Source organism: Polyodon spathula, chromosome 32, assembly GCF_017654505.1.
Source record: "Polyodon spathula isolate WHYD16114869_AA chromosome 32, ASM1765450v1, whole genome shotgun sequence".
NCBI lineage: Eukaryota > Metazoa > Chordata > Actinopteri > Acipenseriformes > Polyodontidae > Polyodon > Polyodon spathula.
The window spans coordinates 3,924,474-4,057,560 of record NC_054565.1 but is presented as its reverse complement, the minus strand read 5'-3'; the positions used below and the strand labels follow the sequence as shown (position 1 = coordinate 4,057,560).

The 133,087-nt window shown below is 38.0% G+C and overlaps 3 protein-coding genes across 20 annotated transcripts; 1 reads left to right on the top strand and 2 right to left on the bottom strand.

Annotated features, from left to right (window-relative positions):
• The first annotated feature begins 44,364 nt into the window (after positions 1-44,364).
• LOC121303340 (regulator of G-protein signaling 20-like) lies at positions 44,365-53,424 on the top strand. Its single transcript, XM_041233958.1, has 5 exons — positions 44,365-44,489; positions 48,062-48,230; positions 50,744-50,833; positions 51,747-51,981; positions 52,768-53,424. Exons 2-5 carry the CDS (start codon positions 48,100-48,102, stop codon positions 52,957-52,959), a joined length of 648 nt encoding a protein of 215 aa, XP_041089892.1. The 5' UTR covers positions 44,365-44,489; positions 48,062-48,099; the 3' UTR covers positions 52,960-53,424.
• A 1,437-nt stretch (positions 53,425-54,861) lies between these two features.
• tcea3 (transcription elongation factor A (SII), 3) lies at positions 54,862-79,422 on the bottom strand. 18 transcript variants are annotated; one of them, XM_041233938.1, is made up of 21 exons: positions 79,171-79,421; positions 77,025-77,087; positions 75,434-75,542; positions 73,478-73,613; positions 72,856-72,930; positions 71,998-72,066; positions 71,447-71,512; positions 71,030-71,095; positions 69,599-69,664; positions 68,421-68,486; positions 67,097-67,162; positions 65,463-65,525; positions 64,168-64,236; positions 63,103-63,180; positions 62,650-62,727; positions 61,908-62,080; positions 61,407-61,463; positions 60,731-60,885; positions 58,413-58,559; positions 57,320-57,391; positions 54,862-57,200 (listed from the first exon to the last, which is right to left on the bottom strand). In XM_041233938.1, exons 1-21 carry the CDS (start codon positions 79,237-79,239, stop codon positions 57,192-57,194), a joined length of 1,752 nt encoding a protein of 583 aa, XP_041089872.1. In that variant the 5' UTR covers positions 79,240-79,421; the 3' UTR covers positions 54,862-57,191. The 18 variants fall into 18 exon arrangements, with proteins under 18 accessions (XP_041089872.1, XP_041089876.1, XP_041089873.1 ...); XM_041233942.1 differs by lacking the exon at positions 64,168-64,236 and having other exon boundaries at positions 79,171-79,422; XM_041233939.1 differs by lacking the exon at positions 65,463-65,525.
• Positions 79,423-85,046: 5,624 nt separating this feature from the next.
• On the bottom strand, positions 85,047-121,982 carry LOC121303341 (arf-GAP with SH3 domain, ANK repeat and PH domain-containing protein 1-like). The gene is made up of 25 exons (XM_041233959.1): positions 121,635-121,982; positions 113,121-113,193; positions 110,390-110,535; positions 108,636-108,710; positions 107,812-107,861; positions 106,153-106,282; positions 104,769-104,854; positions 104,321-104,396; positions 103,295-103,381; positions 101,121-101,230; positions 100,508-100,577; positions 99,467-99,554; positions 98,896-98,944; positions 96,967-97,133; positions 96,477-96,610; positions 95,054-95,145; positions 94,733-94,913; positions 93,193-93,278; positions 92,131-92,246; positions 91,454-91,521; positions 89,595-89,702; positions 89,092-89,278; positions 87,921-88,233; positions 87,110-87,410; positions 85,047-86,598 (listed from the first exon to the last, which is right to left on the bottom strand). The coding sequence occupies exons 1-25, from the start codon at positions 121,758-121,760 to the stop codon at positions 86,524-86,526; spliced, it is 2,994 nt and encodes a 997-aa protein (XP_041089893.1). The 5' UTR covers positions 121,761-121,982; the 3' UTR covers positions 85,047-86,523.
• Between the last annotated feature and the right edge of the window lie 11,105 nt (positions 121,983-133,087).

The window sequence follows — 133,087 nt, the reverse complement described above, 5'->3', positions numbered from 1 at the left end:
TAACAAGGGACCAGCCTTGATGGGCCGAATGACCTTTTCTCATTCCCAAACGTTTCTTATGTTCTTTATAAATGATTCCTTTAAGGAAAATCCTAATTCCGATGGATCAAAAAAGAAAAGATGAAAAGAAAATGAAAAGAATAAGCTCACCCTTCTGGTAAGAAAATAATAGTGATATTAATTTTTAAATTCCTGCAATACCTCAATATCACAGTGAAATCATACATCTGCAGGCTTCCCTGTCTCTATGACCTGAGCTTGCACTTATGTTAAAAAAAGTAATTAACTATTTGGCCCTTTGGTGTGACCAAGCTTTCCCCCATGGGAGTTACTGTGACAGAAAAAGACCTGTCTTCCCATTGAAATCAATATTTTACAAAGCAGATATTCAAAGCACCAAAGAACAGTGTAGCAACGAGCATATGCATAGCAATTTAATAGCTTCCTAGGAGTGATATTATCATTCTGGGGCACCATTCCCTTATATGGGTTTTCCATGGCTACCTTTGATCTTTGTCTTATTTGTTTCCTGAATCCCCATCTGAAGGTGATGTCTTGATGTCCATTATCCACACTCAGTCACACAGCCTCAGCTAGCCACTCCCCCTGCAGGTCAGCAACGTACAGCATCTCAGGGTAACACACACCAAAACCCAAGCGAGCAACGAAACCAAACCAACAGTCTTTGAATTATACAACAAAATAACAGGACAATAAATGCAACGATGAAACAATAATGAACATTGTCCCCAAAATCCCATATACCCAGCGTCCTTTGTGTTTAGGTCTCACCAAGGTGAATACAATTCCATGCTTTTTAGACACCGCATGAAAGAAGGATTTATATATATATTAAATTCATTAGAGACAACAGCTGTAGTGCGACTTCATTGATCACATCGTTCTTCTGTTTAAGCGTGACATTACAAACAACATGATTTTTCATAGCCACTGTTTCTACCTTTTCTACTCTGTTGGTGTAAAGCAGGGATTTCTGAGCCGGTGGTTACAGTGGTACAGAATCTTATTATATACTGTGCTTGTGAGGGAGCTCCGAAGGGAAAATGGAAACTTGTTAATCACATTACTGAAAGGTTGACAATCGATAGTACTGCATGATGGCTGTCATTTCTCAGTCAGGAGGACAAATCAGGAATCCCCCAGCTGTTATTCCCTCATTTGTTATACTGTGTAATGCAGAGTTTAAAAGACCAGCAGAAAATTACATGATTTTTAACAAAACGCAAGTCTGTCAGCACAAAGCCATGTGAAATAAGGAATGTGGTGTCTTTACAGTGTGTGCAATGTTGTTATTATAATAAATTGGTAGATTGGAATAATCAAACTGATAGCCTGCTTTGCACATTCAAAAATACAATCAAGCAACTATCAATTGTCTTTTTTTCATCTGTATAATTACAGCTGCTGGCACAAAAAACAACAGAGTATGATGTTAGATGCAGTAGGTGCAATCTTTAAAATGCTGTTAAGGTTAGCATTGCTATCCTTATATTGGCTTTTAAAAAGTGCCAAATATAAGAAATGATGAGCACTATGTGCAATTATGTAATGCTCACATGCCATAAAAAATCTTTCTCAAAGCTGTTGTGTTATTTTGTACTTCTAGTCATAATTGTAAAAGCTGCTATAAGGAAAGCTGTTCCATAATTAAAATGTTAGTCTAGTGTATACATGATATATAGGGGGTGATCGGTACACTAGGGTTACTGCACTTAGAGTACTGTGTCCAATCCTTGTCACCACAGTACCAAGACCAGAAGACACAGAAATCAGGACCAAAGGACACAGTTAAGACAGAGGGAAGGAGACACCTGTTCACACAAGGGAGTTGTGAGGGTATGGAATGGGTTACCTAGTCATGTTGTTGAGGCAGAATCACTATGATCCTTTAAGACCCACAATGATAAAGTTCTGAGATCAATCAAACACTAAGATCCGGAAGAGCCTAGATGGACCAACTGTCCTCCTCTGGTGAGTAAATCTTCTTATGTTTTATATTTAAATAAGATCAATTGAATGAATCGCTATGTCTCTAATATGGCCCTGATACTACTATATTAGTGGAGGGTTACTGCATTGCATGTTTAATGCATTGCATGGAGATCAATAAGCTATCATGCCAGGTGTACAAATCAGGGATCCCTGAGGCATCAGTGTGGTCCAGTGACTGACTAATTGTGTGTGACCCTGAGCAAGTCACTTAACCTCCTTGTGCTCCATCCTGCGGATGAGATGTTAAATCAATGTCCTATTGTAAGTGACTCTGCATATAATGCACACTTCACAGTCTACCTCTGTAAAGCGCTTTGTGATGGTGGTCCACTATGAAAGGCGCTATATAAAAATAAAGATATTATTATTATTATTATTATTATTATTATTATTATTATTATTATTATTATTATTATGCCGTTACCCAACACCAAAAGTCTGTGTTAATCTGAAAAATCACACCAATGGCTATGGATCCGGCTGATAATATATTCTGATTTGTTCAACTTGGTGTTTATTTTAAGACAATGCAATTACACTTGACAGACTGTTAAACATTTCACGTTTGAATATATATTCAATTTATTTGTTGGCAGCTAGGGTGATGTCTAATAAATCGATTAAAAGAAAAAAGTTTATAATGAGAGAGGACATGTTTATTTCTTTGCAGAGTAAAAAACTGCCTAACACATTGCAGCAAACCCAGAGAACAAATTGAAAACAAAAAATGAAAGACAAACAGTTGTAATTTGCTTAACAAAGACTGTCAGACATATGAAATAGGAGTACAGTGGAGATTGAATGCATACATCATTTTTGTTAGGATTTGTTCGTGTTTCATCTGACGCCACTTGTACATGTTGTGCCTACCTAACAAATATACAGTGTCTGGTAATGAATGTTGATGAAAATATGCAAATGACTTGTCACGGGACTTATTCTGTTTACATATATTTAAATACATTTAAATGAACAAGTGGAATAAAAACATCCTTGAGAACTGAGGCCTGCTTATTTACTGGTTTTAAATGCATTTGAAAAAAAAACCTTGGAAACTCATGATTAAAACAAAAGTCAGGATCTTCACACCTGCCCCACCGCGTCTGGTATACTACGACAACTGTGTACAAAATGCTGCTCAGACTGTTTGGACTTTTTACACTAACCCTAGGACTGGTCTGTGACCCGTTCAACTGAGACCTGCTAGGGAGTAGGTCTCAGACCACTTTTAGACAGAACAGTTTCAAAAGATTGGTTCAAGAAAAGTCTGGACAGACAATTTGGTTCTATAACTGTTTGCCTTTCCAGAAAGACTGATCATAAGCAAACTTCCTGCCTTTTATTTATTTCTTTATTATGGGTTAGAATGGCAATGTCCTGTACCAAGCTGCTGATTAAAATACTAAATATTGTTTAAACAATTGTACTTATTCCACTTTCACAAAGAAATACAGGACTAAATAAATATTATGCAATCCTGTAATATATGTGTTGAAGGAAGCTGTTTGTGGAATTGATACACATTTTTATAATGGCTCATTAAAGCCAGGGAAAATCAATTTCAAACATATTGTACTTTTTCTGTATAAATTATATAACAATTTGTATTTTGAGATCTGGATATAATGTATCTTGTTGTTGCCAATCATATTTAATATCAAATCCTATTTTTAATTAAATAGAGCAGTGGAAAGGTGGTGGGCAATCCACTGACACACAAGAGACAGAACTGTAGTTGAAACGACACTTCGGCTTACTGAATTATTTTGGTCTGCAGAGGGTGCTGTTGTCCGTGACCTGAATACTGGCAATGCTAAACTACTTTTATTTGAGCGTCGTTATGGTCTTAAAAGTCTACTTCTGCACATCAGCATTGCACTGTACAGTAATTTAGCACTTGTGCTTTGATATACGATCACGAGACCAGTAAATTATCAGACAACTATTTGAACAATGAGCCCCTAGAGTAAGACTCGCCCCCCTGGCATGAGAAGCTAGCTCCATCCCTCATTGGAAGTGTTCTAATTTGAATGCAAGTTTTGCCTTTTTGTTTAACTATTATGCACAATAATGTTTTTAGTTATTGGATCTTCTGTTAAAAAGTTTGTTCTTTATTAAACGTGAATGCATCGATCATCGTTGATAAATGTCTATACAATAATCGAATATGAAATTAGGGTGCAGATTGCACCACTAGTAAATACACATGCATTTTCTAAGTAGCTACTATGTAAATACACAGTAATTAGAGACACTTAATGTAAAGCGTACATATCATTATTTATTTGACTTAATTACTTTTCTGTTCTTGAAGATCTACTGTACAAAAAAAGAGGAAATGACAAGCCCCCTTGGATTGATTAAATCAAATTAGATATGAGACCTGTCTTGAGAGAACATTTCTCTGAGGATCTGGTCTGAGAGCAGTCGTAGTCTAAACACAGTTTTATGCACCATGCTCATATTAGACATGTACTTTACTTGCATATGCTTTACCATGCTTTGATTACACCACAGAAATAATACACAGGAGAATAAACAAAATCAAAGCATTGGTTCAGGCAAGTCTCAGAAACCTGTCATCAAATGTAAAACAGCACTGGCAGGCTAGTTATTTTCACAGACCCATCAACGACAATTAAGCAAAGATTAACTGTCATCCCTTCATAATCAGTATTCAACCCGTAACAATAAACTATGAATCATAGCCTTTGCTGTGATTTTAAGTTCACCTCTTCTCCTTTTATCATTAGTCTCATTTCAGGTAACCATGGCAATTTTCTTCACAGATCCAAAGGATGAAAAAAAAAAAATGGAGTTCACCTCAGATGCTGTACTGTGTGGCTGGCTTGTTAATTACATTTTGTATTGAGTGGCGCTCAGACTGAGCTGACATAAATCTATCCATCCATTATATGTTGCTTGTTTCCCCAGGTCATGGATTAGGCTGTGCTGCTCTAAGGAATTGCATATTCGCGGCATTTCCCAAAAAAAGAATGTTTTAACAAAGTTGCTTTTGACCGTGAGAGGAGGGAGTGTGAGTGTCCACTGATAGAGAGAGAGACCAGAAGTGTATGTCCCAAGATTTATTTACACTCCTAGGGCGGGGTTATCCCATGGAGACCATGTGGCTATACCAACAATGATAACATTTTAATTTTTTTACCAGAAATACATTTTTTTTTAAATGAAAATACACGATTGCTAAAACATGTATTGGTATAACACATAGGCAGGAACACCAACAAAGTATAAGAAATGAAATACCGAAATGCAAAAATGTAAATGGCTGTGCATTACACTCTGAAAACGACAGTAATTGCTAACAAAACAATTCCATAAATCTAACCCATTTTGCACTTACATTAAATACATTTTTTTAATGATGTGGTCTTTCTATAGAACTGTACTGATGCTTTGAAGACTGACCTAGTTGATAAGCACTACTATAACCTCCAGGGCTCCCATAACTCTTGGTCCTGTGGGTGTTTTAATTATACAAGAGCTTTATAAACTATATTGATACCAGGACACTAATCAGTATATATTCTACCATCACCCACTCTTTCAAACCCATTGCATATTCTCATTTATTCTAGTGATCTCATTCTGTGTATGTCTCATACTTGGCACAACCGTAGTTTTAAAATGAACCCAAGTTTGGGAATATGGCTGATCCACCAAGTGGGTTCTAAAAAACACAAGAAGCAGAAAGCAAATTCGTTTGTTATAGAAATGAACAACAGGACACAGTACTGTGCCTTTGTGTAATGCTGGTCACCACAGTGGGAATTGTGGCCCGAGAGAGAGCCCAGCGAATAGCAATTAATCCCAGGGCTTAATGGACTGAGCCTGTTTAGCCAGAACAAAGATGAATTAGCAGGGAGATGACTGAAGTGTTTACAGTCTTAAAATTACTTGACCTGGTTAACGCTCACTAACACATTAAGCCCAGTAGAGACACCAGGAGCAGAGGGGGCGAGACACTTAATCACAGAGAGTGGTGAGGGAAACGAATTACTTAACTAGTCACACTGTTGAGGCAGAATCACTTGGGTCCTTTAAGACCCAACTTGACAACGTCTTGAGATCAATCAGATACTAGATGGCCAAGTGGCCTGGTTTTGTTTGGACATTTTTGGATGTTTTTGTGATCTGTGTTCATATTCACTAATGCGTCAATTTATAAGCACCGTCTCCCCATTGCACTGTAAAATGAAAAACAAAGTTACAGAGGTAGCATGAAACCATTGAATTGGATCTTAAATTAACTTTTCTTTTTAATATTCACAAATTACATTATTTTATATTTCCTTTTGTCCTTTTTATGACGTTTTTTTATTGTAGTTACTGAAACATTGTGGTTTTGGGGTGTTTTTATTCTCAGTTCAGGAGCTGCTCTTTGCCCATCAATAACTTTTAGAATTATAACTTGAATATAATTTAAAAAGCACATTTCAGGCCACATGGTTGTGTGCCTGCAATCAAGTTTTACTCGATTAATAATTGCATTGGTACTACCATCATGCTACTTCCACTTGCATGCTACCAATACAGGGGTGCTCAACAAGCTGGGCTGTAGTAACGGATTGAATTAATGTGATGCTGTATACTGTGGAATATTAACCAAAACATGTACCCAGCACATACCCAAGCAATATGTTTTTTTCTCAAATTGGGTTTATAAGGGTCCGAATGATATAGAACCAATGCGACTTGGTTCATCAAATACAGTCACCAATCTCTGAGTAAAGAAATCTCTCCTATCCTCAGTCACACTTAATTTCCTACATTGGAACCGGGCCGATATATATATAATATATATATATATATATATATATATATATATATATATATATATATATATATGCAATACATATTCAGTCAATATGTCAATATTTTATAATGACTAAAACCAAAATGTGTTCCTTTTTGTTCCTAGGAAGCCATTAGACACGGCTATCTGTCCAACTAAGTGATATTCCTTCCTGCTTGAAGATGTAAAACCTATTTATTGATCAAATCTTAACAGTAATGTAACTTACAAAAAAAATGCCCAAAATATCTGAGTGTTAGACAAGCCCTTGTACAACTTGACATTCCCTTAAAGTGTCCATTAGTCTGTTTTCAAAACTGTGTTTCCTAGTATCTGGATTATTAGCGAGTCCCCACAGAAAGCCACAGTAACATTTCTTAAATTCTGCAGCGAAAATTTGCAAAATTCTGCGTCAATGACTTTTTAATGAAAAATGATTGATGAGTGTAAATAAATAAGAAAAAGTAAGCCACAGTTATTTACATTCATTTTTTAAATTTTTTTTTTTTTATTAACTCACATTACTAAAATCTTTGCCATATTTTATGGAAATCAAAGAAGAAAAAAAAACATACAATAAAGCACTGACTATTGGATGCCATTTTTTTAAATATACATAAAACATAAGAAATCTTATCAAATAAATTAAATACAGTTATGGCCAAAACATATGACTATATTTAATCACATTAGTAATAATGACATTTACCTAGCAGGATAAGATTGTAGTGGTACACTGGGATATAAATTAGCATTGGTACATTTTTCAAATGCACTGTTTTACAAATGTGTACTGAGCATTTTTGTACAAATGTAACTGGGTATTTTGAGAAACATGTGCTGTTCACCAAATTTGAAAATTGTAATTTTAAAACGCATCCACATCAAGACAGCACATAGAAATAGTTTGGAAGCTGTGACAAGCGCTTGGATACAGTGACAGAAGACACTGATTGGCTGATAAACTCGCTTTTTAGTTTCTTTAACCAAGGCCACAATGTGAAAGTGCTGCCATCACATACCACAAAACACAGGAGTAATAGAACAACACTTCGCTTTGAACTTGCAACTAAACCATGAAATCCTTTTGTATAATAATAATAATAATAATCTTATCTTGTTTCGTTGTTCGGAAGCCACTGTCTAATTTCCAACTGTGTCCTCTGATCCTTGTTTCTGTGTTGCTTAAAGTATTGGTAAGGGTTGTCTTTATCAAATCCTTTTAAGATGTTAAAGATTGTGATCAATTCCCCCATAATTCTTTATTTGTTACAGATTAAATAGATTATAGATAGTTTGAACATTTGTGCAGTGTTTAGTACACTGTAAGACCATCTCCCGAGCATTTCCATTATGGTGAAGTGCTTATGAAAAAACCTTTGTTACCTTAACAGACATAGCCAGCTGTACATATTACCTATTAAGATAATAAAGACTATTTCCATTGCCTTAACCTCTTTAGTACTGTGGCTTGTAGCCAGAGAATTTTTTTTAGCAATTTAGCACTTGATTCCCAAAACAGGTCAATCGATAATAAACCAATGCATGAACTAATTAATGCTATAACCCTATTTGCATACTTCAGAAAACAATTATCAAAAATATGTGTCTACTCAGCCATTTAAGTGTGTTTGTGAAACTATCCAGGACCGTGACCCAATCTCAACACCTGCTAAACACCAGAAAAGCAATTACCCACTAACCCTAACCCTAACCCTAACCCTAACCCTAACCCTAACAATAAACTATTCAGGTAGAACAATCTCTTTAACCCATTAATGTTCACTGTCCAATTCTGATGTATAACACCTTAAAGTGCAATAGACAGTGCAATACAAAAACACCCCATTTCTGACAGTGACCTTTTACTTTAGGACTTTACTGAGGATAGGAGACACTTCTTATACAGAGAATAGTATGGAATAGGTTAACCAACTTAATAAAGATCCATGACTGATGGGCCAAATGGCCTCTGCTAGTGTGTAAATGTTCTTATGTTCTTATGATTAGATTAGGATTTTGGCAATTGGCTTATCTGAAACCTGAAAAAATCAACCAGTTGCGGCCTTGAAATGTCTAATGCAAATTAAGTTGAAGTGTTAATGAAAAACAGGTTGTAGATATTCAAATGAAATACAGGACATTAGTGCAGATGTGTGAAGTGGAAAGCAATTGAATCTGAAATCATTACCTAACGCATGGCTCTATACCAGTTGTGCTATATATATATATATATATATATATATATATATATATATATATATATATATATATATATATATATATATATATATATATATATATATATATATATATATATATATATATATATATATATATATATATATATAGGAGGCAGTGTGGGCCAGTAGTTAAAGTCCAGGGCTCATAACCAGAAGGTAAACAGTTCAAATCCCACCTCTGCCACTAACTGACTCACTGTGTGACCCTGAGCAAGTCACTTAACTTCCTTGTGCTCCATCCTGCAGATGAGTTGTTAAATCAATGTCCTATTGTAAGTGACTCTGCATATAATGCACAGTTCACAGTCTACCTCTGTAAAGTTCTTTGTGATGGTGGTCCACTATGAAAGGTGCTATGTAAAAATAAAGATATATATATATATATATATATATATATATATATATATATATATATATATATATATACATATGATTTGGAGATGTCTATTGTGAAATGCATTTAAAAAACTACTTTTGAGAATCGCGTTAATGCACTGTTGAATCTCTGTGTTCCATTTCCTTGAGGTTTTGAGGCCGTGCAATCCTTTTTTTTTCTTAACATTTAAATACAACTGTATCATTCTTTAAATATATTCTATATATCTCAATTCTAGAATAAGACCATTCCATTATGAGTCCCAAAAGTCATTGTAAACATAATCATGCATAACCTTATTAATACAGCTTGCAATCAGAACACTGGCTCATATCAATAAACTGCGCAAGTGGTGTCTGTCCCTGAAGATGACTTTGATGGAACATAAATCAAACTTGGCAGTCATCAAGAGGCCTTTAACTGCCTATGTAAAAAAGAAGTATTAAGGATTTTTTTCCATGGGTTTTTAAAGTCACTAGACACAGTAATCAAAATATTATTAACAGCATAATTTTACAAATTGATAAAATTATTGTCTGAGTGTTAATAGGCTTTGGGGATGTTTGAAGTCTAGGCAGAGGACGATGTTGGTTCAAGGTGTGATACCTTGCACACTGTGTTTGTACAGATACATCATAACAGCTTGAGATTGTTTTCCTGTGTTGTAATTAACTATAAGCACATTCTTAATCAGATTCCAGGCTTATCGTATTGTCAGGAGTGCCTCAGACAATTATTACTAACTCTGCCTGATGCAAGGAGATTCCGGTTCTTATTAGATGAAATTAAAAATACACTTGCTTCTGCAGTTTCAAAAACAATGATTAATATAATACATAGTACACTCCTGAATAATTAGCCAAGGCGATAAATGTGTATTTTAAAGGTTCCACTTAGTTGTAGAAGCACTGTGGTAAAGTGGTTTGCAGGGTACAGGTGTAGGAGTGATGCAGTGTGCAAGAAAGAGATGGACAGTGATAATCCAATTAGAAAGGGTGCTTTATTTATAATCCAGGTCTGCTGACCTCACACAATAATCCCAGACAATACACAGCAATGTGTTTTGCACTGTTTAATAATAACGGGTCGCAGTCCTAAATAATAAATACAGTTAGTGCATCCACAATATACAAACACGGTCAGCAGTCCTGGGTGAGTGCTGTAGTGCTCTTGGTGCTAATATAGTTTATCTTGACACAAATGCAGTGCTGTCCAGTTAGTGCTTAAAATAAATGTCTAGAGTACACATTCAAGATTTGAATTTGACACTCATGTCTATGTTAGGTGAGTCAGCCTTAGACGAGTATAGATGTTGCTTCTGCCCTGCTACTTCTCACAACCTCCCCGACTGCTTCCCCCATAATTATATCTCCGATCTACTCACTAAACCCTAAAGCAGTCACGATCCCAACCCAATCACGTCCACCAACTTAATAACCAGCCACTCTCAGGATTAGCCTAAACACAACCCAATAACAGAACGTTAACAGAGATTCATTTTCAGTGGCTGTGCACTCTCTGGTTGGTTGATGTATTGTTCTACCAGCCAGGTTGAGAACTAGCTGTAGTCGTGCGGCCCATATGAATGGGAGGTACCCCCCCCCCAACACGTTACAACTTGAAGAAGCCCATGCTTCTTTTCAATATTTGTGCTAGTTCTGCAATTTTTTTTCATTTAATTTTCCAGCAATATCTATGGATTTGTAAAGCTGCGATCAACAGCTGATTTACAGTACCAAAAACCATTACTGTGGCAGCCTGTCAGCGTCCTTCAAATCTATTAGGATATTATCAGTCTTTCTTTGAACGGTTTCCAGCTTGATACACTTTTCCAGAAATGACTATTAACCCACTTCAATTTTGTTCCTTCTTGTTGATTTGCTTCATTATGTCTTACATGAAAAGTCTTGGCCTTTTTAGTTGTGCTGACATTAAATATGGTGGCATTTGTTCTTTCGTCATTTTTTTTTTTTTTTTACCCTTAACATTAGCAAGAAACCAGCTATTGCATGTTTATTAAATATTCATTTTGCATTAATTTAATATGCAATTGCATATCTATTTAATATTAATTTATGCCACGCAACGTAAAGCGTTACCTACTTTTGCATCATTATGTGATGATAAAGGCAACAATATGTTTCACGGTTAATAGAAAAACTTGATACACCACACACTTATCAGCTTCAGTTTCACTATCATAATAATAACACCCCTACCTTAGTTTTGTAATTAGCTCAGTGACAAATATATCTTGTTGGATTGTAATGATGATGGCTGACTTTTCCTGGAGAAGGATCCCTGTGAAGTATAGGGCTTGATCACATTCAGTAGGCAACTGCAGCAGTAACTACTATGTAACTACTATGTAAGTACACAGTAATTACAGACACTTAATCTAAAGATGCTATATAAGTAACATGTACAAAGTAAGTCATTTTGAATGTCATTGTATATTTCCCTTTCTGCTTTATGGTGTTTGCAATCTATTGAGTTTCTCTAAATGTCAGGAGGCTTCTTAGTGCCAGCACTGAACAGCCTCGCTCCTTCAGTTAAAATCCTGTGTTAATCTGAGGCTTCAAAGCTGCCAGCCCTACTTATATTCATTATTGTTTAAATACACATTGTAAAACAGCATGTTCATATATCCATTCCTGTTCTGATTGACCTCGATGTAATGTGGTGAGTGTATGTAGAGTATTTAGAGTATTTTAACAGTTCTCAGGTAACTTTATGACAAATATTGAAAGGAAAAATGCATTTAAAATGCATTCAGGTAAGATTCCCCTGTAGTTCCCTGCAGCAGTGTTTCAGATGCTAATAATGTAAAACACATCCATAATGCTCACTGTGCTTTGTAACAAAATTCAATACTAAAATAGTCTTTCAAGTGAAATGTCCATGCAAGCAAGAATACGTTTAGGACATGGAGCTGAGAACAAACAACTACAAGCTTGCAATGAATTCCATTCCAATTCAACGCTGTGTTCTAACGAAGGCATATGCAGAAGCATGTGCTCGCTTCAATCAGTTTCTATTAAGTTTCATGAGTTTCAAAAGATCATCTGGAATGCCCTTATAAAAGCTGCTCATATAAAAGCATAGCAAAGTGTCATAGGCGTGGTAAAGCTTAGGTAAGCATTGTAAAGCATATTAAAAAGCATGGCAAACCATGGTAAATGATGATAAATGCATAGTATAACCATGATAAACCATAGGAAAACTGTAACATTACAGTGCAAAAATAATGTGGTAAAATGAATAAGGGTGCAGGTAATAAAATTCTCAAAGTATTCCTTTTACTGTTGTGAAAATGTGTCGTGATTTTTAAAGGCAGCCTCCAGTTTGTCGTAATAATGTGAAATCAATAAATACATTAATCTTATTTTAATAACATGTGAAAAGGAAATCCATTAGGGGACCCCTATATTACACTAAAGCATTGACAGTAAGTGAAGCTGTAATTAATGTCTATTTTAACACCTTTGTTAATTACCATATCTGCTATCATGAAATTTAGACACAACCCGCATAATGCAAGACAGAAGACTAATAGTGCCACAGGGCAAACTAGCAGTTACAATATTATCATTAAAGAGTGCAATTTATCACTGAAACCTAAACTGGTTCATTTCAAATCCTTTTGTAAACATTCCAGCTATCTTTGAATAAAATGGAACAAAAACAAACAAACAAAAAAAGAAAAAAAACATCTAAATCCATTTGTAACATAATCTGGCTTTTTGCTGCTGCAAATCAAGCAGATCTAAGCCAGGAGTTTGAGAGTATGCATTATAGTGTAGGTTTTCATTAGTGTGAATGTTATGCAGCCTGGAACACGAAATCAACAATGTCAAGGAGTGGTAATCAATGTGATTATATGATTATAGTTTGTTTGCACAATTTGATTTGCATTTTAGCAACATGGTTCTGTTACATTTTTTAATTGTGTTTTCATTGTATTTGTCCACTGTTATGAAAATTAACAAAAGGGATTCCTAAGAGGTTGAAATAAACCTGTAGTGCCATGGAAAGTGTGTTTTTGGATTGCGTTTATTTTTGTAATTGCAAACAGTTTTTATAAATAATTATTAGAGCACTCCATCTGAGACATCCTATTTGCTGATGAGCGTGTGACAACCGCAGATGGGCGTGTGAAAACCGCAGATGGGCGTGTGAAAACCACAGATGAGCGTGTGAAAATTGCAGATGGGCGTGTGAAAATCGCAGATGAGCGTGTGAAAAATCTGGGTTTGGTTAATGTGTATAGGAACAGGCATTAGCTTCAGGATTTTAGAGTATAGGAGTGAAGTGTATCAGCAGGACCTCCTGGATAGTGGAGTAGAGAGTGTTTGTTTCGCACCGTGTTTTATTTTGCTTTTCTTAAGCTTCTCGTATGTCCTCCATGAGCTACCATCGCTTGTAAATATTGTGAATAAAATCTGCACACCTGAGCTGCGTTGTCGACACCACGTCCGTGTGTCTCTCCCGTCTGTCAGCTGATAACCGACACCCCCTATTACACTCTGTTACATGCCTCTGGATTCAAGTTATTGTCTATGGAGACTTGTTCTTATTGGGCCATTATATATGTTGCAAAGAAAGTTGGTGTGTTACATTGCAAGCGCCTTGCCTTGTGATAAGATTGCATTCTTTTTAATTTCATGTATAAATACAAAAAAGCGATTAATTTTGTTTAGGAATACAAAAAAAAACAAAAAAACATTGACTTTTAAATGATGTATTTAACATTTAATCATAATGTGATGTGATTTCATTCTTTTTCTTTTCATTAAGAATCAAAAAAGTGTGATTAAGCTTGTCTGAACTGCCTCTCGTTTAACTGGGACAGCTGCTTCTTCTTCAGGTTATTTTTCCTTCTCCCGAGGCGTCCCGATAAAGCGGCACCGACTGTAACTCATTAACTTTTGACTAAATAGTAATTACGGCCATAGAAATTGAGGAATTTAAATAATAAAGCTGTCTGTGACGGACTGAGTACTTCAGTACCCATCTGGGGGTATGTAGGCCGCACTGATGGCAAAAACACATTTAGCATAATCTGACATTTGTCTTTAGATCATAACAGAAAGGCTTTAATAGACAAACATTTCAAATCCTTGAAATATATGGTAGAAGACAAGTTGATTTTGACAGCCGGGAGAGGGGGGGGGGGGGGGGGGGGGGGACTGGCATGCTCCAAATGCTGTACAGAATTGTATTTGACAGAGGATATCTTAAAATAAATATGCTTTGACAGGGGTTTGTCGATACATTTCTATAGTCAATCAGTATTGTTCGGTGAGTAGTGTTTGTTTCTTGGTTCAGTTGCCTACGTCCGACTGAACAGCAGTTTTTATTTAACTAGATCCCCCTTGAGCGGTCACAGCTAGTACAGCAGTTACTTATACGCACTGTGTTTTAAAATGAAGCTGTATCATTTTAAAGAAACCGTTTCATTAAATAGTGGATTATGCAAACATGTGTAATACAATACAAAAATTATCAGTCATAACTGCAATCTAGGGATCAGAGCAGTGCTTAAAAGAGAAGCAAGGACTTTGATGTAAGTCTTCCGAACACACTGTTAGGGACTGTATTCAGTCCGTTACACATACAACAAACAAACATTTCTTTTTTCAGGTCCTAGCTCTTTAAATCAGTGGCATTAATGAGCATTCATGCCTGTAAAACTCAGCCCATAAATGTTCATCAGTGCATGTTTGAGAAAAATCGATCTTGTTTCACGTGTGACTGTAGAAATTTTTAGTCACCTAATGTGCTAATGGTTTAGTTATTGCCTAAAGTCACCGTTGGAAACAAATTGGAGCTAGGCTTTGGACAGAGATAAGGAGACACTTCTTCACAGAGAGGTGATGGTATGGAATGGGCTACCTAGCTTATATGGTTGAACAGAATACTTAGATCCCTTAAGACCCAACTTGACAAAGATCAACCGGCTATGAGGAACTGGACGATTTTAGATGGTCTGAATGGATGGCCTCCTTTCGTTCATAAATGTTCTTATGTTCTGATGTTCTTATGTATCATGCATATACCAGCCTGAGATTGAAGTGCTGGTCGGACATGAATTATAGCTTTATGATTGAAAGGTGTTCCTAGAGCTAATGATAAAATATGTGAATCAGCAAGATGAGAAGCTGACGAGAGACCGTTTGCTTATTTTACTGCCCCGGAATCGTTTAAGTTATGTATGATTGTATACGTCAGTAAAACATTGCACAATATAGTAGAGTATAACCACAGTGTAACCATGGTAAAACATGAGTATGAAAGGCAAAAAGATATGCATGGGAAATCATTACACATTACCAGGCAAACCTGTAGCTTTTGGTTGAAGTATAGTAAACGGTCGTTATTGGTTTAGTTGGAGTGTGCTGATGCTATCACAAATTAAACTGGGTTGCAGTATATTAGAATGGTACTGTAAATAAATGCTGTAATTCTACTCCAGCCATGAAACCTAAAAGCGTTACTGAAAAATCAATTTGTTTAAAACCCACAAGGTGACATCTCCTTCACAATGTCCTGAGGGGCAGGACAGCGGCACACACTGAGGTGCATTACAGTTAGTAAACAAGAAACCATTCAAAAGGGAAAAGGAAACTCACTGAAATACACTGCAGGGTCCTATAGGCATCAGCTATACAGATCCACACTACCGCTGAATAATTTACTCCCTCAGCTTCAGCACACTCATTGAAAATCTGTGAACCTTGTTTTGTTTGTTTTTTCTACCCATGACAACGCGCATGCAATGTCTGCAAATTCATATAAACTGCAGTAGCGTTTCCGAGTAAAATCTGAATAACAAATTGTTTTGCTGTTATTTATTTATTTTTATTTTGAAATGGCCACAAATTCATGTGAAACACATAAGGAATAGCAGGTAATGCACCGGAATTCATAGCAATTTGCGGTCTATTTTAAAGTGTTTTTTTTTTTTTTTTTGGTTAAGTCCAGTTATAATCATGTTTGTATTTATCTATTGCTGTTAAGAGAATGCAGTGACCTAAATTTCTCATGTTTTAATTGCCATAACTATTTTGAATGAAAAAAATCATCTACTATTCATGTCATGTTCTTTGCAAAATGTCCTGCTAGAAATTAAATAATAATTCAAATTATATGATGCCAGTCCAAATGTATGTCCTGCTTCATGATGCTGTTTGTAGTTAGACAGTATTTTAGATCCTGTACACATAGATAATTCAACAAGGCTGTTTTGATTGCTATAATTATTTGCACAGAGTACATTTGTCAGGAGGATATTAATCTAAAACTCTTGTCTTTTAAACTATGAACAATTTTACACAGGCTGCTTAAGGGGTCTTGGTTGAATTTATTTGCTTGTAACATTCCGAAGAACACTGCAATTTAACAGAACATCATTTAAATATCCATTTATGTATTGAAAGCTCTCCCTTTAATATTTTGATAATTTCCCTTGAATGATCATTTTCTGAGTGGTTTTGTAGGCATAAGCTCTCCCAACTGACCAGCAGTTAATTACAATTTTCAATTATTCTCCTGTTTACATTCATCCCAAAGGCCACTATAGAAGAGAAAAGAGGCCGAGCATTCAGATTTCTCCTTTTTCATTTCCCTTTACAAACCTGAGATGCAATTGCATATTATCTTCAGTTCAGTATGTGTTAGACAGTGGGGATCAGTTGTTGTTGAGTATAGTAAATCTCTGAATAATTATGTGTTTATTTAGTAAAATAATATGTGTTTGAAATACTGATTCTGACAAAGAAAAATGGTGCAGACGCACAATATAAGTGTGTTTCTTTCTGTGGATAAATGAAGCAGAGCTAACTATGTGAGCAGTTCTGAAAGAATAGTGTAAATATACATATTTTTATCATTTGAAAATAAAAACAGCAAACGTTTGCCTTATTGACTCACTGCCTGTTACACTGCATTTAGGAACCTGGCAGCCGGTTTAGTTTGCTTCCGGTAAATGATTGAACACACACTGCATAGAGCTGCACGACTTCTTTAAAATGCCTTCAATGAAAAAGACACCAGTTGCATCGTAGATGGGAAATATTTCTGGTAAGGATAGCTCTGTCTAGTACAAGAAGGGGATATTTCATGTGTCTGTTGTTATTTTTACATTTAAGTCTTTTTTTTTTTTGTTTGATAATTCACTGATGGCAAAAACCAGAATGTCTTTAAAAGACGGTCATAAAAAATATTCAATATTCTACAATTTCATATTTACTATTTTGCAGGTAAGCATTTAAATATGTAGGAACATTTGTTGCATAATAACACTAGAGAAAATTATCAATTTTGAAGGTGACAACACTTTTTTTTTTTAGTTGAAAATAAAATACAACCCTAACTATGGTTATCAAGTTTATTGTGTAAAAACTTAAGATATTCATGGCTGCCTTTAAATTATCTTTATATACAGTAAAATTTATCAGACCAGGCAGTGTTTTTCCAATCCTCCAGTGTACAGTGTTTTCGTTCCTTAGCCCACTGCAACCGCAGTTTCTTGTGTTTTGCTAAAAGAAGTGGAACGATGAGTCGTGCATTCATTTATGGGTCTTTCAGCACCAATGCTGTACTGGACTGTCAGTTGACTAACTGTAGCCCATCTGTTGCTTTGCACAAATCTGTCGGCCTCCTTTGGCCTCTTTCATCAATGAGCCGTTTTCGACCACTGGCCTGCCGTTAGAGCTGGATCTCCTTTGGGTGGTGGATCATCCTTGATACACACGGGAAACTGTTGAGCGTGAAAAACCCAGCAGCGTTGCAGTTCTTGACACACTCAAACCGGCACGTATGGCACCTACTACCATACCCCATTCAAAGGCACATAAATCCTTTGTCTTGCCCATTTACCCTCTGAATGGCACACCTACACAATCCATGTCTCAATCGTGTCAAGGCTTAAAAATCCTTCTTTAACTTGTCTCCCCTTCATCTACACTGATTGAAGTGGATTTAACAGGTTACATCAATAAGAGATCATAGCTTTCACCTGGATTCACCTCGTCAATCTATTTCATGGAAAGAGCAGGTGTTCCTAATGTTTTGTACACTCAGTGTATATATTAGGACAAAAATACAATTTACAATAAGGTGATAAGCAGATTAGTACATCATTGTAAATTAGGATGGTTTTATGCCAGTTGTTTCTGACTGCCATGTTCCATCAATTCGAAAAAGCGCCTACCACACTTTTGCCCTATTTGCATACATTGACGACAATCGGATTGATCCTGCCCACTGTCTTGACGGTGCACATATTGTTGTTCTAGGTGGCTGAATAAAGTGAACATGCTTCTGACTGAGCACAGAGGAAGCACTGTACTTTCTGTCATGAGAGAGAGAGAGGTAGCTCCCAGTGGCTTCAGGTGAAACGTTTGTTAAAATTCTTCATATTTCTAGGGAGGGGCTGTCAGCCTCTCTCTATCTTTGATATGAGAGGAGCTGCTGGTGGAAAGACAGGGCTGAAGGTGTTATTTATTCCACTTGTAGTTTGTGTAGAAGAGCTTCAGTCTCGTTACATCTTGAAATCTTTGACCTTTCCTTCACACAGCTATGAGACATCTCATATGTCATAATCTGAGTTACCATCTCTGAAGCGGCCAAGTGCCATACAAAGTAAGAAAACTGTTTCTATAAGAACACATGAACATTTACGAACGAGAGGAGGCCATTCGGCCCATCAAAGCTTGTCTGCTTCCAAGTAGCTGATTGATGTTAGAACTTTGTCAAGTCAGGTCCAAAGGATACAGATGCTTCAGCCTCCACAACAGGACCAGATAACCCAATACCCTCACCAGAATATCACACAATACTCTAAGGGGCTCATGTAAGGATACATGCAAAGTGATTTGCGGCTGCAAAACACCCAGATTACAGCCAAAATCTGCATTTTAAACTGTAAAATTGGACTTTAAACCCACTAAAAATGCAACTTATGTAAAGAATGGTTTTTAGCAGGAGTTCTAGACCTGCTATCAAATTAGCACGTTGCCATCATTAATCCATTTAAATGACATTGAAATGTATTGAAATGAAGAATAGAGCATGGAATTGCCCGGGGATCTGGAATACTAAGCGGCCGCAAACATTTAACGAGATGTAAGGATTTTGCCTTGCACCTGGGCAATTGCTAACTCTCCAAAAACGTTGCACCTCCTCTTCCAAGGTGCAAACCATTGTAGAAGTGAGAAATTAAGCACTGTATAAAACCACACACCTGCAGAGACCTGTCATTGGCTTCAGGATGGCTTCTGTGGTAGACTTCATGATCTGGCGACGCTTGGCTCTTGTTGAGGTCAGCATTGACTTTCTACACCATATGGCCTCTTTGATGGCATAATGTTGGCTGAGGCTTTCCCAATTAATCCAGTTTCATGCATCTCTGTTTACAAGCCATGCTTTCTTGTGTTGCAATTAGGGTGTGATTTCACCTGTTTATACTTTGACCCAGAAGACTGCTGGTGTGACATAACCCTGAGCCTAGTGTAGTAACAGATATCTGTTTTGAAATTAAATGACATGTTTTATATAAGTTTTCTTCTTTCAAAACTGCACATTTTAAACCTGTGTCGCAAAACAAACTAGGGAAGATTTATTAAAGTAATTTATTAGCTATTTTAAAACCACACTTTACTAAATTCAATTAAAAAAAATGTTGGGAACATTTCACACAAATAAGCTATAGTATCACATTCCTTTATATCCAATGTAACAGTCTTTACAAAAATATGTTTTTAGTGAGGAATAAAACTAGCTACTCTCAATAATAGTTTAAATGAGACAAGGCTTTTAACATCTAATGTATACCTGCTATAATCAGAAGCCACTTTGTTAATAGGCCTTTCTTTATTGTGATGTGTTTTGTTTTATTATATACAGAACCCGAATCTTTTTCGTGATGTGTGTATGTGTTTGTTGCTATTGGTTACCATTGCCATGATCAATATTCCAACTCCTGAACAAACAGCTCCTGCCTTTGAATCTGTATTATAATTGTGTTTCTTTTTCATATGTTGTATAAAAGCAGACCCCTCAAGGTTGTGTATGTTGTATTAGATTTTATCATTTGGGAGTTTGTGGCCTGACAGACTTGCAGCTTTTCTACGTGTTTCCACGTGGGATTGGATTTTGAATGTAAACCTGCTTCAGTCAGTGGAAATGGGTTCTTGGGAATTGAGATGGATTAAATCCAAATGTAAAATAACTATAATCTTTTTTTCCCAAGGTGGAGGTGTAAGGGTGGGCCTTGACTGTACAGCGATCCATAGTATTAACACTCCAGCTTCACACACAGGATTGCAAGCCATCACCATTCATGTAATATTTATTTCACTGCTTATGAACTAACCAGCATACACACCTGTTGCGCGTAAACCTATCAGGATCGTTGCAGTGCTTCATTTACATCTCGCTCTCTCAGACTGAACCGCACTGAACCAGCCAGCCCAGAACAATCTAAAGGGGCGGGGCTTAATAAGTGACACTTACTAAAGGTAAATGCCCTAACAGGTCTTAAAGGGATCATTACAGTTTACTTTACATACTGGAAACTGGGAAGCAAGAGACTTAACGAAAGGCAATAGCACAGGTGAATCGCTTTCACAATTGCAGTTATTACAGCTATTAATTAAAAATACAAGTTGAAATATCAGCCTAATCAACCTGTTTTGCTAAAACTTTGTTTTTTATGAAAAATACTGTTTGCTCATTTACAATTACTTATTCACTGATCTTGTGTTAATTATATACTGTGTCGACAAAGAAGTTTGCATAAAAGTTTTATACAATGTTGAGTGTATTGACAGTTCTTGATGTAAGAGCCCTGTACTGACTCAGTGCTACAAATAAAGAACGATTGTTATACTTCAAACATAAATAACTCAAACAGTGAAGAGTGACATAAGAAGAGTCACAGAAGAAACATCATGAACGAGAGGAGGAAATTCAGCCCATCTACGCTTATCCGATTCCTAGTAGCTGAATGATCTCAGAACTTTGTCAAGGGGGTTTAAAGAGTATAGTGGGGTTCTGAAAAATATAGCTTAAACACGTGTTGCTACAAATGTTTTAATAACATGCCTGTATTTTTTTCTTGACAACATCCTGACAACTTTTTACACTTATAACTTTAAACTCAGTGTGAAAGCTCTTTTCAAAATGGCCGCTCCAGTGCACTGGGGTTTGAGATCTGTCCTCTAAGTCACTGCAGGAAGAGCGATTTAAAATAGTAATAAAAAAAAAACATAACAAGGGCTCTGGCTTTTCTGTTCCGTACCTCATCATGGATCGTTATTGCTGTGTTACCTGTTTGACAATGTGGGCAATAACCCTTACATTATCAGTGCACTAGAGTGGCCATTTTTAAAAGAGCTTTGAAACAGAGTTTAAAGTTATAAGTGTAAAAACAACAAACAGAAAAATGACAGGTACGTTATTTAAACAGCTGTAGCAGCACATGGGAATGTATCATGCTATATTTTTTGGAACTTGCTCTTTAAAGGATCTAAGTGCTTCAACAACATGACTAGATAGACCATTCCATACTCTCTCCACTCTCTGTGTGAAGAAGCATCTCAGTCCTTCTGTCTTAAGTCTATCTCCACTTCTATTTCCAGCCGTGTGCTCTGGTCCTGGTTTCTGTGCTGTGCTGTGTATCCACTTTTACGATTTTAAAGACTTCAGTCATGTTCCCCCTAATTATTCTTTGTTCCATGTTAATTGCATTCAGTTCTTTCAGTCTATCATTGTAGCTCAGTCCTCCAAGGTCTGGGATTACTCATTGATGTTCTTCAGATTCACTCCAGGGCCACACTGTCTTTTTGGTGCCGAGGGAACCAGAATTAGACACAGTGCTCTAAGTGCAGTCTCACCCCGTGCATTGTATATCCCCATTATAACCCTGGATTATGTTTGGGATTTCCACCCACACCAAACACCTACAGGATCCTTTGTGAGGCATTTATGCTTGGTATTAAATCATTTATTGCTAAAAAGTGTGACATAAATTAATACATTCCTGACTATTATAGAAAACAATATTGTATTATTTAAACCATAACAGATCTATTTCCACATGTCTTCTGATGTGCAAAAAAAAAAACAGGATTGTATTGCGTATGAAGCAAACTCTTAAGGACAGTCGCAACAACTTACAACAACTTTTTTTCAAGAAGAAAAGATTAGAATAACTTATCTTCCTATGAAGGTGGTTACAGAGGCTGCTGCAGCAAAATCAATCTTCAATATGTATCATCCACTCCTATTGTCCTATGTATATCTGGGGTTGTTGTGGCTGTAATCTGATGAGCTCAGTTTTATACGCATATCTGTTACCTTTAACATACTGTGTGCTTATTAAACAATAATGGAGTTCCTCCACATGGGCTTGCACTAATCAATTTATTTTAAAAAGAAGCACAATTCTAACTAATATGTAAGACAAGAGTTTTTTTCAGCCCCTCATATTGCATTGACTTGTCATTCCATTATGTGAGCACTGCATAGTCATTCTATTATGTGAGCACTGCATAGTCATTCCATTATGAAAGCACTGCATAGTCATTCCATTATGTAAGCACTGCATAGTCATTCCATTATGAAAGCACTGCATAGTCATTCCATTATGAAAGCACTGCATAGTCATTCCATTATGAAAGCACTGCATAGTCATTCACTGCATAGTCATTATGTCATTCCATTATGAGCACTGCATAGTCATTCCATTATGAAAGCACTGCATAGTCATTCCATTATGTGAGCACTGCATAGTCATTCCATTATGAAAGCACTGCATAGTCATTCCATTATGTAAGCACTGCATGTGTTGAAACCTATCGTGACTCATTGGATCTCATTTTGTAATCTACTGAGCTTTCTTTCAAATACATCAACAGAATGTGTGAACAAATTACACAGCCTTGCAAAGCAAAGCAACTTTGACACAAGGAAAGTTATTCTCCAGATTAGATGTTTTAACAGATGTTTAACTTGTGCTTGTTATACAAATAGAGAGCTACACGAACGTGCAGAGAGTGCTGTATTTAATTCACTCAAAAAATAATCCCTTAAACCCTAATCGGTAATCCTCAAGAACTACCTAGGGTCCTCCGTTTCTCTACACTTTTAATATAATATTGTCATATCTCTACTTGACAAAGGTCAGATTATGGGACTGCGCTTGCTGTCCTCATTCAATTCCCAGTTGCTCTCGTCCTATCTCTGCTGTCAGACGCAGCACTATCACAGTGAGACAGGGGAGGAAGCTTGTATAAGTGACTTGACATTTACATTCCCAATGCTGACCTTTACCTGATTTAAGTTAATGCGAATATAAACTTTTAGAGTTGAAGCTTCACCACGAAACTAAAAAAAAAAAAAAAAAAAAAACTAAAAAGAATGAACAGCTTTCGTTAATACTGTCTCACTGCCATCAACAACATTTCATAAATCACCAGAGAACCCTGCTGCAGCTCTGTCTACTCGCTTCAATCCATTTAAATCTAAACATGTTCTGAGATGGCAGAATTGAATGGATGCTTTGATTTGTACTGCAGGAATAAGTAGTACAGACTTATGAGTTATTTTACAGGCACGTAGCTTATAAAGTGCTTTCTATGTCTATACTGTACGAATGAAGGGAAAGTAACACACCAAAAAAAAAACCCTCCTTGAAAAGGGTTGGATTAATAAAACAAAGAAGGAAAGACTGAATTTAAAGACACTGTGGCACATGAAATACATTTTTTTTTTTTTTTTTTTTTTTTTTTTACATCACAGACAACTTGAAATACGTCTTACCTTTGAGATAAAAGCACTGTCCTGTTACAGGATGAGATTGCTTTACTGTAATAGAATAAAACAGTAGGTTCTTTGTGTTTAAATAAAGTAGCAGAATAAGGTGTTAACAAGATATCTACAAAATAGATGCTGACTGTGTGGACATCAAAGACACTACATTTAAAAACAACAAAAGACACCACACAAAAAAAAAAGCACGAAACTTGAAAAATCTTGAGCATCTGTTGAGATAAAAGCATAGTCCTCATGTAGGATGGATGAGATTTATTTTGGCTTTGATTTTCAGCAAAATGCCTTGACAGCACCCAGTATCAATACAGCTGTTGTTTATATTGTATCCCTTGCCTAGACAAAGACAGATAAATAGTAATAATATAGAAATAGTAATACTAAAAGACAGAAAAATTGCCAAACAAAATTAGCTTCACAGACATACGCATACGGACATAATGAAAAATATAATATAATATAAACTTTTTTATTTTTTTATTAATATGTGCTTGGATGTGGATGCATGTAGGAACTCACTGACAGCAGCTCGCCTATGAAAATGATATGCTGATGGTCCCTCCTCCTTCTCCACCCGATTGGTTCTCTATCGCTAGACTTGCGATTGACAGACGTCACTACCCTATTGGAGCCAGGAGCTGTTTCAATGCATTTTTTTTTAATACTTTTTTCCCAGAACAACTAGTAACAGAAAAATGACTTGCTTATTACAATTATTCGTTGGTACTTGTTGCTTGCCATGGGCCTACTAGTTATTATTTCAAGCTTAGCACAGAGACCAGGACTAGAGGATAAAGTTGGAAATTGAGTGGAGACTTAAAACAGAGGGAATGAGACTACATTCTCTCACACAGAGAGTGGTGAGAGGATGTAATGGATTAGCTAGTCATGTTGTTGAGGCAGAATCACTTGGATCCTTTAAGACCCAACTTGACAGACTCAAGACTTTAGCTGGTTAATATTTAAAATGTAGACATATTGTCCCCATGCAGCAATGCCTTCTGCTGCTTAAAGTGTTACAGAACTCCTGCAACGCTTGCACATTGCATCACCTTCGCTGTGCACTGTGATCTCTAATGCATTTCACTTGCAAACATACTGCAGGTTTTGTGTTCTGTAATCACACAGATCACAAATCAACAGGCAATGCTTTTCTCAACATTTACTCAGGAGCATTTGCCGGGGAAGGAAAAAAAAAATTATTTGAAGGACCGCAGTGCATCCAGACCAAGCTGCCTCCTGCAATAGTACTGAATTTCGGTAAAGTGATGTGCTTCTTGTAAACACTACAGGGAGTTCTGGAACACTAAGTGGTAAGTGAGTTAAGCACCTTCTCTTTAGGAATTTGAACCCCAAGATTTCAAATGTCTTTTTGACCCAACATGGCATCATTAACACAAATGCTTATTACAGTATGAAAGATTGGTCTCTCTGCATCAAGTATTGATTTATTGATTTATTTTTAAATTATAGAAAGGTTTTACAATGGATTTACTGAATGTTTTCTTAATAAGGGAGTGATCAATATTTTTGTATTTCTAAAAAAGAACTCTAACAGTCTGTAAAGATTCAGCACCTTCCTCTTGTTTTATAATAAAGGTTATTTCGCCTGTGGGTTGTCGAGATGACAAGCTAATCTAAATGAAAATGGGACCAAGTACATGATTTATTTGGTAATACAGAATAATAATAATGAATGTAATAAATTCATAGAACAGAGGTAAATCATTGGCTGATATTGAATACAGATAAGGCATCTGCATATTGGTTCTGGACTTAGCCTGTGTCACAATCATCAAGGTCAATAATAAATTAAACAAGTATTATCATCAGCCAATCAGCTTCCAGCTACAGTGGGCATTAATACACAGTAGATGCCCGCTGCAATGTCACCGCATCACCTGTGAATCAAATTTAAAATCAATCCGCGCAATTACTGGATTTTTTTTTTGACTTGCTGCATTTTTAAGAGTAGTTCACATCTATCGGGTAGTCATACTAAACAAAGACACAACTGGTCCCATTTTTTTATTATCCACCAAAACCAACCAATCAATACTTTGCATCGACGAAAGTACCCAATCCTGTACCTGCAACCACTGAGTCAGCCAATCACAGCCTGTCAGACTGTGACTGTGTCTTTCAACGACAAAGCAAGACATGGACAGTTAAGTAATTTTGCTCCATTCAGATATGGCAAGTGAAAAAGTTATTTGTTTAATAAAGTATTTTTTTTCTTTCACCTTCGGCTCGGGACGCATTACTGCACTCGTTGTCAACTAGCACACGATAGAGCCTTTATCGACGGGCACTATCGCTTAAGTAACATACCATAAATCACCTTGTAAATTCCAAAATTAGAACTACCAGTAGATGAGGAAAAAGGTGATTACCATGATGTGTAGCAACATTATGAGAAGAACATAGGAGACCAGTACAGAACGTGATATTGAAGACCTAGATGTGACTAAGTAACTGTAGTAGGGTAACGTTGCGGTCAAGGCTGGCCAGCAGCAGGGAAGCAAACACAGAGTCAGGATATTGCAGTTTTAAAAGTGAATGCACACTTTAATTAACAACAAGCAAAAAGAAACAAAGGCACAAGGGCCAAAATAAAAGGTTTAAACTAACTCCCACTGTTCTGGCTGGACATTCCCCTTCACTGAACTATCCTTTAAGGATTTTGCTCCCTTTTTATACCATGTGGCTGGGACTTGATTGATGATCAATTATTCAATCAAGATCCAGCCACATTCCACATGTATATTTGTCAAGGATGGAATTTACCCCACACACTATTTACACCGGCTGGGATTCCACCCTGCCACAAGCAAATGAGGTGTTAGGATCATGATAAAGCATATCACAATTTACAGCATGTGAAATAACTTCTGCTGTGTCCCCAAAATTGATGTACAGACGGACAGATGTACACAAGAGACACCTTCACCAATGTCTTTGATAAGTTTCATGAGACTTTTAAAAGGGACAACAATTTCAATGCATGTTTTATAGTAAAATCAATGGCGGCTTATTGCAATTTACTACTAGCCAGCCCTCTAGGAGTTTTATTGTGTTCTTGTTGTTGTACTTCCTCCAAGTTCAAGCTAACATAGAAAAACAGACCAGGGCTGCAGGAAGATTGAAGACCTCCACAGTCACAGCCAACCACTAGGATTCATGCAACTGCAGATCTGTGTCCTCAGAAAGTAATCGTTTCGCTCTGTTCCAGACAGGTGAAGGATTATCATTAATAAATTATGCTCCTGTAATCTGACAGTGCAGTTTTTAACATTTCAGCCTCTGCAATGTATCACGGGGCTGCACACAGTTCTCTGATCTGTTAAGCTAATGAGGGCATGAGATGCAGCTGGGGCATCCATCATTGGCAATGACTTTGACAGCTGTTTCTCTGAATAGTTTCCACAGATGTTAAAGCTGCTTGATAAACTTTGTTTCCAACAGTAAAAGCTGAAACTATTCCTCACAGTTCAACGGGATATCTTTTTAAATAAATGAGGCAGCATCCATTTGAGAATGTAAAATGAACTACCAACAGACAGGTATCACAATGTCACTGTGTGCTTTTCAGCATGGGGTTTATTTATTTATTCTTTACCATGATTACTAGTACTATTATTATTACTGTTCCTTGATTGTAGTTTCTGGGAATTAGAGATGGTGTGTTATCAGGTCCTCTGTTTGTTTGGCTACAGATAATAAAGCATTATGTTATTATAGTTCATGTCATACACATGTAGTTAAGATGCCTGATGGGAGTGGGCAGTTGTAATTTACAGTTCTGATCACAGCTGTGGTTACTCTTTTTTTTATAATGGGATAAGCGTAGGTTACAGGGCAAGCATTTAAAATAAAGGAATTATTCCCAGAGGAGCCTAACTTTGTTGGAATGTGTGGGGAGGACGAATGTTTTATGCACTCAGTATGACTTGCTTTTAATGTCTTGAAACACAACCGAATAATACAAATCAGTGAGAAGAAAGAAAAACTTCTGGCAGGCCAATTTGCTTCTGGAATCAAATGAGAGTTCTGCTGGTGTCCATGGAAACAGTCATACAGACACACAACAGAATTAAACACTCATTAAATTAATATGCATATATTTAGAGAGAGAATAATATTTCAGTGATACCTAGATACAGCATTGAGAAAGCAAGAGGTCTATGTGGGGTAAAACAACGCCCCTTCCTCCAGCAACAAAAGGCAGGACTTATTTGCAAGGCCAATATGTATGTATGTGAGGTCTACTGCAACCATATATTATGCTATAATTTTAATATTCAAGGACAATAATGCCATTTCACCTTTCATTCTACAGTGTGTGTGTATGTATGTGTGTGTGTATGTATGAATTTACTGCCATGGAAGGGGATGTATGTTACATACTTGTGATTTTGGAGCAGGGGTATTATTCATTTGTTTTATATTTGCTGCATCGTTCATGGATCACAGAAAGAAAGTAAAGAACAAAACAGCCTATAAGAAACTTAGTAGGTTTGAATCATAACTTTTATTGTGACTCCACCTGATCTACAACAGGTTGATGCAGCTTTAATCTAGTGTTGCTGAATACCTAACTGGGAATACGAATGTAACCATCATATAGAGAGGCTGCAATGAAAACGATTTTAATACATTACAATGAACTTCGAAAAAAATAAAAAAATAAATAGCGTGCCCTACTTCTCCAGACTATCTGCCAGTCAATCCCCCATTGTTTGTTCCCTCTTGTTTGATATCTCTCCCTCTTCAGTCATGTCACAATCACAGCTATTCCAATTCCTCTTCTCCAGTATTAAAACAGCAGCAGTCCATTAGCACTGAATGTGCAGGTGGTTAATTATTGAAGCCAGGCATTGCAGGGAAGTCAATTACTGCTACAGCTAAAGTGACATTTGATTTTGTATTTTTGTATGAAATTGCAAATCAGTGAGAGGAAGCGAGAGTGCTTTGTATGCTGGGCATGTCTCGTACAGACAGTAGAGGTCTAGTATCCATATTACCGGAAAAGTGTTTGCTTGAAATGTTGCTACTAAAGGTATTTAGAAATGGCTTTTGTTTAATAAAGATTGTCATGGGTGCTGGGTCATTTTGTTTGAGAGAGAACATAAAATGATGCATGCTGTTTTTTTTTTTTACCATGTAATGAACACAGGTGTAAAGAGAACTTCTGCCAACAGTTACACAAGCACAGCATGCACCTGTCCTGCATAGAAGGGTATCTATAACAACTGTCTTGGGTTCTTCTACTGACAGGTGTTTTCATTTTGTTTCCAGCAGTTCAGCTGTTTTAATTTAGGCACACAAGTTAAAATACTTGTGCAAACCATTGTATCCTGTGGGTTACCGACATCACGACAGAGGCAGTCAAGCCTATGAGTCAAAAACGAGTCAGCAGAAAAAAATATGTGCATGTCCCTCTATTTGGTCATTGCTATCGTGCCATTGCTTACAACTCCTAAAAGGAAGGCTTGAAGAATAATATATCAACAGGAATTAAAAGGTTTGAAAGTGAGACTCTTAATATTGAATCAAGTGCTTTGACCTCCTAGAATACGAATGCGCTTATTTTACATTTTACTGTTTGTCACAAAATTGACAAAATATGTGAAATGGATTTTGTGATAGTCTGATGCTGCCTTGGGGCTCAGCTTTCACCTTCTTACATTTGTATCATCTGCATGTCATTTGACTTTCTTAATGGTTTGTTTTCATTTCTGTTCATTTTTTTTTGTTTGTTTTTTGTGGCCAGCTTACCAGAAACCGAAACTCAACCTAGAACATTTTAATTAGACCTTTTTCTCCTCCTATTGGTAGTGTCTTGTGATAATTCTTCTGTACGTATTAAAAATGTAACCCATGATATAATAAGGCAAGTATGGGTTCTAATGGCAAAGTAATTGAATGCACTTAAAGCTAATCAGAAGTTTTGGAGTGCATTTCCCTGCTTGTAGGAGAAAGTGGATAATGGCATTAGAATGTAAGACACTATTAGAGTATTAATATTCTGTGTTCAATAATATCTACAGCTTAATGAAAACTCATTTTTCAATTCTCGACACTTCTGCTATTTAGATTTTTTTTAAAAATCACACTTAATATTTAGCATAAATTCACTTTTAAGCATTGCATTAATCAAAATTATTTTACCCCAGACGCTATATGTTTTCTAAAAAGTTACCTAAAAAGGTAAACCAGACAATACACCAATGAAAAGAATATGTACAGAACAGCCTACCTGCCATGTTCAGGGCCGAATCAGCTGTGGAATAGGGGTCAACAGTACAGCACACATTTTACAACAGGAAGGGTTACGATACGGTCAAGCCTGTTATTAGCATTTAAACTCTTTTTGTATAGAAAATATCTTGTCAAACATGGAGCTACCCTTGCCATGCGCACAGTGGTTGCTGTATACTGCACCGGTGCTGAATCGACAGTGCGCTTGATGAATGCAGCTAAAAGACAGAGAACAGTCTCCAATCGAAAACAGCTCTCAGAGGAGCCTAATATACAGTTAAACGTTAGGCTTTACCTGGACATACATATATATATTAGCCCACTCTTTATGTAACAGAGCACCTTAACCACTATGCAAATGAGACGGGTGCCTCTGCATCACACATTTATATAAGCTCTGAGTTCAAATTGTTTGGGTATCCCTGACAGGTTTGCATGAATGTATTTGGATAACAGGGAAATACTGTAGTGTAAGCTGGAGTGCTGTAAATGTGGTGTATTGTGAGACTGGGTGATTCTGATGAAGATCAGCACTGCACCCTGTTTTGTAGGCTACAGTCTGAAAGTTCATTCTGGCACTGAATAATTTCCAAACAATGCATAAAGGTAATCTAAAACGCTAACATGTAAAGTCTTAAAACGCACTGCACAGCAGAAAGTCAGCCCCACTGAATGTATAAAAATAAAACCAATTTGAGGCATATTGTTATGTGATAATATATTCAGATCTACGGGTTATTTTATTTATATATTCTGTGGCATACCCTGTATATACGCATGATTTCCTTTAAGTCCCTTGAGCTTTCCCACACAATAGAAAAGCCTTTGCGTATATATTAACCTTCAGCTCTGGGAAACACTCACAATTCGCTTGAATAAGCTTTTACACATAAAGCATTTTACAAGGTTTTCTCTTGTAAAGGACTATTAACTCAGTCAGTGAAATCATGATCACTCAAGGGACACCACAGGTGATTATGAAAACACTTCCAAGTGTGTTTTGCTTACCTAACTTTGCCTCTATTGTGATCAGCTATGCTGCGTGCAGTGATTGGATAGAGCGTAGCGCCGCACTGATCAGAGGGAGGAGTTTGGCAGTACAAAGGGGACACAGCTACGAGAGTACAGCCCATCACGCTGAAACATAACCCACCTGGAGCGCTGTTTTGTTGTTGTTTTGTTTTGGGCAGAGGTATACGGAGCCAGCACATTCATCCGGAGCACCTGCACTGCCTCCTCACTGCAAGCAGTAACTGCACTCGGAGCACCTGCACTGCCATCTCAGCACAAACAGCACCTACGCCCAGAACACCTGCACTGTCACTCTACAACAAGCAGCACCTGCACCCGGAACACCTGCACTTCCTCACCACCTCAACCCGTGCGTGCACCCAGATTGGGACTTGTGATGATTTGTCTATTATTTTTGGTACATTTTGATTGGGACTGCAAACTCACTGTTTTGATCCCTGTTACCATTGTTGGTAGAGGGGATTGTTTTAAAACAAATGGGACATTTTTGTAAATACACTCTCTCGTTTGGACGTTATATCACTCCTGCACAACTCACATCCTGACAGTGCCAAATACATCCAGGGATTTTTAAATAGATTCTAAATTTTGACTCGTGACACCTTGTTAATTGAAAAAGAAGAATAAATTGAAGACCAATTGCTGTGTGATGTATTAATCTTGATTGATTATTAAAAGGTATAAATGGAGCGCTTTCATTTGTCAAGGAGATTAGTTGGCTATCTGCTATGATAAATCACCCTGCAATCTTTTCCCTAATGATATAAAGCAAATTAGTAAACATGGGTGGTCTAGTAAGAGTTAAGACCAACCTACTGCTTTAGGGATGTAGTGTAAAAAAAACTGTGTTGAGAAGACGTTAGTCTCTAAATCCTACTGATCCACCAAACCCTGATTTCCAAGAAATTATGTTATCATTTATTTAAAGGTTTTGTTTTAAGGTCACTTATTAAAGTTTACTGCAGTTTGCTTTTCCTAATATGTTGAAAAGCTCTCAAGGTCGCAATCCTCAACTCTACATCCTGCCTGGGAGCTCATCCCCAAAAGATGTAATACCCATGTGCACCACAAGGAGGACAAAGGGACATTTTTTAAGGAACTACTTTCCCTCCAGTGGAAGAATACAAAAACTGAAATGAATTTAAAAAAAAAAATACACATTCCAAAATTCATATATAATTGCAATAATTACGGATTGATTACGGAGATTACAGATTGATTTGGCCAATCATTACTGCCAAAAAATCAGGAGTCTGATTATTTCCTTTTGGTCGGGTATTGTAGTAAAACATTGTGAACCATGGCAAAGCATCAGCAAGCATGACAATACCCTGTCAATCCAAATTGACCCATAGTTCAGATATATTTAAACATTAAATCTTTAAATAAATTAGTGTTTTTAAGGGGGCTCCAGAGTGGTGCATCTGGTAAATGCACTCCACATGGAGTGCAGAATATGTCCTATAGCCTTGAGGTCGCCAGTTCGAGACCAGGCTATTCCACTCCCAACCATGGACAGGAGCTCCCAGGGGGTGACGCACAATTGGCCAAGCACCACCCGGGGGGGGGCTTAGGTTGGCCAGGGACCACGCACCAGCAACTCCTGTAATCAGTCCCTCTTTCCTCCTACCCCCATTGAGAAATGGGACTAGCAGCCAAGTAATCAATAATCATTAACATCACCCATACCCAAAACAAGTAGTCCATCACCAATACCCAAAACAAGTAGTCAATAATCCCTACCATCACCCATACCCAAAATAATTAATCTATAATCACTACCATCACCCATACACAAAACAAGTAATAATCACTACCACCACCCATACCCAAAACAAGTAGTCATGCTCCTGGCATTGAATAACAAGCTGACATTTAACAGGAACAGCAGTGCATTAGAAGGTTGTTTGCCCATTTTATTCCATTTTGTACTGTAGCAGCATCACATATAGACCCTGATCCATCTGATTTAATTAGTGAGCTTTTGTCATGAATTTAGTGCTCATATATGGTAGACTGACAAGGTGTTTTTTGTGATGTCTAGGTCTAGATCACAGCCACCAAACTGCACTTGCGACCTGTGACAGATTTAAACCCAGGCTTCAGAGGAGAAAGGCAAAAGAAGTAGTACTCTTATACAAGCTTACCATTGTTAAAGCACAACAAAATGTAACAAAGTGCAGTAAAAGCTTGGTAAGCATTATAAAGCCCAGAGAAGTATGGTAAAGCATATTAAAAAGCATGGTGATCTATGGTAAATGCATGGCATAGCAATGGAAAAAGCATGGGAAAAACTGCACATTTACCTCAGTAAAACTGTATAAGGGTAGAGGCAGTAGTATAAGGAGTTTTCGATTTTTATTGTAATTTTTTAATACATAAAATATCAGTCAGTGGAACAAAATGAGAAACAATGGAAAAATGATGCTTTTGATTCAGTTTATTGGTTGAATCTATGTCTCTTGGTTCTCAGTCATTCAGCTCTGACATGATCAGACTAATTGACATTTCAAAGGACTAAAAGACTCAAAACAGAGACTTTCATTCACTGGATGTCCTTGAAGGTAAAAGGAAATTCATAATGCTTTTCTGCTCTCCGCATTTAAAATCTATAAAGCCTTAATTACAACAAAATGGAATGCACAGTATTATACCGACAGAGCACAAGGTTACCATGGAGGAGAAACCATTTCTCAAATCCATAATCACGAAACCTGCTAACCCCGGCTATTAGAAAAAGCAGGAGGATAGAGATGTTCAGGTTATCACAGAACGCACAATCAAAGGAATAAATGAGCTAAAGGATGATGTGAGAACACAAATGCCAATTTAAACACATGATCTGCCCTGGCTGCCCACACTTTCTAGTCTGTGTCTCTGATTAGAAAGAAAAGTTCATTATGGTAGAACTATAGACTTTTCAAATAGGAATTATTAGGTGGTAATGAACGAATCATGACTTTCCCCAGAGTGGGCAGTTATGGCATTTTAAAAGGAATCTATTTTATTAACTTTAAAATTGAAATTTAAAATTTAAATTAAATTTTTCATTGCCTTTCCTGTACTAGCCTGCCTTTAAAATATACAATCCCTACTTTTTATATGAATTTTTATAGCATAGTGCTTCATGCAGTTTACATATATTTAATCTTAAATCCATTAACTTTGGTATTTCCTTGGACTGACTTCATACACAAACATTATACAATTAATAACAAGGTTAAGCAGGTTGAAAACGTACATGGTCACTACAATCTGAAGTGTATTGTACCTATTGAACATTGATACATTTTAAGAAGCTTTCCTGTAAAATAAAATAAAAATAGTGTGATACAGATTTGCATTCTTATTTAAACATGTATACTAAAAATTGAGAACGTTTACCTTCATAAAAAAGTGCCACCAAACATATGCAATTGATTTATTAATATAAAACAAAACTGTGAACGTTGCCCGTAAGAATTTGTTTTCTTTTGTGTAGCGAATCTTTTCTTGTGTGTGTGTCTCTGTTATGAGTTGTATTGGGAACATGCACAGTTGTGCACATCGCTAGTTGTATGCCGACTGTTTAATAACATTACCCGCTTACACTTCCATTAAAAGTGAACTCTCTTGTATTCATGCAACCCATTACCCTTGCATAAATGCTACCCCTTTTTTTAGTCCTTAAGCAGTGATGTCACTGTTGTTTTTAAGAGTTTTTTGGCGTTATGCTGTTTGAGGTGCAAAAAAAGCTAGTCATTTTCTTATTCAATTCATGTATATGGAGTTCTTTTTCTGCAACAGATGTATAATTATTATAATTTTTTTTATATTGGGTTCATCATTTGCAAATTGTATTGTATAATTCTCACCTGTCAGACAAAAAGGTACCTTAACCCCAATGAACCCTGCTTGTATTACTGCAGGTAGTAGCAGAGTGACACCTTGGCAAGCATTGTTCAGGTGGAAGAAAATGTGTTAAACTAAATTAGGAGAACGGAAACAAACTGTGTACACCAATAAAGATTGACGATGGAATAACTGAGTAAACAAAGCACAGCAAAGTGTAATAAGTCTAAGGAAAGCCTGGTTAAGCATTGTAAAGCACAAAGAGGTATGGTAAAGCATCTTTAAAATAGCATTGTAACCCACGGTAAACTATGGTAGATGCAGTGTTTTTCTTGCATTTGCTGTCCGTCATACAATGAGCGCAAGTCTAAGTGTAGTTTTTACTAATAAGTTCTAATGGGGATGTGACATAAAACCTCAGATTTGGGTCTCAGCCACACGTCTCAGTTATGCATGGAGATGCGCTGCTGCTGTATTTACTGGGGAGGAGGGCTAATGACATGTTGCATAGCACAATGTCACTCAATGTAAATCTAGCATGATATGAAATAATGCCGTCTCATAGAGCTGCACTGGCTTGCTGTCATCCCTTGTGTCTGTGATTTCGCAAAAAGGACCACAGAGAGCATGAAATTTGTTCTGATGGTCTCCTTTTGTCCTATTACACTTGTCTGCACAGCACGATTTGATCCAATGCCTCCATTTGCTCAAGAAAAAATAAATAAACCCAATGCAGTGATTAGTGGTTTTGCCTAGATGAGCATGCCTCTCATCCTAGCTGAGCCCCTGATCTAACAGACAGAGAGTATGTGACAAGCAGCATGACAGTTCTATGACTACAGTTAGCTGATGATTAGCACACTGTTCAAAGATACAGCCCTCTGCATTTAAAAAAAAAATGGTAAATCGTTTACTGGGGGGAAATCTGTCCTTGTGAACACCCACATCTAAACCGAGCACCGTGTCTGAACAATATGTTATCATTGCCCGAATATGCTAACCCTTACCAATGAGGTTTATCTTGTTTTTTTGGGAGGTTTTTTAGAGTAAAATGCTGGTACTATAATGGTATCCCAGTGGAGTTTAAAATTCCAATTACAGTGTGCAGCCAAATTTGTATACCAGATGGAAGAATCCACGTGTTTGTTTTCCTTGTTAGGTAAGATCTTTAATTAGGTCACTGTCAGCTAGTATTTCTCTAAGCTTGTGCTGAGCCTAAAGGGCAAGTTGGCATGGTTACGAAATATGACAGTTAACCAGGGGTGTGCACATACTCACATTCCCTTTAAGAAGTTTTTCCCTTTAAGAAGTTTTCAATGTTAGCTATAAAACATGTTGATTACCCAGCATTCCCTCAATGATTGAGTACCAATCAATAACAATCCCACAGTGTGATTTAATGTAAAGGGGAGGGAAAGGCAGTTTTTCTTGTTGTGGAATGAACACATTTATTAATAGGGGTGGTTTGATTTAATTCATGCAGACAAGAAACATCTTAAAGGGAATAAGTTGGAAAATGTGGTAAAAGTTTGTTTGAGATTTTATATTGCAACCCTAGCAGTCTGGTGACACAGTACATAGTATAAAGTGTTCAGTGAGTGAGATATTTTTAACACAAGACAAATACATTGTTTGATAACTGCATAGGTCCTAAGTTTCATCACCTAGAATGCTGGTCCAGACTAATTATTATTATTATTATTATTATTATTATTATTATTATTATTATTATTATTATTATTATTATTATTATTCATTTCTTAGCAGACACCCTTATCCAGGGCGACAATTGTTGCAAAATATCACAGTACCAAATATCATATTACAGTCAATAGTAGTTATAAAGTCAGTAGCAAATAAGATCAAATTCAAACAAGAGCAAAATAAAGAATACAGCAAACAATTGCATTTAAGAGCCACTTTGACTAAGAGCAGTTAACTTATAGTAAAAAAATATTTGCTCATATGAGTAAAGTCCAGTAAGAGCACGTAGTAAGTTTGATAAATGTATGAGAATGATTTCAAATAAGAGCAATTAAAAAAAAAAAAAAGTGAATACAGAAATCAAATACAAGATACAGGAAGTAATAATAGTTAAGAGCTATAGCAGAATATGGCAAGATATGGAGCAGTTCAGTGCAAGTACAAGCCGATGCAAGTACTTGAACAATTAGATGCCATATAGTCCAGTAGTCAAGAGTTTTGTGGTTTACAGATTCTGTCTGAACAGGTGTATATTGAGGAGGCACTGGAAGGTGGTCAGAGAGGGGCAAGGGTGGAAGTGGGGGAGCAGAGATGGGGGGGGTACAGCTAATCTGCCAGTGGTGGTGGACCGGAAGGGGCGAAAGGAGGTGTATGGAGAAATGATAGTCTGGAGATAAGAGGGAGCAAAAAAGTCAAGACAGCGATAGGCGAGTACAAGAGTTTTGAATTGGATGTGAGCAACCATAGGGAGCCAGTGCAGAGAGTGCAACAGCAGTGTAGCATGGGAGAAACGAGGAAGGGAAAAGATGAAGCGAGCAGCAGAATTTTGGATGAGCTGGAGTGGACGGATAGCAGAGGCAAGGAGGCCGGCCAGGAGGGAGTTGCAGTAGTCAAGGCGGGATAGTACCAGGGCCTGAACTAGGAGCTGGGTGAAGAAGTCGGTGAGGGAGGGGTCGAGGGTGACACCGAGGTTCTTGGTGGATGAGAAGGGAGAGAGGGTGGTGGATTCAAGAGGAGTAGAGATAGAGATCAGCAATGGGGGAGGAAGAGGGGGGAAGAAAGGAGATCTGATCTGGAAAGATTGAGTTTGAGATGATGCGAGTGCATCCAGGAGGAGATGGTCGAGAGACAGGTAGAGATACAAGAGGAAATATCAGAGTCAGAGGGGGGAAAGAAGAGGGAGATCTGGGCATCATCAGCATAGAAATGATACGAGAAGCCATGAGAGGAGATGAGGGGACCCAAGGAGCCAGTGTAGAAAGAAAACAGGAGGGGTCCCAGGGCTGAGCCTTAGGGGACACCCGTCGAAAGAGAGCAAGAGGCAGAGGGTGAGCCACATCAGGACACCCAGTACATGTGATCAGTGAGGCAGGAGGAGAATCAGACAAGAACAGTGCCCGAGAGTCCCAAGGGAAGGCAGGAGAATAGTGTGATCAACTGCGTCAAAGGCAGCAGAAAGGTAATGGAGAATTAGGACAGAGGAGAGGGAGGCCGCACAGGCAGAGAGTAGAGATGGCGAGAAGAGCAGTTACGGTGGAGTGTGTTGTACATTCAACTCTACAAACAAGACCGCAGACATGGAGGACTCTAGTCAAGATTGCCCTTAAATTGAATCTTACATATAAGTCTTGCCTTCCAGCAGTCTAACTGTAACCATGTAACTGCCTTCACCAAAACAGGAGCACACAAATCACACCGAAAAAAGTACACAATCAATACATAAATACATAAACGAATACCCCTGCACTTTTCTTATCATTTGAAAGCAGTTGTTTTTCATACAGAGGAGCCAATAAAGAATCAGATAGCGAGTCAGGGGACATTGTTGAGTCACTGACTCAGGCATTATCGCTAGCAGAGACTGTTGCTTAGTAACTAGCACTTTCACAAATGCATTCTCTAAGATCCCATTTGCAAGCAGGAGTTAAAAAAAACAATGTCCATTTTGATTCATCTGCTAAGTCGGGAGTCAGTGGTGCAATGAAAAGGGATAAAAAAAAAAAAAAAAACTTGCTGATTCTCTTAATTTCCCAAATAAATGCCTGCAGTATTTTATCATACTGTTTTTATATTGTATTTTGAAATTCATCTATCAAACAATGTAGTTGGGGGCTTGTAATGGTGTCCTTTTCAATGAATACAGTAGCCTCCTGTGATCCAGGCAGGCATAGTAGTGATAGACTGTTGGGCCAGGGAAATATCATGTAGAGAGGTGCAGGTGTAGGTTTTCACAGCCAACAGCCCCATTTACTAGGGTGTTGAGCAGGTTCTGGTGAACCAAGAATCAGACATTCTGCAGATATGGAGGTACATCTGTTTTATATTGTGTAATCAGTGTCCAATTGGCCCTATTTTTGTTTGGGGGGGGGGGGTTATCATTAGTGTGTTTTCGTTCTGTCTTTGTGTGCAGTTTGAGATTGGCACTAGTTTTAGGCAGGGAACTAGACAGACAGTAGACATTAGTGGAATAGTGGTGAGCAGAAGGAAGAACTTCACGTTTAACACAACATTGTTTTGGAATACAGAATCACAAAGTTTTATGCTTTCAGACATAACCGTCTGATAACATCTCAGAGTTTGACTCAGGCAGAGCTGCATGCATGCTGATTTTCCATGTGTCATAACATATGTTGTTTTTTAATGTGTGCTTTCCATTCAATTCACAGAACGGAAACAAGACAGCGGGGTGTAGAAACTGTATGTAGAAACTGTATAAAACTGTATGTAGATGGTTCGTTTTGAGTAACAGTAAGAATGACGTTAATTGCTGCATTGCAGTCTCTTAGACCTAAATGAAACGCTGCAGTACTTACAGTGTAAGCTAATTGTTCTCATATTGCCTGAGTGTTTTTGTTAGACATATATATGAATATACTGCTGTACTCCATGAGATGAGGCTGTCTGACTCCACAGCAAACCTCAAACAAGAATGCCACCTTTCACAAAAAGGTCAATTTGGAGATACAGCCACAGTAGAATTTTTTGAATTTTGTATAATTTATAGAAAATTGAAACTGACAGATAGAAAGTGAACTGGCTGTCTGGTTAGCTGGCATGGATACTGTAATGATTTGACATCTCACCCCATCGAATTGAATTGAAATGCAAGAAATGCCTGAGGGGAAATAGCGTGGCTCACGAAAATAGAAAAAACTGCCCCTAAGTAGTTGCTCTGTGCATTAACGATGCATCATCAATGATGAAGGTTCAGGTGATGAAGATGTGGAGTTCGACAGTTTCAGATCAGATGATACTCTGTGTCTGATTCATTACGCTTTCCTGTTGCTATGCTACAATCCATATTTTAATTTTTTTTTTTTAACTTTTCTTTAGACACTGCTTGTAACTGTTTTTTTTTTGTATTCAGGTTTTTAATGCAATAGTGCTACTTTAGATGCTGAGTTACTTTATTATTTTGCAAGGGTTCCCCGAGTGGCTCACCCAGTTAAAGCACTGCCGCTGGGAGCGTAGGATGAGTCATGCAGTTTGGACGGCACCAGTTTGTGTCCGGGCTGTGCAAAGAGGCCGAACTTTGCTGGGGACTCATGAGGAAGTGTCACGTTGGCTCTGACACTCCCAGGCTGGGGGATGGGAAACCGACAGGGACTCCATCTCCTCATCACACAAAAGTGAACCCTACTGGCCAGACACTGAGCACATTCAGAGTGCATAACAAGCAGGGCTGATCACTGTTCTCTGGGATCAGTAGCCCCGCCCACCTCTGCTCTGGATTGCTCGGCGTAAAAGTGATTCTGGCTTTAGGCTTGTTTGATCGGAGGACGCTCACACGCCCTCAGAACATCTGTGCCGTGTGGGGACTCGCTGCGGTGAGGAGAAAAAACATAATCGGACATTTCAAATTCAAATAATAATTGGTCACTATATATATATATATATATATATATATATATATATATATATATATATATATATATATATATATATATATATATACATGTGTGTGTGTGTGTGTTTTCACACTGGACACTCCAATTACAAAGATTATGTAAAGCCATTTACTTTAGTGGACCGATATGTAGTGACTTTTATTCTAGCTTTTTTCACCAGCATGTGTTTTTTCATGATGCGCTTTTGCACTGCACACTGTAGCTTTTGTAGCAACTTTGAATTGCATTTCACCAGTTAATAAATATGTTAACTGCACTTCTTGATTCTTTAGCATGCCTGGGTGCTGTGTTCTATTTTAGAATTTTAAGAATGCCTAATTGTAAATGTAATCTAGCTACCTATATAATGCCTGCAATTTCGCCCCTGCCTGAGTTAACGCAATGTATGTATTTTATTTTGAACTGTGTTGAAAGATTCAGGTGGGGGTATTTGTGTCATTTAAAAATAAAATTGCATTATTCTCCTACTACTACTACTACTAATAATAATAATAATAATAATAATAATAATAATAATAATAATAATAATAATAATAATAATAATAATAATCCCTTCACATGTATATGTGAGCTCAAAATATCAATCTGTAACATGGACACATTTTCCACATGCAGAATCGCTACCCAAGACAAACTTAGTTAGCTGATGTCTTGTTCCAGTGGGGGTTGTTAACACAAGCTAAGTCACTGGGATCCTTCAGGAGCACCTAGACAAAATACTGTACTGAGATAAATCAGCAACAAGGAACAGGACAAGCTCCTCTCATTTGTAACTGTCCTTAATGTCCCACTTCCTTTATTATCATAGCAGCCAAACTGTTATGGGTCAGGTTAAATAAGGTACATGGAGCTAACAAGCTGATTTCAATGAAGCTTATCTAATATGTATTACCATCACATTGCAGACATCACATTTTCAGTTATGAAAGAGTAAATTACACATTGTTGTTACACAAAAAAAACGCCTGTTTATTTATCATTTTGAAACTTTTTTTTTAAAACCTTTTGAAATAATGAAGCAATTTACATTTTGAAAAGCAGCTACAATATGTGTTGTATATTAATGCATATTATTGAATACATTTGTCCATTATAGATACTGTTTATGCTCTTTCTGGTTTCAGGGCTTGCAATAAAAGGGATTAATAATGGTAGCATATCCGTATGTATTTGATTGATATTCAACCAGAATAACTACACTTAAATTGATAAGCTATTCACTCTTTCTCTCCAGTTAGGTGAAACAGCAGCTATTTGGTAAGAACCAACACTTTATTGTATTCCATGTATCAATTATAAAAGGACTCTTTGATCTGGAAGTCATCGTACATGTCAGTTTATCAAGTTAAGTTTTACTGCAATATCAAATACAATGCTGCAAATTTGATCACAAGCATTACTGTGGTTGACTGTAGATGTTTAGTCTTTTCATTATCTTCCTCAAACAGTACATCTCAGCTTTACATGTGTTTTAATGTGTATTCAGCCAACAGAAAAATGATAGATTAGCTATGTAGATTGACAGATACAGACACTGTATATGGATGGATGTGATATGATAGTTCTAATTGTTGTTTACAGAGAAGCTAAATGCTGACATCTAGTGGCAAACAAAAATTACAAGTTAACAGACTGTTTTTTTCTTGGACCAGTTTAACCTCAACCTGATGCAAGTCTCTAGAACCAGTATGACCAGCTGAAATCCAGCAAACCACCAGTTTTGATCAGCGTACCCTTTATAATAAATAGTGCAATTTACTGTAGTATACTGTAGTAAACGCTACAACTTGATGTAATTTGTTGTAACATGCTCTAAAGGACAGGTAAGCAATTCCTTTAGGATATTGTATGATATTTGTTTTGTGAAGGGTACTCTAGTTAATACTGTACTGTGTTCAATAGACACTATACACTGAAGTCATTTTCATCAGGGAAGTCTGATTTAGTCCTGGTTAAAATATTGCACAGAGGTACACAAAACAATTTCAACTTGCTTTTCACTAGGAAGCCAATTTAAAGTGTTTAAAAAATACAATGCAATAACAAAACAGTACTGGCGCACAGTAACTTTGCAGTGTTAGCCTCCTGCAGATTCACATCCTAACAGTAACTTTGCAGTGCTAGCCTGCTGCAGATTCACATCCTAACAGTAACTTTGCAGTGCTAGCCTGCTGCAGCCTCCTGCAGATTCACATCCTAACAGTAACTTTGCAGTGTTAGCCTCCTGCAGATTCACATCCTAACAGTAACTTTGCAGTGTGAGCCTCCTGCAGATTCACATCCTAACAGTAACTTTGCAGTGCTAGCCTCCTGCAGATTCACATCCTAACAGTAACTTTGCAGTGCTAGCCTCCTGCAGATTCACATCCTAACAGTAACTTTGCAGTGTTAGCCTGCTGCAGATTCACATCCTAACAGTAACTTTGCAGTGCTAGCCTCCTGCAGATTCACATCCTAACAGTAACTTTGCAGTGCTAGCCTCCTGCAGATTCACATCCTAACAGTAACTTTGCAGTGTTAGCCTCCTGCAGATTCACATCCTAACAGTAACTTTGCAGTGTTAGCCTCCTGCAGATTCACATCCTAACAGTAACTTTGCAGTGTGAGCCTCCTGCAGATTCACATCCTAACAGTAACTTTGCAGTGTTAGCCTGCTGCAGATTCACATCCTAACAGTAACTTTGCAGTGTTAGCCTCCTGCAGATTCACATCCTAACAGTAACTTTGCAGTGCTAGCCTCCTGCAGATTCACATCCTAACAGTAACTTTGCAGTGTTAGCCTCCTGCAGATTCACATCCTAACAGTAACTTTGCAGTGCTAGCCTGCTGCAGATTCACATCCTAACAGTAACTTTGCAGTGTTAGCCTCCTGCAGATTCACATCCTAACAGTAACTTTGCAGTGTGAGCCTCCTGCAGATTCACATCCTAACAGTAACTTTGCAGTGCTAGCCTGCTAGCCTGATCCTACTTTTGTTACAGTTTGTAAATCTTGTGTATTGTGTTGTATTTATTTATGTATAATAAAAACAAATACTGCGTACTCACCATATGTTCTTCATTACACATACACGTAATCTTTAAAACACAGATAACCTTGCACAGCAGGGACTGCAGTAATATTTATTTTAACCTTGTTTGCGATTATTCATTATTCTTCTAAAGCCGTGCTTTTTCCATAGGTCTTGTGCATAGTACTAGCGTGCTTACCGTTATGCAGCAATTAGATGAACCCGAGTGAATGAAAATGCTGCAATGGTATACCTTCTGTAACTCATCTCACCGCGTCTCCTCAATTTATTTCGGGTTAAAAGAAGACTCGCATTGCTTTCAGATGTCAAGAAAGCATTACGCATGCGTATCTTATGTACCGAAACCCATCATCTTTTATGGCAAGCAGAGCTAGCCTTTTATGTTTATTTTTTAAACACCTTTACACCAGAAAGACTTTGCCTCAGTGCTCTGAATAATGTAAGTACGGTATTTAAAAAAAGAAGAAAAAAAAATGTATGTATTATTGCTTTGACTAATGGTGTTATAATGCGCTGTTGTTTCAAATGCGATGTACCATTGTAATGCACGATTACTGCTTTATTGTGTATATTTATTTTATTGTAATCGTTGCTCAAAAGTTACATTTTTAAAGATTATTTTCTGTTTGTTCGTTTCTCCTGTAGTGGCTCAAGAGATAGTGTATTTTGTGTCTATTGAAGCAACAGGAGGAAAGACACATGTGCCTTCTATTATCTATTAGATTAGATCAATTGTAATAACTGTAAACAGGGAAATAATGATCTAGTTTGTCTGCATACTGTTAAATTACACGATGTCCTTTTAACATAACTTTTGTCAGCGACCGATTACAGTGTTTCGGAAAGTGAAATCAGAGTGCTTCGTATGTACGGTATAATTCTTGTGAGATGTATTTGCCAGGCTGAATTGAATTAATGGTGAACCAAATAAATGAGTAAAGCTTTATAACATGTAACTACTATATATAGTTATATCAAATCTATTCGGAAATAACATTAAGAGTTTGTGACACATTTCTGAATGTGATATTTTAAAAGTACAGTATTGTCTTTTGACTGGTAGTTCTCAAATGCAAAGAAATAATAAGAACTATGGTGGCACAGTAGACACCTGCTTATTTGTTTGATGACTTGAACAAACAAATATATATATATATATATATATATATATATATATATATATATATATATATATATATATATATATATATATATATATAATATTGTGGTGCTCCTGGTAAAATTTTGCAACGTGTAAAAAACGTTTTGCAGTTTTCAAAATAAATAAATAAATAAATATTGACAAATGAGTGTAAACCAACATGAAATAATAATAAATAATTAATAATTAAAAATTGTTCTAACAATTGATAAAACTATATATATATAATATATATATATATATATATATATATATATATATATATTATATAAACTCAGAATAGAACACAATTCAATCAGGAGACAGGAGGTTACTAATTGTGATAATACCTGAATGTGTACCAGGTGAGATTCATCAGTAACATTAGGCTTCAAGGAATGGCCTATGAAGATATTGAGGGAACATCATTTATTTCGCCTATAGCAAAGAACAGTTAGGGGTGGCTTGGTCTTTTAAACCCTGAAAGGTGTTGATAAAGTTAATCCATATCAATACAGCACTGAAACCAAGACCAGAAGACATAGTTAGGAATTAAGTGAATGTAGACTTAGAATAGAGGGAAGGAGACACTTCTTCACACAATGTGTGGTGAGGGGTTGGAATGGGCTGCCTAGTCATGTTGTTGAAGGAGACTCTTCTTCAGAGTGTGGTGAGGGGTTGGAATGGGCTGCCTAGTCATGTTGTTGAAGGAGACTCTTCTTCAGAGTGTGGTGAGGGGTTGGAATGGGCTGCCTAGTCATGTTGTTGAAGGAGACTCTTCTTCACACAGAGAGTGGTGAGGGGATGGAATGGGCTGCCTAGTCATGTTGTTGAAGGAGACTCTTCTTCAGAGTGTGGTGAGGGGTTGGAATGGGCTGCCTAGTCATGTTGTTGAAGGAGACTCTTCTTCAGAGTGTGGTGAGGGGTTGGAATGGGCTGCCTAGTCATGTTGTTGAAGGAGACTCTTCTTCAGAGTGTGGTGAGGGGATGGAATGGGCTGCCTAGTCATGTTGTTGAAGGAGACTCTTCTTCAGAGTGTGGTGAGGGGTTGGAATGGGCTGCCTAGTCATGTTGTTGAAGGAGACTCTTCTTCAGAGTGTGGTGAGGGGTTGGAATGGGCTGCCTAGTCATGTTGTTGAAGGAGACTCTTCTTCAGAGTGTGGTGAGGGGATGGAATGGGCTGCCTAGTCATGTTGTTGAAGGAGACTCTTCTTCAGAGTGTGGTGAGGGGATGGAATGGGTTGCCTAGTCATGTTGTTAAGGCAGAATCACTTGAATGAGATACTAGGAACCAGGTGAGCATAAGGGTCGAGTGGCCTCCTCTGGCTTGTACAGTTTCTTGTGGTCTTATTAATTACAGTAATGCAACATGTCCTCTTTAGTGTGGTGTTTATGTGTTTATTTAAACTCATAGCAACATGAAACAAAAAAGAAAACAGGCGCTAAAAGGCTTGAGTGCGCTGAGGAGACTATTCCAAGCTAATTAAACATGACGAGCAAAAAACTCGAGAGTTCTTGAGAAACGTTGAATTAAACTTTCAAAAAATAGTTCAATAGAGACTGGAGCTCTGCAAATACTTTGAATTATGGTTCTGTAACAAAAACAAAGAGCCCTAACCACGAATAAGATCTCAGTGTTCTTTTTAAACTCTCAGATGTTGAATTTATGTTAGTGCTGTACCTTGCTATGCAAATATGTTACTCTGTTTTACTAGATCTTTTTCCTGAGGCACAATCATACTTAAATAACAGAAGTGTACGTGTCTGTCTATGTTAAAAGTTCAAATGAAAAGTTTCAGGGCTTGGTATTATAGGTACATGTTTATCATAACAAAAACAAATAGGCCTATGGATTCTAGCAGGAATACATACTAATGTTAAACGAAGTGGGACAATGTATTAAAATATTTTGTTACAAAATATACAATATTTCTCTTGTGTTTGGATTTTCTCATCATAAAAAGTAATCTCTGATTGTTAGTGGCTTTGGCTGTATCAGTCCCTTCATACGGATTAGCCCCTATACCTAAGCATTAGTAGCCTGTATCACCCAACAGGTTTGATGGGTTGTATTACAGTGGTGTTTACAGTGAAGGGGAGTCCTAAAGCCCTATAGCCTCTTAAACTGTTTGTATATACTGGGGAGTGCAGAATAAATGTTTTCCACAGTTTGGTTAACTTCAAGGGAATTGGCATAAGGTCATTAGAATTTAGTGGAGCATTTAAGCTGTAGTTTTTGCTGCTGGCTGTATTGATACACACTTGCCCTGCAGTGGATTATTCCTTTTAACTTGGCAGGCAGTCACTGCAAATGTACATTCATCAGGGACAACTGGATACTTTAGAAATGGCTGTTACAAAAAGGTTTATACAAAATACCATTTCTGCATTGTGTACTTTCTCATTTTATTAATTAGATATTCCTTATCTTCATTGAACTGCAAACAGATTACTCAAGTATAAGGCATATGAACTAAGAGCTTCCTTTAACCTAAAGTAGTACCAGATACCATGTTTAAAATGAAAATTTACATGTGCTAGAATAACATGTGTTTCTTTCAAAACTGCAATTTTAACTTATCAGCAACACACCATTTAAAATTGTGTTCTAGCTGAGCATTGTTTTCCATCTCCAATGTACACGTCTGCTTTGAAATATAACTGGCACAGGTGTAGCTGACTGATTGGGAGATATACAGTAGCTTGCACTAACCCTCTGTTACAAGACAAGCACTGATGGAACGCATGGCCTCCTTTCCTTCGTAGATGTTTGAGCCCTGTGTGTTCCATCAGCATGAATGTGAATGAATGCTTATTTAGAATGAATGTGGGATGTGAAATGACTCTCTAAATGTCTTGTGCTGTTTCAGATGCCACCTTAGTGAGAGCAGAGACCCGGCAAGGTGCCATGAGGAGACGGTTGTCTCACAGGGACTCCAAAACCCTGCCCCCCTATGACAGAAGTCCTGACTCGCCCCCCTGTAACCGAGGGCCCTACCCCTGCTGCTTCTGCTGGTGCTGCTGTTGCAGCTGTTCTTGGTAAGATGTTTTTGGCTATAACCTGAAAAGCACTGCTAAAGAAAAATTGTAAATCGTGTTTCGTCAGCGCTTACAGGGCTTGAATTGAAACACCTGCCATAACACTGTCAATAAGTGAGGGACAGGGAGACACTTGCTATCCCTCAGATGTCTGTTCTCCAAAAATGATCTCTTTTGAGACCTGCTTAGCACGGCTAACTAACAGCTCTCATTCTAGCCGTCTTGCACATCCTCAATTACGACTTCTATATATGCACTGGTGAGGCCACACATAGAGTACAATTGTGGTTACCACTCTTGCAAAGGGACTGCAATGTCATTTTTTTAATGAGGGGACCACAATTGAATGCAGTATTCTAAGTGTGGCCTCACCAGCGTTTTATTCAACCTCATACTATCCTCCCTTGATTTGTACTATACACACTTGACTAGATAGCCAAGGAGCATTCTGTTTTCCTTTTAAGTGACAGCAACATACAGCACTAAGGTCTCTCTTATAGCAAGCCTGCTGTGGTTCTATACCATTCATTTAACACATTTGTTACATTTCATTTGCAATTTGTTTCTGCCCAGTTATGTATGCAGTCTAAATCCCAGCTGCACCCCACTTACATGTCACTTTACAAGGACTCTCTGCTTCCAGTGTTTTAAACAGTCATGTATCCACTTGCATGCACTGTTCTACCTTGCGTTCTGATCGTAAGGGTTAGTGTTTTGTACGGCTATTTGTCAGGTCTCTTTTGCAAGTCTAGATATATTGTTACATGCTCTGTTTGTATTCATCCTCAAAGTGAGTCTAGAAGATTAGTCAGACAGGATCGACCTTTTCTGAATCGATGTTGGCTGTCTTCTGTGATGATGTTACTTTTTCTTATTTCGTCTTGTGATTGATTCCACGGTCGTACCTGTTTGGGACACTTGAGAATAATAAGACGAGACAAGCTGTTTCTTCACTAGGGACTGTTAGGAATCGTGTTAAAAAGCAATCATTTGCAGCTTCTACCATTTCAGGCTTTTAACATATAAGTGATGTATTGTTTAGCTGTGGCCTGCCACTAGTCTTACAGTTGATGAGTCATCATTTAGAGAAGACCGCCATTCAAAAAGATGGACAGCAATGTGAAACCAAGTGTACTCTGGAGGAATCCACAGAAGGCTGTTTTAGGCTGTGAGGTGCAGCAGTGGCTTGATATTATGTTAGATGTCATGCTAGTCCCAGGCAGATAGTAAGCATGGCACCAAAGCTGTTGTTATTTCCAAAGGAAATGTTTGCAAATGTGCTTAAAATGTACTGTATGGGAGCTCATAACTACACAGTTTTGAAGGTGGAAAATGCTGCTTTCTTTTCAAACACAGCTTGAACAATTTTGTTTGGCGATATACAGCTATGGCTAAAGTTTTTCATGAAATACTGTACTGCTATTATGGCTTCCGGCAGACTTTTGCAATATCATTTTGTAGTTACTTTGATTACATGATGTTAAATAAAAGATCTAAATTATGTTCGTATAGTTTATTTATTACTCAATCCTAAAATTCTAGGTGATGCAAAACTTTTGACCAGAGCTGTAAGAAGAATGGGACTGAGCTTTTGAATTACAGGCGGCAAACAAGTCTCGCTACAAGCTTCACTTTGATTTTAGTGTAATGTGCCTCATGTATGGAGAGCCATGTTTCATCGCCTCTGCCACTGCTAAACAGTGAACTGCTTTTACCGTGAGACCATTTGTTTCACTAAAACAGTGCAAGTATAACACACACCCTTGAGAAATGTGTCGGGCAACCTTCACCTTGCCCTCCAATACGAAATGCAATCTTCGTAATAATCTCAAAACGGCTCACTGAAATTGTGGTAACCCATCAAATAAATGAATTCGGACGCCACTGGTGGCTTTATTGTTTTCATCCATAAACCTTCATATAAAATCCTTTAACTGGATTTGCTACCAAAAGAGTACTAGTCTTTTTCAAATTGTAGTACCGTAAATAATTGCATTTTTTTTTTATATATAACTAATTGTAGTTGGAGTGCATTGATTTGTAACCTGGTACATTGCTCTGGGATACCATGGTGTGAAGGGCGTTGTTTAAAAATGAATTTGTGTTGTATTGTATATGAAAGAATTATATTTATCCCCTGGAGAAAATAAGTGGTTGCACCTTTGTCTGTATGTCACTGATAAAGGCCCTGTACAGCCACACTCAACCCTATATTTGTATTTTCACACTTGCTCAGTGAGTATTTTATAGAGTTATGAAAGTCTTATCTGATATATTAAACATATGTTTAAAATCGACACATTGATGTATTTCTATGTTATGTTATAAGGGGGGGGGGGGGGGGGGGGGGGTGGTATGGCAAACCCTAGTTACTTCAAGGGATCTTCCAGTCCCAAATCTGAGAATCACTGATTTAATAAATGCTGTATTTCTGCTGTCACTTCTCCTTTTTTTCGGGGCTATAAGTCTACATTTAACTCCCTCATCAAGCGGTTTGTTTTTCTAATTGTCAGCCTGACAGTGCCGAATAAAGACAAGGATGCGTGCAGCAGGAGGGCGTCCAACATCTCCACACTAGAGAGCCTTCAGAGGAACGAGGATAGGTAGTGGACTGTCTTTGTATTACATTGGAACCAACACTTTGTACATGTGTGTGTGTGCGTGTGTGTGTGTGTATATATATATTATATATATATATCTGTGGTACATACAGCCTATAAGAAATCATCACTATGGCTACTAAAAATACATGTTGAACTGCTTTGCTGTACATTAGAGGAATAACTTGATATTATTACTGACCCATTTTGTAACATTACGATTTTGTTCACTTGTGAAATAGATTTTACTGCCTGGAGTCTTATATTGTATCAATGATAAATTACAGATACAACACAAGATTCCTGTCACCGTTTCTTCAAATCAGTTGCTGGATCATATATTATTTGTAAAGGACTACTGTTTGTTAATTTACAGCATTCTTCCACATTTTCCAGTTTACAAGCCTTTTCAAACTGCAGTAACCAGGCAACAGGAATTTTAAGTGAAATGCATTTTACAACATTAGTGTGGTAGAAAAATGATCTTGGCAAATATTAAAGATTTACTATGTAATTTTATTTAACTTTTAATGGAACTAACATGTAGTATATTTGCAGACTGTTGCCACTTTTCTATTTGTACCCTTGCATTTAAAATTCAGACGTAGGCTCACATGTGCAATGTTGCTCATTTTAAAGTATTTTTCTTTGCATCCATTTTGCTGTGAACACAGCCTTTAAACAAGTTAAGTTCTGTAAATATACCCTATGATAGTCCCATTAAAGGTGAACAAACTTCATTTTTGGTCAGCACCTTTAGTAATGTCCAGCTTTTAGACACTTGTACTGTTGTGTGTTAGGATATATCACTACAAGCTTGTTGATGTACGACATTGTACTTGAGAAACTATTATCAAATTCATCATTTTTTTTATCAAATTAAAAATACTAACCTTAGAATCAACTCCCTGATTAGTGGCAGGCTGAGTGTGGAGGAGGCCTCATCCTGGGCGCTGTCCTTCAGCACTCTCCTGGACAATGCGGCCGGCCGTGAAGTCTTCATGGAGTTCCTGCGCTCGGAGCACAGTGATGAGAACATGCTCTTCTGGCAGGCGTGTGAGGACCTCAAGACAGAGCAACAGAAGGGTGATATCCGGGAGAGGGCCAAACAAGTCTACCTGGACTACATCTCCATACTCTCTCCCAAAGAGGTGGGCAGCTCACATTCATATCTGGGTAGTGGATTATTAGAAGTCTCTAAGGTGTATAGTAAAGTACATTTTTACGTTACATAAACTACACTACCACATTATTTTAATCTCTGGCTGTATCAATGCAGGCCTCACACTCTGCCATAGTGGTATTACAGTTGATACACAGCTGTATTCTATGATTCTCTCAAAAAAGATCCATTAAAATTCCACTGATCCCATTGTTTTATTACAGATCTTTTCATAGGTAAGCTAAATCCCAGAGCCATATTAAAAAAAAAAAAAAAAAACATGGAAATGGAAAACCACGGCAAATATATAGTATAACCATAGGAAAAGCAGGAGATGAAATATAAAATTACTGGGCAAATTTACAGTGGTATACTTAAGAAATTTGTGAAAACTGATTTTGACAATGAAAGAAAAAGCTTAAATACCTGTTTAACATTTCTAATTTTGCTTCTGTGTTGTACAGTTGTAATAAATGACTGCTGTTCTCTTGACAAACATGTACGCTTATGTGTATGCAAAAACACACCAGGGAAAACACCCTCATGCAATTATCAGTTTTAGATACAAACACTACTGCAGAATGTGTTATCTAGAAAGTGCATTACCATGTGTGCAAACAGTTAATTAGCCATGAGGAGTGAAAATGATAACAGCTATACAGCTACTGTAATGTTATTTGTCATCTCTCTGGGTGGAGCATGACCCAGGAGTATTACTGGAAATCCAAGGCCTTTCCCAGAATAATTCTGCTTTCACAACCGTATTCTTTTCCAGGTCAGCATTGATGCCACAGTGCGGGAGACAATCAACAGAAACATGGCAACTCCCACCGTGCACGTTTTTGATGATGCCCAAGCGCAAATCTACGCACTGATGCACAGAGACTCGTACCCACGATTTCTGAACTCCCCTCTCTACCAGTCTCTGTTGCAGAGCCTCAGTTCAAACAACTCCTCCAATAGCTAGGAGGTGCTAGAGTGCTGGCGGCAGATCCCCAGTTCCTAGTCAGTAGAAGTCACACGCTACAGTATGTTTTACACAATTCGACAGTTGTTTAGAGGTTGACTTTGTAAAATGTGTTTAAAAAAGTGACACCCTGAAATGGTACAGTGCTTTCCTCATACTGTACTCTGAATGAAAACCAAGTCTTGATTTTTAACCTTATTTTTTATTCTTTATAACAACCTTTGGCGAGGGGTCTGCGGAGCAAGAGTCATCAACACAAGCCTTGTTTCAATGGTGCAGAAGTCTTTGGTACCCGCTACAGGACAGATTTTTGTTGTCCAGAAATGCTTCCGGATTTTTCTGGACTGATGTTTACGGGCATTCCCTAAGAAGTGAATTTAAGGACATAATAATCCTAATAAAAGTGTATCATAGTAAAATCATAGCAAAGTGTAATAAAGCATAGTGAACGTATGTTTCATTACACTTTGCTAAAAAAAATAAAATGTGATGAACTATGGTAAAAGCATGGTAAAACTGCAAAACTACTGAGTACATTTAGCGTGCTCAAATTGTATAAGGGAATATTGGTGTGTGTTTATGAAATGTATGTTAAGCTTGTAATCTTAAAACTTCCCATTACAAGGTCTTGCCACTTATCCCTAGCCAGGACCATGGTTGGGTAATTTCCATTTCCTTTCAATCAATTCCAAGTCCTTCAAAGGAATACATGCTTTACAGTACTCCCTGTGAAGAACACAATTACTGTTGTGTTATAATCATACAATAGTAGGTCTCCATCACTTCCATTCACACTGTGTGGAATAGCATGTGAAAGCTCACCTCATATTTTTCATGCCTGTGGTTTTTCAATATAAGATTTATTTTTAAAAGCATTTTACAATCATACAACACTAAAGACTACCTGAATTGAAATTAAACTGAAGCGATCATATCAGCACCCTTACAGACCTGAAACCCCCCGGCAGCACTATTTAAGGATTTTGAATAAATATTGTAGCCTTGATGAAGTTGTACACCGATGTTGATATGGCACTGTGCAATGAATAACCGCTATGTAGTTTTATCTTTCATACAATTGTGATACCATAGGTCTATTTCAATTTAGAAATATGAACAGTGTGGTACAGTTCTATCAATGGCTTGTACCAATGTATCTACCCTTGTGCTACCATTTCCCCATCAGACAGACTGAATTGTCATTGGAGATCACATGGTAAAGGCATTGTTTGTATATACTATAATACAATTCTACTTTAATCCTTTTCAGTGCTCAGCCCAGTTTTGGGGTTTGTTCAAAGACTTGACTGAGGTCATAAAGTATGCCAAGAACTTCACACTTTAAATACAAGTAAGTCAGTAACATGCACACATAGCACAGCTGAAAATTCAGAATTAGAGCTAGTATTATGATGACAATGTTGATGGCCATATAGAATGACTGACTGAGTGCTTGAGTTCAGTGATTGTCCCTGCAATACTAAAAAAGACATTGTGGCCTTGGAGAGATTCCAGGGATTATGATTTATCCAGGTGCAAAGGAATGAGTTATGAAGATGGGTTGAGGGAAGTACATTCACTTAGCCTAGAACAAAGAAGGATGGGGGGGTTGATTGAACTGTTCTTAAAAGGATTTGACAACATCATGGATAATTAAAGTGATTGTAGCTAACAAAATAATGAAATCTTATATATGTTTCAAACGTCTGGTTTTAAAAAAAACATGTTACAGTAAACATATATTCACATTTTTAACACAAAGTTTACTACAGTAAAATTGACCATACACTTCTGAATCTTACAATATGAGCAATGGGTGAAATAACAACAACAAACTCAAATTTTAAAAGGGTCTTTATTTTGTTTTCATTTTTCAATTTTTACTTTATTTCTTTTTGTGTGTGTGTATATATATATAATTGAAAATTAGTACAGTAAGTGCAATGCTGTTTTTCTCCAGTCTCTTCTGCATAGTCTTTTCCTAGGCTGCATCTAAAAGGAGTTCAACTATTAGTTTTAGTCACATGTCACTCTTGCCCCAATCTTTGTCTATTTTAAGTGGTGTGTATTTTAAGCCGTCAGACAAACCCACTTCTCTCCCTGGCTCAAGGACATGTGCAGCGGCAAGGCACAAGCATTGGAACATAACAGCTTCACGGCTCTGCGTTCTTGAAGCAGACAGAAAAGGGGCTTTGGCAAGTACACCCTTTGAGTAATAATATGACTTTTTAAAGTCTAGCAGCAGTGCAGGAATGACCCCTCCAATCTGTCTCAGTTGCATAAAAGAAAGTCCTGATGAACATTTTAAGCAGAGCAAAAAGGGGGATATTTTTAGTTAAAACGTTTGTATTGACATATCTTTTAAAATGCTACATGGTGTTGATGATTTCAATAGAAAGCCTGCCACCCGGTGGCCGAATGTTGTATCTGTGGCTTCTTTGAGGAAAGGTATTGACTTTTATATCAGCACTTGCAGACAGCCTTGTCTGACACTTTATATTATATGAGATCATTAGCATGAAGCGAATGTGAATTTAATGTAATTTAGAGAGGAGACCCTTCTGAAAGATTTTTTTTTTTAAATTGCCTTTTAAAATGTTTTATTACACTGCAGTACAATGATTATTTGGAACTATTAATCTAATACTGGGAGGTAATTACTTTTACATTGACTAAAGCTTTCTTGGTCTGTATCTTGGTCACCTCTACAAAACCCCCTTTTAACTCTGTGTAAAGTACATCAGGCAAACAAACCTGAGACGAAAGCTGCACTATTAGGCACCCCCCATGAGACTGCAGTTAAGAAATCCTGGCATAAAAAAATATTGATATCAAGGCATAAGAAGCAGTTGATTTAACCCAGGATTATGATTTGTCCCAGTCACAATAAACAGCATGTAGAGATGAAGAAAGAAATCTTGCAATATATTGCAGCACTTTTTAAAGGCTAACAGTTTACAAGTAACTCGTCAAACACACTTAAGGAGGTTTAAAAAATGGTATAGATTTCTACCACGATTTAAATGCAAACTTGTACTGTGGCTGCTGATTCTAATACCAGACTAAAAATGAATATGCACAGCTTAAGATCTGGTTCAGTGCGTTTCGTTTCTGAAAACACCTAGAAACGGGATTGATTACATCCGTGTTGGAAGACGTGACATTTAATGTGAATCTCATTACTGGATCTGACTTTGGAACCTTGCATGTATTCAAACTAACAAGAGAATGTCTAAATTGCCCTGTTCTGAATTACTGCTTGCATGCAGCTGTTTACATTGACACAAGGAATTGATCTCTTTAATGTAGGTTTATACATACTCCCCCTCCCTCATGCACTGCACTTGTTACATAATTCATGGCCTTAAACAAACTCCATGTCCCTTCAAAGGGCTCGTTGGTTATTCAATCATCTTCATTTTTATAGCTGCAGTATTTCATGAACATTCATGCAATACACTGTTTATTTCCATGACTCTGTAGGTCAGGGCTGTCTCCATGCACAGACTAGTCTGGTGATTTGAAAGGTGATACAGCACAAAACCAACCATACCCTGGGAATTGCAAAACAATAAGATGACCTAAAATCACAAAATGTCTGGGGTGACAATGTCTTGGCAATCTGAAAGGACTGGACATCTGACAATCCCTGACCTGGGAACCCTTGCATAAGTGTACTGAGACCCTTCTAGACAATGGCGGAAGGCTAACATGATACTGAGCAGTTCATACATTATACTTTTCTAGTCCTATAGCAGCCACAGTACAAGTGTGTCATCACTGGTAACAGATTTATATAACAGATGTTAAGGACAGCAAACTTTTTTTAAGCGCCACTAAAGGTGATGCAGTTCTAGTCCCTGGTTATAGACATTTAGGGGCCATTTCAATATGTTTTGGGGAGTTAAAAGTTAACCATTTCTCATTTCATGAATATGACTGCCCGAGACCTTTTTTGTTCTACTCAGTCACTAGTATTATCAACCTGTGTTTCCACCTGCAAATTTAACTTAAATAGCCTCAATTATTAACTTGCGTTGATTTAAAAAAAAAAAAAAAAAAAAAAAAGCTTGTTTTAAAAAGACATGTATAAATTAAAAGCCCTATACAATGCATTAGCCTTACGAATCATTCATTTACATTTTCTCCCATACAAAAGCACAGTGGAAATGATCTGTATAAAATGCTGAGATTGAGCGGCAACACAGCCTCGGGTTGCCATGAGTCTTTTCTTAGCAGAACTGAAAGAGAAAAAAAAACAGAGTGGCCTTCAACACAGGTCTGGGCAAAACGGTACTGAGCAGGCAAGAACATTTACAGGGTGCATAAGGACTCCTTAAGCTTTTCCGAATGTGCCTACCTTCCAGCGGTTTCCACATTCGTTGCACAGCACAAAGGTGGTCATGGGTTCATCAGCACTACGAGTCTGCACCTGTGCCGTGAGGAAGAATGACACTTGTACTTGTCTATCCACTTCAATGACCTGTTGTTTTATTAACCCCGATAAACTCACTAGGTCAAATCCATATACAGTATCACCACAGCTAATGCTAGCGGGACCAAAGGTAAGGCAGCCAATTTATATATATATATATATATATATATATATATATATATATATATATATATATATATATATATATATATATAACTATAAGTTTACCATGGAAAATGTACTTTCTTATGCTATTCCAATGGTTTGCCATACATGCCTGTGCTCAGTAATGAAGATATTAGCTTGTCAATTTGAACTTCACTTACAGATTAGTTACAAATGTATAGTATATTAAATTTTGCTGTCTGTGTTTGTATAGCCTAAGCTGACGTCTGTTTTCAGTCTGTTAGCAGCTTATTCACTGGACACTACCAAGGGTTGCACAGAGGAAGAGTCCTCGGGAATTGATAATAGCAGAAAAGGATGAGTAAGGAGATTCCCCTTGTCTTGAGGAGAGCAGCCCTCGCGGAGGTGAGACTGAATCGATCGGTCTCCAAGGCTGGGAAGCAACCGATAATTCCCCCAAGAGGTGAGAAAACAGGAGGAGTAAGTGTTAGATATATTTGGCCGGGGTTCCCCTTCTGGCTGAGAACCTTCCCCGGCACAGGACAAAGTCAGTGGCAGCTGGGCTTCTAAGGTTGGGAAGTGAGTTTCACTTTAACCCCAGAGGGGGACCGGTGCAGAGGTGGAGCAGCAGTTGCAGAGGTGGAGTGGCAGTACAGAGGGGGAAAGTGTAGTGGGGGAAAGGAGGGGAGGATGATGGAAAACAAAAACCGCAAGACAGAGAGCAAACATGGCTTGGGGTTTGGCAGATGTTATTGGTAGGAAAGAAATAAGGGGGGAGGAGCCCTCACTCATACCCCCCAAATTACACACAAGTTTACAATTAAAGTCGTCCCACTGATATTGAATGAGGCGGAGCAGTAGACATGCAATCGGTTCCTTGTGTTTGGCTAACCTGGTTGTACGTGCAGTTCTTCTTCTTGCACTTGCCACACTGGAGCAGGTCCGTGGTGGTTCCGCTGGTCTTAGCCATCTGGTGTTCACGAATAGCTTCCTGCGTCAGCACGTTCCTCAGGTTCTTCAGCTCATCGCTGGCCATTTCCTACAGAGAAACGCTCATTACAGCTACAAACGAGACGACGGTACACATACTGTACAGAGAAAAGCTCAGAACAATCACGGTCCTGGAGGGCCACTCCACGGCAGCTTTAATGGGTAAAATGAGATCACTAACCATTTGAGACCTATATAGTGTATAGATATGCAAGACAGGTAAGAGTGATGCAAGTATTCTGTTAGCTATAACAACATAGACCAGGGGCGTCCAATCAAAGCCCTGGTGGGCCGTTTCACTCCAGGTTTAATGCGATAACTAATTACTTCAGGGTCTGGATGGGGGTTTACTTGCTTCAATAAAACCATTTCGAAACAGGGTTGGAACAAAGACCAGGAGTAGAAGGGCCAACTTTGGACACCCCTGGCTTAGACTGGTGGCTGGTTTCACAGGACCATTAGCAATCTTAGTGCCTAATGTTAGCCTTGGTTAGGTAGTCTGGCTTCAGCACTAATCGGGGTCTGTGAAACCAGATGTTATTTGGCTGAAATCTCTTGATATTTGTCGCCCCCACCAGATCAGGGCCAGAACGTTCATCCACCAGGTGGCACTGTATGCTGTTAAAAACATTCAATTACAAAAGACATACACTGAGTGTACAAAACATTAGGAACACCTTCCTAATATTGAGTTGCACCCCCTTTTGCCCTCAGAACAGCCTCAATTCGTCAGGGCATGGACTCTACAAGGTGTTGAAAGCGTTCCATAGGGATGCTGGCCCATGTTGACTCCAATGCTTCCCACAGTTGTGTCAAGTTGGCTGGTAATGGATCTCTACTCCGAATAGCTCGTTCCAACTCATCCCACAGATGCTCAATTGGATTGAGATCTGGTGACTGGACAGGCCACAGCAGTAAGCTGAATTCACAGTCATGTTCGTGGAACCATTCCTGGGCAATCCTACCCTTGTGGCATGGGGCATTATCCTGCTGAAAAAATCCAACAACAGATGGATACACTGCTAACATGAAGGGATGCACCTGATTGGCAATGATGTTCAGATATCCTGTGCCATTCAAACGTTGTTCCACTTTTATTAAGGGACCCAATGTGTGCCATGAAAACACACCCCATACCATCACACCACCACCACCAGCCTGCAATGTTGACATGGATGCATGTACTCATGTGGTTTTCTCCATATCATAGTCCTCCCATCAGCGTGAAACAGCAGGAACTGGGATTCACCAGACCAGGCAATGGTTTTCCAATCCTCTAGTGTCCAATGTTTTTGTTTCTTAGCCCACTGCAACCACAGTTTCTTGCGTTTTGCTGAAAGAAGTGGAGCTGTGTTAGGTCGTCAGCTGTCATACTCCATTCAAGGTACGACGAGTCGTGCATTCTTTTATAAGTCTTTTGGCACCAATGTTGTACTGGACTGTCAGTTGACTAACTGTAGCCCGTCTGTTGCTCTGCACAATTCGTGTCGGCCTCCTTTAGCCTCTTTCATCAATGAGCCATTTTCAACCAATGGCCTGCCGTTAGCTGGATCTCCTTTGGGTGGTGGACCATCCCTGATACACACGGGAAACTACGGAGCGTGAAAAACCCAGCAGTGTTGCAGTTCTTGACACACTCAAACCGGCACGCCTGGCACCTACTACCATACCCCGTTCAAAGGCACTTAAGTCGTTTGTCTTGCCCATTTACCCTCTGAATGGCACACCTAGACAATCCATGTCACATTTGTGTCAAGGCTTAAAAATCCTTCTTTAACTTGTCTCCCCTTCATCTACACTGATTGAAGTGGATTTAACAGGTTATATCAATAAGGGATCATAGCTTTCACCCGGATTCACCTTGTCAGTGTATTTCATGGAAAGAGCAGATGTTCCTAATGTTTTGTACACTCAGTGTAAAATTATACAGGGGGAGACCTACTTTTATACATTTTTATATACAGCTCATGTTTTTTATAACAATTTCCAAACATTAGTTATTTTGACTGTGTACATTGAAAAGCTGCATTAACTTCCACGGCCTAAAAATACAGTCAAACTAAAGTACACACTGTATGCTATTATCTCAGCTTTACCAAACCAAACACTGCTGGCTTGGAAAATCCTCTCCTTATAAACTGTATACAATGCATTGCAAATACTACTGCCCTGAGATTGCAGTTCAGCGAGCTGTCCTTGTTAATAGAAGAAGTATCTCACGTCGGCAGTCATGCTGGCGATCCTGCTGAGCTCTATGGCCCTGCTTAGCACGTTCCTGCGTAGGTTGGGGTTCTTGGGGTCCTTTAAATTGCTGATACGGCTGCGCACGCGGTTCTTATACTTCATGTCTGTGGCTTTTATGTCTTGGTAGATATGTGCCATTGTCAAGGAATTCCCGCAACAAAGAGAAAAGGAACAGTTCCAAAAAGTCTCGCTTCCGAAAGAGGTTTATTACCTTGTCAATGTCAATTCCCATCACCAGCAGCTATTCTGGTAAACAGCGTTGTCTACAGTATTAGGATTAGGTTATAAACAGTGATCTGCTCTTTGCTGACATTTAAAACATGTGCTAAAGAAGTGAAATGAAAATTAGGCAAGTGGTTCTCTACACATGCAAGTGTGACATACAGTATGTTTATGATTTATGTTAGTTGACAGTAAAATTGACTAAGATGAACCAATTTCAAAGTGGCATGAATGACATGTCTGCATCTGGAAAAATCAAAAACTTCTTAAGGAATGTCTCAGAAGACAACTACTGTTATCAGAAGCGACTAGTGACCGCTTCAGAGGATTGTAACATCTAGTAGGCTTCAATCAATACATACAATAGATTTTTACATAGTTCGAAGGGGCGTGGCTGTATTCATATAAATTCCCTGATCTGGAAGGATATGATCTTCAATCTCAGCTGCCATGGATTCACAGTTTGTTCCGTAGACTTTGTAATCATCTAGACAAAAGATTAATAAAAAGCAAACTTACAATACACAATAAAACATTACATCCTTTTATGATCAGCTATTTAAAATAACAGACTGTCTAGAATGCAAAGATGTTGTTGAATGTTGCTGTTTTATTTCGCTAATCAATACAAACCAAGTCAAAAGAGAACAAATCATCATTTACAATGACGACCTGGCAAGAGGCTCACACCACCCCAGCAAACAACATAAAACACAATAAATAAGTTAAAAAAACAAAAAAACAAAACCACATAATCCATACTAATCATATAGCAACAAAAAAAATTAAACACCTACTGAATACTAAATGACTCTTAATAATGTTGTGGCATCTTTCGTACAGGACTCAGGGGTCCAGCATTATGTACTCTAGTGTGTCTATCCCCTGTATAATGTATATACTAATATCCTAATCCTAGTGTGTTACTCACCGTCAGTTTTGAGTGCAGCAGACAGCATCTCAATGCACTTGTCACGTATAGTCTCCCCAGTGAGCAGGTGGGGTGGGAGGGTGCCCCCTGAGGGGCTGAACGAGGGGGTCAGCGGGCTGGTGGGGGATGTGGGCGTCTTTGGGGGCTCCACTTTACCTTTACCGTTGTTTACTCTGCAAGAAATACAAAATCATTCAGAGCTGTTGCATGCATGCATATACTGTATATACATTATATATAAATATATTTTATATCTTAAATTAAAATTTGCTCTTACTTAAATTTAAAAGTGACGGTAGTACATTTTACCCATGAGAACATTTGTCAAATCTTTGATCATAAATATGATATACATTTCTGGCAGGGTAAAGGACTTGCTAGAAGTTGTATGTTATTTGATGTCCCAACACAAAAGAAGTTTCAGAATTTAAACAGAAAGGATAGATGGACAGCGGGATTGTCTCCTTTCCAAATATTTGAAGGTGTTTTAAAAGAGCAAGAGAGCTCCAAAGTATAGCGATGTACCAAATATCAAAAGATGCTAAGGTACAGTACTGTACACCACTAACTTCTCTAAGGAGTTGCTTTGAGTTGTGACTGACTTGTTTTGTTATGTTACTGTTTACACAGTACAAAAAGAGAGGGCCAATTTCAATGTGCATTACAATGTCTGCTCAATATATATCCATGGATTAGGACCTCTTAAATAATTGTATTGTTTGATGTTTTGTAGACAGTATACCGTTCTTCTCTGGAGTCAGTAGATGGCTTCCTGTGAGGCGGAGACGGGATTGCAGGTTTGGAGTTATGGGAATCTCTCCTGGGGATAACAGAAACGTTCATATGAAATAGTGTAGCGTGGCTCAGTAGACCGAATACTATCAGCGCTAGAGAAAAGTTACAATTGAACGATGGTTACCTGTGCCAAGCGTGCAAATGTTCTTGTGCAAAAAATGTATTCCCTTTTACTTATAAAGGATTTGGAATAGCAGAAGAATGTTTTGTGAAAATGTGTGACTGTATTATTGTATCTAGAAATACAATTCAGCATCGAATCTGTATTTAGGGAGTTTAAAAAAGCATGAACATGGCAAAGACATTATTATACAAATAGCATAAATGCATGCAGCACATGAACCTCGGCATCCTGCTGTATCTCCAGGAGTTTAAGAGACATGCCCTGCACTCGCCTTACCTTTCCCCTTTGCAGTCAAGGGAGAGCTTTTTCAGTGGCGTGGAAGTGCTGCTGAACAGGGAGTCGGACGGGTTTCTCCTGTGAATGAATGCATACATTGAGAAGAGCTTTGGAAATGTAGCCTGCTTCTGAGTATAACTAACCATGTCTGCTAACCCAACTACAAAGAAATAAAAAAAAAAAAACCATTCAGTAGATATCCCACGCCATTGCCTTGAAAACAAAACTGATAAAAAAAAAAAAATCAGACTCTTGCACATACTGTAAGAAATACACATTCTTTTTTTTTTTTTAGAAGAAAAATTCTGAGCTTTATTTTGAGCAAGCGCAAATGCAAGGGTGCATTTTTAAAAGAACGAACTCCATAAAAAGGTGAGTTATAAGCACAGATATGTAAATGATTGATTATGTAAGCAATATCACATGACAGAGCGTGCGGCAGTAATGACTGCATGCCTAAGGTGCATTGCGAGTGATGAGGTGAAGAAAGGGCATTCAGCCTCTTAGGAAGTGCGGTAATTACACCAAAAAGGACTTCATCACATCCTGGAGTTATTATTGTGCTTATAAAATTGGCAATTAAAAATAAAAAAAAAAATCACAACATTCATTATACGCTCAATTACCTAATTAGATGCAAACGATGCGGTAGTGAAAACATTCTTGCACGGCCATGTGATCGCTAAGAACCAATCAGAGTGAACAGTTTGTCCATGACATTTTCTAATGTAAAAAAAGCATTGTATTTTAGAATAAAACTGAACAGGTTCAACAACGGCTACATTTACAATGAAAATAGAGGTAGCGTGCTATGACTGCAGCGCTGTTACTCCTTTTTAAGTACCGCAGCAGTGGGTATCACTTGATGTGAATTAAGGAGGGGCTATGCTAATTCTTGAAAAAGAAATTCATAAAAAGAACCATGCTATAGACAAAACATGCGCTGCAGTAAAAACGACTCACAGCTCTCCTGCACAGAACAGAGATGTGTCACACTACACTACATCGTCAGACTGCAAGGCCCACATTCAAGACGATTACAATAGGTATTGGAACTAGACTCACTGTTCTGCTTTAGTGTCTGAGGAAGGTCTCCTTATAGCTGTGGCAGAAGTAGAATCAAAAGAGTCCTTTCTGCAGAAGAATAAGTAGAAAGAAAAGTTTATCCAAACCCCCAAAAAGCTATAAACTATTAAATCACAATCATATTCACATTGTTTTGTTGGTATCCACGGCATTACGAAAAGACAGTGATGCAAACATGGTCTATTCAGTGCCAGCTGGACACTGCACCAGGTGTAAAGAATTCAATTCCCAGCTTCCCAGAACCTCAACACAAAGTAAACTCCAGATACTGCCAGAGGTGGCCACACGGTCTTAGATATTAGATTGTGTGTGTGTGTGTGTGTGTGTGTGTGATACTGTACATCCCAGTGGAGATCAGAAAAAATGTTTAAACTACATGCTGCAGAGTCTGGAGGCTTGTTGTGGATGTTGTCTTTACAGTAGGCTGAATAACTGACTTATACAGATTATAAATTAATAGAGGATTTGGTTATTTAATATAGCATGATTTTGTATCACATGCTATGTTTGCAAATTACTTATACAGCCAAGTTTTGCATCACCTAGAATTTTAGGATTGAAACATTTTAAAAAATAAATTATATAGATATATATATATAATTTCGGTCCAGTGGTTAAAGAAATGCGGTTGATGCCAGGAGGTTCCAGGTTCAAATCCCAGCTCAGCCACTGACTCTCAGTGGGACCCTGAGCAAGTCACTTCACCTCCTTGTGCTCCGTCCTTTGGATGAAACGTTAAACCGAGGTCCTATTGTAAGCAACTCTGCAGCAGCAGTTGTGACGCATAGTAACCTCCTAGTGTCTGTAAGTCACTTTGGATGAAAGCATCTGCTAAATGACGAACTCATAACAAAATGACATTGCAAAGGTCTACCTGAAGCCATAACAGTAGTACAATATTTCATGTTAAATTTTGAAATGTCACACTTTTTAAATTTGTCAGTTCTTCGTTAAGTATATGGAAAAGCTACAACTCGGTACGTAACTCAATATGTTAAAGTAACATTATTCAGCAGTTTTCATTCAAATTTATGAAACAAAATTAGTTAATTCTATAGGGTGGTGCAAAACTTTTGGCCACAGCTGTACTTCAGGTTATCATAAATTTCATTTCTTCAAATGTGGACATTAGAGTCTGTATCCACAGACAGTCTTTGATGCAATCTGTTCTACTGGTGCCTGGGATCACACAGTGCAGCAGTGAGTCAGTAGCCAATATCCTGATTCTTGTCACCACATGCCATGCATAAAGAATAAAATCTATTTTTCCTGACCTTTCTTTCTTGGTATCTATGGAGGGCCGTTTTGGAGGCAATGAATTGGTATCTGAGTCTTTTCTAGAAAGCAGGCAGAAAAAGCTTTTAAAGGACTGAATGGATTGCAATGTGCTCAACCTTTTGCATACTGTCTTCACCACTAGCTTCAATCAGTAAAGAAAACCCAAAAGGTATTACTTTAACCATGTTAAGTGTGTTGCATAAAAACACAAATCTATACAGCAGGGTGCGCTGTGTATGTGTGGTGGCAAGCCAACTGTACTGTTTAAAAGAATGAAATAGACTACACATGCACTGCCTGAACTTGAAATGCAGTAGCTCAGAAGTTTCTGCTTTGGAACAACATCATATTACAGTCAGTCTATCGTATCTGCTTAAACATTATCCTTAAAACCTGCACTCAACACTGTTGCAATATTTTATATATATCAGCTCAACTCACTTAAGTCACAGCTCTATTCGGAATGAGGTATACAAGTCATGTTGCTAAATCTTTATGACTTTCTGATGACCAAATGAAAACGAAACCCCAAATCCACTTGACAATGTTGTTTTCATTAGAACACTGCTGTAGCTCTGTTACAGCGTGTTCCATTTACCTAAAAGGATTCCAGTTCTGACTACAGTCTTTAATTAACTTCTCTGAAAGCAGACAATTTCACGTTGCTCTTACAAAATGGAAAACAAAATGGTGAACTGAACTTAATTACCATTAAAAATGATATGTAAATCTAACAACATACTAAACTGCTGCTCTAAATACTGAGGTGACTACAAGACTACTTTAATACCCAATTATTTTCAAACCATGGTAAGAGGTTACTATAGTGCAATTACATCAAACAAATTTACACCACCTCAGATATTACACTGCATATAAAACAATGCAATTAACAGGAGGTTCCTGGTTCAATCCCAGCCACTGGCTCACTGTGTGTAATAATAATAATAATAATAATAATAATAATAATAATAATAATAATAATAATAATCTCTTTAATAATAAAAGCGTCTGCTATATCTGCTACTGAATAGATCATGTATTAAATTAAAAACAATAAAAAACATCAAAACACATTTAGTCTATCTATACGACTAAGGTAATTAATCAACAATGTTTTGTCCATTCATTTTCGTTCATAAAGCTGAACCTGAGTCAGCAAATGGAAAAAAAAATGATTAAATTCAGTACGCTAACACACTTTCTTGGCAAACCTCAAACTGCAGGCCTGGATATTTATGCTAATGCTGCAATCACTGTTTGCAATCAGATTTCATTACCCTAAATAATACATTTTCAGCTCAACTCACTTAAGTCACAGCTCTATTCGGAATGAGGTATACAAGTCATGTTGCTAAATCTTTATGACTTTCTGATGACCAAGCTTGCATTGTTGTGAGAATGCCCTTGAGGAGTTACTAACATGACAACACTTCTCCAGATCTCAGGAATGTGTGATGGGTCGTATTAGAGGAACAGCCAGTGCTAGACTGTGATTTTTGTTATGTCGCGAGGCAGCTCCACGCATCTGATTTACTTTGCTCTACGGGTAGGACGCACTGCTTTACATTTCAACACACGCCATGCGAAAACAGATTCACGAAAAAAACAGGAATATCTTTTCTCTAACCTTTCTTTTTTTGTATCTAGGGAAGGTCGCTTTTGAGGAAATGGCATGAGATCTGTACAGTCTTTTCTGGAAAAAAAAAAAAGAAAAACTTGAAGGATTTCCAATTTAAAGGAGGCTTGGTGGTCGAGTGGTTAAAGAAAATGGCTTGTTAACAGGAGGTTCCTGGTTCAATCCCAGCCACTGGCTCACTGTGTGTGACCCTGAGCAAGTCACTTTACCTCCTTGTGCTCTAGCCTTCAGATGTACAGCCGAGGTCCTATTGCAAGTGACTCTGCAGCACCAGTTATTGAGGCACAGTTCACCACCTAGTCTCTTTAAGTCACTTTGGATAAAAGCGTCTGCTAAATGACCAATTAATTAAAAAAATAATATTGAGGGATTATAAAACTGATGAATGCTAGACAAAAACAAGCAATCCCATTGGGTTATTTCTGAATGCATAGTGTGGAATTAAACATTCAGAGTGTGAGCTCACGAACCAAACACAGAACCCAGGTACAACAGTATCAAAATGGTATTTTACAAACTGATTTTTACTTAAAGTAATTGGAGCTAACACAATAATTCCATTATGTTTTAACACCATGTACATCCATTAACTATATAGGTCTCAACTGCATAGTTTTGAAAGAAATCTGTGTGTGTGTTTTTTTTTTTTCTTCTTCTTTTTAAACATTAAATCTGGTACTGAATAAATCTATTTGCAGGCCCTGGTTTCAGATAGTCTTGCACTTTCATAGTTATTGTCACCTGTCCCCAGTACCAGGGTCTTCTTTCAGTAATTGTTATTAAATAAATACACAACAACCAGATCCTTTCATTGCTGCTCTTTGGGAAAGAGGATATGTGGTGTGCTAAGCAAATGTGTTGTAGTCTACCCCTGGGGCTGCCTGTCATTGCTTGCTCAGTGATAGTACGCAAGTGTTCCTTGTGTTGGTTGCTATATAAACTTTTTCCATGAGGACTCAAAATACTACACAAATTGTGTTTGTCTTTATGAACTCCAAACTGCTTTGTGATTTCAGACTCATTTGTAGTGGCACAGAGAACCATGTTATCGTGGTTTATGACTGAGGAAGGTGACACTTGTCCACAGAGAGTGGTAAGAGTATTGAATGAGGGAGAATCACTTGGTGGTTGAGATCAATCAGTTACTAGGAACCAGACGAGCTTCGATAAACCGAACGGTCCTGCAGATACTATATTGTGCCTGCTCAGAGGAGTCAGTAGCCACTTGCGAGTTCACCGTTTAAAGTAGACTGATAATAACTAACCATGCCATTCAAAATGGTGTTTGAGCATAAAACAGATTTCTTTTTTTGACCTTTCTTTTTTGAGATTTAGAGAAGGTCGTATTTGAGGCAACGACTTGAAATCTGTCGATTCTTTTCTGAAATAAGAAAAAATAAATGAAATCGATTCCAATGCGTGGAATATTTTAGCCTTCAGAACTTCCACAAATATGGATGCAACAATTAGTAAAAAATCGGATTACAGGCGGTTAACTGTGCATTTATGTTGCATTAAAAAAAAACAACTTACTCGTGTACAGGAGGGGCCAAAACAAACACTTCTATAAATGACATTTCAAGCAAAACATGCTGAGCAGCTTAAAAGAAATACACAACCACATCGTAACGCTGTAAAAACTACTTCTGACCTCTTGTTAGTAACTCAATGCTGTCACCCCAGCTGCCAGCCTTCAAACATGAATCCAGTGTGGAGTTGTGAGTACAACAGTTTTGAATCCTACAAAGTTTCTGACGATACATATTGTTGCCACAGTTGTGAAGGCAAACGTTCCTCTTAATAGAAAGTGCATCAAATATGTTGATGTTTGTATGCAGATTATAAAGTGTGACTGCACAGTACAGTTTACCAAGGTAGTGTTCATCCTCATGATAAATTAAAAGCCTCTGTTATCACTTCACTAAGCCTAGTTTTAAAAATTAGCTGAACTCATTGGGAACCTCTGTATCTCTAACCATTGCATAAACATATTAGGTCGGTCTGCCGCAGATATAAACATCTTCACACTCACAACTCCTAAACAGAACAAGATCTGAGCACTTGTTTAATTGGGACAGCCGCTTATTTGGGCATCCTGATAAAGTGGCGCTAACTATAAAACAGCTTCAGTGCCACATTTGCAAGAGCTGCTATGAAAACATTTCAAACTGCCAACACATTGACAAAAAGGCACTTCCACATTTTGCATTGTAATGCTATTACAAACTATCAAAATGAAAGAAGGCAAGAAATTCAATATGCTGTTAGTGCACTTTGGAGAGGATGCTTACACAGTAAATGGCATTCTAGATTTAATTTCAGTCTTAAGCAGCAGGTTTATTGTTTTTTTCATCAGACAAGATACTTTCCCACATTTAATTTCCCAGCAGTCATGCAAATACAGGGGGAGGTGGCCATGCCCACACTCATGCTAACCGGTCACTTGATTTATTTATTAATCACTGGAGACTGCATATCATGCACAATTCTGACCTTTCTTTTTTGGTATCTAGGGAAGGCCGTTGCTGGAGTAATAACTTGAAATCTCTTGAGTTTTTTCTGGAAACAAAAATAGTTAAGCTTGACCACATTTCTAAATCTTAAAAACAATGCATTCAGGCATTGTAATACAACCTTTGAATGAAGTGCCCTGTCTCGTCCCTAAATGAAGAGCACAGGGAAAATCACACCACTTCCACAAATGAGGAAAGTGTGTGTGACCTCTGACCTTGAGCTGTTCACGGTTTCGATTGGTTCTTGTGTAAAAGCCTGTTATCACTTCATTAAGCCTGGTTTTAAACAATCAGAGTATAAACATGCAGAATCGTTCTATCGCAGATATAAACATTGTTACACTCACAACTCCAAAACAAAACAAGATCTCAGCGTTAGATAAAGAATAAATATGTTTTATTACCATTTTAAACACAAATTATCTAGATAGAATGTTTCTGAATACAAATACAGCACCAGATGACACTCTTAGCTCTGAACCTCTGTTGTTTTCAATGGAAAGTGACTTAAAATGTTTACTAACACCAACGATCAATATATTAAACATAATTATTTACTTGATTTAAGCTGCTCCCCTGTGTGCATGTAGCATTAGCATCCCACATTGAAATGCAGGGCATGCAATTTGTAGAACTATCACAGTATGATGACCAACGCAACTGCAATTCTAATATTTTTCACGATTTCAACAAATACTGTAGCAAGTGAATCAGTATAACTTACATTGGACAGGTACATTGTTTGCCTGGCAAGTGTACTGCAACTTGAAATAGACAAACACATTTTAAGGAATAATCATCTGTCTGTTCACTATACTTTCAACTGATCATAGAATATTATTCTGTACACTTTTCTTTTGTGAAGCTCAATTAGAGAACATAAGGTGACCTCGACACAAACTCTGTGTGGAGTAAAAACAGTAAGAGCTTATTCTACAGAATGAGTATAGTATGTTTCATAAGTTAAATATGTAAACATGTGCTTAATTTTTTGTGCAATCTGTTTCTGTCAAAAAATATTATTTGCAAGAGAACTAGGTATTGAGAAAAACAACTTCAGTGCCATATTTGCAAGGTCTGCTGTTTAAAATTTCAAGCCGTCATCACTTGACAAGAAGTCACTTTCACATTTTGCATTGTAATGCTATTGCAAACTATCAAGACAAATTTGAAAGAAACCAAGAAATTCAATATGCTTTTAGTGTAACTTAAGATGCTTATACAGTAAAATGGCATTCTAGATTTAATTTCAGGCTTTTAGTTTTTTTCATTAAACAAGATACTTTCCCACATTTAATTTCCCAGCAGTCATGCAAATACAAGGAGAGGTGGCCATGCCCACACTCATGCTAACCGGTCACTTGATTTATTTATTGATCACTGGAGACTGCATACCATGCACAATTCTGACCTTTCTTTTTTGGCATCTAGGGAAGGCTGTTGCTGGAGCAGTAACTTGAAATCTGGTGAGTTTTTTCTGGAAACAAAAAATAGTTAAGCTTGACCACGTTTCTAAATCTTAAAAACAATGCATTCAGGCATTGTAATACAACCTTTGAATGAAGTGCCCTGTCTCGTCCCTAAATGAAGAGCACAGGGAAAAATCACACCACTTCCACAAATGAGGAAAGTGTGTCCTCTGACCCTGATGTGTTTGCGATTTCGACTGGTTCTTCTTTGATATTTTCGCAATCATTCTTGCATTAATGAGGTCTTTTCTTCTTTCAATGGCGTAATGTGAAGGACACATTTTATTAGACTCTTTTTCCACAGCGATAGTCCGTTTTGCTATTCATGCACACAGAAACAAACCCTTTTTTTCCCTCACCTTTCTTTTTTGGTGTCTAGAGAACGCCGTTTAGGAGGCAATGATTTGGAATCCGTCAAGTCCTTTCTGGAATCAGAAAGAAAAACTTTATCTATGAGCAGCCAGTCATCACAGAGGCTTCTTTTTGTCTAAAAAGGGACTTTATTTCATGTAGAAAACGCATGCTCATGTTAATTCTTTCAAGTTGCTATTTTCCCTTCTGTATTAATAAATGGCATTTTAATGAATCAACTTACTAGTGTTATTTAAAACCTGGATGCCATTAGGTAAGCAAATACATTGTTAGTGTCATAGTAAAGTATACCAAAATCATTTTAAGGATGCAAAATAACTTCTTGTGTTCTCAAGATATGTGTAAAGATGCAAGTGTGACACACACACAATATAATGCTAAGCAATGCTAGCAACGAGTATTAATTTAATAAGAAGTTTTAATAGCCAGGTCCATTTTAAAATGTAAGTGTGACTATTCCATATGTGAATTCTATTCCACCCTCAATTCCCACAAGCCAAGCCACATGGGATTAGAGCACACATCATGTTTTTCTAACCTTTCTTTTTTGATTTCAAATGTTGAAGGTTGTTTTGGAAGCAGGGACTTGGAATCTGTTGAGTCTTTTCTGGAAACATATAAAAATACACATATATACTTAAAGACTTGGAGCCTGACTCAATTAGCTTATGGTTGGGGGAAATCACTTTAGGAATTCTCCACGTTCTCTCACTATTGCTATATTTCAAAAATACTTTTTACAGATCAATTGAATTGGGTTGTTAGGGCTGTGTGAACAACATCGTGGCTCACAACACTACAGAAAGAAGTGTTTGCTCTTCTGACTCCTTTTGCAGTGGCACAGCACACCAGGTAAGTTGGTTCCCATCTCCACTGCTACAGATACCTGCAGAGTGCAGTGCACTATTTCAAGCACCTTTACTTTACATATACCATACAAATCAAGGTGTCTAGACATTTTTGGGGGTCTTGTAAAAACAAAGTGACTTGCCAAACAGATTTATACACAGGAGAGTCAAACACCAGAAGATATCTTTATTGACTACTATGACACAGGCTAAACTTCTCATAGACACTGAATTCTTAAGGGGTTTCCCTGTATTTACTACAGAGATTCGGGGTAGAATCCAAAATGGCCGCTCAGGGCTGAATGAATGAACATCTGTCTACATTTCTTTAAGCGAAATATTTAAAAAAGACAAAAATGAGACAAGAGTCATTCAAGCAAGGAAAATCATTTTTGTTTAATTGTGTTAGCTGTAGAGTAGTGAAAGCTAAACATGCACACGGCCTAGCAAGTTAACCCATATTCCCATTATTACGATATGTGTAAAGCAGAGATGCCCGAAATGGCGCACTCCACCTTGCCGTAAATTAAATAAAACCCTTCTCTCACCTTTCCCTTTTATGCTCGCCTGGGTGCTTCTTTGGAGAAACTGAAATGGATTTTGAATCAGACGAATCTCCCTTACTGTAAAAACAAGTAAGTGGTGAATTTTAGTATCACTTGATCCTTACTAAATGATCACCAACGACAATGCTGTGAAGCAACAACGGCACACTCCATTGTGCTGTCATTGCTGGTCAAGCTGTTATCTGTATATTTCAAACTTCGCTGAAGGGCGGTGTCCCCAAATTTACTACCAATACAGAGGGACTTGGTGGGACATTTACTCTTCACTTATTGGGGACAAATCAAGGACAATTGCCCCAAACATTCAGTCCACATAATAAACGGACAATATATGCCGTTAGGTTACCACTTTGTGTGTGGGACGGATTATTCAATAGTGTGTATTTGAACACGGGATGTGAGTGGGGTGCCCCATCCCCAGCTGTTTCTAAATGAGACTACACAGCTTTGGCTGTGATCTCTATGGCAGTCAATATTTCATGTAATGTGGTCCTCTGCATAAATGTATAAAAGGATCAATGTTCCTATTAGTATAAGGTATTAACTGTAGGCATTTTCCAAGAAGCAATGCATACGTGGGTATTCCTCAGCCCCCCTCCCTCACCTTGCCTCCTTGTCTGGTTGTCTGGTTGGCAGTGTCGGCCCCCCAGTACTCGTGGGCTTGCTGTGAGAAATCTCCTCCCTCCTTTTCTCATTGCCCTCTCCTTTCTCGAGCTCTCCTTTCTGAGCGTCAGCCGATTCTGAAAGAGCAGGCATTCGGAGGTCAAAGTTGGGAAACCTGCACTGCTTTTATGATTTCCAAAGGTTAAAACGTTAGTGAACACCCCATGGATTTTATAAATCCAGGGGATGCCAAGTCATTTTCACACCACTTTAACAGGTTTACAAACTATTAAATCTATAATGTCTAGAAGTCCCTTTTTGTTGAAAGAAAGAAAAACGCTACATGGTCGAGAGTGCTTTTATTAACTGGAGCATTTCAGAAGACTAAGTGAAGACATTCTTCAGAAAGACAGTTGGGAGTAAAAGGATGTTGGCAGCATTGCCCAGAGGATTAATGACCCAGGACATGAAGATACAAATATCAAAAGAATTACACTGGGTGTAAAAATACATTTCTAACACAATACAGTACACAGAAGGAAGCACAGGAAATAGTGGGAATGTATTAAAGGGGTGTTCACTAACATTTCAAATCCCTACACTGTGGCCATAGGCAGGACTTGGGTCCAAAATGTGAGGGTGCAAATAATGATTATTTACATATGTTTTGCAATTTTAAAAGCCGTTCATACAAAATGTTACCTCTGTGCACACACCTCTACCAAATACTCGGCAAGCGTAACCAAATGCTGTATCCAGTGATGGATTATAATCAAGCCACGAGCAGGTTACTTCAATTTCTTTCTAAGTTTTGTTCCTCTACTCACTTGGAATTACACTTCTGGTTAATACCTTATAATAAATCCATTCTGCTCTTTGGTACAGCATGCTCAAAACCGACTCAAAGTGCTGATGGGTTGTTGTGTGTACTGACTGATTCATTTCGGGTGCCTCACAGCCATCCCCCGCAGCCAACAGTTGCTTCCTACTGCACACTGACTGATCAATAGCAATATGGGATGTTTCCATCTAAAGACGAGTGACTCTTACTTTATTCTATAGTTTCAATTACAGTCTGGGATACAAATCCTCAGACTAAACAGGCCCACACATTACAAAGTTAACCTCCTCACATGACCACATCCTGAAGGACACAAAGTCTGGGGATGGATGGAATACACCAAAAATATGTTACTAGAGTAAATACATCTTTAGTTTACTATATTTTGTTGAATATATTTTGGAGTCACAGATGACCTTGGTTTTATATTCTGATGATTTCACTGGAAGAAAACTAGCAATGTATTATTAAACTATATTGTTTTTAATGGTATTTTATTTATACATATATAGAAGTATATATATATATATATATATATATATATATATATATATATATATATATATATATATATATATATATATATATATATACATACACATATACACACACTTATGACTCTTCCTGAGGGATTTTTTTTTTTTTTTTTAAACAGAACATTATAAATGCTGCTGATGTTTTTCCTTTACAAAAACTCAGACTCTCAGACGCTCCCCACATTGGCTCATCTTCCCAGTTACCAGTCACTGCTTTCCCGGCTGCATTTCTTTAACTGAAATTAAAAGACGGTGAACGGAAAGTGCAGCACTGAAGCATCCGCTCAGATCAATCAATAATTGTTCTTAGTTAAAAAAAAAAAATCTAATTAACCTTTACCATAATGTCTTTCATGAAAATATGAGATCTCAGAAATGATGGCAACACACACATTAAGCAAGACTTACTGAATTATTCTGCTAGCTCTGTGTAATGTATTTTATGTTTCTGTACTATATTACAGTTACTGTAAAGGGCAAGGTAATTCTCAAATGCACATGTCACAATTCTCTCGCATGATTGATGGTTACAGGACTAACCCTTCTCCGCAGCAGGCTCACATTCACAACTGAAGCTTACCCATGAGCAGCCTCTTCCAGTTCTTGACCAGGATTTTAGCCAGCGTGATGACCTCCTCATCAGGACAGTGCTTCCGCACTGCATTCACCGACATTCCGATTCGCGTGCCCTGCAAAGAAATGTTGGTGTGCAGGTAGTTTTCTGAGTCTAATGGTAATAACTTAAGAGCAGATAGTACATCGATGCCCTGCCAACCATTTCTGTCTGCAGTGGGCAATGTGTACATAGGATACACAACACAATGTTCACTCGAGTCAAAATCATTGCGATATATATTTTTTTGTATTTCTCTAATTTGGATCCTAACCACTTTTCTGACAGGAAGTAGGGCAAAGTTGTTAAGAAAGTATGAGCATTATTCTGTTCCTCCAGCACAGCCAGCATTTAAAAACAATATGAACATAATTTAGATCTTATTTACCATCATACAATGAAAGAAACTACAACATGATATCACAGAAGTCTACTGGAAGCCATAATAGTAGTACAGTATTTCACGTTATTTTTGAAAATGTAATTTTTTTTTTTTTTTTTTGTCGGTATGTAATTCAATATGTTAACCTAACATAATTCACCAGGTTTCATTTGATTTTATGAAGCAAACTGTGTTAAATCTACAGGGTGATGCAAAACTTCTGGCAATAGCTGTAAATTGAGTAAAAGAACCTGTGAGTGTATGAACCTCATGCTTACTGATCTACTAATTCAAAAGCAGCAAGCGTAATCAGAAAAGTCAAACAGAGAGAACCAGAATTGCTCCATGGCTGTCTGGCTGATTTGAGCTGCTAACTGCGTTCTGAGTTTCTAACTGTCAAATGTTACGATTTTTTTTTTTTTGTCATTGTTCACTCCAAAGCAAAAAAAAAAAAAAAAAAAAAAGGAATTAATCTCAGCAATTGATATTCCAGATGACTGAAAGTCTATGCTGAAACGGACTGCTATAACCCTAATGTCATGATGTTTGTTATACAGTTTGCAACATTACCTTTGAAACAAAGGTATAAATAACACAGTACTTCACAAAAGAAACACAAAGTAAAGACATTTCATTTGAACCCAGATTTTCTTGGAAACTTAGTAAATATAAACTTTGTAATAGCAATACAAACAGCTCAGCAGTCATACCAGAAGAAATGTGAACAAATTATGATAGCAGTGCCATAACTTTCAAGACCCCTATCCCTTGCATCATCTACACGCATGATCTCCATAAAACTGCAAGAAGAGTTTCATGTTGCTCAGATAGCATCATGATTTATGTGGTCCCTGAAGAGGGGCGAGGGGTATTGACCTGCTTTGAATCCCTTAAATCAGACTAGAACGCTTTAGCTGTTGCACAGAGAAATAACTCTGCATGCTATTTAGGAGCTGTTGTAAAACTTAGTTATATCCAGCAGGCTGTGATATGCAGCTGAAAATATTTTTTTTAAATATTTTTTAGAGCATGACTATGGTTCAAATTCTGAGCATAATGTATTGTCCATCACAGATTGATATGTAAACATTTTAATAGTTCAATTTAATTATTTTTTTTTTGGTAGAAATCTCCCCAAAAAACACAGTGTGTTGAATTTAGAAAGGAAATGGGTACCTGAAGTAGTTTTAAAGTCATTTTAAATGCCTTCAGCTCTTTCAGCAGGTCCAGTGCCCCCTCCTGTAGTAAAGAAACATGACACCTCTTCATAAATACACTAAAAACTAGTCTCAAGAGTGGTTTTTGTTGACATTAGATTTAACATGGAAAATACAGTGGTTGGATAAAAAAAAACTACAGTACTGTATATGGAACTTGTGTGTAGTCATATAATGTATGGCTTATATATATATATATATATATATATATATATATATATATATATATATATATATATATATATATTGGTTTTTTTTTTGGTTTTTTTTTTGCAAAAAATAACTCTGCATACATAACATGCTAAATCTCTCAACACTTACTGAACACAATTGTTTATTATATTTGTTTTTCACTTTTCTGCCCTGGCCTATCCCCAATTAACACAGATAACTGAAGTCTTACTGTATTTCTTGGAAGACAAGAATGCAAACTCCACTGTTAATACAGTAATTAGTCTATATAAAATAGAAAGTGCATTATTTACCCAAATGGCTCGGTGCAAGAACAGGCTTTACTTTTCAGATTTCTTTAGCACAACTGTATCAAAATAAAATATGTATTACAACTGCAATCCAATGCCACCTGTGCTAGTAACCTTGATCAATCAGTGCAGCACAGCAAGCCTCCCCAGCATTGCTATGTTTACTGATTTGGTGAACATGCTTTTTTTTTTTTAAAGGTATATTTATAATTTTAGAGGATTTTCTAGCTTTTGTTCTATTTGAAATCAAGATTTTTTTTTTTTTTTAAGATTTACTTATAAATGTGCAAGTCCCTCCTTTACTAAGATGATGGAAGCTCTGTGACATCATGTCTGTTTGCAGTAATGGCCTCTCTATAGAATTTCTGCAGACTTTAGATTTACTTTGACTGTGGTTAAAGGATCACAATATGCAGGTGTTTTACTGAGGCGACTAGTACTTTTTGCAGAGAAAATTTTGTGCCAGTCAGTGGACATTCTGGTAAATGAAGAACAAGAAAACATATTTAAAAAATGGTTGAAGCACATTTGTAATGAAAATGCACATGCAGCATATTTCTGTTAATTGCATAACCATAAAATGCAATTATAAGCAACGTGTATCTAGTGCAAATAATGAAAACAAAGATAACAGTTCGAAAGAACACATTTATGTGTGAGCAAAAAAATTAAACAATTGATATGTAATGCAATGTAAATGTATACACGGTACGTTATTATTGCGTGGTCAGAGCTGGATTGTGGATGGGAAAACACAACACAAATCGTGCCTGCCTCAAACGCTCCACTGCAAAAATTATGACAACAACAAAAACAAAACAAAAAAAAGGCAATAGGACTCGCTATTTCAGACGTGGTACCACTAGTGGCAGTAACTGTACCGCAACTTTGCAGAAAATACATTACAGAAGGTACTGGGACTAGGTACAAAAACGACAAATCGGCCCTGTCCTCTCCTTAAACAAATCAAAAATGAACCATTTCCTCTTCATTTTAAAAAGGATATCACTTTTTTTGTGGTGACTTTCACTTTCAGGATTAAAACGGTGGGTTCGTCGTTCTCGTGTTTTTTAAAAAAAAAAGAATATATACACCTAACGTAACAATATATATTAATAGTGTCAGTATGGCACTTATAATTAAAAAAATAGTTTTTTAAACAAAAACGGAATATTTTCGAGTTTTCAAGTTCAAATTCAAGGCAACGCAACGACTATGGAAATTAAATAGCCAAAAATCAAAACAAACGGTGTCTGAACTACACACACCTCTGACAACTACTGAAATTAAAATGAAAACATTAAAAACACACAACTGTGTCTTTAAGAGCCATTGCATTTTCGTTTTCAAACACGTTGCCACTGATTTGCCAAACACCTGTTGATCTTTCCACGCAGACCCGCGGTATCAAACATGTCCAGCGGAATACAGGTTATATAAAGAAGTCTCTGAATTACGTTTAACACACAAAACACATGCAATACAGCTTCTTCTGCAAGACACATTTAGATATAAAGTAATTACCATTGTATAAAACATGCATTTATAACGCATGTCAGCAATGTACACAACTGCATTTGACAAGCGACATTTCAAATGTTTTTTTTTTTTTTTTTTTCTCACCATATTATTTCTAGACACCATCTTGTCCAATTTTTTAGCAATCCGGATTAGCTCTTCTTCTCTGGCCATAGTGGTTTTTCTGACATGAATCAAACGTTTAAAATGCAAAATAACACAGCTTATAATAATAATACATAGAAACAATTTATCTAAAACTGTAAAAAAAATGTTTAGAAGTTTGTTCACACTATTTGTGTTGGGAGTGCAACAGAGCAGGAGGGGGGTGTGTCCTGCTGCAGCAGGCAATAAGAACGCACATCTCAAACCATGTGTTCCAAATACCCGACACATGGGGAGCTGCGCTAAATATAAAGTTGTAGGACCTGCTGTGTCTTTAGCAAGGCTTACACAGAACATAAGAACATATTCGCTGCGGTAATTTTAGAAGTTTACTGCTTTTTTTTTTTTTTTTAAATATGCTTTTAAAAAATATTCTGTGCTTTTAATATGGTAAGCCATTATAAGGGGTAGCCCATAAGGTATGAGTAGAAAATATATATATATATATATATATATATATATATATATATATATATATATATATATATATATATATATATATATATATATAAAATTGCAGCAGGGATTGTTCCATACTAGGGAATGCTATTTAAACTGCACTTATACTTAGTTATTCATTTTTGCTGTGTATTCAAACAGTGTTTGCTTGGAAGTTGGTGCCATTTCTTTTTCAACACGGAGGATCACATTAGTCCCAGCTGTGTCTTGTTTAAGATTATATCACATGAGAACTGGTATATCATATTGCAATATTATTTTCTTTCCTTTTTGTAATGTATATACTGATCGTGTTTTCTAACTTTTTTTGTAGAGATAACATTTTATACAGGTATCCCTTTTGCAAACTTGTTTCTTGAACAAGATAAATATTTTAGTTTATAAATAATTGTGACAGGGCCCAAGCTGTTAGTGGCAGGAAAGAGACCCAGAGACAGAAAGCTGTGCACCCAGCGCCCAGCACCCAGCATCAGGCACCCAGCACCTATCGTCCAGCACCCAGCGCCCAGCACCTATCGTCCAGCATCCAGCACCCAGCACCAGGCGCCCAGCGTCCGGCACCCATCGTCCAGCGTCCAGCACCCATCGCCCAGCACCCAGCACCCAGCACCCAGCAAACAAACAAAGACTTGGTTTCCTTTTTATACATGTGGCTACTACCTAGTTATTATTATTAATTATTTCTTAGCAGACGCCCTTACCGAAGGGCGGCTTACAGTTGTATGCAAAAAATACATATCAAGAATTACAGTACAATTAAAAGCAAGATACAAAATACAATGACGTCAGTCCTAATAAAAGCAAATACAAAACACAGTACGATTTGATATCGGTGCAGTTCAAGAGCAGATAACAGTGTTGATAGTTACATCAGGGTTAGATACGAGTGCAGGTGAAATACAAGATACTAGAGACTGGGTTCAGTGCAGGATTAAATACAGTAATTAGCATTAATTACCTAATTGTGAAATGGCCATCTGGCAGGGACAGATTTAACCCCAAGCCTGCCAACCTTACATTGTCACTCACACACACACACACACACACACACTATTTACAGCAGCAGGGCTTGTGTCCTGCCTCGATAATGCTTTCAGTGCGTTCTTCAGTTATAACAATTGACCACGTATTGCACTGTTTTCAAAGTGCAGTAAAAGCATATACAGTATATTTGGTTGTACTACAGTACCAATGTTAGTGTATGGGCTACTTCCCACAGTTTTATTGGCTTCACCCAGGAAGCTTTCTAAAGAACAGGGCTCTCCCTCCCGCATCTGATTACAAGTTTGCATGCAGTAGTTGTGCTACATACCAATTTGTCTTGCTCTGTGCTTACAACTGCAATCACTATCAGAATTCATTCAGGAGCACTTTAGACTTTCAACTATACAGAGCGCCATTGGGGTCTACTTGACGAGGCTTAGGGACTGTCTACAAACTTCCATACTCTCTTTAGCAGGGACATACCTCTCACAGTATACAAAGTGCTCTGTACTTAGTGTAGGCTCTTAATGTGAAGACCTTGCATGTGCAGACACAAGGGGTGCTGAAACATGTGCTGTATTTGTTTGGCTTGGGCAGTGTAATCAGATCCGTGCGGCGCAGCTGTTGTCATAACCCAGACTGTATACAAAGTGCATTACAGCCCTGCTCTTTTAGGAGTTATGTCAGATAATTAAAGCCGCAGTATCTGTCACTAGCCACCCAGGATTCTCATGTTTCCCAACACAGATACAATATCAGGCTATTTATAAGATTGTTTGGCAGCATCACAGGGTCAGCTATCTGTCTTCACAATATTTTTGTATACATGTGTTGTTTCTTTGCTAGATATCTAAATTCAGCCCCTTGATTTAACAGGCTGAACACAGGAGACTCCCATGCAAGCACGCAGCTGCAGCTACACTGTTCAAAAACAGAGTTGTTTGGCTGTAAATATAGACATGTGCTGTAAATAAAGCTGCCCACACACCTCGAGGGGCTGCGTTCCTTTCCAGGGTCAGTACTGTGGTTGTTCCAGGAGCTCCTCCTGGTCATTCCTATTGGAGGCTCTCCATGCAATAATAGTTCAACCTGCATTTTATACATGTGTGTTCTTATTGGAACGAGTGGCCTTTCAAACAAAACACATGGATGCACAGCCACCAGAATAAAACACAGTGAAAAGAGTTCTTCTTAACTGGAGCTTTGTTTTTTTTTGTTTTGTTTTTAACACATTTTACACTATGAACATAAGAACATTAGAAATGGCACGAACGAGAGGAGGCAATTCGGCCAATCTAAACTCATTCGGTTCCTACGCACAGGCATGCACAGGCAGCACACACATATATACTGGAATGGTAGTGATCTAAATCTGACCCTTTGCAAAAACACAGTGGAGCAAAAATGGTAATACAGCTATAGTTAAAAAAAAAAAACCTTGCTTGGAGAAATACAGTAAATTTACTTTCATTTTTAAGACACATCTTTCTCAGTGACTTGAATTTTGTCTACAGTGAGAATTGCAAAGGACTGCTTGTCATCGTCATTGCATTTATTACGTTTCTCTTAGTATGTCTAAATTGAGGGATTTATGCAGGCTCCTAATCTCTGCTATAATATCCACCCCCTCCTCCACACAGAGTAATGCACGCAATAAACTGCTTGGTCAGTCCGATTTATTCCAGGATTTCAGCTCAGTAAAGCTTGTAATTCAGGTGATGGCTGTCCAGGACACAGCCTAGCTCAAGCAGCAGGAGCACTGAACCCATTCATTACCAATCAGTTAGTGGCTTTTTCCACTGTGCCCTTTCGCTTTTTAAATACAAAAACAAAAAACACAGAGAAAGTGAAAACAGTGATTTGGCTCAAAACAACAAGGGCGCCTCCAAGGTAGGCTAGACTAAACAAGTTTTTTTTTTTTCCAGTTAGGTTCAGGGAGTACAAAAAAGAATAGGAAATCAGAAGCTAAATGGAGGGTGTTGCAGTTTAAAACTCTCTGAATTCATCTAATCAGTTAAAAGTCTGTAATTTAATGAGACAAGGTGACAGACCAAACAGCTTTGAGGCAATAGTTCATTTCTGTATGTCGCATAATCATCAATACAAAATTAATTATTCAAATTTCTGTGAAGTGGGCATTCATCCTGATCTACTGAAATAAAGTTTAACACTTCTGGAGGAAAGACTGCCTCATATACACATTAGGTCATCAGAGCTATATAAATAGCCTGGTAACTTACCCCTCTCATGCATTTCATTAAATTGCACCCCCCATATGGTACTATCTGTTATGATGGTTCTACGGACTTGTCCAGCAGGCCAGGTGGTAGACCCTCAGTCATCAATAAAACATGAATTACTTACATTTCTGTATTGCAAGGGTATGTCCTGATCTACTGAAACAGTATTGCCTGATTTAAAACCCAGGATTGTCTGTGTCTCTGGAAAGTTTACTAATCTTGGGACATCTACTGCCCTATACCAGGATGATCCAGGTAAAACCAGGACAGATGGCAAACCTTCCTGAATTCCAAAACCATACTCCTGATCGGAAAACTTTGTGCATAATATAAATTCCTCTGCCACCTCGGAAAGGGAGAGAGTTATCAGATTTACAGTACATAAACTGCAAGGTTATTAATCCTAACCTGATGACCTTTTGAACCAATCTAATTTCATCCAGGTCCCCCCAGGGCCATGGCTGTCCATTTCTGCTCTCTTTCTGTCACAGAATACATATATACCATTCTGTCCACGCCGTCCCATAATAACCATGCACAAATAATGCCTAGAAGTAGTTGCTCCGTGCGTTAATGATTCAGACAATAGCTTGCAGAATCAATGATGAAGGTTCAGCGGTTTCGGAGCAGACGATACAGACTCCGCTGTCTGATTGGTTACGCTTTCCTGTTGTTATGCTACAATCCATATTTTTGTTGTGTTTTCACAGTGGACACTCCAGTTTCTTACTTAAAGAGACTATGTAAAGCCATTGATCTTAGTGGACTGAAAATGTAGCTTTCTTTTTTTAGTGGCTACTTTTATTTTAGTGATTTTCACCTACATGTTTTTTTTTTTTTTTCCTGATGTGCTTTTGCACTCGATGCTGTAGCTTTAAAGTTTAATGGTTGTTTTGTGAACATATTTGAAATGTCAAAACAGTGGACGTACTGCAGCAACTTTGAATTGTATTTCACCAGTCATTAAATCTGTTAACTGCATTTCTTGATTCTTTAGCGTGACTGTGTGCTGTGCTCTACCTTTGAATTTTAAGCATGCCTAATTGTAAACCTAATGCTAATAATGCCTGTAATTTTGCCCCTGCCTGAGTCAACGCTCCCCCTCCATTCCCACTCCCACACCCACTTTTACTTAACAACAACTTTACACCTCCTGGGCGTTGACCTGGCAGAATCTAGTAATATTATATATATATATATATATATATATATATATATATATATATATATATATATATATATATATAATTATTAGTCACTTGAGATCAAATGTATTTACATTATGATATGTAAGTGCTTGAAACTAAACTGATTTATTCAGTTCTACAGGGACTTGAAAGAATGGTTATACTTAGTGTTTATTATCTATTAATGTATTTCTTCGACACCAGCTTAACTAGCCAGGATCCTGTCTTCCAATTCCCTCATTTCCTTTCCCATCTGGTACATTTTGCTTCAATCTGCTTCATTACTTTATACTCTATATCAGGGATGTGCAACTTTGTTCCAGCCGCTAACCAAGTAAACCTTTATCCAGATCCTGAAGTAGTTAGTGATCTCATTATACCTATTAAACCTGGTAAAGAATGGACCTTTGAACCGCACTGCCGATCCTTTATCTCTCTCTCTCTGTATATGTTGTGCACAAACCACACCTACAGGACAGGGTTTTATTCACATCCCTGTACAGCAGCTCTGGGAATTGAATCACACCCATGGTCTATTGCTGATTTGTGGATCTTGTGTACCTCAGTCAGATGAGGCAATTCTGTACAGTATAACTGTGATATAGTTTACACTAGTCTCCAGTGATACTTGGAACAAGTTATTTCATAATTGTACAATGTTTTTGTTTGGTTTCTTGTCTGCCCTTGTGCCGTGGTCCATTTACAGATACCACTATAGTCATGTGAATACTGTGCTTTGTTTATTGCTAAAGGTTCAAGTCCTCAGAATCTTATTCAATGGCTGGTTTCAAAATGTTCTTTCTAAAGTTTCTAAAATTGATCACAACAAGGTACTGTTTTAACTGAATAAAATCGAGCATAAGGAAACAACATCTTAACATGAACTTGAGTATCATGGAATATATTAAATGTAAACAGAAGCTGCCAACAAAAACATACAAACATATAAATATTATATCTTTATAAGAATAACATTTACACAATGCAAAATTAGGACAAGAGCAGGGAGACACTTACAAATACCCATTTAAAAAAAAAAACTGTCTACATTCATATAGCTTCAGCATACTAATAAATGGATAACGAATACTTTGTGAATATGTTCTATACAATACTGGGGTTTGGAAAGATGCCCGATTCACAATATTGGTCTCCAATGAAACTCAAAACACTGCTCAGATAACGTGCTCCAACCCTGCCTTGAAAGGAGCACATCAAATCATGACAATTCAGTCGCTGGTTTGAGACTGTGACCAACAGTGTTCATTAGTGCAATCTGTAACGGATTCTGGCCGACAGAACAACCTAGCAGTTTTTTAGCAGACACCCCAATGCCTCGATTGAAGTGCATCTAACGAAATGCTTTGAAAGAACACCTTCTACCAGGATAGGGTTAGCAATTTACTAGCATCCCGGAACCCTGCAAAATGGAAAGTGATCTGCAAAAAATACAATCGAGTTTTACAAAATATTGTGTAATGTATTGGGCTAGTAATGGAAGTCCCAAGATCAGGAAGGTTCACAGTGACTAAAATGGAAAGAGTTACAAAAATACTATGGGCATTAACGCACCAGAAAATGGAATAAAATCTATTGCATTCATCTGATTTATTAAGACAGCCCTACATTTTCTTTTTTGTTAAAGAATGTATTTTTTTTTCTTTAAGGCTCTCCAACGCGTTTTCTTTCCATGTTGCAGCTTGTTTCATCTTGCACACCGCCACTTTGTCCCTAGAATAACACTACAAGCCTCCTCGGAATGTTGTTTCTCCTTTCAAAGTTCAGCAGGGAACAGATAGAGGCATATTCTCTTCCTCCGCACCTCACACTTTGGCTTGTGTCCAGCGTGGAGAATTGAAATGAGATTGTAAATCTTGCTGTATTTAGTAACTTTGCTCCACTCAGCTGACAACAGGCTACCTTTCCCAGCTGTCCAAGGCACTGAAATGTTTTTCATAACAATAATCCATTCCGATAAGTGTCAGAAGCCTCTGGGTTATGCATCTGATCTAAGCAATCCCATAGCTGCTCTGCAGTATATGTGGAAACAAAGGAATTTTAAGACAGAATGCATGCTTCATTTTTTTTTTTTTTGCATAGGCACGTAAGACTAAAACTACAGTATTTTGTACTGTATATAAGACAGTCCTTTTGTGTGAGAATAAAGAATGATGGTTGAAATAATACAGAAGCTTATATTACAGTGTAATTTATATATAAAAACATATGACAAAACATCACTTTTGTTTTCAATATTCTCCAATATTTTACAAGCAATAAAGAAAAAAATGCTGTTTGCGTACACTAAACTGGCAAGTGAGACGCCCAAACAGATTTCGTAGTCTTTGTTTCTCCCCAGGTTCTGTAGTGCTGCAGATGAAGTTTTGTGGCGATTGATATTGGCAGTGTTTGTGCTCAAGGTCCTATTCTGGTATAAGGAGCACATAGTTGACAGGGAATGATCCTACTCTTGTTGAGTCTCCTTCAATATGACCAACCTGGAATAAAAAACAAGTTATGTTGTCATTTAGAAATTCTTGACAAATTCAATGACAAACAGTTTGACTGGAAGTCTTTTTCAATGTCTACAATTAAACCGTATTGAGGGTTTAATAGTTATGGATGGCATTTTGTTGGCAGACTAGATTGCAAACCGGAATATGACTTAATAACTTAATCTCAAACCACTCAGGACAGTTGTCTGTTCCAAAACTAGCAATAACAATATAAAATGCCATCAATCGATGTAATAATATGGAATGATTTTTAGGGGTTCCAATAATTGTGGGCCCTGGTTCAAAGCAGGTGGAAGACAACAGAAGTAAAAACTTAGAAACAAATTCGTTTTAGATGAAGTGTGTGTATTGGTCTTCTAGCACTGCCTATTCCCACTGCAAAGTTTAATGAAAAAGAGGCTAGCCATGATGCACCTGATCCAGCAAGATAGGCCACTTTAAATCCATTCAAGCTCATAAAAGAAAACTATGGAACACAATGTTGCACACTTACCCACCAGTGTGAATCCTCCACTCCTGTGACGACTATCACCTCCCCTTTGCAGAATGTCAGTTCCTTAGTGTTCTCCACTTTACAGTCGGCCAGGGCTATGACCCTCTTCGATGGGGCACTGGCCAGCACAGACTTCCTTGGCTGTGGCAGTGGAGCTGTGGCTGACGGCGATACCGAAGGCTGTCCGATGTTGGTGTTGTACAGATCCTCCAGGCTCCCTGGGATGTGGGGGGAGGTCACTGGGGTCTTCCCCACAGCCCCATTGCTGGTAGACCGCCTATACGATGTGGTCTTCTCAGAGCTGAAAAATAATAATTAGAACTGAAAGAGCAGTTCTCGAAGTAAGTGTGACAAACACACAGCTGCCATCCAAATGCTGGAGATGTTTTATTATTTTTTATGCAACCACCCGACGCTGCTCTCCTATTGTTTTCTTTTGCTAAGAGGTAACAACTTATGACACCTGTTTACAAAATACACTGCTTACAATGAAGCGCTGCGTAGGGACCCTCAAACCTTCTCTCAAACAGCTAACCCTGTCAAATGCAGCTAAATAAATGAATAACTTATGCCTCAGGTTTTATTGACTTAAGAGTTCCATTATTACCTTGCAACACACCACACAAATGCACTTATCCATTAATTACATTTTTTCATTTATTTAAAAAACAGCAACAGCAATTGGCCATGCAATGAAAAAAAAGGCCACCAGATGGCACTGTTTGTTAATCTAAAACCCTATTGTATTTTATGATTAAATTAAGGGCTATCCCCATGTACTCCAGGACAGAGAGAGAGTTTTCCAGGTTACCTGACTGGCCCCAGGTGAGCCTGTGGGCTGTGGGTTGCCTGTCCCTGCTCCAGCCCACTCTTCCGGGACTCAGACTGGGACTGGTTATCCCAGAACACGCTCTGCCGGTTTATGCGTGAGCTCTTCTCGTGAGGGGACTTGGGGGCCGATGACCAGCGGGACACCAAGGCCTCCAGCAGAGGGGGGCTGTGCCGGTTGGAAGACGGACGAGCAGCTGTCGCTTCATGCGCTGGACGGGACAGCGGGTTCGAGGAGCGTCGGAGCGGGGGGTGACCTTCCAGAGCCGAGGAGGAGATCTGGGGGTCTGAGCAGCCTGGTGAGTACAATGCTCAGTTTAAACAAGAATAATGGCTTCTTTTGTAAATGTGCTACTAGTAACTGCTGCCTCCAACAGTCTACTGAATGCAACACCCTCAACCATAGAGCATTCAAGGCAGTTCCTAATCTGTAATGAACAGGACCTGCCCTGAACCCAAATAACAATGTTTACCTTATCCTTATTGTAGTTTTAAATTCAAACATGATTTTCTCTATACTGCTAAAAACAAATACCAAGTAACACGTTCTACTCACTGGAAAGATTTATTCCATGTTCATTTAACATTTTACTTCCCAGCAACTCTTACAAAATGCATGAACCTTTCTTTTAAGTGTGCAAAATAAAGTTGCTCCTGAAATAAAATCTTTGGTTCCTTTTTCATATATGGCAAGTACTACTGCAGAAAAGAGATTGCATAAAAGGATTCAAGCAATATTGTTTCATGGGCTAAAACATTGTTAATAGACTTGTTAAGTTTACTGACAACTTCTCATTTTGTCTTTGCATTTTACATGTTTTCCAGCTAGTGTATCTGCTGTTGCAATACTGCAGCGCCACGTAGTGACAAGTTAAACATGACAAGGCAGCCTTGCAGACCGGTAAGCAGGCAATGCAACAGGCTGGGAAGCCCTGGCCTTAGCAGAGACTCCTTCAGACTGGAGTGTAACTTAGATTGAAATCTGAAGGGGCCAAATAACAATAGAGGAATTTTCTACCTAAAAGTTTGGTAAAAATGATGACTTGGAAATCTGGTTTGAAATTCTGCGCTGTCTCTACCCTGTACTCAGATCACTTGTAGTGATGCTTGTGGACTGAGGAGAGTAGATTTAAGGGAGGTCCCAGCTGGCTTACCTCGTTGGATGCTTTTGGCTGGCAGTGGAGGAGCCTGGTTTTCCACAGAGCTGGAGTACGAGGATGAGCCTTTGTAAAGAAACTCGATGTTCTCATAAGTCTTGTTGGACACACCGGTGTTTCCCGCGCTCCACTGACTGGGCGACTTGGGGAGTGGAGACTTAAAAGACCTCTGTAGCGGACTGATCTGTTTGAGAAATGAACAGGATCGTTCGCGATGTGCTGACACTGTAATCCAAGCAAACACTCTACATTCATTCATTCCACCGATGAACAGGTTAATTGGCTGGTTGTAAAACATTAATCAGCATATTTGTTTTAATTTGATGTCTGTATTTTCACTTTTACACAGACAGCTCCATTTAAAGTCCACTTAAAGACCGATTTTGGGAGGCGACGGACGATCTTCCTGTATTATGAGCAGTTCTCTAGTAAGACTCAGTGGTTTTGTAAATTCCACAGTAATCGGGGTCTCAAATGTAGTTCATGTGTGTCAAGGTTACCCTTTCGTCAAGGTCATCCTCACTGTCGTACATGTCCTGCTGCTGAGTCTCCCAGATGTACTCAACGTGGATCTGAGTGTTGAACTTCCCCACCTGAGCCTGCTCCAGCTGAAATACAGAAAGCTACAATGAACACAGGACCCATCACAGACCACACTGATAGCGATTTGTCACAACTTGACAAGGGAAACGTAATGGGGATGCTACCCACATTCTCGGAATGTTTCATTTTTTAATATCCCATTATGTGTATTTTGTACAATTCCCTGTTGCTGTTTCTGCTTAGGCAAAAAGAAGTTGACCGCACTCAAAGAAGTCCTAGAAAGTTATCTGCATCAGGACAATAAACGACAGCGTTTCGACCCTTCGGTCTTCGTCAGACCAGGCTTAGTAAATAACATATATAATTATGCTTGCTACTTTTCGATTTTAAATTAGTAAAGCTCTTTAAACATCGAAGTTTGACTGAAATAAATTTGCATAGGATAAACGTCTCCATTCGCTGTTTTTTTTTTATTTTCTTGCCAAAAATAATAATTTAGAAATCATCTCTAGTTTGTGTAGTTTTTATACTTGTTGTCTGTCCCGTCTCCGTTCCGCTCTGAATGCTAGGGGTCGCTGTCTGTCATCTCAGTGGTCCCTTAGTAGGCTACTATTCACAGTCATTTCACCCTGTTCTGACAGAACTTGTTGACTGAAGCAGCGCTACAATGCTCTCATTCGTTTAAATGACCGTCAATCATCAAGACCCGCACGGACTGTGCACTTTCATTTGCCAGCTACAGCGCCTGTCATTCAAAGCGCCTACTTTGAAATTTATGGGTTAAGGTGTAGGTAAGCTTTTGCTACAGGTATTTGAAAATGGGGCGCAAGAGGAAAACACTTAATGAGTATTATTCAGACAGCTGAGGTCTCCGCGGCGGTACGAAGCGGGCCCGTCTGCCTTACCTTCCAATGAGTCCAGCTGTGCTGAAGCAGGAGAGTTGCGGAGCTCTGACTCCGATTAATGTACAGGTTAATTCTGTTCAACTAGCTAATGTTTTCTTCTGTGCATATTATTTTTACTAGTAAATATATGCTAGAAACATTTGTGTAATACACTTGTATATGCTGCATTTTCTACAATTTATTTGAGACCATTTTTTAATTAGTGTAGGATCTTGTATAGCACCGCTGTGACCAAATGTTATTTCAGTTAGAATGTTGGTAACCACGGTTTTGCTGCGTGTTGAATATGATAAAGGGGTTTTACTAAAGAAGATGATTTTTTTTTTTTTTTTTTTTAAACACAAAGGTCGATTTCACCAATTCTCTGCTGAACTAAATAAAGATAAAAAAAAAAAAAAAAACACGGTAAATTCTTTCTAAAATAAACGTTGATATTAATTGTCGATTTTAGAAAAAAAATTAAAATCGAATAGTAGCAATATATAGTCTATATATAATGCTCCAAGCAGAAACAGCACTGGAGAAGGACAGAGAACACGCAAAATGATATTTAAGAAACTATAAAGCAGAAGCTCCCTTATTCAAATAATGCAATGGACCTCCAGTTTCTGGCTTTAATGACTGGAGTTACATTACTACCTTTAACACGCTGCTGTTTTCCTTTAAATAACACCACGAAAGACATGTATCCTGTTCAAATGTTGTCTTACTGCATTACTAAGCTTCTTTTAAGTACTGCTATCCACGTATATCATATGTCTGTTTGATATTACAGGTGTTAAGAAGCATCACATAGCATGTGTTCCCCCAAAGGAAAAGAACATTTTGCAAAACCTGTAATCAGTACCTCTGGAGGTTGATTGTAACAGCTCTTAAGTGTTTGACTGGTTCTGTAAAAAGTGTTCTCTTACCAGCTCTGCACACTGTGTGTGGTTTAGACGCTTTCCTATGTCCAATGCAGTCTCGCCAGCTCCATTGACTAGAAAAAAAAGAATACAAGTTAATGAAAATCACTTTTAGAAAGCTTTTGTTCAGTCAAGAAAATCATGAATTATTTATTAAAACATAGACGAGAAAACACCACTGCATTATACAGATTTCATACTACAATCTTTGGCCTTGCCTTTCGAGGTTCCCCTGCCCATAAATTTGCTTGCAGATAAGTAGAAAGGCTGACCATAGGGAAGCCTTGGGCAGGGGCTAGGATAGCTTCCCTCCCCCCATCAGACGAAGCCAAAATGCAGGTGGAGGCTGGGGGAGGAGGAGACGAACTCTGGTGCACAGCAGCGACATAATGGATTGAGGTAAGATATAAATCCTTTCTTTGCCGATCATTGGACTTATTGTTTATCGAAGCACAAATAAGATACTAGCTATTCGACTGACGATTTGATCTGGTATTGGAAGCGCCTAAAATATGCTTGATGTTGCCGTGATTTGATCTGAGGTTGAAGCGAGTGGCCTGTCAGAACCACAGCTTTGCTTAATACATGGAAACTCCCTATATTATTGTGATTCATCCCCTTCAGAGTTGGAGCGAAGCTGAATAAACACTCCAGGCTGGGACTGCCCAGACCGGTCTGCTCACCAGTTTGCAGGGCTGCCTTTCCCTTCAGTAGCAGCTTGAGACACTCAGTCTTGCTGTACAGGCAGCTGTAATGCAGCGCTGTGTTGCCTTCAGCCGTCTTCTTCTCTAGGCTCGCGCTGTAGAAAACACAGAGATACACTTTCATTAGCAGGGGTGTGAAGTCACACTAAGATTACAATGCAATATGTATCATCAATACCCAGGTCGTAATAAGCTTTGAATGCATTGGTCTTGAGGGGCTGCTTTGTATGATTAGTTATGTTTTGTTAAAAGACAAAACATAAATAAGGAGTTCATACATTCACACCAACTACACATCACATATATTCATTGGTCAAGATCCATTTGGGAGGCAGGTAGCTATGCAGTGCTCGAAAACACCATTCACACCTTATGATATGATACACAGGTGTCATGTAACTTCCCCACTATTCACTACCCACACATTTTTCAAAACTCTGCTCCACAAACTTTCCTGCATTTCACAATGCTTTGTGTATCACTCAGGCTGTCGTCAAAATCATGACATAAAATAGCAGGCAAAAATGTATTTTAGAAAATACAACACTTATTTCTTTGAACAGTTCTTTTAAAATGTCATAAAACACAGTGAAAGCATGGTAAAGCATAGCTAAGCAATGTAAAATTCCAGAGAGTAATGGTAAAGTATATTAAAAAGCAAGGCAAACCATGGTAAACTATGTTAAATGCACAGTACAAACATGAGAAAGGTGCTAAATGACTGTGGGTAAACTTGTATAAGGTCCTTATGCAGTGCTTATTAGTTATTTTGCTGTATGACTTACACATCAAAGCATATTGAAACATAGCACATGTACAACATACTGTAAACATGGCCTAACCATGAGTTATTGAAATCGTGAAATGACAAGGAAGCATGGTATATTTTATATGAAACATTTATTTAACGCCCCCTAAAGCCAGCTGGAATCACTGTAATCAAGTTAGTTGCGTTAAATGTGTCTCTAGTGTAATGCAAGTTAGTGTGTTCTCTACACTGATAAAGATATTAAACACGGGGGTAATACAGTATATAGTTACCTGTTCTGTATAAGGAATTCAACTAGAGCAAGAGAGCTCTTATCTGCCAGCCTCACTGCCAAGTGAAGTGCCGTCTCGCCAAGATCCTGTCAGGGCAGAAGAAACATGATCAAAAGTCTGTTAACTGCAGCTGAGCACTGGAAAGAACAGAGTATTGTATTATAATGTAGTTTAGCTGGGGATTCCCTGATTAACACCAGGGCTCCTGTAGCATTAGAGCCCTTAGTGATGTATATGGGAGGACGGAGCTTGGGACACAGCTAGTGGAGGGCGATGCTTAATAACTATGCATCACTGAGTGGGATGTGAATATATTTAGTAGAAGCTAGTTAGATCTGAGAGACTGGGGTGTAGCATGTTCTAATATTTAGATTTGTAACTCTGTATAGCCATTAGGGACAGGCTGTTTCAGCTGCCTACACCTCAGTTACACCCAGCTACAAAACAATATGGACCACCGTGAGAAAGCAGCTGGCGGATATAATCATTTCTAAAAACATAATTCGTTGATTATTTTTAATACAGCAGGGATATCCACAATTAAATCCTTTATGAAACCACTCAGCACTTAAAATACTGCAGAGACACTACAGCCTAGTAACGGAAAGCAGTTAGCAAGAACAGTGCAGCCACATGACTTTCCAAGACTGAAGTTGTGTTTATAAGACTGAAACATAAATACCAGTAAGCACTTTCAGAACTGAGTGTCACCCATAGATATTAAGCACTCAATAGAGCTGAATTGGGAAGTACTAACAGCAACTTTATCAATTCAATGACAAACATTTTGACTGGAAGTCTTTTTCAAGATTTTTGAAAACAATGAAAAAGACTTCCAGTTGAAACATTTGTCACTGAATTTATTTATTTTTCTTAATGCAAAACTGTGTGTGTCTGTGGTTAGGCTTGAGGACTGAGAGACAGTGGCCTACCAGTTATAGCAGAGACTGAGGAGAAATGATGTTGTGGTTAAAACTAAGGAGTGTGAGGCTGTGTGGTCAGTGGTTTGAGCAGAGGGCTTAAAGGACTGAGCTATGAAGACAGGCTGAAAAAACTGAATCTATTTAGCCTGGAACAAAGAAGAATTAAAGGGGTCATGATTGACATCTTTAAAATCTTAAAAGGAGTAGACATATTTAACCCAACCAGCACAGAAACCAGGACCTGAGGACTCCATTGGAAATTAAGTGGAGATAGGAAAGAGGGAAGGAGACACTTCTCCACTCAGACAGTGGTGAGGGTATGGAATGGGCTACCTAGTCATGTTGTTGAGGCAGAACCACTTGGATCCTTTAGGATCCAAATTGACAAAGTTCTGAGATCAATCAGCTACTTGGAACAGGATGATCTTAGATGGGCTGAATGGACTCTTCTCGTGAGTACATTTTCTTATGTTCTTGTGAAACAGTGTGATGTAATGTTTACAGAGGAAGACTGGGGCATAGTGTAGCCTTATGGGAAGAGCAGAGAGGGTTTGGGATTAGGCCAAGGAGCTAGGTGGTATAACAGGACACTTAATAAAATAATAAAATCAGCACACCTGCCCATTTGGCATGGGAACTGGCTTTGCCAAGTCTTCCCCCTCCACATAGATCTGAACCAGGGCAGTGATGTTTTTATTCCTTATTGCATCATGAAGACGCCACATATTTTCATCGTTGCTCTTCTGAATGTATTTGCGGTCCACATATTTGGCAACGATATACTCCTTTCTGGCATTCCTGTAAAATGAAAAGGTAACAGTATTATTTGGCCCCAATATAACTTCAATTTCATTTTTAACAAACTACTGACAAATTTTTCTCTGCACAGCTCAATAGAATTGACACTCTGCTGTTTCAAAGCTGCTTCATATACTTACATGTCACTGTTGGGAATGGGTTTGATGGCGTCATTAGGTAAGGTTGTCTCCATTATATCATTAAATCTTGTATTGCCAATGCTGACAGCAAGCTGGAAAATAGAGTATGATTTCAATGCCATTTAAAACACTGCAATTATTATTTTAAAAAATCCATACAAAAAGATGCACGCACATGCATTCCCGTCTACATCTACAGTATTGTACCCTGGAGAGTGTGCATGCATTCCATCTTGGTAATGTCTGTAAAATTTCAACTTCATGCTTTGCACCCACTGCTCAATTTTCTGTATTTTGCATTTATATTTCAAGGATTACCACATCAGAAAACCACCACACAATTCTGCACAATTCATCCCACTTGGCCTTCTGTCTGAGAGAGGCCCAGAACTGGCTGGGGGAGTTCAGGCACAAAGCTTACATTGTGAAATACAAGGAGTACTACAGAGTCCACACAACCCTTGCAAAAGCTTACCACAGTACATTTCCACAGCAGTGTTCCCCATGGTTATACTATGCATTTACTATAGTTTGCCATGTTAAAATCCTGTTTTTGCTATGGTTTTTTAAATAAGGCCCAGTGTAAATCGCGATTTCACAGGCTGTGTGGAAATCGTGAAATTAGACCAATACTGTGATTTTTATAATATTCTCTCCTGTACATCCTGCAACATTACTGTAGATCACTACCGAGAATCGGCTGTTGACAGGCATTTAGATTCAAGTATCACCGAAAGAGAAAGGCGGAAATCCAGGGCAGTACCGCAACTGCTTTACTTGCAAAGAAACAAAAAAGGTGACTTCCATGTTCCAAAAGTCCACTGAAAACCTTGAAGCACAAAAAACGCATTCAATTATGACCTGACAGAGGCGTTTGTTTGCACAAATATCCCTCTTGAAAAATTGGACAATCGAAAGTTACGTACATTTTTCAGACTGTGTGAAATGGTGGAGTGAGACATGAATACTTACCTGAAGTTGCCAAGTATCACAAACTGGAGATTATGGGATTGGTAAAACAGTCTGGTTGCTTGTCAATGGTCACTGTCGAGTCGACTGATGCCCAAGACCAGTATGGGTTACACATTGTATTTGTTTTGCAAGGTCTAAATGGTGAACATGCACCTGACGTACTAGAACTGAAAGCTGTCCTTGCAGATACACTTTACCTACAGGCTGTTAATTACAACACCGTTTCACAAGCTATTGTAAAGTGCTTGAATAACTTTAAAGTTGAATTTGATGATGTCAGTGCATTTATCTCTATACTTGATGTTTAAAAAAAAAAAAAAAAATAATAACAATCTGTACACATTCCGCAAAATTCCGTACCCGTGACACCTGGGAATTTTAAAGAAAATATCTGCAATTTTGACAGGCCTAGGGATGGTGCTCAGTTGATTAAAAGCACTGAATTACCTACCAGTAACTCCGAGGTGCTGAGCCTGTCCAGTGTGAGGGACTGGATCCGGGAGTAGTGGACGCCCAGCTCCCGGTGAATTCCAGAACACTCTATACAGGTCAGAATACCCAGGTTAGTGGATAGCCATGTTGGATCTGAAAATGGAACAGCACACCTTTAGGACCGATTAGGAACTGTTAATAACATAACCCTACCAATGCTGTGAATAACTGCAACAGTATATATGTAAAAAATATAGGGCAGATGCCTTTACTGTATTCCTGTCGCTGGGAATAACCATCCCCTGCACCATGCAGAAGATGAGGTCCAGTGTGACATGCACTGGCAAAGTTGTGACGGGAAACAGCACTGTACCTTACTATCCTGTGCCCCACATTTTCTGAACATTTACTTGACTCACCAGCCTTCCTCTGCTCCGCAAGGACAAAGAAATATTATACAAGCTTAAAACACGCTTTGTAAAATATACTAGAGGTCAGTATAGCCATACCAGGAGCACTGCAGTCACAGCAGACCTCGTTGCCCGGCATCTGTTTGACCTCAGCGATCACGGCCTTGGTGAGCTCCTGCAGCCTGTTATCCTGGTACTGGCTCTGATCCCCTTTGAAGGCAGTGTTCAAGGCTTCTTCTTTGCTGTTCTGCAGAACCGACACCCAGCTGCAAGGAAAATCTCATTTAAATAACTCTGACAGGTTTTCTCAGACAGTGGGCCTCATGGTATTTTCAAACGAGGGCCAATGAAAAGGCATAACCCAATTATAACAGTATACAGCTAGCTCGCTGCAACTTCGTCGAGGGAAGCAGCAGTTGAATTATTGTTATTGCTACAGTAATTCTACGTTTTGTGAAAATGTACCTTTTTTATGCTTCAAAATAACGGCCCTGTGACTCCTTTAAAACATATTCAGGAAAACGAAAAGAAACGTAGACAAGTCTTTGAAAATGTTTCGGCTAGAAGTCGTCAGAGAAACTGCTCTACACTGTTCTTTACACTGGAAAGGTTGTAAGCAGTTCAAACAACTGCAACTTTTTCCACTTTCACTCAAACCCCTACCCCAAAACAGATGAGTTATCTGTATCACATTAGTGAATCATGACATGGTTGTAGCAAGCAGAGGCCCCGTCTGCTTTGTGTTCAGCACAGGTCCCATAGGGATCATTAGAGACCTTGCCTTAGATAAGTTCAATGCAGGACGCATTGCACCTCCGCAGCATGGAGCCATGGCTACCTAGTCCAGACCTCCTCTAATGTTGTGTTAACTATGCCATTACATCATATTGTCTAGTAAAATCCAGAAGAATAAAAGGTTTCTTAAGGAAATTACACAAAACCTACATTATCACCCACAAGTCTTAAATTAATGGTTGCTAGGCAGAATATTTTTTTCCATAAATAATAATGCATAAAAATCTTATCAAACATTTTAGGTGAGCCTAGTTTGCTGATGTTGTCAGACACAGCTTTTGTGTAAAAGTTGTAATTTAAACAGAAAAGGTAAAGACAATTATTTTACATTCCCTCACTGCTTCAATTCCCCACAATAGCTCATTAGAACTCAAGGTCAGGGGGCATCCTTCGACCAAGCCAACTGCCTCTTTACACCCAGGAACCTGTGAGAAAATGACGACGAGCTACCGGCCTCTAGAGAACGAAGGCATGTGTCTGCCTGAGCTCATCAGGTATCTGGCCAGTAGGATCCGCTATAGCACGGTGAGGAGAAACAGTCCCTAGCAGAGCCAATGCGACACTCCCTCTGGAATTCCCAGGGAAGACTGCCGACTTTGCACAGCAGAGGCACGAATTTGTGATCCCCCTGACTGTAGCATGCCACGGAGACATGCTTTTACCAGGTTAGGCACATGGGGACCTTAAGATATTCATTTTAAATGAGCAAATCTCTCTATTTCATCCCTTATTCTGTCATCATAGAGCACTTTGTTACTCACAACAATCCCACATCCTCTATGAATCATTCTTGTTGCGTATTGTGATGTCACTTGTTTTTCACACACCCACTGCATTACGCAAAGTTGTAATTCTAACAAAATAAAACATACTGGGAAATATTCTTTCAAATGGGCAGGTGTTACCTTGAATAGGGGTGTTTAAATGTTCAGAACTGAAGTACAAGTAAATATAGAGAATGTTTATACAACAATAACTATTAAGCTTATTTAATATTTAGGATTTATTCATAGTCTATTTCATATAAATAGTAATGTTGTATCATGTAGTCTTATATATATGTAGTCATTTATTTAAAGCTATATTAGAGGTGATGCAGGTTTTTTGAGTTTTAAGTTTATATAAAAAATGTTTGGGAAATTATTCGGTCTAACACTCTGTTTAGGTCCTGTTTAGATGTTGAAACATAAATGGATACTAACTGATGTGAACAGAACAATAGGATTTCCTTACATGATACATTCCTGCTCATCCTCTGCCTGGAAATGGTAGGTTCTGTTATCTGCAAAAGGAAACAAAGAAAGAGTCAAATCGGGGAACAGATTCAGGTCAGATTTGCATGAAATTATGAAGTACCCACAGATGGAAATGAGATCGTAACAGCTCCATGCCCGCTGTAATAAAACATGAGCTCCACTCTGCACCTGGTTCCCATTACAAGAGTAATCTAGATCCGGCCAGCATTGTTTGCTTTTCTCTTTTATAGTTAAAATTGTCAACGAGCCAAACCAAAAACAATTCCAAAGCCTGAATAAAGGAAACCATACTACACCATTTATGTAAACAAGACCATCTGCAAGAAATGCCATTAGAAAAGAAGCAAAAAGGTTTCTATTGATGTTAGTGTATTTGTGTGTGTGTGTGTGTGTAATATTTTTCCTTTTGGTCTCTGGTATATTAGGATTATAGAGTGCTGTGTCTCCATTCTTTCTTCAGTACAGTAGGTTACAGTATAAGAAATGAGGTTTATATGAACATACTGTACATGGACTGAGTGCGTTGAGCACCCCGTACAAGGACCTACGTGTAATGAGGTCGAAGCTCTTCTTTTCTTCTACGTTGGGCCTCACCAGGCAGGTGAGAAGGTTCAGCTTTACCGGGGGTCTGTTTATCTAAGACAAGAAAAAACAAACACATTAAAAAAAATAAACAGATCAAGATGGGTAAATTGGAATACTGGTGATCAGAAATTGTATATCGAAAAATGTATTGAAAAACAATAGAAAAAAACATAAAAAAAAAGCCATTACAAAACTGATGAAGCAAAATACTAATAGACAAAAAAAAATTCTAGCTCAGTAGAGCTCATTATACTTTCCTTCCTTTATCAACGAAAACATATTTTATGATTGTGTGAGACAGAACTCCCTTAAATGGAAAAATGAAACACAGATTAGTAGACTGACTTGATAAAACTGCTTACCACAGTTTTAAACTGTAAGACATGTCTAGCAAGCATCACTGAGCTACCTTTTGCTTTGTTTAATGCACCTCGTATGCATGCTATGTATCATGTCCATACAGAATACTACAACAACAAGACACTGCCCTCCCACTGTTTTCTATAGTCAGCTGTTCTGTTATTGCTCAATAATGAAACAGCAAATAAAGCGCAGCTGAAAAAAATGACACCTGTTCTAAAACCACAGGTTACTGATGAAACACTTCACATGCTGTCAAAAGGTTTTTCAGAGTACAACGATTATTTCAGACAAGCAAATAAATAAATAAATTTGGTTGGTGTGCTCCTCGGTAACAATGGAACTTAGAATAGTTGACTCTGACGTTCCATTGTTACCTTGTGACTCACAACAGCAATGTCATTATCCCTTAACTATAACTACTATATAATCCTGTATTGTATTTTCTGGATCCGGTGTTTTTTCCCCACTTTGTGAAGTGCCTTGCAGGGAATTTGTCCATTTAGGCTCTATATAGCATTTTTGTTTGTGTTAATTGACAACAGGCATGTTAACAGACACAGTGGTACTGTCCCAAATACGTATTCTGTTCCTCTGGTCACATAATGCAAAATGAACAGGCTCATGCCCTGTACTGTGCTTACAGTGCTGTGTGATATCGTCAGGCAGCCGTATTTGACTCCACACTTCCTCTTCTGCCATACTTTTCTGATTCTAAAGGAACAAAACCAAAAAAACTGTATTGAAAAGGAGCAGCTGTCAGCAGATTCATCTGCAAAATGGGTGTGTTTTTAATTATTGGTGCTCACAACTGTGTGTCAAGAGTATTAGTGTGCAAAATCCGTTTAAGCATTAATCTGCAGTCATCTTTGAGATCCAAAAATCACTTTATACTTTTACATTTATACTTTAATATTAAACATCGGTAAGCACTCAGCTTACCCATATTAAAAAGCACACCAATTGAATTCTAAACAAATGACTACATGAGTCTGTGTGTATGAGACTACAATACATGTTTACTCACGTGCATATGGAAGACTATGACAAAATAATATTGAATATTAAATGTATAGCTGCTACTGTATAAACGCTAAGCCCAACATCTATACCTCACAGCAGTATACCTGAAAACATTATAGCGTTTAGGCAAAACCCCAGATGTCTGCCGTTTGGATATAGTTTAAATGTTTAAACTATTAACACTCCTATAGTGTATCATGTCTCCTTGGCAGAAGTGAAACAGCTTGACCTTACCCGACGCTCTTCTTGAAGAGAAAGCCGGATTTCTCTGTGCCGTACTGCTTGTTTCCCTGGGGCTGATGGATGCTGTACCCGTTCCCAGAGTTCTTTCTGTTCAAGTGTTCCTGAGGAAGGTGGATTATTTCATTAGCACTGCACTCTCAAAGCACGGGTTCAACATGTATACATGTACAGCTCTGGCCAAACGTTTTGCATCACCCTATAGAATAAACTCATTTTGCTTCATAAAGTCGAATGAAACCTGCTGAATAACATTATGTTACATACGGCTTTGTAGTTTTCCGTATACCGAACGAAAAACTGACCAACATTTAAAAAAATCTAACATGAAATACTGTCCTACTATTATGGTTTCCAGTAGACTTTTGCGAAATAACTTTGTAGTTTCTTTGATTACATGATGTTAAGTAAATGTTTAGACATTAGATTCATTGTGTAAAATATTACATTATTACTTAAAAGTTAATTTGTTATAGAGCACTGTTGTATCAATTTAGAATGTACTCGTACAATGTTTTCGTGTAGTTCTTTTTGAAACTGGCATATGTCCAAGTTCAGTTTCTTGCAGTTTGTGTTCATGTTAATATATATATATATATATATATATATATATATATATATATATATATATATATATATATATATATATGGCATGGGCATTCTTACTCCAAGATGTCAAAGTGCATATCAGAGTACAGAACATCCTGCAAAGCGTACAAGAAATGCATTCAGCTGCCTTTGCTGTACCCCACATCCTTATATTATAGGCAAATCAAACTATGCATGTATGAATCTCAGAATGGGGGTCAGGAATGAATATTAAGGTGGATTAGTTACCTTTTATTTCTTTTCCATGTTTTTTTTTTTTTTTTTTTTTACATTATCCTGAGTGTTATTATAATTACACTGTGGAATTGTACTGTACAGTCTGTACAATCGTTCATGTGTTTGTATTCACACATCACAATTCTTTTTTAAATGCTTTACTTGGGAGCATTCGTCAGGAGAAAGATTTTTTTCTTCTAAACATTCCGGTGTATCCAGATCACGCTCCTTCCTGCAACAATGCTGGTGTTTCTGTTCCCACAACACACCACTCATTTCAATCAGAGCACCAGCATTGCTGCAGGAGGGAGCATGAACTGGATACACTGCGAAGTGTAGAAGAAAAAAAAAATCATCTCTCTTTCTCCTGACAAATGACCCCAAAGTCAAATGTTTATTTACCTATAATGTGTGAATAAAATCTGGACTCTTATTTAAAAAAAAAAAAAAAAATTTAAAAATTGCAAAATCAAAACCATGGGATACAACAAAGGAAAGTATTTCTTGTAACATTGTAAGGGGTGAGTCTCAAGCAACTTGAAATACTGGTTTCTGTTGTATTGTATAAATGTCTACTTGCTATAGGGCTTCAACAAATCAGCCTAACATGACTGTACACGGTGCACTTATAATAACACTCGGGATAATGCAAAAAATAAATAAATAAATAAATTTGGAAGAGAAAAAAAAGGTAACAAACACCTTAACGTGCATTCCCAACCCCCGTTCTGAACGCACACATGCCAGTTTGACAGGTCTGATGTTGATTTATCCCTTTGTTTGAGTATTACTATTTTCCCAGTGGTTACCCCAAGTTCAGTGTAAGCAAGTTAAGTCCACAGGTTTGAGTGCATTATCAATTCGTGAAAGGTTTCCTATACATTACATATAAGCAGTGCATTATCATGGTGCATTACAGATAGCGAGTGCATTATCACAGTGCATTACAGATAGCGAGTGCATTATCACAGTGCATTACAGATAGCGAGTGCATTACAGATAGCGAGTGGATTATCATGGTGTATGACAGATAGAAAGTTAAAAGAAGAAGCACAATGACCTTAAAATGTTGCAATTTGCACCACATAGGGATAGTCTATTGCATGGATCTATCACTGGTAGAGCACATGGGCATCTTATGCTTGTTACACACAAGCAATCTAATTTCCCATTCCGAGTTCCTGTACAGCAGTACATGATGCAAATGTTAATAAACTGAATGGATGTTATGACACTCTGCATGTTCATATGTCGCCCGCTCCTCTGTGCAGCGAGGTGTAGCTGTTGCTCTTATTCTCAGGGGTGTATTCTTCCTCTTGAATGGACAGTGCATGCATGCCCACCTCTTTTTGCTCCACTGGCAGGAAGCTTCGCAGGGAATCCCGGACCTGAATCAGTTGCTTCGTCTCTTCATCCTGCTCCTGCCTCACCTTCACAGACAGCACACACAGGGGTTAGTTTTTTTTTTTTTTTTAATAACAATAAAAATAGATTCAGTTTCTCTTTCCATCATATGATTTTTCCTGTGGGTCTGCACAACCACGACGAAGCCACAGAAGCTGACGGGCTTGGTTTCAACAGTGCTGTGTTTTAGTTTTTTACAGATAATCAGCGGAAAACATAAAACCTAATTTTTTTCCTCAAACAGGAGAGGATTTCCATCCACATTCTGGGTTCAAAAGTTTATACACCTCTTAGTGCTTATTTAACCCTTTTAATTTTTTTATTTTTTTTGTAGATTCTTCTTTTGTGTTTTTTGTGTGTTACAATTGCCCTGCTTTACAGCAGTTTAAATGTTTGTTTGATAGGGAGTGCTGTGATGTGAACACCAGTTTATTTCTCAATGCAGTTTCCCAGAGGATTATCCATACAAGTATATGACTGAATGAGGAAAAGAAAACATTAAAAAAAACCTGACCTTTTTATTTGTTTTGACATGTAAAGACAAGCACAACCCTAGACAATACCCAAACAATACTTCTTTTTATTTAAATTCAGTAACTGCTTCACCAATTAAACTGTAGCTTGTTCATACTTGCCCAGACCAGGCTGTCAGAAGTAACACTTTACAAAGTTTGCACCTCTTCAAGCTTAGTCCTTCAATAGGGAGACTACTATAAAGTCGGTTTATAGTCTAATCAGACGACATAAGCAAATTTGTCATGCACGAGTGTGCTTTACTTTCGTAACTGTAGAATATTTTAAGTCTTGCTTTGCATGGAGTGTCTCAAGTAACCATATAAGATCTGAAGTCTCCATATAAAGAGGTCTCTAAACCCAAAACCAAGATTCAATGGAAATTCCTTTGCATGTTCGTATAATACATGAGGTTGGAAAGACAATTGTGTTTCCACAGTGGCCTGACTTACTGTGTGCACGGACGCGGCAAGCTTCTCCACAAACGGGCTGAGGTTTTGAGCTGCTTTCAAACCATCCTGGAAAAAACTGGAGAGACAGAGAGACACACAAGCTTGTGATATATGTGGAAATCTAAAGAGACACTGGAAACTGGGCACACAGGTCAACACTAGCCACTGTTTCCATGCACAGCCTGTTCCACTGACTGTGGCGCTGTCTCAGTTTCCATTTCGCTCAGCTGAGTGGGGCATTTTTGTAATGGCATGGGAACACTGCAAAATTACCATGGTAAACTTTTATGAGGGTGCTTTTAACTTATGAGCTTTAAAAAGTCACAAAGATGTGGCGACTGAAACACAAAATGACATATAAACAGTAAACAGAACATACTGGCATGTGCATGTAGCACCGGAGAGCGAACTGGATATAAGCAGATACGAGCCTGCAAGCAGAACTCACTTCAGCTGTGCGTGAAACAATTTGATGAGACTCTGCAGCAGAACAGGACCCTGTCTGACCTTCAGCTCCTGAGTTTTAAGAAGATACTGGAAATAGAAAACAGCAATGCAAGATCAATACACAAGAACTAGGAGAATTTAATAGAGCAGGTGAGGGATAACAGCAACAAGACTCTTCAAGTGAAAGCTATATTAGTAGTTTTGGTCTTGTGGATAAAGAACTTCTGCAGAGCAACAAGGTGAATGTTTTCTTCAAGTGTAATCTTTCAATTGTAAGACAGCTTTGTTAGGTATGTTTTTTTTGTTTGTTTTTTCTTATCATTACTGTCTGACGAAACCACCTGTCAGTGATTACACTGAGAATATGGGATTGGTTCTGTGTCCCTGTATTGGGTTCAATTACTTTCCAAAGTGGACCAAAACTAACAATAACTCACATTCTGCATCAGATCTCACTAATGATTTTCATTGAAATGCTGCGATACAAAGACAACACCCTTGGAAATTAAGTGCAGACTGACTTAGGACAGAGGGAAGAAGCGGCGAGGGTATGGAATGGGTTACCTAGCCATGTTATTGAGGCAGAATCACTTGGATCCTTTAAGACAAAGTTCTGAGATCAATCAGCTACTAGGAACAGACGAGCATAGATGCAAATGGACTCCCCTCGTTCAAACATTATCTTATGTTCTTATCTGGGATCAGGATAATGGTTTCTCCAGATTTAACGTGAACATAAAGTCTAGAAAAGCAAGCAATAGAAAAGGGGCTAGCAAGAAATGTATTAAGGTAATGGGAGGTAATAAAAAATGACTAATGAACTGTAAACCGCTGGTTATTACCCAAGTCCCTGAAAATCTCAATACAATACCTGCAATATACCAAAAAACCCTCCATCAATACTCCAGCTCTGGAAACACCAGGATTTTAGACTGCTTTGGCATACTACCAACCTGGGTAACCACTGGCAGTTCCCTGTGTGTCAGGACTTTAAACAATAACTCAATACATATAGAAGTCCTTATATGCTGTTATTAAACACTTATATTGAAACTTGCTACCCTATTGACTACCACAGTGCCAAGTGACCAAATGTAATTTGTACTGTTGTCCACAATCCAAGTTCATAGATCTGTAATGTCTGTAACTCTGAAACCTATATTATTTCTGACAATCTAATGTATGTGTACTGCATTAATAAAAGGTCTAAATCTTTAACATAAGAAATAAATAGAAGAAACAAATACGAATTCTGGAGAGCCGAGTTTCAGTGGGTAAATGAACTTGAGAAGGATAAAGCGGTACTTTATATAAATATATAAAACACTGGCAGCATTGGAGCCGATCCTTTTGAGATTATTGTTCCAACCCTTCGTCACACTGACCTCTGTCATGTGCAGCTGGAAAGCCCTGCGCTCTTTCTCCATGTCCTCTGCGATCTCCGCCGGTGAGAACTCTGTCTTGATGACCCCAAGCTGCTTGGCCCTCTCCCGCCGCTCCTTCTCAATCTTTGTCCTGGGAGGAGAGACGATCATAAATATATCAGCAAAGAGGAATGGCATTCTTCTGTCTTCTTTGTGGGTTTAACACCTTATTAGGACCTGTACTGTATATAGCGTTGGACCACTGTTCTCCTTGATCACAGCATGGTCTAGACTCCACAAGGGGTTGGAAGGGGTCTCCATGGATTGTTAATCCATTTATCCATCAATATTTCTGGTGCAGAGAGGTAAGCAGAGGATCTGGGCGGTGAATGGATAATGTTCAATTGGACAGATCTGGAGAGGCCATGGGAGACGCCTAAAGTCTTTGTCATGCGCCTCAAACCATTAACGCACGATTGTAGCCACATTATTACTGCCAAATCCGGTTGGAATAAAGTGGCCGCACAACGTAAACTCTAAATGTGACATACAGTTGCAGGAGATAAGCATCCCCATTGGTGGATAATACGTGTTTAAACTGTTGACAGAAGTTTACTGTCTTTGTACTGTACATGCTTAATAAAATATACAACTGAGGTAGCCTTAATTCCAACTAACTCTTGCCCCGTCACTATTTTCCCAACACCCATTTTCAGTGGAAAGTGATCTGCCTCTCACTCAGCTTGGTGCATGCAGTGACAGGTTGGAATAAAAAGGGAGCCTGAGAAGCAAGCGGATGTAACCACAATCCTAAGCTTTGAAAGCAAGTACCAAAAATGGTAACTTCAACTACACAATACTGCTTTGAAAACTAAACAAACATAACAAAATAGTGTTTTTAAAATGCAAATTGAACAAAGATGTGATCCAGATGGCATTTTATGTGTGTGTGTGTGTCATTAAATAAAAGACTATAAACATTTACTGCTAGTGGCACAGGACCGCTTTTCCAATAATGATGGCTGGTAGAGTTTGTTTAACTTGTTTCCTCAGCACAAGCCAATAACTCCTTGGCAAGGAGAAACAGCTTGGAGTCTGTTGTGTGCTTGACCACTCAATCCACAATCTTTTCCAACTTAGTCCTTGTGTCGAACCACTAAGCCATGCTTCTTGTTTGCATGTACAAGTGGTCAATATACAGTCTGTGTAATAGAACATAGTGCATTGCTGCACGTTATCACAGGTACAAACCCAAGGATAAACAACGTTAATTCATAAGCTGTTCAACAGGAATTCCTTTAAATTACTGTGCCGAACCCACAGACTTCAATTGAGCAATAAAACTTGACACAGAGGGCTTTAGCAGTAAAATAACTGAACCAAGAGAAATAATGACCAGTGCAATAATCTGGCAGGTAGTGCATTAATAAGAGTATCAAGACTATAAAGCTGTTAAAGTAGAGAACAGATGACTGAACGATGTTTCTAGTTTTAATGGTAGCATCAAGTTTTTTTTATAGCTATAACCAGCAATACCTAGCACTGGAAACTTTTTGGGGTTATGGGACTTTAAGATGTACTTTGCATGTGAATGTATTAGCATGTACAATATATAATAAAGAAGAGTCAAATGCATCCAGGAACAAGGTTTGCAATGAAAACTCGGCACTGGGTACTCACACTTTTATCTCATAATCCTTCCAGCTCTTTTCAATCTGTTTCTTTAATTCCTGGAAATGAGTCACAAACTTAAATTACATTACATCTGACTACAGGAAAGCTTTTGAACTTGTTTCAAAGTCAGAATGCCAATTCTTACATTTACAGTGCATAGCTTTTACATACGCACCAATCACTGTTTTAAGATCATTTCAAGATGTTACTCTACATTGGTAGGAAATGGATAACATTCAGGAAACCACCTCACTTGTGGAACATCTTTAAAATATTTTTGAAAAAGGCAAAAGAAAGAGGGGTCCATTATCTAATCAGGGATACCAAAATCTGAGTAGGGTTAAGGGTGAGTATGGAGGTAATAGTAAAAATTATAATGTAGGTATTTATACTAGCGAGGCATACAATTGTCTCCAAGTAAAATCTGTTGGTGCACTATTATATCGATTACATCACAAGTTCCTTGGTATATCTTATTTTAAGGTCTTGGATTGTAATTATAAGTTACATGCTGATTTCACTGGTACTGAAACTGTACAATTGCAGGATAACATGGTTTTCCCAATGAAAGTGCAGAGAGATTGTCATAAAATAAAAGACAGTATGCACATATCTTCTGAACAGTGTACAAGTTAATCAGCAGACACTGGGTATACAGTTCATAAAGTGCAATTCTAGCTGTCTGACGTTTCAGACAAGCTTTTTTGAATAACCTCAACCTTTAAACAAATAGCTGCCCTATCTAAGTTTTTATAGGGTTAGGAAGCTCTGTGTAGGTTAGATTAGAAGTGGATACCCTAGCTACAACATAAGAAGGAACAATGCCTCACCAGCCTCCCTTCTCTCAGCTCTCCCTTCAGAAGGTTATCCAAAGGGAATGAGATAATGTTGTTCAAATTTTGGATCTGCAAAGATAAGGTTCAGTATGACTCATTTAATAATGACCCAGCTTGAGACTGATAAAAGACACATGGTCCCTGACTAAGTTTCTCCTTTGAAGTCCGCAACATAATTTAACTCTTATATTTAACATCATGTAATCAAAGACACTACAACACTATATCACAAAAGTCTACTGGAAGCCATAATAGTATTTCATGTTAGATTTTAAAATGATAGATTTTCAAATGGTTTCATTTTGGACAGTTTTTTGTTAAGTGTATGGAAAAAAGCGGTATGTAATTCAATATGTTAACATAACATTATTCAGCAGATTCCATTCGACTTTATGAAGCAACATTAGTTACTTCTATAGGGAGACGCAAAACTTTTGGCTTTTATTACGTTTTGAAACAAAAGTCAACTACTTATGGTTTCCAATAGAGCAAAGCAAAAAAAGGAAAAAGGAAAATGCTGCATTGGAAGTGAATGCGCCAGCACAGAGCTGTCTCACAGCAGCAGGGTCTGGGTCTGGAAGAGATTAGTGGTACTATGGGGATAAGTGGAGGGCTGTGTAATCTGGAGGCCCCTCTCCAGAAGCCATTACCCTGCAGATTACTGAAAAACGGATTCGGCATTTTCCACCATTGATTGGAAAAACCTGCCACAGTGCTGCAGCAGCATACTTTCCAGTAAGAAAAACAATCCTATTTTAGCATTTCATTATATAGATGTGAGGGCTGGCAATCAGTGTGGTTCAGCGGTTATCAATTTGGACTGGGAGGCAGTATGACATAGACCACATACTCAAAACTCTTTACTCCACTTTGCTATTAGCCTTTCTAAAAGGAATTACAATTCTATAATGGAGAAGAAACACATTAAGACTACTTATGAGGCCCTATACTAAATATCTGACTTTGTTTACGGTTTGGTAACTTTATTGGGTGTGTTTCACCTTCCTGAAAAAAACCTTGCGATTGACAATTTGGAGTAAAGTGCTTTGAGACTATATCCTCTAGTGCAGGGGTCTCGAACCCTGGTCCTGGAGAGCTACTGTGGCTGCTGGTTTTTGTTTCAAGCAATCTCTGTTATTTAATTGAACCAATTACTGGCTTAATTAATCAAGATTAACAGGTGTTCCAGATCTTTAGCCACTGATGATGTAAAGACACCAATAAAACTTGCTGGATAGGGGCTCACCAGGACCAAAGTTGGAGACCCCTGCTTTAGTGGTTAGAGATGAGCAATTGGGAGTCTGTGTGGCTAACTGGTTACAGCAGGGGACTGGATGAAAATCTACGACACTGCACATGTGGTCAGTTTCCCGATTGGTATAAAGAAGTTTACCACAGTAAAAGCATACACATTGTAATAAAGCACAGTGAAAGCATGGGACAGCATAGGTAAGCACTGTAAAGCCCACAGCAGCATGACAAAGCTTATTACAAAACATAACAAAGCATGGTAAACTATGGCAAATGCATCGTATAACCATGGGAAAACTGCAAAATCAGGGTGCAAAATTACCGTAGTATCGTTTTTTAAGCGGAGGCATGGGGATTTATTACTTTGCCTGCCCCAAAATGTTATAGTGACCTTGAAAAACTGTTTGTGAAAACGTCTAGCGGAGCGAGTTTCTTTGGATTTATTTAGGCAGTGGCTCAGCAGGATGCTCTCCCTGTCTGACACTCTGGACACTCACCAGGTTCTTGAAGAGCGCAGCCACCTCCCTGGTGAACACCGCTAGGTTGAGGAAGCCGGTGGACACCTCGTTGTTGTCCTGGGACAGGTGGCTGTTCCCCAGGTTCTCCAGAATATCGATATACTGTTCTTTGCTCTCCACGTGAGCTGTAAGGACAACACAAAGCACAGCAATGAGAATGTGGATGTGTTGAAAACAGAGCAAAAATACACTCAGTACGTGTTTTAACCTAGAACAAATAATTTGTGAAATCGATTGGGCCAATAAATTTGATAGCTGGGTGATTTTTATCCCTTTGCTTAAAAAATACAAGTCAAACATTTAGTGAAACATTTGCCAGTATGAAGATAAACTGGGTTTATTTTGAGTGTATTAACTGTGTTCATTTCAGGGCACTGATCCACCATAAAAGTTAAACAATTAAAGATTTAGTGGTTCTATCAATGGTCTTTTTCAGTCACAGCTTTACTGAATGTGTCCTTTGTTACAGCCAAAGTGAAAATATATGCATGGAAATATTTTCTCTAAGTAAAAAAATTCTGCACATTCCTTCTGCCGGAGAAATGTTTTCTCAAATACTGGTGGTAGCCAAGCTGTCACCAAGACTTAAGGAAATATTACAAAATGCAATGAAAGTTCAGCTTCTCCAGAGCAAAGAACTGTTTCCACAGATGAAGGAAATGTTTATGACTCCTTCTATTGCTCACTTTGATATTGTCCCAGTTAAAATATATGTATTGAAATGACTGGCCATGATTGGGAACTGAACTCGCATACCCACTGATCTGAAACAGCCTTGGTAGAACCGAGTAACTATTACTGACTGGGGATTAACTTCAGCAACACATGCATGTTCCTCGCCTGTGGGGGTGTACGGATAAATATACAAGACAGTTAGTTTAGCTATTTGGAGAATACATGGCAGGAGTGTTTTAAAGGCTGGGGTTCAAAAGAAGCGGTCTGCAGGTCCCAGAATCAATTACACAGAGCGTGAGTGCAAATGTGGACCACGCTTTCAAAAATATAAAATAGAGAGAATATCGTTCTGGCACAATAAGAGAGCATTTTGAGATATTGTGACACAAATTATAATTTCAATACTGCAATTGAAATATAATTTCAGTTTCAATAGACTTTCCATTCATAATAAAAAAGGTATCTTCACTATTATCACATCCCTTTGGAAACTCCAACACCAGTGCAGAACACATTTTATTGCAAGTACGGCACATGTGAAATAAACAGGTTTTTTTACAGTGCTGTTGGTGATCTTTCACTGGAATGTATTGTTTGGTTAATGTTTGGTATTTAACAACCAAAAAGAGACCCATCGACCGCAGCCTAGCTTTAGGAACCACTGAAAGATTTAGATCAGCTGATCGCAGGGCACAAGAGCGGACATTAGCATAAACACTGGCAGCCAGTGGAGGGAGGCTAGGACTGGGGTTATATGCTCAGATCTAGCAGTTCTAGTTAAAACCCGAGCTGCTGAATTCTGTACCAGCGGAAGTATCTGAAGGACCCTTCCAGACACTCCAGCCAACAGACCATTACAATAATCAATGTGTGTGGAAATAAAAGCGTGAACCAGCTTCTCTGCATCTGAGATAGACAGAGACGGTCTGAAACGTGCAATATTATGCATATGGAAGAATGACAATGCAGGGTCAAAAATTACACCTAGATTTTTTGCTGTAGCAGTGGAATTTATTTCCACACCATCAATTAATAAAATGACGCTACTGGCTTTGCAAGCTGTTTTGAGGAGCCAGTTAATATCACCTCAGTTTAATCACAATTTAGCTGCAATGGATGTACTTGTTATTATTATATTGAACAGAAAATGCAGATAAAACGATTCTGACGGTATATGCAAACTTGCCAATTATTTTTATTTGAAGCCCTGTTGTTGTAGGGTAAGATTGACAGCTTCCCATTTAAATGTGCTTTACTTAAAAGACCTTAGAACAAGGCATTGCCAACGATAGAAACTCTTCACCCTGTGGATCTTAAAGGAAAACAATGTGTATAGTGTGCACTAGGGACAATAAATAGCTGTCCATGCATGGGTTCACCATGCATCAAACTTTACAAATAGAGATTTTAAATGGTATTGCCCTCTGGATTAATGAGGAACACACATGCAATATTTCTCAGCCAAGACACTGAATCCTGTGCAGCCTGGCACTGGTTTAAAGGAAGAGCGCTCTCACCGAGCATATTGGCATGCTTAAGAGGCTTCATTACCCTCTTTTAAAGATTGAGATACCTAAAAACGATTTTAATCCCCAATGTATTACGCACCAAAGGGATTTAGTTTGTCAGATGTTGAAGGGGTTCACATATTGGATGCTTAAATATCCCTCTCTGTGTATCCATATCCTCACGCTAGGGGTATAGCAGAGACATCACTCAGTGGCATGCATACACACGTACACTCTCACAAACATGTGGGGTTGCAAATTAACAAATGAACAAGTACCAGGGAGTGCCAGGGGGTGCAGCAGGATCACTGACCTGTGTCCCCACGTAATTAATGACACTTGTTTTGGAAACCATTGTAGGCCACCAAAGTACTGGAGGGACAAAGATAAGCTGGCATCCAGCCAATAGACAACATAGCTACTGAATGTGTTGTTTAATAAGGAGGATTCTATCTCCACTGCTGGCAATCTAAATTCATTTGAAAAAGAAATCCCTTAAAGTAAATAAAAGCACAACCGTGACTTACAGAGTCCTGATGAATGGATGGCCTTGATGAGTTTCTTCATCCTCTGTAGGGTCGCCTGGTCTGCCTCCAAAGACTGTAAAATAAACAGCAGATTATCACAGATGCATTCCCTCAAGCTGTAAGATACAGAGCACACTTCCCGCACATGGCAGTTAATTCACATATTCCCCTTGCTTGAAATAAAGAAAGACCAATTGCCAGAATGAGTCATTCCCTTCCAATCAGATATAACTCTGCACTGACAGTATAACGATATGTAACCGCAGTGTCAGGTCAGCAGGCTGAAAAGTTCCAGAACTTTTTATTTTTACATGTAGTTGAATTTAATTTTTTCATGCTTGCAACTAAATACTAAGTCAACATTATGTGAATCTGTTTAACTTTAACCAGAATTTTTTGTCTCATGGACTGGATACGTTTAAGGAAATCTTATGTTTGGACTCCCTGTCAGCCGCAGAATTATTTAAGTAAGCATCACAAAGTAATCACAATAATGAAAGTCCTGAATTTGATGGACTATCATCGCAAATGCTCTTTATAGATTTTCAAGTGTACTAAAGCTGTAGTAAAGCATGGTCTTTTGAGGTGGCAACTGTCTAGCATGATCAGAATATAAAGTCCACCATGTGTATTCTAAACAAACTGATCAGTTTCATTTAACTTCCTTTGTAGAACACACACCCCTTATATAACAAGTATGATCAATCACACTTTAATGAATGTGTAATTTAAGAATAAACTGAACACTTGTTATAAAGTCAGACCATCCCAATGTTAAATCATTGGTTTTACTTGTATTGGCTGGGACATCAGCTTTTGCTGACAGCTGCAAGACAAAAGGGTTATTATTCATGTATTGTGTGATTTAAGTATGAAACACACTTAAACTGCACTCAAGTATAGCGCACCGCACTGCTTCTAAAATCTGTAACGTGGTGTGCATAACATTCTGAAAACTACGCTTTTTTTTTTAAAACTAAAAGCGGAATTCAGGTGGCTTAATATCCTCTTTCCAGCTTTGGCTTTTTCAATCTGCTGTAACGTACATGGCTAGATGTTTGCTGCTCCAGGTGTGGACGTTCTTTCCGGTAGGAGTTGGGAGGCAGTGTGTCCGCTGTGCAGCCATTGAGCTTTTTCATTTTTTCTAAGTCAGCAAGATTTCCTCACGTCTAGACTGTGATAATCCACAGCTTCCCAATCTCTGCATCTGCACTGACCACAATTCAGTGACAAAAGACCGGTTTCCAAATCTCTCTGTTAACCCTTTCATGACACTATAGCTGTGCAGTTATAACGCTGAGGTGATCGAGCGATGCAGCGACTCCCACAAAGGCATGGCTCTTGCTCTACCAACGCTCTTGCTCAAAATCCCACTTGCTTCAGAATAATGCTCTAGCTGCAGCACATTCCTGCCCAATCCTCAACCCCCACAGACATCTGCGCATGGCAGACTTATACAGCACACGAACTGTGGTTATCCCAATACAAAACAACCAACTCAAATTCATTTTGCACCTTCATTTGCATGCAAAGTATGAGCCTCCCATCGCCACCTGCTACACTGAGCTTCTTCTTTTGTCCAATTCTTGCATGGTGCAACAGAGTCATGATGCATATTACTTTGAATATAAAGATGTACTGCATATAGAGTACTGTACTTATTCTACGAACGAGGACGGACAAACAGCCCCCAGCCCCCAGCGGGACTTGAGTGAAATCAATGCAGCACTCCATGTGCATTTATTGCATGTATTCTGTTGATACAACAAGTATAATGTATGGAAAAGAAATCTAAAATAAACCAAAATTAAACAGATAATTACTTTCTTTCATTATTTTCTACATGTGCTTGACGACAGTGCAGTTTTCAACTGAGAAATTCACCCAGTCATTCTGTGGTTGGATTGAATGAAAGATTTTATTATTTATTACTTTTTTAAAATTTAGACCTCGCCAATTTTTTGCCCAATTATTATATGTATCCTGGGCTCACCGCTTGCAACCCCCTCCCGTCTACTTGGGAAACGGTGGCTGGAACACGCGTCCTCCGAAATGTGCTCCTGTCAATCCATAATTTTTTCCTCTGCGTATCCACAGCGAGGCCACCAGACCTATAGTGATGGAGGACAACACAGAACTGGTGGCTCCATTGCAGAAACACAGGCACCCTATTGACCACAGGGGCCGCTGATGCGGGCATGCACCGCCACCTAGGAACCCCCATCACGGTCGGCTGTGACGATTCGAACCTGCGATCTCTAGGCTATAGGGCGCATCCTACACTCCACGCAGAGCGCTTTTACTGGATGTGCCACTCAGAAGCCCCTGAATGAAAGATTTTGAGAAAAAAGAAATCGTGTTGCACACAAAACAGTTGCTAAACGATCAACACTCGTATACATGTGCTTTTTAAAAAGCTGTAGTTTTATTTTTAGATTCTAAACATTATTTTATAATGTAGATCCCAGTTTGTTAAGCAAATTATTATTCATAAATTGTTTCTTTACAAACAACAATGTTTTCCATCTCAGATGAACATGACATCATCAAACCAGATGTTAGGGAGCTGGAATGCCTAAGGTTACTGACAGCTTTAAAACCAGGGTGGGGAACACTAGACCCTGTTAAAAAACAAGACACTAACTTTAAAGGTATGATTACTTATAAATTATACTTCTTGTTGTTTTTCTGTCATTTTGTTTTGTGTTAAAATGTCTGGTAGGATATAGTCATACCCGCCTAATACCCGTATAGAAGTTTTTCCATGCTTTCCCCAAGGTTATACTATGCATTTACCTTTACCTTGGTTTGCCATGTTTCTACTTTACAATACCTCTCTGGGCTTTACAATGCTTACCTATGCTTTAACATGTTTTTACTATGCTTTATTGCAATTTTACTATGGGAAACGTTTATAATGGTAGCCATAAAACTGTCAACAACACTCATCACTAAAAAATTCCAAACAATACCCATCGCATAGTTTTCAATTTTAAAATCCCAGCTTTTTTTCCCCCTCTTTTCAATGTATTGGATTACATATCATGAATGCATTCATCTCTGTGGATGACACGTACCACTAATTATGGTTTCTATGTAACTCTGTTACTAACCTGCTTGCTATACTGTAACAGTACTGTATTAGTCATGACATCCTATCCCACCTCCTCCCCCAGCAGCACCGCTCCCCCTGCCCACCCACAGATTTAATGAAAGCTCATTAGTGCCTTGGCTAGGGAAGGAACCCCATCTGCTCTGGCACACCTTCAAGCAGGGCCCTGGAGCAACATTCCCGCTCATCGACACGATCTAAAGCTTATTGTTTTGATTCAGTGTGCAGCTCATTGCTCAGGGACAGAAGAAAAGAAAGATTAAGGCTGGAAAGGAAACGCACTGGCACTTGAACAAACTGCTTTCTCAGTTGGCTTTCCGAATGTTGCTGGGTAATGTACAGCTATGGCCAAAGGTTTTGCGTCACCCTATAGAATTAACTCATCGAATGAAACCTGCTGAATAATGTTATGTTAACATTCCGAGTTACCTACCGCCTTATAGTTTTCCATTCATGAAAAACTGACAAAAATGTTAAATACTGTACTGCTGTTAATGCTACCGGTAGACTTTTCTGATGTCATTTTGTAGTTGATTACATGATGTTAAATAAAACATATAAATTATGTTTATATAGTTTATTTCTATTATATTTCAATCATAAAATTCTAGTTGATACAAAACTTTTGGCCATAGCTGTCTATACAGTATTACTCATTTGCATAATAAAGCCACACGACGACTAAAAAAAGAAAAAGTGAAGTCATTACCTACAACGTTTCTATCATGTAGACGATTTCAGCCTGTACTCTCCCTATCAGTGTAATGAAGTCTTTAAAACTACTCAAGGGTTTGGAAATCCTAATAAAGGGTTCAACACCTTCTTACACAGTCAAACTCACTCACTTTGTGTTCATCATTTCTGAAGATCTTGATTGTTCATGGATCATGTAGTAGTCCTTCTCTCTTTCAGTACAGTACTATAGTTGGTAAAGCACTGTGATATTGTCAATCAAGTAATCGCTTATTTGTTACCTTGAGAAATTGTTTAATGATTTTTGTACTGGCTGATGTTTTTTAAAGTGTTGTAGAACTGGGGCTGGGGTTACTGTAGCAAACTAAACCCAAGTGGCATTACCAAAGTGTGTCACTGCAACAGAACTATAGATCCACTGTGCAAGGTATAAGGGTTTGTTGATATTTAAGTCAGCATTACTTGTTGTGATAGTCTGGTCCCTTTAATCAAATGCCTTGGATTTAGTTTTTTCTGAAACCTGTGTCTAGTCACACTTTAAAATGCTCATATTTAAAATTTCCAAGCTGCAGTGTTTTATGCAATAAACACATTTGTATACAGAGCATCAAAAGAAACTTATCACTATTATAACACATTTACTTTTGGAAAAAAAAATATAGAAATGATGGACATTGACAAAATGTTTCTGGTTTCTTTTTAATCACTCGATCATTCATCCTTGATAATGACCCAATTGAGTGACTATGACTGAAGCATATGCACTTATTAAACTAATTAGTGAGATAGTTGATTGGACACTGGATATGGAGTGATTTTAAACTGTTGAATTGCAAGCTTGCCTGAATTCTGCTCCCCACTTTTTCTATCTTTGTATAGCCCTGGCATTTTCCATTTAAATGATCAGCACCTAATGAGTCATATATGCGTGTGTGTGTGTAAAAGTGCAACTTTAAGGAAACCTGAGATTAACTTTGTGTTCTGTCTACTATGGACACAAGACTACAACACCACCACACACAAAGACTGAGGCTCCAGCTGTGAAAGCCATTTGCCTACTGTCAGCAGCAGCCAGAGTAAGAATGAAAGCTTCTCTGTGCTGTGCAGCGTGTCCTGAGGAAAACCTGATTCCTGGAAACCGGTGTTGAAGAAGGAGGCTCTGCTGGAATCCTACTCCAGTTATTTACTGGAATAGTACGCCTGTAAAGGCCAATGTGACGTGTTGGCTGAGCTGCACCCGGTGGCTGGGATCATACTGTGTTACTGGGGGGTGACTGCAACTCAGAGACTGATACCTGAGCTGCAGACAACAAACAGCTTTGTTAAAGGAAGCCATAACACTGACTTTTAACACCGCCTTTCACACTGATGACTGAAACCACCTAATCTGAATAAACTAAATATGCTGAGGATCTAGCCAAAACCTGCTTCCTTCAAGCACTATTGTGCTATTTCAATTGTTTTCTGCAACAGTCGGCATGAGGGAGTTTTCAGTGTTGACTGTGTCTGTCTTAATGGAAAACATAAGATAAGGACTGCGGACAATATGGACAAAAAGGAGCTGTCTGAGTATGAGTCACACAATCTCTGCTGAAATTGCACATTTATTAGCCCCTACACTATACCCAATAGGTCCGACAGGTTGCAACACAGGAGTGTTTACAGGGATGGACTCCCTTCTTAATACCTCGTACCTCTTTAAAAAAAAAAAAAAAAACAGTACAAAAAGGGTGGTGCACTGAAGTCTAAAATATATACCTTTCTAGCCAAACTATTTGAGTACATTTGGCACAACTATAAACCCTGCAGCTTATCTGTTAATTAAAAGATGCGTTTTCCTTCGTGTTCTTTATTATTTTACATACATTACATCACAACAGGTTTCTGACAATAGCTGGATGATAATGCTAATAAGCACCTAATTAGATGCATTTGGTTTACTCATTAGGTAGTTCAAATATACTTTTATAACTTACGAACACCTATAACAACCTACTGAGCAAACAAACCAATTTGAAATGTTACAACTACTTTCCTGCTGAATAAAAATATGAACATATTTTCTGAACATGAATGAGAGGTGCATTAAAACATCAATTGATTTCAATGGACTTCGGCTATAATAAAAGTGAAGCTTAATAAAAGGTGAGCAGCGACTCAGTTTATCTCAATTAGACAGTGGTTAGTATTCTTTTAAAGATGCCCTTAGCACACTGCATTAGAAAGGACTTGATCTATGACTTTTGACACTGTCTGGCAAACAGCAACTAGAATATCGTATGGCACAGATGTAATCCAAACGCAAAGAAATCAGGCTTGTCTAAATAAACAGCTCCCCAGGACCAGGAAGCCTGCCTGTTTTCAGTTTTGCCGTTGTGTTTGGCACATAAAAAGGCATTAAACAAAACTCACTGTATAGACAGATAAAATGTTGACATTTAAGAAGTACAGAGAGGATTTTTAAATGTTTTACTAACATGTGTGACACCTTGGTACTACTTGTTTTCATGCATTAGGAATACTTAATGCCCACAATAATATCACTTTTCAGACCTCTGGTCCTGGTGTCAACAATTGGTAATATAATATATAACAATAACTTTATATAGCACCTTTCATAGTGTTGTTATATGCAGAGTCACTTACAGTAGGACATTGATTTAACATCTCATCTGCAGGATGGAGCACAAGGAGGTTAAGTGGCTTGCTCACAGTCACACACAGCAAGTTGGTCAGTAGCAGAGGTGGGGTTTGAACCTGGGACCTTCTGGTTACAAGCCCTGGACTTTAACCACTGGACCACACTGCCTCAAGGCTCTTGGTTTTTCGTTTTTCATTTTTGATCACGTGATGTCCTTTTTTTTTTTTTTTTGCCGATTCCATTCAATTAAACTCTTGGAAAGGACAATGATTCTGTTTCACTGAAAACGTCAACAAAAAGGCAGCTTCTTATTTTTAACTCAAACCAAGTTGATTCAGCCTATCTACGTAGCTCAGTCCTTTAAGACCTGGAATTAGTCTAGCTGCTCTTCGTTGGACTCTCTCCAGGGCCACAGTGTCCTTTTGGTATTGTGGTGACCAGAATTGGGCACCACACTCAAAGTGCAGTCTCACCAGTGCTTTATACAACTTCATCATAATTTCCTTAGACTTGTACTCTACACATTTGACTATATCCTTAGTTCTAAGAGGTAAAACTAACTACAATGCAGAGATTCACCTGCACGGAAACATGTTCAGACTGTGCTGCTGGTTTTGGAAACCGCTCGACTGATAAATGGGATTAGATATAGCAACAGAAGTATTTCCTAAAAGAATAATCCTATCAGCAGTCAGGGTTCAAGTCCTGCAACTCATCAGGTCACTGATACTATTTTTTTCTTCACTTGACAATTAGGGAATTGAGCAACCAGTGAACAGCTTCAAAGCAATTCTCCCAAAGATGATGTTTTTTGTAGTTTGCATCGTTTTTGACCTCTATGGAGTAACAACAGAAGCAGCAACAGCTCTTGTCACTGTGAAAGTATCTTGCCGCCCGATGAAATCCCATTGTGTCAGGTCTGTAGCGGCCCTGTGGCTGGACTGCATTCGTGGTTATAGAGCTTTGAACCTCATGTCAGAATCCGGAACGCAGGGAACCACACGACACTACTCAGGACAGTCCTTTAACTTCTCCTACCTAATTCGTTTCTTCCTGATGTTATAATGTTAAGATTTGATTGCATGCTCTTGCCCTTGTTGATCACTGTGAGCCAAATCTTGCAGTAGTAGGAGGTTATAAATGACATGTTCAAAGCTCAGAGAATTATAGCTAAGTAAAAATGGGTAAGTAGGCTATCTCCACTACTTTTAATAATAGCATTTTACATGAAACACCATAAAGATTTAAATAATCTTTTTATTAAGGCCCTCCTACAGTCCACCAATACAGTTTTCTAACGCATAAAAAAATCATACTTTTTTACAGTATATAATTTAAAACCCCTTTCAACAATTCTGGTCTTCAAATCTTTAAAACGCACACCATTATACCAGTAAAATACTGATTACAATCAACTGAAATGGTGCCAGATTCTGTCGAAACTCCATCCCCAACCAAATAAATGATGACCTACTAATGTATTCTAATGTGCACACTTAGATAATATATGATACTGACGCCCTAACTACTGTATTTGCATGCTGTAGTCAACATTTGAATAGATATACAAAGCTTGCCTGCAACAATCGGATAATATGCAAAGTGCTCTGGCAGGAAAATAAGTGATTGTACCAAAATATCTGATCACAAGTAGCTGGTACATAATTGCAAATAGTACTATATGAGAGTTATCTTTGAAAAAGTAAATTAGCTGTCCTTTGGACAAAGTAGTGGCTATTGCAGTAGTGACTGTGATACCCCTGAACCCATTCAGAAAACTAACTTGTATCCCAGTCTCCAGACATTTCGTCTTTAAAATCTGTCAAGTCCTCCACGAACAATGTCTAAAGCAAGGGTATCAATTTACACCAGTTTGAAATCCGAGAGAAACCAAAATGAACATTCTACCCTCACCCAACACCCAACACAAAGCAGGCACCTACTTCTCTATACCATTTACGAAACAGAACCCTTTCTCTTGTTTAGTGGAATTGTAAATGGACTTCAATTGAAATGTCCAATCTGGAGTGCAGTACAATGAGAGGATATAATCTATAAAGCTACCTACCTCTTCCAAGCAAGCGACAGTGTTCTTGCACTTGGTCATTTTCGAAGTAAAGCTTGAGGTAACCTGTGAAGCAATGTCTTCGCTAGTTACAGTAACGAACTCAGGAATGCTGATTCGCTCCGGCATTTTTTTTTTTTTTTTTTTTTTTTAAAGAAATAAAAGTTCCCGTTCGATTCGTTTTTAATCAAGAAGTGGTCTGTTTTCCCACAGTTCCAAATAACTCATGTTTCAGTCCAGATGTGCTGGGGGCTGTGCACAATGAGCCCAGCTGAGCACTTGCTCGTCTTCTAAACTCGTATCTGCAGTCTTGTGTTTGTGTGTCTGTGTGACTCAAAAGTTTACTTTTAGGTCTGGCTCTACCAGCGGGAGAGATTAGCGTTGCAGTCACGTGGGAATGTTTTCACACTGCAGAGCCCGGATTTTCCATTTCGAGTTATGTGATTAACCCTGTAGGGTATTCACTTACCTGTTTGGAAAAAACAAACCATATTTTACAAATGTAAGCTGTCTATATCACTGGTATTACAGTATTTTGCTTCGTATGGAAATAGCCTTTATTTAAATACACCAGTATGGGTGCGCCTACCACGAAACTGCATATTGCAGTATTTTTACTGCAATATTTCACAAACGGTTAAGAATGATAATTGTATTTTCAAATGTAAGGGGTTGTAAGTGTGTAGAATAAAATACTATTTGCCATTCGTGAATTGCAGATTATAATTTATTTAATTATCTTACCGGATACAATTTAAATACCAAGAAGGCATTATAATACCAATGAAGGCATTATATTTAAATCCTATTTTGTTAAAGAAAGACATTTTTGTTTCTGAATGAAATAAACATGTCTGGATTTTGTTTAGTAAGAAAGGGGCAGGGGGGCTAACTAAACCAGATTTTCCAGAATCCTTTAGGAAACTCCTTTCCCAAAAATTACAGAACTAAGCTTTAAACAAGTGTTTAATTGCAGGTCTTACTTCAAGGTGACCAACCCCATAGCAAATTCAATGACAATGCAGCCTCACTACAATGCAATGGTTATGCTAAGGGCTAACTGCAGCACAGTCAGTTAATGGTACCACAGTGCTGTAGTGTTACATTCTGGTATCTTATTAGTATAATCTAATCTCTCAGCACTGGACAAATCCACTGTGTTTCTGTGGATAATGCACTGCTATTAACACTTCCTGTAAGAGTTTATTTCCAAACTAGACCCAGATCATTTTATAGATCAGTTTTACTATGATTTGCTCCATAATAGAACAGCATACCGTGAATGTTTTAGATCTAGACATACTGGGGCCTGTGCACAAAGCTATGAGTCATCAAAAGTCTTTTTTTAAACGAATATAATACATTTTGATATGCATTAAACTTGTGTTGTAAAGAAGCCATCAAATCTGTAACAAGCAGAAGGATTTCATATCAAAAAGGCAATCGGAGTTAAAGTCAATAGAATGTTCTAATAGCTTCTCCTCAGTAAAATGAGGGCATACTTTGAACATGTTTCAAAATAACGCCCATGCTTGTTATGCACATTCAAGAATGGTCCTAATAAAAGTTTATATTACCACACTGATTTCACATTTCAAAAGATCTGCCACAAAATCTGGATTTCCTGCTGACACTGGTTTACAAATTCCTCAAATTACCCAACGCCTCATTAGATAAAGAGGTTATCACGTCTCCACAATGCTGAACAGACATGAACAAAAAAGCATCCCATATAAACATTTTACTAAAGTGCATTTAAACTGTTTTGCAGTTTTCATGCTTATGCAAATAATGCTTTTATATATATTCAAGTATTCTGCAAAATGTACGCATTTTCATAGCTACCAGTGTTCTTTGCCATGTTGTCTACAATTCATTATGCATTCACTATGTTTTGCTTTCACAATGCTATCCACAGCAAACTTTTACAAAGGACGTCTACGATGGAGAACATTCTACTCAAAGAAGTCCACTTCCCTACATTGTTGAAAACATACCAGTTGTCGAATTGCCTTTAAGACTCTCTCTCAATTATTTTGTTAACTGAAAGGATAAGAGTACACATTGGTATTATGAAACCAAGAGACACTGAGGCACATTTTCAAAGCATTTACCCCAGTCTTTAATTAACTTATTTTTTGAAAAGAGAAAAACACATATTGGCTTTACAAAACATCAAAGTGATGTAACTGAAGGTATCCAAAGTACTTTCAAGTTATTTGTGTCAGTTGTGTACATCGCTGTTGAATTTACATCTTTCAAAAAACATGGGATTCCAATGGCTGAAAATTTTAGCATCACCTAGAATTTTAGGACTGAGACAACTTTTTTTTTTTTTTTTTTAATACATGTACATAATTTAGATATTTTATTTAATGCCATGTAAAACTAAAAGAAACTATAAAACGGTAGCGCAAAATTCTACCGTAAGCCGTAATAGCAGTACAGTGTTTCATGTTAGGTTTCGAAATGTCACTTTTCAATTTTTGTCAGTTTTTCGTGAAGTATATGGAAAACTACAAAGCGTAAAATTATTCAGCAGGTTTCATTTAACTTTATGAAGGAAAATGTGTTAAATTTATAGGGTGATGCAAAATGTTTGGCCGTAGCTGTATATGTTAAAATCTTGCTTCCTTGCAAACTGGTTGACAAAATCTTTGTGTAAACAGACCAGTTATTGTTGTGTAAACTAGCATTTAGCTAAATGACTTTGAATAAAGATCTCCTAAAGACTAAATCAAAAGTGAACAAAAACGTTTCTTTACAGTATGTGCCATTGTTATATGCCCTGTTGTGGTTTTCATTTTATTTGACTGTACTGAGTTCAGAAAATCTGTTTAGGCCAAGTTGGTTTTAATAGGACAGAGAAAATGAGAGGGGAAGAAAAGTGGGTCTTTTTGGAAGTTCATTTACAAAAGTTCATTGTCCTGCTGTGTTTACACAACTGAAACCAAATGAGCCACTGGGCTGCTCCACCCTCAGCCTCCCACCTGAAAGCACTCACTTAGAGGGACCAATCACAGACTCAAGAGGCTGGCTTTCAGGGTTTCAGCTGGTGATCACAGGGGGCCCGCTCCAGGGGTTGTCAGTAAAAGCTTTCTGGAGCATTTAAATTCCTGTAAATGCAGCAGGAACTATTGAACCAGAGAGGACCACTCTGTTCTCTTTGTCCCATAAAAAATGGCTTGGTTTTGTATCCAGGAATATCTAGTCTTTATTGGTGGGGAATGAATAAATTACAGGGGATGTATTGACCTTTATTGGAATTCAGCCACGACCCCTGAGAAATTGATGGCCATGGGTATGTACAGAACAGTATAGAGTAAGAACTAAGTTTGTGACAATTTGATTCTCCAGATACAGTAAATGCAAACATGTCCGAGTGACATGCAGGTGGACGCATGTACGGATGGACAGACAGACATCTGCATACATCCTCAAAATCTGATATTCTCAATAAATTTGATTAAATACTGCTGATACCAAGCTTCATGACAATTGGATAAGCGATTCTACAGACACATGGAGAAATGTGTTTGGTGTGACATAGGTGCAGGGTATTTCATTTCCAGCGGGGGTAACAAAGCAGCTGTGTATCAAAGGCAATGGTTATTTTCTAAAGGGAAATGGAAATTACAATGGAATGTGTATTCTGTGTACATGAATACTATGTGCACTCTGTGTACATGAATACTATGTGTACATGAATACCATGTGCACATGCAGAAGGAATTCATCATTTTGTAATTGATTGTTTTGAATCTGAAAACAAATGGACAGTTTCCATGACTTTGGCCACCAGCGAATGACTCTAAACCTATTCACTTGAATCTGCTTAAACCCCAACCTGATTCCATCTGGTTTGCCTGCTGAAAATATAGAAGATTTGTGAATTCCTCGAAGAGGTAGCTTGAATCTGATTAGACTGCGAATATAAAGCACTTCAGTGGTAACCATTTCATATTATGACAAACCAGTGGTATACAACAATATATGCAGGCCTAAGTTGCCATATCGAAACTTGATTAGGTCCCATTAGATTTTCTTCTGAGATTAGTTAAGATTAGAATCCACAGCACAAGGTTACTGGCAATTTGTAAAGTTCCAGGATTGTGAGTAATAAGAACTGCAGCCCACTCTGATGTTAGTGATGTCAGTACTGTTGTTGTTATCTTGATGACTAACACTGTTATTCTACTTGAAATTTACATGACAGTGCCCCATTATCTGGAGTCTGTATGAGGATGGATGGAGGTAGCATAGGGCCTGTCTGCAAATCCCAACACGAATACCAGCTCTAAAGGATTATCTACAAATGACTTATTTTAAGAGGCAAGCTGGATCACACAATGTTCAGTCCTGAAAAAGCAACACAGTTTCAAAATGAATCAAGTCATGGTATTGAAAACCTCTGTATTACTTCAGAACTCTGTAGTCATGATTCTGTCCATCTGGTTGATTCACTTGGAGGGTTTAAAAATGGTTAACATATACCTTTTCAATGTGGCATATGGGTTTTTGTTGTGTGTGTAAAGTGCTTTGTGATGAAAAAGATGCGATATAAAACCAAATTGTTGGTGTTGTTGTAGACAAAGTTGTATATCAAATTAACACATCATTCACCAGGCAGAAAAACGGAAAACTATCAAATACTAGAAAGCCTTTAATGTTGCACTGGTTACCATTGTATCCGAGACTATTTGCTGTACTTTCTTGAAACCTGCAAGGTATAGCAACAAACCAATGGGAACGTTTTTCTGAGTGACATTGACTTTGTAATTCAAATTCAGTTTTCCTCAAGGTGGTTGAATGAAGTTGTTTGAAATTTTATTGAGCATTGACATACAAGTGTGATACAGATGGCCATCGTTTGGCGTTTTAATTAGCGAATTAATAATTGTGTGTACCCTAACACAAACCAGCTTGCGCTATCAGCTGTTTTGCAATGTTATTCAAACAACAAACACAGAGCAATAAAATACTAGTGTTAACATTGAATAGGTCCTTGTTGGTAATACAAGTATTCCACATGTATAGTGGTGGTGCTTTTGATTGTATCAATACACATGCTGTTATTGTATCTGATGTGGGTATCACAAAGCAGGCAGGGCTTGGTATGTTAACAGCTTTATTTGAAGGGTGTTGGCTGCAGTAGTTCTGAACATGGAGAGGATAAAATAAAGATGTGTAGTGCTGTTGTTTTTATATTTGTTTGCTTGATGTTTTCTGGGCATAGAAATATTATTTTCTCAGAGTAACTTGTGCTGGATTACCGTACCTAGCCACATTCCTTTCTGTTTTCAGGATGTTTTTTTTTTTTAAAAAGCTGCACATCCCAGTGTGGGAGAAACTGCCTTGTTGCTATGCCAACCCTTATAGGAAAAACACTGGGATCCCATTATAATCCCATACTATTACACTGAAGAAGCCCCAGCGGAACCATTAATGGACCACAGCATTACCAGCATTGGAAACTCAACAGAATTTGAGATTGCACAGTGATCCTGAAAGTGTATAGTGTTATTAGTAGCTTACCAGTGTTCAATCGGCCTAGGTTTTAAAAAATTATACCGGTGTCGTGACTAAACTTAAAATGAAAACCAAAGGATGCGTGTCAATAGAGTCTGGAAATCTTTTCCTCAATTTTCCTGCAGCGTGACCTATAAAGCTATTGTACACATTCTGAGGTTCTGCCAGTAGAGTTTTTAACCTGTGTGACCATGCGACTGTGTTTGGAAAGGCAAAGAATGTATTTATGGCAGTGATGTGTGATATAATATTTCACATAGAGCAGCATATGTCATAATAACAAACAGAAAACACTCCTCCTAAGAGGATACCCTCGTTATATCAATGTGATCAGAAGGACACTACACTCTCCAAACCTGCACACTCCTGACTTGCTGTTTTGCTTTATTAAATCCCTGCAGTTCTGCTCTTGTGACACTCACAACTCCACAAAACTGAATTTTCCTCTGTTTTTGCCAAGTATGAATATGTTGACTCACCCGAACCAATTCAACAATGGCTTGTAATGTTGCCGCTACCCACAATGACGGCTTTGACAAATTCAACTTCACCTGCTATGCCCAGAGCTGACGTCTTCACAATGCAGACAGACAGGAGAGCTTCGGCTAGCTCTTTGTTGTGTCAGCAGTTCTCATTTCTAAGGGTGTTGGTGCAGGCGTTCCAATCGGCAAGAGAATTAAATTTAAAAAAAATTCAAAACCAAAGCTGCGCTGTCTGTAATCGCCAAATACAGGTGTTTTTTATGTGCTGCTGTATTTTAAATATTATATTTATGTACTGGGTGTTTGTTTTGGACACCCAATAAAATATCTGTCAACACCAAATGCATTTATTTACATTTTAATAAAAAACATAAATCATTATAGCCTACGGTAGGCTTAGTTTCTATTATTATTCATTTATATATTGGTTTAGTTTCTTTCATTACTCATTTATATATGTCACAGTAGAGATTACAAACCACAAATATTTGGAGCCTCCCAATTGGAACCTTGACTAGTGCAAACTCAAACTGGGATTCTTCTGGTAGAATTCAAACCCTACTAGTAGAGTGGTAATTGGACATTGTGCTGGTACTGTTTCTAGAATGGTATCTCTACTCCACTGAGGCTAATTGGAGTTTTTACTGATATTAACACGCACAGATCTGATTAAAGAGCCAATTGAGAAATAAGAAGGCAATCCATGCTTAATATTTAACATTTAACAAAGCAATTTCGTTATATAGTGCCAAACCTAGTATATAATTTTATGATTGTGTAAACCTAATAATTAAAAGTGTGTATGACTAAAAGCAAAGCCCTCCTCCCTCCCCCTTGAGGATAGGATATAGAAAGTATGCAGCAATGAACCAGACACAGGTGCTCCAGAAGAGATAGCAAACTGAACACTGCTGTGTTTGTTTAGATCTTGTTAGAAAGTATAATGACATTCTAATGCTTGGAATCACTGTGACAATACCCTAAATTTGACACAGTACTGCCATTGTATGTTTTTTCACCTTTATTTAACTTGTCTGGGTTCGATACGGTCTTCAAACTGTCAAGATGTTTTCTGTTTATCATATATGACTTGATAAAGTAAGATTTTTTTACAAGTATACAAGATAGAGAAAGAACGCATATGCCTTATACATTTAATTACAAACCCTACCAAGTTTATAAATGTGGACAGCATGCACTTTATATATAGATTTTTAAATACATAAATCTACCATCAAAGCAGGCATATGTTTTAAATAGATGCAGAACTATACTTTAAGTGTAAACACTTTGTGGCTTTGGGAAGCCTGAGAACTTTGTATAAACTAAACCACTGATTAGTGGTAATTGAGTCCACACCCTTGGTAGGATATGAGTCTCCGTCATTTCCTGGCCTGTTAAAACCAGCCACAGTGACAGATGCAGGTGTGCAGGTCTCTTGGATTGCTTTTACTTTGTATTCTGGAGTTGTTTTTTTTTTTGCTCTGGCAGGACTCAGCTTGTCTGATCTGCAGATGTGCAGGCTCCTGTCCGCACCACCTCAATGAGACCTGCTGGGGCGGAGACAGGACAAGCAGGAACGAAATCAGAAAAATCTATTGAAAAAGAGCAACCTGGCAACTGCCATCAAAATCAAAAGACTTTCAGGCGGTATTCTTTGTAACACTGAAGCTGTAATCCTTTCACTTCTAGAAAGAGTTTGAGTTGACCCTCTCTCTAATAAAAATGGCACGCAGTTAAAAAATTGACTGCTACCCCTGAAGACCTGCCTGAGACGGCATGATGTAATACCCCTACTCACAACAAGGAGAGCAAAGAGGATAAATTACAATGGGCGTGCAAACAAGTTTTACTGCTGTAGTTATAGGAAACAGCAGAATGAGAACGAACAAAAATCTAGACATCCAGAATCTCAAAGCATCAGTCTTGTGCCGTGTGACCCCAGCTCCAATTTCAAAAGAAAGTTCCATGTGACTCATAGGTATTATTCCTTCACCAGTGAGCCAGTTTTACTGGATAACAATCTGTGTTGGCTTAACAGTAACAACAACATATTGAACCTGCCATAATGTGGCACACATTTCCTTTTCTTGCAGCTTACAAAATAGTTTCATAAAAATGTCTCTACCTTGCACATAAACTAATTTTACACTGCAGGTCTCAAATGTGCAGTTTTGAAAGAATGTTATAGCCAACATGGATTTCCATGTTGAAACATGATACCAGATAGCCCGGAAATAAGGCCTAGAAGCTGAGCTTCCTTTATTTATGGTGGTTAGGTGTAAAAATACATGTGTGAGATCCCTGTAGCTGATGAAAATGAAAAACAGACACTTTTTTTAATAGCTACAATGACTTTAAATGCAGGTGAACATAAATGTTCACGCAGTTAAACACAAACTCCTAAAATCAAAGCAACTTCAAATCAAAACAAATCTGCATTGCTGAGCAGGATTATTATTATTGGATGCAAGGTTGTAGTCCTACAGAAGATCCATCAAAGGGCTTAAAATTCTCTTCTTATTCCCTTCTGCGGCAGTGTCTCACAGACCACTGCAGGGAATGAAATATTGAATTTTCCTGTTTGTCACTTGGCATGGATCATTTTGGTTATACTTTTTAAACTTGACTGGAGATTTTAATCTGACTAGGTGTAATGCTTAAATTAAATTCAATTATTATTATTATTTTTTTTTTATGACATAGAAAAATGTTTGTTGATTTCCAAGAACAAGTACATTTATCAAAATTCCTAAAATTAAAAATGCAATGGTTTTTTTTGTTTGTTTTTTTTCCCCCCGTGAGTAGCGTGCTACACATATTAATCTCAATGAAATTTACTGAGATGGAGACATCAAGGTTCTTGTTCCATAGTCCAGACTTGAGCTGGCTCAGCTTGAAGAGGCTGGTGAAAGACGACATCCTTCAGAATTGAAACTCATTTGTTGAGAAAAGTAGAACAATATATCCTCTCAATGTGTGAAATATGCAAGGAAGTCATGCCAGACTTTACACACTGAACGACAGGGGTGTAATGATTCATGGTGTTACTTTCTTCACACGATATATTGTAATAGAGGTGTGTATCTTTTGTACTGGGAGCCAAAATCACAACTTACTTCAATATAGTTCACAAAGCGCTTCTTGAATGGAATGTGTTTTATAGCTGGTATGAATACCTGCCCTCCCTATCTCAATTCATTTTTGTCTTTAAACAAAAATAGTCCATCATTAAATTATCATTTGATCCTATTGTGCATCATACAGTAGCCCCTCAGAACCATCACATGTAGTGTGACATTAGTGTATCGCTACATCACAACTAAACGAGTGTCTGCGTATAACTAAAATTGTATAGAACTTGAATTTATAAATAAATGTGCCCCTGAACGTAAAGTTAGTTGGCTGTTAGTTTATACATAAAGATCTCAAACCAGTCAGTTTCAAGCTAATCAATTGAGCACCTCAAGAATTTTCTTTACTGAATGAATGTAGTTCATCTTAATTTTGGGCTAACAGCAAAACATATCTGTTATCACTGATTAACCATTTAGTTAACTAAATGAAACATTCACACAGCTAAACGATTGTGTATGTGAAAGATATCAGCTCTTATCCTCACCTCTGTATGGGGATTTTTTATAAAATAATTTCTTTCACATCAAGTTGTGTTGATTGTAAACATGTCAGTGAATAACTCCAGGATGCATTGTGGAATTGCAGCGATGGTCATGTTTTGTTTAGTCTGGTAATGACATCAGCAGAGTCTTACAGAACACGCAACACCTTGAGAGTCTGCACTAATGCATTCTCTTCTCCCAGGTCACAGTAGCCAGACTCACACCTACAGTGCAAATGGTCCACAGCTCCAGACAGACCGCCAGGGCTTAGAGAGAATAGCAGTTCAAACAGAAAAGAAACCAGGAGTTACGCAACTCCTGGTTTCTGTTTTGCATTGCAAACTTGAAATGCAGGTCTGCAAGAAGCAAGTGTGGCTAGTGCAATGCAAATATAACTAGTAAAGGAGCTCTAACAGGGCTTTAAAATCAATGCATTATGAAAGTTGTAAAATCTAAATTTGTTTTTTTTTTTTACTTTGTTTTTTAAATATCTGCATATTCCAAATTGAAGCATAAATACAAGAACCAATGCTCATTAATTGAAGAAAAGAGGGATCTGTAATTATACTGCTATTGCGAAGAACAGAGATTGTAACACATCATCTAAAACTCCTTTAACTCATGATCCCTGCACCAGAACCGGAAGGAGTTATTGTTTTCACCCTGCTATCATAAACCCTGCCATATCTCACCATTGCTATTTGCTGTAAACAAATGTCAAATGCACTATCACTACAGTAGATGGGCTCCCTCCAGTGGGCACAGGTGGGATGTGCATAGAGAGACTTTTTACCTACTTTTTCCCCCACAAACATTCCTCACAAATTGTATTTTTACCAGATTTCTAAAGCCTAAAATATTGCATTAGCATGACCTTGTAGGCATAATGCTTTTGCTATTGTGACAGCCCCAACCTCAAATATATCTGACATCAATTTATCACCAGATTAGTGACTGCTCAAAGAGAGCCACCCAAAGAGAGAGAATTCCTTTCTCTCCACCCTCAGTGCAAACTCAGCCGCTTTAAAGACTGGTCATCAATTTAATTAAAAACACTTGCAAGAAAATAGAGGAAGAGATTTGATTGAGTGTACTTAAGCAGGTAGGGCAGCCATGCAATGCAGGAACTTGGCCAACACATTTAATAAATATGAGGATTGTAAGAAAATGAAGTGAAACCTTTCTTTTGAAAGCACAGCACTTTCATACAAACAAGTCATGTCCTACACAAGTGCATGATGGGCCTTGCAAACAACTGATGTCTAACCACTTGAGTAGGATCAACTACAAGGCAGTCCTTCAAGTCCAACAACGAAGCAGCGTTTGAAGACACAAGCATTTCCTCATGGTTCAACAACCTTTATTTAAAACATTTGTACAAATCAAGTGCCACAATTTACAGTCAAAAACTCTCTACAGTTAGGAACATAAATTCTGAACATCTCTATTAAAACTAAGCTTGCTGCATTTATAAATACAAAAATGTATGTACAATTTTACAATTTGAAAAAGTAAAAGGTTTTTATAAAAACATCAGTTAGATTTACAAAATCAACCAAAAGACACCACCCCACCAAAAACCAAAGTTACCCCCCCCCCTTCCAGAGCTTTAAACCCATCTCCGAGAGGGGTTACCATAGCAACAACCTTTCCCAGCAGAGATGTGTGTGATAGAGCCTGGAAGATACCAGGCAAAACTACCACAGAATGTTATAAAAAAGGGATAAAGCTTCACTAACATGGTTTGTAGTTTTTACTTTAAAACATTAAATAAAAAGACAAAATAAATTAATGACAAACGTTGAGTCATTTTCGTGGTCTAAAC

Coding starts and splice junctions, on each gene's coding strand:
- LOC121303340 (XM_041233958.1), top strand. CDS start 48,100: ATGAGGAGACGGTTGTCTCACAGGGACTCCAAAACCCTGCCCCCCTAT. Junction 48,231..50,743: donor TGCTGTTGCAGCTGTTCTTG/GTAAGATGTTTT, acceptor TCTAATTGTCAG/CCTGACAGTGCCGAATAAAG. Junction 51,982..52,767: donor CCATACTCTCTCCCAAAGAG/GTGGGCAGCTCA, acceptor ATTCTTTTCCAG/GTCAGCATTGATGCCACAGT.
- tcea3 (XM_041233938.1), bottom strand. CDS start 79,239: ATGGCCAGAGAAGAAGAGCTAATCCGGATTGCTAAAAAATTGGACAAG. Junction 73,614..75,433: donor CTGGAAGAGGCTGCTCATGG/GTAAGCTTCAGT, acceptor CTGCTCTTTCAG/AATCGGCTGACGCTCAGAAA. Junction 60,886..61,406: donor GGCAGCTGAGATTGAAGATC/ATATCCTTCCAG, acceptor TGACAATGGCAC/ATATCTACCAAGACATAAAA.
- LOC121303341 (XM_041233959.1), bottom strand. CDS start 121,760: ATGCCGGAGCGAATCAGCATTCCTGAGTTCGTTACTGTAACTAGCGAA. Junction 98,945..99,466: donor GAGCTTCGACCTCATTACAC/GTAGGTCCTTGT, acceptor TTCCTTTTGCAG/ATAACAGAACCTACCATTTC. Junction 93,279..94,732: donor TTCCCATGCCAAATGGGCAG/GTGTGCTGATTT, acceptor CTGCCCTGACAG/GATCTTGGCGAGACGGCACT.